General features: G+C 43.5%; 2 protein-coding genes across 4 annotated transcripts; one reads left to right on the top strand and one right to left on the bottom strand.

The window, feature by feature from the left end:
* Window positions 1–2,082: 2,082 nt before the first annotated feature.
* On the bottom strand, window positions 2,083–37,075 carry SMARCA1 (SNF2 related chromatin remodeling ATPase 1). The gene is made up of 24 exons (XM_065846079.2): window positions 36,918–37,075; window positions 33,074–33,160; window positions 30,600–30,766; window positions 29,567–29,667; window positions 29,345–29,445; window positions 28,883–29,062; window positions 27,012–27,167; window positions 26,667–26,798; window positions 25,855–25,923; window positions 25,049–25,158; window positions 24,149–24,375; window positions 23,490–23,611; window positions 22,960–23,112; window positions 21,404–21,536; window positions 20,278–20,426; window positions 19,556–19,675; window positions 18,262–18,372; window positions 17,953–18,066; window positions 15,458–15,580; window positions 13,763–13,895; window positions 12,929–13,047; window positions 12,518–12,730; window positions 7,056–7,166; window positions 2,083–6,407 (listed from the first exon to the last, which is right to left on the bottom strand). The coding sequence occupies exons 1-24, from the start codon at window positions 37,008–37,010 to the stop codon at window positions 6,336–6,338; spliced, it is 3,096 nt and encodes a 1,031-aa protein (XP_065702151.1). The 5' UTR covers window positions 37,011–37,075; the 3' UTR covers window positions 2,083–6,335.
* A 12,339-nt stretch (window positions 37,076–49,414) lies between these two features.
* Window positions 49,415–119,116, top strand: GAB3 (GRB2 associated binding protein 3). 3 transcript variants are annotated; one of them, XR_011740844.1, is made up of 11 exons: window positions 49,416–49,741; window positions 96,633–96,936; window positions 104,349–104,565; window positions 105,073–105,551; window positions 108,099–108,154; window positions 109,223–109,478; window positions 110,640–110,721; window positions 112,349–112,451; window positions 113,385–113,498; window positions 114,511–115,885; window positions 118,560–119,116. XR_011740844.1 is itself a non-coding variant. In XM_065846613.2 (10 exons), exons 1-10 carry the CDS (start codon window positions 49,484–49,486, stop codon window positions 114,625–114,627), a joined length of 1,983 nt encoding a protein of 660 aa, XP_065702685.1. In that variant the 5' UTR covers window positions 49,415–49,483; the 3' UTR covers window positions 114,628–119,116. The 3 variants fall into 3 exon arrangements, 2 of the variants coding, with proteins under 2 accessions (XP_065702685.1, XP_065702684.1); XM_065846613.2 differs by having other exon boundaries at window positions 49,415–49,741; window positions 108,102–108,154; window positions 114,511–119,116; XM_065846612.2 differs by having other exon boundaries at window positions 114,511–119,116.
* Window positions 119,117–123,189: the final 4,073 nt, after the last annotated feature.

Below are 123,189 nucleotides of genomic sequence, written 5' to 3' on the forward strand. Positions count from 1 at the left end.
TAAAATTAAAGAAAGAAAAAAACACCACCACCATTGCACAGAATACTATAAACCAACTTACAGCAATCGAATTAACGTCTGTGTTCTACCTCCTGCCAGAGATTGTCTCCTCATAAAACCATTACACATCTTTCCAATTCAAATCAGCTCTATTATTTAAATGAAACACTGAGCATCAGGAGAGAACAAGCTCTGCCACATTGTACAGGAACCTTGTGCTTTTAATATCAGGAAAAACAATTATGCAACCATGTCCTATTTTTTAGTTGGTTTTGGCCAATTTCTTACTCAGCCATCAAGCTACTCTTCTTAAGGATCCACGGAAAGAAAAGGCCATGCTCACCCGCTGGCACGAGGGTCGCAAAGTGCCTGACTTCTGAGCCACGTCAGCCACCCACCTGCAACAGGCTCCACCGCTACCTGACTTGCCCAGTCTCACAGCTACAGCACTTTAAGGGTTTGTGGAAATAGTCACCTCCTCCAGCCATTGTCCAGAGGACGAGCGAGAACCTGAAATCAGCCCTGAACTGCTTAACGGGCACAGCACGGTCATGGCTCAACCAGCACCTGTAATTGAGCAAATTTACACAAAAGGCACAAAACCACAATTAAAAAGATTGTCCACAAGGTAACTTCCCACTTTTCAGCCAGTCCCACAGAAGATCGGATGGGCTTCAGGGCCTCTCAACAGAGAGCAAACCCCTACAACCCCAGGTTTCTAAAAAACTTGTAAAATAGGATGCCAGTCAGTCACCATTTTAAGAAAATGCAATCAGCATCCAAGAGATAAATAGACTAACATTTTTCTTGAGTTTCTGATTCCACCTCAGGCTCACTACAAAGTAACCTGCAGCTCAATAAACCTTGACATGTTTTCATGTTATAAAAACAGAGACAAAAAATTTATTCACTTTTTACCTCATGCATCCTAAATCAATAATTGCACCTATTGATCGATGACATAAATTCAAAACATTCATTTACACTGAGTACCGTAACCTAATAAGGAGGTAACAACTGAATTTGTTGAAATTGATTTTCCTTTTGTTTCTAACAGAAAATCTTCAGGCCTTCAGAAGTCTTACTGGACTGTAAACCCTCACTGTGAAGCGGTCTCCTGAGGAATATCCACCTGTCAAGCTACAGAAAGAAGAGAGACAGCGAATGCCATTTACCAAACTGCTCAGCGGAATTCAAGATTTTGTGGCCTTCAGCGGTGTCCACCCAATTAACAAATGAGAAGATAAATGAAGGTGACTTTTCAGCCTGTTTTCTTATGGCAAGAAACTGCCACGTAGAAATAAAAATGATTGTTCGCTAAAAAAACACGTCTAGAGCTTGACCTTCCCAAAACCACTGAATGTAAACAGCAAGAACCATCATCCTGTGACAATATCAGAGAGGACCGCTGCTCGCATTAAAAGTCCTGATGTTTGAAGAGAGAACCTTCTCCGGAAGAACTGGCAGGTACTGCTTCCAAGAAAATCTTGAAAACAGACTTTGGTGCCGGCCAAACACCACAGAGAATATGAAGTAGTAGAAACCAGCTGTGGGCTCACGCTCCGGCACCAAGCAAAGCGGTCCGGAAGCACTAGAGTTCTTGTAGTGAACCCAACAACTGTTCCACACTACTGCTGAGGACAAGGTAAAGCAATCCACATTTCTACTCCCAGATCCTTCTTCCTGGTCTAGGTGCCTCACCGGAAAAAGTCTGAGGTCTGTCAAAAGGCACTGTGGGGCAGACAGAATTGTGACCAGTCAATGCCAGGGCAAACTGGTATTCCACAGCTCCTAACTGCATCTCCTTTTTACTAGGGGGTCGTCCTGAGAAAAAAGTGGAAAACTGAGCATCCATTTAGGACATGTACCTCTCCAAGCAGAATACCCAGCATGCCTACTAGTGATGAACAGCTGCAACAACAAAACTCCTGGTCCCTACCATCCTGTGTCTCCAAGACTTAAGCTCCAAATTATTGTAGTAACACACCAGAGGTATAGAATAACAGAAAAACAGTAATATACTTTAATACATGATCAACATACATTGTATCATACCATACTAAGAGACAACACAGGCAAGGCTGTCATAAAAATACAGGCACTACTAGTACTTTATTTTAGATTACAAATAATTAGAAAGTTTGAAAGCAGATATGGAACAGCCACACACCCCCCTTACGTTCAGCTACCACAGCCTGAAGGTTACGAGAGGTACAAGAGCAACAAAAACAAGTCAGATTATTCTGAACAGTCCCCAAGTGCATGGGCCCATCTGTGCCAGAAGTATAATTACCAGAAGACGTCAGGTTCATATTAATTTTTATTTTCATATATGTACAACTTAACAAACAAATGTCAGTTTTTAAAAGTTCAGAAGTTATCTTTCAACATCACAATGTAGACATACCTTTGAGGCAGCAAATATTACTCCTATTAAGGCTCTTATGAAAGGATGGATATCATGCAAATGGCATTAAAAAGTACAATGCATTTCAAAATATGCAAACCAAGTACAACTTTAACTCTTTCAGAAAAAGAACGTATCAAACATTGTAACTGTGACCCACCAAAGCATTTACATACATGCTTGAAGCTAAGTACATGGACTAGATAAACTTAAGTAAAACATAACAACTGTCAAATTATCTTAACCAGATCAGAACTAGTCAGAGAACAATCCCTCCAACATCACAAGGACCCACGTCTAAACCAACCACGTCATTTTACATTCACATAGATCGCTGCCGACTGCAAAATTCCATACGCTTTTCCAACCCGTAAGGCCCACATTTTTCAGCTTTGGCATTGATTTGCGACCACTGCACGTACTAAATCCCCCCGCTGAGGCTGAGGAGGAGGCGTGCGCAGGGAGCGCCGGCACCACAGCACAGCTGCTGATGCTGCACAACACAAGTTACTTCCACCAGGCACCTAGGAAGGTTCTGATTCATTTCCATATACTGCACCCCTTGCTTATGATCTCAAAGAGTGAAAGTTGGTGGGTGTCTTTAAACCATAACCAGGCATTAGCACTAAATCAAACAAGCAATGCCAATCTAGAAGAAAAAATTCTTACTTGGTATTTCAGTATAGTAATGCTACTTATGCAGAGTATCTAAGGATGGTGTAATATTACCAGCAGGGATAAAGCTTCAATCCTTATGACATTATAATAAATTGAAATTAAACATAATGAGGATGGTCAGCTGCGTGACTTTTTTTTATTGTCACCACTAACTGATAATTCGAAAGCAATGAATATGTGAAAAGAACACAACAACTGTTGTGACCTCTCCCAGGACGTTCCGTGCACTGCCCCATGCGTGAAGGTACCAGTGACAGCTTTTTCTTTCTTCAAGCCTAATGCTAACACAATCAAATTTGAGGTGTCTATGCAAAGGAAACAAATTATTTTCTAAATTTTATATCATGTCAATTTTTGGCAATGACCACATTGCCTAAAGGCCCAAACTTTTCATAGGTTTCGTATAACATTACATTCAGTGCTTACAAACTTCTTACAAACAGGATTCCCCACCTAAGAAAACAATAGTTAAAAACAGGAAGGTTTCTTCACTTCAGTCCACCTAATTTTGAGTCGAAGCAGCACATAATTTAGATACTGCTAGGCACATACTGTGTGTGTATCTGCAGCTAGAAGAACAAAAAAGGAAAAGAAAGATCCATTTTACTTTAACCCTGACCAGCAGCTGTTAGCAATTTTCTTCAGTTATCACTGTGGGACGTGATGGATGAGAAGACCCAATATGCTGAGGAACTAGTACAGAGGGTACAAGTGCTCTCAAGGACTGTTGTTCAACAGCACATTCAGTTTAACTGGGAACTACAGGCTGTAAGAGAGAACAGATAGTTCCTGGGAGCATCTGTCATTCTTCAGAGAAGCTGTCTGATCAAGAGGATAATATCTGGAAGAACAATTGCATGATCTTTTGCTGTGTAGCTAGTATATCATGTCATTGAAGGAGGAGAAAAGTGAACATTAACTCAAGTGGTAACTCAGGAAATCTGCATGAAAGAACAAGTTGAGATATTACCATTTGAAGACTTTCCATACACTTCGTAACAGAGAAACGGAATACACAAAAACATGCAAGTCAAACCAAACTGATCTACAATAAACAAAACTAGAATACACTTACTTCTAGACTTAAAACATTAATATTCACCTAAAGCTAAACAGAAGCACTAGAATAAGATCTAGACCTCGCCATGTAATTGAGTAAAAAGGCTCTTCCAGCCTTTCTTTCCCTCCTCATTGTACTTGTTTTTAATAGTTTCAGGCCATAAATTTACATGGGAGCCAAAAAGCACATGTAAATAAGGCATCTTCCTCTCTCTCTTAATAGCAATGCTCCAGGGATTTGTGATTATGCATCTATGTATCTGCACAGCTTTCTTCCAGCCCATAATTACATGGGATGTCCTCGTCCCCAGGGTAAATCAGGATGTCAACTGCTCCACTACGAAAAATATTTTTTGAAAAGACATGCTTATTTTCTGAGCAGACCTATCCCATCTGGGCTGCATATTCATTTATAAGCACGCACTGACACCCGTGGCTAATCTTCTGTCTGAAAACTGTGCCCCACCGTTATTAGATGTAGCTCTCAACTCAGACGAACCTCAACAGATGAATAACCATTTTCACACTACAAGTCCCACAAACATAAGCCCAGTGAAATAATTAATAACTCGGTCCTCAAACAAAAGCTCCATTCCAAAATATCAAATCAAATTACTGATCTTTCAAAATGCTCAAACAAGTCATCACACCCATTTGCCCTAAATCTTAAACACTATCAAGCAAGATTCGAAATTATTCATCGAGCTTACAGAGATTAATCCCAGAAAACTTCAAAGACATTCCAATATATTTTAAATGACAGAAAAGAATACAGGCAGAACTCCGTCCTAAGACTTAAGAACTTCATAAAAAGTCCTAAATTTTATAAATACAGAAAGTAGCTGATGCAAAGCACGAAATACAAAGAGTTTGAAGAGATTTTTATATCTCAAAACAACTCAAGCCGCAGAAGGAAGCAAACTGCACGAGAAGACATTTACAAGTAGCCTTCAAGGGAAGCAGCACATAAAGCACACTGCATTAATCTAGGCCTGACACGACGAGGGCATGTCTCACTGCAGCAAGGTCCATACCAAACACCCGATGAGAGACACACGATTAAAGTAAAACATTAGATGTCACACTCGTCGTTCTACTGATCTGGGAAAGGTAGAGACTCCAAGGTGAGTGGAAACTATGAACCTGCTTAAAAAAGGCCATCCTTGCAAAGTCAAAAAAATCATACATCCAACACTTTCATCCCTTCATTAAAACAGAAATACTAAAAAGGAGCACTTCATAACATATCCCCATTTTTTCTGACTGACAAGGCGAATCAAAGGTAAAAGCAGAAAGTCAGCAGAGATCATTAGAGCAACAAAGGTCTTGCAGCACAAGGCAGCAGAGCCGAGCAGCCGACCAAACACAAGAGGAATTATTTGTGTGTTATTATTTAAAAAAGCTGTTAGCTGACTACTTCAGTTTATTAGGCATAGAAAGGTTTTCATCTAGAGATCGTTCTGAAAAACACCTCACCTTGTGTGTAAGCGTGTATGAAGCCCAGCGGAAACCAGTGATAAAAAAGAAAAAAATAATAATTATTTGCTGGCTTTCCTTCCAAACATTTCAGAGAAAAATGTCAACTGAATGCTGACAGCAAACAAGGATGCCAGTCTAACTGCATTTTTTTGTTCTGTCATGCTCCTGATCCTATCTAAGCACTCCTCTGGAAAACAAAATAACTCCGATCAATGATGAAGGCACAATTACACAAACCTTAACATTCACTCTCAATGTAGCTATGCAAAGAAGGGAGAGAGGGTGGGGAAAACAAAGGTGAAGTATATTTCTCTTCAAATAATTAAGTCAGTTTATTTTCCAAGCCGCCATATAAATTGAAAATATGAACCAACAATAATACAGCTATAGAATCTAGGTTTTCTTTCAAAGCAGCAGCATATAAAACATATAAAAGCTAAAACCTCAGCACAAGCTTCAAAAAAACAAGGACTGAGTGAATTTTGCTGAAGACGTGAAACTCACAAAATACGGTACACAAAAATACTGGAATGCATAAGATACAAAGCTACATATTTTAGGTAAAGAAAGACATTGTAAAGTATACAAAATTTGCAAAGTTAGACCATGGGGTTTGGGGAAGAGTACCATGAATACAAAGAAGTTGGCAATTAATACTTGAAGATGCAGAGAAGAAAGTGGCAGTTTTACAGTCAGCGTTCCGTTTTCAGGTTCACGACTTTACTTTCTTAGCATCTTTTTTTCCAGAGTTCTCAGTGGCCAAATCTGCTTTTCTCTTCTGTGACTAAAAAGAGGAAAAATATATATATCTATATTCAACAAAAAAGGTGGCATTATAAAAAAATTTAAGTCAATTACTAATTATTCAAAAAGAAGATAAGTGACCCCCATGTATTATATATTTTAATTTGGCTCTGTATAATGGGAACACAAAGAAAACCATCTAATTCTGCTGCCCTTTTTCTCTTCTTGAAATCAGTACGTGGTCTCAGTGGTACAGGTGCCACACACACCAAAACTGGGTGAAAAGATCAGGACCTTGACTTATACCCAATTCTGTTCTAAAGATGACAACTCTTCAAAATAAAAGAAGTACTTATTACTTCTTCTTCCAGAAACTACTACATAGGGTAGGAACAACAATCTGAGATTAACTTAAAGCAAACATACAATGCTAATATGTAGGTAGAAAGGAATCTACCTCTGCTAAACAAGAGACTCTCCTCAAAAAGAAAAGCCCCAAAATGCTATGAACCGAGAATGCCTACGTAAAATCTAGACAACCTGTGAATAAACAAATATTTCAGTTTCATCTCTCAACTAATGGTTTATACTAAAACAACCAGTGGCTACAATTATCTTTTTCATTTTCTAAAAAAATATAATTGAATTCCGCCCCCCCTAGAAATCAAGTAAGTGCTGCTGAACATACTGCTGTAACTTTTGCTCCTCTTTTCTTCTTTTCAGCTCTTTCTTTTTCCTCAATTTCCATATTTTCTTTTTCTATTAATGATATGAGAGTATTGCAGCGTCTCTGAAACTCCTAAGGAAAAAGAAAACATCACATTCTCTATATAAATTATACAAATCTCTCATTTACATAAATACATTCAAAATTCTTGAATTCCAAAATACTTAAGTTTTCCAAAAACGTTCAATATTCATGTACTAATAAGATTAGCTTAGTTATTGTTCATCTGTTTTTACCTTAGTGTAACCTTCTTTTTAAACAGAGATCTATTTAAATACTCAGCCTCCTGACAGGGAGCTTTCCAGATTGTCTGTATCTTCCAAACTGACACCCCAAAAGACTGATGTGATCTTTCATCTTGTTTAGATGCAGCAAATTCTAGTCTGCCAGCATACTATGGCAGACTTGAGGAAAACAGCTCTTGGAGCATATCTTTGAAGCAGAGAGAAAAGGAATCAAAGCTACCTTAAGCAACACTTCTGTGGCACACGGACAAGGTTTTTGTGACAAGACACTGTAGAGCTTCAAACTGGCAAAAATCTCTCCAGTCCCAAATCATTAACTCGCTGCTGTATATCTAGTCAAACAGCACCCGAAAAGTAGAAGGCCCTAAATGCTTTTAACATCAAGGTTGCCACACCATCTGAAAGTCATCAAGATTTAATGCTGAAAGGTCATTTATACAATTAAATATGTCCAATACAGCTCTACAAGTATCTGCATTGCAGCTAATAAGAGTTGGCTCAGTTAACAGAACTCATTTCACTTGGACAGTTTCTTGTATTCCATCTCTTACCAAATACATAACAGTACTAATTTTTATTCTAATTATTCAATGTGTTCTAGCTATACTGAAACAGCGATTTCATAGGCTTTTCTTTCCCACTAAAAGCAGGAAGCTTTCTTCTGAGGGAAAAAAAAAAAAAGTCAGAAAAATATGTCTTATCTCCATTAAATTCAATGAAGCCATTTTTGAACCACAAGCTATCGTAGAATTACCTAGTAGCATAAATCTCAACCTACAACTGGTCTATTCGCAATGAAGGGAACAGGTGACCTTTTCATCCAGGGATTAGTCTCTGTTTCCTCAGCACCTGTAACCTACATATTGCCTCGGCCATCATGTTACATGATGGAAAACGACACAGCCTACACGCTTTCTTGATCCTGAACATTCTGAACCAGTCAGAAATATGACTCATCTTTGAGACATTAAGACCCTCAAGCTTAACCACATTCCTTAAGTTCTATAGTTTCCACAGATCCCCCAATGAAGGGCGCACCAAGGCCTTGCGTGAAAGGTGTGTAACTCAGAATGGACACAGAGAATCCTGCCACGACATGAATTTTTTTTGCTTCAAAAAAACAAAACAAGACAAAAAGTCTTCAGGCCACTTTTCTCTACAACTCCCTGCTGGAAACACTCCAGCCTCATGCATGTAGTTTTGTAGACAGATTATTATAATGAGTAATTTCTACCACATCCATGTAAAAGAAACCCCACATCACCCATTACAGGTTCAATGATAAATGAGGGTGCCACATTTGCACCCTAGAACGTGACAGTCCTGCTGGAGCTAAAATACTCTCACTTCAACCCATAAAAACTCTCAAATTCCACCCGCACAACAGGGTTTAGATAAAACAGCAACAAGTCTGAGAAAACTTGAGTGCAAGTCATCCCAAGATACACTGCATGCCCAACACAGAACGAAAGAGAGCCTCTGTCCCAAAAACCTACGCTCTACAGACAAAAAGAGATGCTAAAAAGTAAAAGACTGAAGTGGAAAGATGATTGTCAATACATCAGAAGCAGTTTCCATCATTTAAGTTTGTGTACATGGCACCCAAAGACTTTAGAGCTGCAAGGAAAGGCTGATGCCAAACTGTTCCACAATAACCATCAGCTAAATCTTTTCTAGTATATGAAAAACCAGTTTGTGTTGAATTCAAGACAGGCAATTAATCAGAAAGGGCTAAGAAATAACCTTTGATCATTTTGCCTAAGGCACTAAGAAAAATCCTTGTCTTTCCTGAGGAAAAATGCTTGCCTACATACATTTCTTGAAGTGCACAGGTTCACGATTAGGGCTTGCAGGTGGACTGCTGCTCCAGAACACACTGTGGACAGAGCATGGACTCAAAAGACAGAGAACCACAGAAGCAGTTGGCAGTAAGACGTGACATGCAAACAGGTTTCTTCTACACCTACCACCAGAAAGAATCTGCATGATAAATCCTGCACTGAGCTACTGCAATTTCTATATGGACTGATCCATTCCTTTTTATTACCATAGAAATGCCTTGCACCTTTAGAGATAAGATTTTATTCAGCGTGGCCTGATACTTTTCTCTTTAGGATGGAAAGAGATAAGATGTACTTTGCTCACCCTTTCACAGCTATAAAGACTAGGATTGCACTAAATAAGATGGGAGCACTGAACCATCACCTTCTGCATGACTGACAGCAGAGATGCTGACTTGGGAGGGAATGCAGTCCTAAGCTCTGTCAACAGGGTCGTGGATTCCTGTATTTACAAAGGAGTCATTTGTCTTACACTGGGTAGGGTTTGCAGAAAGGTAAGAGAGAATATGCATGATTTATGACTTCAGAAAACAAATACATGATTCACTGCTGCCATGCTATTTTGCACTCTTCCTGCATGGACAGAAATAAAAGAACAACAACAACTAAACTTAGAAAATCTAAACCTCTATGACCAGTTTAAAAAAATAACACCACTACAATTTTAGGCACTCTCAGTCTCTTTGAAAACTTATATTTGGGGTAAACCATCTGGTTTTGGAATAAATAAATGAAGCAGAATTTTCGTTTTCAAAAGAGAAATCTTCAGAAGGACAAGGAACAGAAATAGGAAGATGGAAGATAAATTGGCTATTTACATGGAATTCAAGAGACATCTAGTGGTTAGTAGAACACAAAGCTTCCTCAAACAGCCTTTTCAGAATTATGATGCTCTTTCCATCTTGTTTCATATCACTTTGAATGTAATCAGGGGTAATTGAGACCACATGTGAATTTCAGCATTGCAAGAAGTTTTATCCACTTTCACCGAACTTACTATTTAGCCCTTCATAAAGATTTGTACTTATACTCCATTCATTATTCTTAGTTTCAAGTGACTTTCCAGCACATTTTTTCATAAAAACTGCCTAGCTAGTGCAAAATGAGCCCACGGAAATTAATACTTTCACAAATGTCAGATTATTTGAAAACATATATCGGCAATTAGCAGTTATAAACTACTAACCCAGGGGTGTCAAAGTCATTTCAGCCTCGCGGTTGGAGTAGTTACGTTTATACAGACTTAAAAACCACACTGGGCCCTTTGAAGGCAACTACAAGGCTGATGCGGCCCCCGGTGAAAATGAGTTTGACACCCCTGTACCAAATACCATGCATTTCATGGCAATTTAAAACATTTAGGAAAATTAAATGTGTGTTGAAAGGAAAATATTATTTTAGCTTTGTATTTTTGTATTATTATTTCTTCTACTACACAGTTGAAAATAATATTCTATCTATTAATACTTTCAGTAAGACAAAACATAAGCCAAAATATTTACTATATTCCCAGTGCCTCAATTTCAGCATTAGACACCACAGAACATGTTTCTACACTTTAGCATATGATTCTTATCTCCTTTAAAAAGAAATTATTCTGAACAAAAGGATCTGCAAGAAGATTTAAGTTGAATAATTAACTTTCCCCTGACTTAACTGTATGTCAACTAATATTAAAAGTTGAACTACATTTTTAATTTCTAGTACTCATTTCTATGATTTACTTGAATGGATTCCTCCACAGACAACTTAAAAGGAACTTCATAATAGACTAAATATTGGAAGTTTCTCTCTTTATGGACATAATTTTAAAATCTAGTATTACTTCAAACAGACATTTTAGCAAGTAAAGCTCATAATTCTTTTTAATTAAGGGCTAAGTGCTGCACTATCCAGAACCACTTTAATGGCTGAAATATCGAGGAGAAATTGTATCGCATAATTATAAGTAGTACTGGGAAAAGCAAATATTGCCACCTGTTCAAACACACATTTTTACACTTTTATGTTTTATTTATTCTTAGTACAGTACCCAGAACTCTGAAAGAACATTTTATAAACAAATCCTGATGCCAGGAAATGAAGACAGTAAATAATAATGCACAGTGGTTCTGTAATTGCCAGACTAAACTACCAAAACAATCCAGATCTGTATACAAAATTACATTTAAGTTACATGACTGCAGCATAGCATTTAATTAGAAATTTGCTTACAAGAAAATGGGGAGAATCTATGACAGCTGGGTATGGGACCACATGCTCCACTCTTTTGTAACACTCATGACCAATATGGTTTTGTATTCAAGCAGACAAAAAAGGGTCCCAGTTCTCACTCACCACAAGTAAGATAAAGTTATTTCTGGTATTATAAAAAAAAAATTGGAAGTACATTTTTCGCATATAAATATGCTCATATGGAAATGGACACATGTATTTCTTATATATGATGCAGAGACTTGCAGATTTCACTCATAGGAAAAAAGAACCAAATCTGGGGAGATCTGAACAAAAGTTCCAGGGCAGAGCTAACAGCTTTCTATCATTACAAGTGCCATGTTCTGAGGTTGGTACCTACATCGGTTATTATTTGCAACCACCAAAGCTTCTGTTAGTGTCACCACTTCCCACTTAAGGACTGGATTTAAAAAGCATGGCTCTGCTCTTCAGACAGAGAAAGAAAAACAATAATACAGCTAGAATTCAGAGTACCAGTCTACTTGCTACCACACTTGTATTATATTCTCTAAGTATGAAAAGAATCTTCAGAAAAGTATAACTAAAAAACAATTAAACACTTGTATGTGATAATCCTTATTCACAACTATGAAGTGCATTTTAAACCAACTGTTTCAATGATTAATTCTTACATTAATCACTGAATTTCCTCATGCTTTTACAAATTAAGTACCAATATTGAAAGGTGTTCTTTTCTCCAAGTATATCATTCAGATGTTTTCAGTCTTTAATATTGTCCAATAATTCTGGAAAGCAGTCATATTTTAATACATTGTTTGGGAAAACTTCTAGTTTGCAATAAAAGTACCAGGATATTTATAAGCATAGTCTACCCCTCCATGAATCCCTTTGGGTAACATGGGACTTCAGCCTGGCAGATTTTCTAATCTGTTTGTTTCAGCTGTATTGTGTTTGCTGTACTAAGGGAAAAGGTTATTTTATTAAAAACTATAAATGAGAATAAAAAAATCGAAGTTATTCTTTCAGCACTTGTTTCCTAGACTCCAATATTCTGGCACAAATCCAAATTTTATGCAACGGTGCGTAAAAAAAGGAACAAGATACTTCATATAACAACTCAGTCCCCATAACTGACACCTACCATGGCAGTTCTAGATTTGATGAACCAGTCGAATCTGAACTGAGGAGCGTTGCGCACGCACTGCCGCAGCTCCTCGTACACATTTTCTTTGTCAAAGCCCATCTTGTGTAACATGCATATCAAAAATCTGTCTTCCTCTTCTGTGTAATTTTTCCCTTTGTTTGTTCCATACTGAATACGTAACTGATGAAAAGGTGCTTTATACCGTGCAATCTGAATGCAAAACAAAAATAGGGACTATCAAGCATACAATACCACACCAAGGACTTATTACATATTAGTGTAGATTGCTGATATATAGTTTTCTATATATGCTACATAAAAAAATAGAACTCCCATCCCCAACTATTCCTCTTCTGAAAGAATCTGGAAGAAGTTAGCTGTCGAGAACAAAAAACTTGTAATAATTACTTTGGCATCGAGGGCTTTCTTGATACTGATCCTCCGTTGAATTCTTGCCTCTCCTCGTTCAATTTGAGCCATAATCCTCTCAATGTCCTGTAGTTCATTACAACGTTCCCAAAAAACAGCTAAAAATGCAAAGCAAAATTTTTAATGATAGCTTTTTTTTCACAATGGTGAAACTGGTTAGAGCTGCTAGTTAAGCAGTGAAACGTTCATATTCCAGTTTTCGCTGGCTATCTCTAAGGTCGGAGATTACTTGGTCTATCTGTTATAAAAGTTACTAATTTGTGCCTTCTCCAGTGACATCTTTTAACCAACCTAAAATAGATACAACACTTCAAAGGGAATTTTTGTGCAGCTCTTCCGTTTTAAGCTACAGGAAGAACATTGCAAAGGTAATTTTAAGAAGGCATTTAGTAAAATTAAATCCAAGGATGAAAGAGGAAGAATTCTGTACAAATTTAAAAGTACTGCGCAAGTACAAAAGACAAAGATACAGCACACTAGCTAAAACAGCATATATACTCACTGCATTAACAATCATGTTGCCACCATAAGGCAACTTCATGATTGCACAAGACCATGTTGTCAATGTAAATTAACTATGCCAAATTCTAAATTTTGACCAAGGAGGGACAAAAGTAGCTGAAGGCATCTTTAGATGCAGTAAATTAAACCCTTTTAACAGAATTAAGTCTTCTGAATAGAACCACCATGTACTTCTTAAAGAAAATATTCTTATACACATCCAAATTTTACATCTTCTAATATTTAAAGAACATGTAGTAAAAGATGACAGTGATATCACACGATTAAGAAATACATTTCAAAATTTCATACCTGAATATTCAATGACCTCCTCAGGCGATTTTCCCTCCACCTCTCGGGCAATATTGTCTATATCATCACGACCGTATTTCTCATTAGCTTTAATAAACTGGTTAAAATCTCTTTTATTCCAGTTTGTAAAACCCTGTAAGCAGCAAGAGATCGAGAAAGTATTACTAGGTAGAAGGGAATCATTTTGCAAAATTTTGTCTTACATATGTATCATTTGCTGCAGTTGGCAATAGCTCTGCAATGTCACATCATTGCAGCGGTTAATGGTCTTTCAGGATTTCCAGAAACTTGTACTATCCAGGGTTTATTACTGAACCATTAAAAGTCTAAAGAGTCGCTTTTGTGCATCACTCCACATGCATTAGGAAGAGCTTTTTACTCTTCCTTCTTTACAAACTTTTTACATGGTATTTCTCCAGAGAAAGCAGCTCAATGACAGGTTACCGTAATTTTATGTAAGTCACCCTTCAGCAGATAAAAGCAACAAATGTGTTAGGAACACAGGGTGCACCAATGCAAGTGTCATTACAAGGTCTTAGAGTAGTGCAAGTACCTAAAGCCAGAGCTTCTACTTTGGACATTTACAAAACTTGAACCAGACAAACACTTCGATGAAAATATAAACGTGTCAAGAAACTATCTCCAGGTCAAAAAGATGAAAATAGAAACTCTATAGCACTGTCACACAGATAATTTGTTATGTACTGAAGAAATTAATCCAAAACTGAACAACAGTTAAGGGATGCACAAAAACATCATCCAAGAACGAGACATTACAATTTAAAGACAGAGAAAAGAGAAAACATCAAGAACAAACAAGAAAATCACAGGCCTGAACAGCAATTTGTAGTGCACTGAGTCCTTCATCACAGAAATACATTTACATGGAACTCCGCCACTTCTCCAGCTGAATAAGCTCACTTCGCAATCAGATAGCATCCTTACAAGAAGCCAAATACACACAATACAAATATTTACTTTTAATCTTTAACAGCAGTACTGACATGCATGTCAGCACCTGTTACAAAGAAGTGAAATGAACAGTCAGATTGTGACCTTGCTTATTGCTTCTCCAGGTACATTACATCCAATTATTTTACAGAAAATTTTCTGAATCAAAAACCTTGTTAGTTTTTGAGTCACACCCTTCTCCTTAACAATTAGCTTTTAATAAGCCTACTCAGCAGGGTAACAGTCCAAAAAGTCACAAAAGTAGCCAGTGATGGAGATCCAGCCCGAGTATAAAATAAACATGCCCAATAACCCAAGTGGAACAAAAATCAATGCATGTGACATCTTATTCATCTGTGTAAATACCATACAGACGTCAACAGAGGCTTGTCCTCTCTGATACAAACTCTTTTTGATGAAAAAACCATGCAAGGCAGATGCATACATGAGAAATCCACTGGCTGGATTTCTGCAGGCATTGCTGGCTGGTGCATCTGCTACACAAGGCCTTGTTTCAGAAACTTCGCAGGCATTCAGGGTAATAGCAGGTGACTAAGACAAACTTGCTCAAGAACAGGGAAGGTCCCTCAAAGCAAAACCAAGAAAAATTATTACATGTTGTGTGCTTTCTTCTTTCTATAACATCAGTGTATTTTTCCTGTGCATATTTGCCATTATTAGCATTTATATTCCACACTAGTGAAAAAATCATATGGTGAAATACTTCAGCTGGTGTTACTTTACCTGTGTTAGAAGCTTTTCTTTCTCTTCAGTTTCCTCAGTATTCAGAGGCATAGACTCATCTATCTTCTTTTGCTCCTCTTTTTGTACCTGAGCTGCATTCGGGAGGTCAGGATTCCTGGGGACCTAAAATCAGGGGTGTCAATAAGCAGTAGTGCAGCCATATTATTAAAAAGACTCAACTTTTCTATCAACCTTGGTTTACAACTTATAAGCACACATAAGATCTCCCAGGACTGACAGAGTCCACAGTATTTGTCATCGCAGAACAAACAAAAAAGCACCACCCCACTTCCTATTTAAAATAACTAAAAATAACTATCAGAGTATTTTCATCAGTGTCTACAAAACTGTTGCAAAATGTAAGCTACTATCCTCCAAGACAAGGTGATGTATCAAATACTGTCATTTGTCTGTGCTAGTTCCTTCCTGTCTCACAAGCTGCTAATGTAAATTCAGTCTCACCTGTAAGTAACAAAAGGGCCCTATTCACTTTTCCGTTAAGAAATTTCAGTGCAAAACACTGCAGAATACATGTAAGTGGTAAAATACATTTTTCCAACCATTAAATATTGAAGCACTAATCTGTACATTTACCAAATGTGTTTTACCTCGATTTGAATCTTATCGCTTTAACCCCTCCTCCCAAAAATAGGACTAGTTTGTCAAATGTACGTTATAATTTTGCTATGCCCTGTACCCCCCACTTGTACACACAATATCTTGGGGATATTGCAAGAGGCAGAGCCTCACCCAGTGTGAGCAGCACAGGCCACCAATCTCAGTGGCACTCTTCATTAGCGACGGTTCTACTCTCTTATACCCAACAGCTTCTAATGTTTCATAACTACAGGGAAATGCTAAGTTCTGCCAGATTTACTATAAAGATACACACACTGCCAAAGGACAGAGCAGACAGACAACACTATGTAAACAAGGCCAAGCAACAGGTTCCCCATCCTTCTCCACACTGACACCTATTAAATATTTGGGAGCATTAAACTGCGTACTCCAATTCCACCACCGCACAACACCAAAACACTCAGAAACCAGGATCTAGTAAAGATTTTGTAGGCTTTACATTTTTCTACCGCAAAACACAAAGGAAGATACGAGCTGCTTTAACCTCTGGCTAAGAAATTGGTGGTTGAAGTTAAGACTGACATAAAGCATGGTCTCTACCTATTCCATATCTCTGATACTATTTATGGCAGCCTTCGGTTTTAATAATAAACTCTCTTCAGGTGCAAAGTTATACTCCCATTCCAAAGCAGAACAAACAATCATATTCATGATTTTAACCACCAGCAAACCGTTGTAAATTTTCAGGATAACAAGCATTCATTTTCAACCTATCCAATCTGGCATGTTTTGTTAACAGGACTGAAACACCTCTTTTTACATGTGTATTGTAAACATCAGCAATTCTCTCACACTTATTTGTTGGAGCACTAATTGAATAATTCCTTTGCCTAAGCGAATTGCACTTCCTTAAATTCTTAATTCTACCCTACCATCCACATAAAATTATTTTTGCTTCAAACAAGAATCTAATCTAATTCTGCTTTTTCTTAAAAAATATATTTTGCTAATATTAATTCTACTCTTTTCACAACACCAATTTCCTATTCATTGCTTTGTATGACGAGTTTATGTTCCCCAACACATTTTATACATGATTTCTTCTTGCTGCAACCTGTCATGAAACATGGGGCTTTTTAAAGTAAGTTACATGTCTGGAAGTCGGGGATCCATTTGATTTACTGAGCCAACACTGATGCGAGTAATGAAAATCAACATCAAAAAAGAATCTGTGTTCAATGCTTGCCCAGAAATGTCAGCCGAGAAGAGGCAAAAATTCAGCTAAGGCATAGCAGGAAATAAAGCTAAGTCTATTGACTAGGGTTCTTTTTGAAATAGTAATACACTCAGACTTCTCCACACCTTTAGGCATTTTATACCCCAGCAAAATGCAAGGAAAATTGGTGTCACTTTGCTTATTGTCATATCAATACAAAGCCAACTTCAATATTTCCTTAAGTTACTTTCTGCACAACATATAAAAAAGCTATAACAAAAAAAAAATGTATCATACCCTGGAAGGTGATATTTTATTCGCCAAAAATTATTTTCTCACCTTAGACCACATATCACACCTCTAGTTTTGAGGAGAAGTACATGAAGTATCAGAACTGCCTTTTTTCTACTCTATTTTATTGTTGGGAACCCATCACAAAGCTACAGAGATACGAAATTTTTAACGAAGAAAGGAACTACAGGTTACTTTTTCTGTTCCACAGTGGAACAGAAACAGGGGGAATAGAGGGTTTAAGCCAGTTCTTCTACAACGATAAGCACTTTGCAAAAAGAATGACCAGAATGATACGGTTTTTAGTTGCAATCTCATTTGCTTCATTTAGCTCTTGATAAGGTTGCAATAATCTGCAAAGAGAAATACAAATACAATTCACTCATTTGAAGAGGAAAAAAAGCATTACCTTATATCCTATAGTCTTACGATAATACAGAATTTCTTTTTCCAGAAGTTCAAATAACCGTGGTGGGAAAAACTGGAAATCCTGAATATTTGGTTGTTTTGGAGGTCGTGGAGCCTTCAAAAATACACAGGTATATTAACACCATATAAGCTTGATTTCTGTGCAATTAAACTGCTATAATTCAGCAGCAGTGGCAACCTATCACTTACATCCCTTTTATTACCAGTCCAGGGTAGGAGCAAGGGATGCAATTTGAGAGAGGAGAAGAGCAAAAGAACAAGAACCCCCCCGTACTTGCCAACTCCTTACCTTTGGCACTTTTGGCTCACTAACACGCAGGGCTTCTCTAAAATAAGCATCGACTGCGTAATTAGCTTTGCGTTCTCGTTTTGGAGGCTCTATCCATTCCATCATGCTCAGCTACATGCAGAATAGAAAAAAAAAAATTAAACTAACTGGATGCTTTCCTAAAGTGGCAAAAGTAACGACTAATGTGGCACCACAAAACCGGAACGTCTATTTGCGTGGCAAGTCAATGGTTGTGTTCAATAATTCGGATACTATGAAAGAGCTCAAAAATAAGCTAGAAATTACAGCTGGTTATAATACGTATTTAAACACCTAAAAGATAATACACAAGTAAGGGAGTGCAGTGGCATGGATAGATCCCTTTACAGTATTCTACTTATTTCAGACACCTGAGTAAGGTTATGAGTCCATCCATCAAATGAGAATGGAAGGACTGGGGCTCTGAATTCTATAGTACCTTGTGATACAAATTAATTGTTTCTCCTGTAAATGTTATAATGAATAAACTCTACAGAGACTACAACATTGGCAAAAAAAATCCACTAGCAGCAAATAATCTTAACAAAATTACTTGAATTAAGTATACTTCAAGACTATGCTGTATTTAGCTGACTTCTTGTAATAAAATTATCAACAAGAGAAAAAGTCTTAGGTATCTACACACACACCTTACTCTGTTTTCATTAAATAGTTTATTTTACTAAATGTTTCTTCAAAACAGATAAGAAAGCTGGGTTAGAAGTGCATTCTGTAGTTAACAAATAGGAGTTCACATATCTGATTCCAGATAAGACTTTAAGAATATCTTAACTATACACCCTGTACAAAACACAGACATGCAGGGGTGACCTTGTGGGACCCCAGGCAACACCTCTTTGTTTGGATGATCCTTCTGTGATTAGGTAAATCATTGTACAAACCGTTCATACTAATGCTTGTGACTAAAACCTTCAGTGCAAAAGAGACTTAAATCCAGGTTTCACATACAAAATAATTATCAGGCCTGTTTTTTCCTCTGGGTTGTGTAGCAGCATAGTAGGATGCAACATAGTATTTCAGGAAAGGACAGAAAAAAATCTGAGCAATATTATCAGATTTTACCATGAAGTAGAACAGTAGGGCTGAAAGCTAATTCAACATAACTTCAGAAAACTGATGCTTCTGCAGAGCTAAGTGAATTTTTCAGTGGCTTCTTACTTCTCTAGAATAACCTTTACAGTCATAACATTTCTATTATCGTATGGCCTTTATGGTGGCACCTCTAACAAAGTCTGAAAGGCTTTAAGAAAATTACCTTTTGTTTTTCTCTATAATCTTCACCTTCAAAGTTGTATAAGCTCATTTCTGTGTCCATGGTGAAATTTCGTAAGGAGCTCTCCCCCATCTTCTGCAATCGTTCATTCATTTCAGCTGTCTAAAATACAGGAAGATACTTTTAGGCTCACTCAAGCTGTTTTATCTTTTCTGATAAAAAAAAAGCTCTCAGCATTATTGAAACATTCTCAACGTCTTCTGCTTTAAACTTTTACTTACACTTTCCTTGGAAGGAGAGATGCACACACTGCTTTTTAGCTTTGAACAATCTGACTCCAAGACTTTCCATTAAACTGAATTTATTATGCTGTGACGTAGCCCAACAACTCTATGATTTAACTTTTAAATTTAAATGAAATTTATGCCCAACACTTTGAAGCTGAAATGGTAGTTCATTTTTCCAACAGCTACCTGTTCCCCAATAAAGTTCCATAAAGGTTTTGTGTCTATTAGGCATAAAATTTATAGCTTTCTAAAACACACAAAATAAACCATGCTTAAGATACAGCACACAGAGTATGAACTCTGAACACAGTTATAACTCACTAATTCTACTCCTTCAAAACTTTCATAGGCTTTATGAACAGTAACGTAGTAGTTGGTCATATAAATAGGCTTCCATAATCAGATTTAATTTCTATTCTGTGCATATATATCTAATGTTTGACACGTTTCAAATTCTGTACGAAATTGTTCTCTAACCTTCTTTTCACCTCGTTCTAAAATAGTGGTTATATCTTCTTCTGTCAGCTCACTGTCTTTAGAGGCAAAAACATGCGTGGCTCCATGCCGGATCATCTGCAACATTTCATCTTTTGCCAGTTTGTTAGACTGTTGGTCTATGAGCCTTCCTAAAATTGGAACAAACATGTTGAGAGTTATAATAGAAAAGTACTAGTAGGATCACGCAAACAGTGGATTTTTTTAGTTCACTGTCAGAACAAGAAAGGAAAAACAAAGGCACCGCACAGAAAAAAACAACTACATCACATTTCACTTGAGCTGAAAATAAACAGAAATCTAGAAATTCAGGGAAAAAAAATAACAATTTTGGATCAAGCCATAACAAAGAAGGTTTCTCAGATAATCCAAATTTTATGTCTAAGATCTTATTCCTACAAAGTTAACTCAATTTCTAGATCAAAATTCTATTTCAAAATGAAAAATTATAAAATATTCTGTAATTAAGTATAGTACTTAAGATTTTTAACACTCACTTCACTGATTTCAACACAAACCTCTGAGTATTTTTCCCAGAGTTCTAATTTCTGTCCTGCAATCTCCCTCAGCCCTTCTCATCTCTTCAGGGACCACCAAAATGGTGACCATCATCCTTTCAGTAGCCCACCCTTTTGGAAATACAACCAACCTCCAAAACTTAGCTTGAGAGCTTTACTTTTTGACAAACTACTCTTTCAAGAACTTCTAAACAGATACACACAAAGCAGTTTTAATGTTCAGTAAATTAAAATGTGGTTCTAAGCAGCAGATCTATACAATTATTTGTATCTGTCATGGAACGTATCTTTTTTTCCCTTTTTAATATAACAAAAATCAAGTAACATCTATTCAGCTGTGGTTTGCTTTCCTCATTTAAAGTCTCAGCAGAAGTTTATGTCCATATTACTTAAGGAAACATTGGGTTTTTTTCAAAAACTTCAGCTGAACAAGTAAATAACACATTAAGAGTTTCTTAGGTTGTTTTATTGTACTGCTATTATACACAAGGCCTGCTTTCTCTCATACTGTACATTCGTACAGTTATTTAACCCATACTTTAAGGGACTGAACAATTCTGTTGCAGACAAACATATATAGCAGTTGATACCTTGTTGTATAACTATAGAGTCCAGTCTCAGTTTTATTTCAGCTCTTTCTACAATCCTCTCTTCAACAGTATTATCAGTGATTAGTCGAAACACCCGTACTGGTTTCTTTTGACCAATACGATGCGCACGATCCTAACAAACATAAATCAGTGAGTGTTCAGCAACAAAAGCTCACAAGCAACAGACAGTTAGCTTGCTATATAGCAGAAACAGCAGACTGAAACTACCATATGTTGCATGGTTCCTTGCTTATTCAGAGTATAAAAAAAAAAAATAAAACCAATACAGCAATAATTACTTATCTCTGGCTATTACATCTTTAATGTTCGCATAATTCTATAACAATAAATGCATCTACCTCATTGTAAATGAAGATAATGTCTGTCTAGACTGCAAATGGCAAGTGGAGATACAACAGGATATAAATAGTACACATCTGCTCTGCTTTCAAACTCATTCTCCACCTTGACATAGGTATTGAAACTTTGGCACCCCTGGCATGAGCATATTGATTCCACAGGCCAAGTCCACACAGCCACAGCTTCAATACCATATGTGGCCCAAGCAGCTACATTAAAGCATCAATATGCAGCTCACATAGTACAGGTACCATACACAGCAAATGGAGTTATTAGACTAACATGCTAAACGTGTGCTTATTCTCTCTGGAAAACATGAATAAAAATATTATTTTGTCCTCTTAAATAAAAGAAGTTAAACAATTGGCCTTCAAGCTGTTAGTACCAGGATATTCCACCTGTCCTTTACACATGAATTGTTTAATCTTTTACTCCCCGGCATAACATTAGTTTCTTTCTGATAATCCTACTAAACCTCACAAATCGTACTCATCAGTTTTCCAGGAGGTCAGTGTGCTATTGGCAGTCAGCACGCATACCATGAGGATGCATTATTTACAGTAAATATTTGATATTTTTAAGGGGATTAAAAACAAACCCGAACAAACACCACACAAATCACAGAACACCCCACCCCCCTCCAATCGTGCAAGAAGCTTCATGTGACTTTTATTCCTCACGAAACAAACTACAGGCTTGATTTTTTGACATTCAGCACTCAGAAGACTTTATGTTTAACCCAAAGATACTTTTTTTTTCCCTTTGCATCATCACTGAATGATTTTACACTATATAGAAACAAGGTGGATGGCAAAAGCATGAGTTTCCCAGAAGGGAGGAATATAAATCCACATGCTTTTAATTCTTTGCTATTATTTTGGCAACAGCCCTCTGTTATTCATTTTTTTCTGGAAAGACAGAATTAAGAATCATTCTTTGGATAAAAAATATTGATACAGTATTTTGAGAGAAGTAATCATATTCAATCATGAAAATAATTAAAACAAAGTTATAGAGAAAAATCTACAGTTTCTTCCACAATTCTGTTCACACCCTTTTTATTTACTTTCCTAGTTTCTTGGCATTAAATGCAAAAAATAAAGAAAAATAACAAGAATGTAAGTTCTGGAAACACTTACACAAAATAGAACAATGACAACTTTAATAAATGAATGTGTATTAGGGAGTTAACTCACCATGGCTTGCAGATCTACTTGAGGGTTCCAATCTGAATCATAGAGAATAACCACATCAGCCGTTGCCAAATTGATTCCAAGACCTCCAGCTCTGGTACTCAGCATGAAAATAAATTTACTGCTGTTGGGAGCATTAAATGTGTCTATTGCTTCCTAAAAGAAAAAGAAGCATCATTTAAGTCTCAGAGTTTTCAAACAAGCTTCTAATACACTGGTGGCTTTTCAATAAAATTTCTTTGAAATATACAGAATTTTCATAACAAAACCGATTTTTTTCTAGAAGAAACTGTAGGTCTGCACAGGTAGAAAAAAACATTCCAAGTCCACAAAATATTACATTTTTCATTTAGTTGAGGAGCAAATTAAATGTATTTTACTGTGGGCTTTCGTTAGGAAAAACAAATACCCTTAGCAGCCTTTTTAAACTGTAGCATTTTTGCCTTAAACAATGACATAGCTACTTACATATAAATGTAAATAACTTAATCTGTCAATCAAATACATTTCTTGTTAACATACAACTTCCTCACCTCTCTTTCTTCATGTGGCGTCTGTCCATCCAGTCGGCAGTATTCGTACCCGCGCCACATGCAATAGTCTTCCAAAATATCCAGTAAGCGAGTCATCTGACTAAAAAGTAGAACTCTGGAACCTGACAGAACAACACAGAAGGTTTGTCACTGGTTTTATGTTTTCACATTAATCTTATCATAGAGCACGAGTTAGAATTCACCTGAAATATTTGGTACTATGCCTAACTTACTCAAATAAGTCTCTCTTCTGAAGTTACTTTTCTGGTATTGATTTAACTCCTCCTGAAGACAGATTGATTGATAATTTATACAGAAGAAATATACAGCTTAAAACCATGGTAAAATAGGTAGCTGACGACTCGCACACAGTGAAACTAATCCCCTCATAAGAAATTTTCTCAAAGACAGCAGAAGGGGGGCTCTGCTCTTCCTTTCCTTCTACTTCTCCATATTATTAGTCTTCATCATCATTCCTATAAAACTTCCTTCCCTCCATGTGTCAAGATCTACAGAAAAATTATTTTCAACAAAAACCTCACTGAAAGTAATGAATGCATTCACTAGAGAAAAGACAAGAATGAATCTAGGCAATTTTTGAAAGGCGGTTTTATTCACAAGCAGCATTTAGATCACTCCTGTTGTTGAACAGTACTCACCCTGCTCTCTGAGTTTTGCAAGCAGTTTGTCCAGAACCAACATTTTACCGCTGTTAGTGATGAGATGTGTGTCAGTGGTGTAAGGAGGGCCCGGCTCAGCACCATCAAACAGGTACGGGTGGTTACAGCATTTCCGCAGCTGCATCAGAATATTCAGCAGACGCATCTTATCCATTTTCCCAGCTGAATTGAGGATATCAATATCTTTCATCAGGATCCTTGTGTACCTAAAGTTTTATAGGCAATTTTGAACAACTCTCAGTTTTTATTTCACATTTAAAACATTAAGTAAACTCTGCAATATCCCAATTACTTATTTCTGGATGCAGGAGCTTGCTTTGTTTTTATAACAACGAGCTATACTTCTACGAAACTTTGTGAAAAGTCGGACTGATAACAAGGATTTATAAATCCATATCTAAACAGAAAAGGCAATTTGTCTGTGAGTGACAATGATCTGTCATTTACAGGTTATCTTACACTTCTATTATAGGACTACGAAGTAGATTAAAGATATGATTTGACTCAAACTGCTATGCTGACCTGGCTCCTTTTCTCACATCTCTTCTGGGTATGTGGCTCCTCAAGGTTTTATTTTAATTTCAGTTCAGACTTCTACTGGTGCAAATACACTTGAAGCAAAGGAGGAAACTCGGTATATGTTCTTTCAAATAAAAATAAGGAAAGAAAAGAAGTTCTGCTTTCTTGCTCTCAACCCTTTTCACTATCCTTCCTGAGCATTTTGTGAATTGTGCAACTTTAAAAAAAAGCCCCAATGACAGCTACAAATACACTACTCCATCTGACTGTCTCAATATGCAACTACTAGGAAAAAAAAAGTGTGAAGAGCTGTAGTGTTCTTTATCAGAAAAGAATCTTAGAGTGATGTAAATAACTTACCATTCCCTCTGCATTTTGCTGAGCCCAAGATAAATTTTTACTTCCTTCTTTGGAGGCAAACTCTTTTCTACTTCAGCTTTTATGCGACGTAATAAAAATGGCTTCAACACCTACATAAATTAGGAGTTTTTCCAGAGAAAAATTTATAAAATTGACTGCCTCAAATACAAAAATAACAGATTCAGTTATCTGATATTTATTCAGAACCAATCGATATCTATTTCTGAAGGAGTTGCTATGACAGCAAATTCTGCAAAATGAAGTTGTCCACTAATAAGCTAAGATCACACATAAATATGTAACACTACATAAAGACCCAGAAGCCTATAAAAATCTATTTATTACCTTTTGACATAAGCTCCGTTTCATTTCCACTAGCCGCATATATAAAATACACCAACATTTCAAGGACAAGCAATGTATCTTGCACTTCCTTCTGATTTGTTTTGTGTGTGATGACAAATGTCTTATCTCACGCACACTAAAACACAGGTAAAGGCATGCCTTCACTGAGACTAGCCTGCCATGTCTATCACTATACTATTCACAATAATAAATGGTTTCAAAAAGATCTCAAAATTCTTCATTTCACATTTCACATTTAGATTTTTGTCTGCTTCAAACAGTAATGTTACAAAAAGCAGCATCCATAATAGTAAGCTCCAATATTTAACCTGGGCATTTCTGTAACTAAATATCTTCCCGTTCATCTCCTCAACTTCAAGATGAAGGGGAAAATACTCTGGTTTTGTTTTTTACACTATGTATGATAACGATGACACATGAATACAGCTTTATTTACTTACAGCATGAAGTCTTTCTACGAGTTTCTGATCACCCAGACAATTCTTAGTGTCAAACCATGAGTCAAAATCCTGTGGTGAGAAACAGCACAATTGGTATGAACAGTTTATCATCTGTAGTTTTAACAGACACATATTGACTCCCTTTCACTCCAGCTGAGAGCACCATAAATCCTGAGACAAATAACTTCTATGAATGAAAGACAAATCAGTCTGCAATTCTGTGGCAGCTCCCCAGCATGTCATAACATTCAAGTCAACTGAGTAACTCCACAGACAATATACTATTACTCTGCTTCATTTACAATGGTTTTCCATGCTCATCACTGCAGTGTCCAAGAAATGATGGGGCAAGAAGGTAAAAAAAAGAAAAAATCCTTAAGTAAATAAAATGGACAACAGAGTAAAAATAAGGGAAACAAGCAATAAAAGTACAAGAAAACATTAACAGTAAAAGAGGAGAAAAAGGACTCAAATTCCAAATGAAAAAAAAAAAAGGTGTATGCCTATTTGGATGAATCATATTCTTAATTCTACATTGCCTTCCCAAATTTTGTTCCACTTTGCATAATTCTTTATCTATTCAGAATATGGTGTTCGCTATTACTGGCCTGAGGCTTTATCTGCACAGATTGCACTGGTTTAACTAAGCAGAGCAAAAATGTAGTCTACAGTCAGGTAAGGCACAGAGCTTCTGCTGAATCCAGGCCTTCCACATCATGTGTGTCTTACTAGACTGGCCATTCTTCTCTTCTGCAGAAAGCAGCCCCGGAATCAAAACAAGAACAAGACTGTACTTCCAAACCTCAACTTACATCTGCAGAATTGAAGACATCAGGTAAAAGAAAATTGAGCAACGCCCACAGCTCGTGGAGGTTATTCTGTAAAGGAGTTCCTGTAAGCAGCAACCGATTTGTTGTCTTGAACTCCCGTACAATCTCTGACAGCTAGAAATACAACAAACAGTTATCATCATCATGTACATTGAAGCATAATGAATTTTCATCATTTTCTGAAACCTGAAACAATGTCAACGCAAAGACAGTGAGCTACCTATGATATCCATATTTACCACTCAAAACCACTACACCTAACACTTAAAACCTGCTAAAATCAGATGGAATCTGTTATGTCAAACTCTCTTCAAAGTATGAGTTTACCTTAGACTTCTCATTCTTTATTCTGTGAGCTTCATCAATTACCAGGTATCTCCAGTTAAATTTTTTGAAGACTGATTTCTCTTTGATTACCATTTCATATGACGTAACACAAACATCCCATTCACCAGGCATCATAACATCACGGATAAAAGCAGCCTAAAGAAGAACAGGTGAATTAATAAACCTTTATAAATAGGAACAATATATATGGAATTCAGTGAAACCTATCTCTGCCAACATTACTGATGCACTAAGCTAGCATACAAAAGAAGAATCTGAAACATATTTTCAGTAACTGAAATTTACTGTAACAGAAGTTTTCCGTCCTTGGTGCCTTAGGCACAGACAGATCATCATCTGGGGTTAAGCAAACCACAAATTTTCTCCTATTCAAAACTAAATATTTACTCTTCCCTTCAACACAATCTTATTTTCATTCCAGGTAACTAGCAACAAACACACTGTGGTACAAATATTATCAGATTTCAAATTAAAACAATCTGCAAAGAGCAGTACAGTCAAATCCAAGACTATAGCCCTGTCCAAGTCACCCGCAGAACCAGCAGCTCCTCTCACAGAAATGAGATAATTTAGGTTGGAAATGACCCTTAAGATCAAGTCCAACCATTAATCTAACATTCCCAAGTCCCTAAGCACCACAGCTACACATCTTTTAAACACCTCCAGGGATGGTGACTCAACGACTTTCCTGGGCACTCTGTTCCAGTGCTTCATAACTCTTCTAGTGAATTCGTTTTTTCCTAATATCCACTCTAAACCACACCTGGTGCAACTTGAGGCCATTTCCTCCTGTCCTATCACTTGCTACTTGGGAAAACAACTCCAGTTTCCTCAGCTGCTCCTCATCACACTTGTGCTCCAGATCCCTCACCAGCTTCCTTGCCCTTCTCTGAACTCTCTCCAGCACCTCAAGGTCTTTCTTGTAGTGAGTGGCTCAAAACTGCCCCCAGGATTTGAGGTGCAGCCTCACCAGCACTGAGTACAAGGGGATGATCACTGCCCTGGTCCTGCTGACCACACTATTCCTGATACAAGCCAGGATGCTGTTGGTCTTTTTGGCCATCTGGGCACACTGCTGGCTGATGTTTAACTGCTGTCAACCAACATCCCCAGATACTTTTCCATCAGGGGGCTTTCCAGACACTCTTCCCTGAGCCTGTATTGCTGCCTGGGGTTGTTGTGACCCAAGTGCAGGAGCTGGCACTTGGCCCTTGTGTACCTGATACAACTGGCCTCAGCCCAACAATCCAGCCAGTCCAGATCCCTCTGTATGGCCTTCCTACCCTTGAGCAGTAACAGGCAGTTATGCAACATATATGAGGAGCCACAGAACTCACAGGAACATCCGGCTCGTTGACCCTCCTCAAGTTAGAAAACCATCCTACATCTAATTTGAGGCCTTCACTGTGAAAAATGAAAAGCTCTACAACAGAATCCTAGTTACAAGGCAAGGCATGGACACTAGACAAAAGTAAAGAGTGGAAGAAGCCACCTAAAGAAGGTAGAGAAAGGGGTAACAAAGCGAGGGGAAAAAAAAGAAAAATGAATAAACACTGTCACAACATAAACACAGAAGAGATCAAAACCAAAAAAACAGGCACAAAAAAATCAAAGAGGAAGACAACAGTAAAAGAGGTAAGTCAGCTGTACTGTGATCCCAAGCTATTAATTCACCTATGATTTGCACTTTTTTCCCATAGCTACAAGCATATCATTTTGCATTTTCAATGTTAATATAGTCAAAGATTACTAAAAAATATTAAAATTAAGTAGCTTAGGGAGAATTCCACATCCCCAAATGCTAGTTTTTGACAAACGATGTATAAAACATTGAAATGCAGAGTACTTACTCTGGCATCTTTATCTCCAATAAGGCAAACGGCACGTAGTGATGGAACCCAGCGTTTGAATTCGTTCATCCAATTGTGCAAAGTCGATTTTGGAACCAGGACCATGTGTGGCCCAGGAATGTTTCGGTAATGTTTCAGATAGCCTAACAACGCTATTGTTTGCAGAGTCTTACCAAGACCCTGCATTGACAAAGAAGGGGGGGAAAGGAATCTACTGAAATTAAACGCCATACAGAAATAGTTTCAAACAACTTTCCCACTATACAATTCTGCCACTTCAGTTGTTTTAGAGCAAACTGCACAGCAAATGCTTGCAATACGACTTCTTTCATTACATTACAATTCCAGTTGTGAAAAATCTAACTGTTGAAGAATGATGCACATACATTAAATATTATAGGCACTTTAATGCTGAATTCTGCTCAGTAATTGCCACAAAAATTCCAAGAGATTACTGCTTACCATTTCATCTGCCAGAATGCCATTAACACCATTTTCATACAATGAGATCATCCAGTTCAAACCTCTAACCTGATAATCTCTCAGTGTTCCTCCTTTCACATCTGTAAATGTAAGATTCCTCTAAGTAGAGAAATAATAATTCTAAGTAGGAAATTTTAATTGCAATCTGCTCAGATTTTAATTATATCACAGCAATCTGAAAATTGCCAATACAATACTTACATGAAGGAGACTCCTCAAATCGAATACACACATTAGATGTTTTTCGACTTTCTGACAACAGTTCTTCATCTTCTTCTTGTTCTGTGCGCCTGTGGCGATAACTGAAGAAAGAATTCAAGATTCCTGTTCATATGAAATAATTTCAAAACACTGACTATAAAATCAAGAGACAAATTACAACAGAAACAATCATTGATCTATAACGTGCGCGATCGGGTACCCTGACCAAAATCATATGCTGTTAATAAGTTACTCCCGATGCTTCATTTCAGCTTTAATTAGAACAGCTGACGTGAAGGCCCCTCCTCCAGAGCCATAACTACACTCTGACAACAAGTAATGTGAGTTCTCTAAGGCACTTTTTAATGAGGAACACAAAAATACAGCACACACATCAGTAATGGCCTTAAAAAAATCAATTACTTGATGACTACACCATTCAGAAGAGTCACATATTCAATTAAAAAAAATTTCCAAAAATTATCAATCAGAAAATGCGATTTTGTAAAGGTTCCAAAAACTAGTTGCTTGCTATGACAAGACCCCTCAGAAACACAACATGCAGGCTATGCCTGTGTTACTGACTAGTATGGACACACTGGTGAAATCAGACAACCGGTGCTGAGGATCCACCACCACACGATGTCCACGTTGTCTTGTTTCACCTTGCTCTAGCTCCACTGTCCAACTGACATGTCCACTGGAAGATGGAGCACATCAGGTGCATTTCTGGAGTGCATCTTCTAATTCAGGGTCATGCAAAAGAAATCCAATTCATATGCTCCAAAAGCACTGCACAATATGGAGCAAAGCATGGTTAGGGGCAAGAATCAGGGAATTCATTTTAAAAGGTCAGACTAATGCTCACGGATGAGCATGCATACACCAACCAGCTTTTACAGAAATTATCATACACCATTAACAGGAAAAGCCCGGGACTCACTTCAAACACAATATCTTTGCTGCTAACTAAACAGGTATGTTAAAACACATCATTAGTTTGAAAGCATAAAAAGTCAGAAATAAAACATACTCCCCAGCTGAAATCAAAGTCTGTTTTTCATCTTTCTTCATCCGTGGCCGTCCCAACTTGACTTTCAATGGAGATGTGGGTGATTTTTGTGCTGCAGGCTGAATAAAATGTGCAAAAAGTTCTGTCTGCTTCAGGAGGAATTCAAATCTTTTTGCTCGATCTGCTTTCTAAAGTGGGGAGAGAATTAACAAAAGAAAAATCAATAACTTCTTTTTCCATTAAAAATATATTTTTATTAAGAAACAAAATTTAGACGCTCCTGAGAGCAATTCATATGAAGAAAGACTGACAACACCATTTGCCTACTGTTAGCCAACTCAGAGGGCTACAAGCATCATGGAATGGCTCAAGCTGCTTCAGCTCACAGCTAAGCATGAATTGCTTTAGAGCAGCCAATTGTACCATGTGGTGGTTCAAATGATCCTTCATGATCCACAGCAATCTGGAAGATATGGGAGGACTTGATAACCTCATCCCAGCAACTCATCCCCATTCAAAACTCAAAGTTTAGTAAAACAAATCCCAAACAGTTTACTCGTACAGATTGTTTAAGTCTCATGGCACACCAGCAACTGTGAAGGGATGTTTCAAAGTACTGTCTGTAAAAGACAAAGAAAACACTAAGGTTCTGACTTAGAGGAAAGGATGAAATCCTAACCTTGCTCAAGTCAGTAGCAAAACTTCCATCAGCTTCGAGGCTATCAGGATTTGATCCAAGACAACAACGTGGTAGCTCTGCTTTTAGAAGTATGACTAAAGTAATGGATGCATCAGCCCAATGCTGCTTTCAGTCAAGTTTGTGAATTTTGCTGACAGATTTCAAATTTCTACCATTTCAGTTTTGCCATCTCAATAGGGCATATGCACTTCACTATATAAAAACAGCAAGACATACATCCTTCTCTACATTTAAAACACATGTTACATAATTAAGAAAAATATTATAAAAATAAAATGCTATGTCAGAACGCTATTATCAGTTTCTCTATGCCATTTCTAAGCACCATGTAAAACTGTACCACTTCAAGTAATTTTATTGTGATCTCATTTATATATCTTGATATCAACTACAGAAGTGAAATTGTAGTTCTGTAAGACAACTTTTCTAAGAAATATAAAAAAAACAGAATGCTTTTCTGAAGTTAATTTATATGCAAGTAAAAGTGCTCTAACAGCGATTACACAAACCAAAGAAAAAGGCAATAAAAATGAACCTGATGTGTAATGCACGATCTTGCCATATGAGGGCAATGCATTTCTTTAATAGAGAACCACTTAGAGCAAACAAACACCTTTACTAACTCTCCTGGAAAAAAACTACTATTATCCCTTGCATTCCTTATTGGACCATTTCAGTAAATAACCTGAAAAACAAATAAACTGTAAATATCAAGGAAAACTTCTAGGAAAAAATCTAAAAGGGGGAGTAAAGATGTGGATGTTTATGCTCCAACAGGATAAGAGTAAAGCCATTCAGAGGATTTGTATGAAACTAATAACACATGATGGTTTTGGCAACCTAACCATAACTGGTAAGGTTCTATACTGAATGCCACTATATACATTTTGCCTGCAAAATTACTGGCATGGTGTAAGCAGCATGCCTTGATAAATAGTGACAGTCAGGTAGGTATCAATTTTTCTATGTCTAACAGCAATATTCTTCTTTTGCTCCTATGGTATTCAAACCTTTCAGACTCTACTGTAATTTTAGGCATCTATTCAGCGTTAAAGCTTCTAAGAAAAACGCAGCAAGACACAGAGACCAGCTTCAACCAACAAGTTACTGTAAGAGTCAATGAAGAACAAGTCTTGCAGTGTCCTCCTGGTTTCTGCCTCTTTGTAACAGACAAGTTACCCTGTTACCTGTCCTCTCCAGCACTATGAGCTCTCTTCATTTGAGTCACTGGCAGATCCGCTTTCGCACTGTTATGGCACATATATTATGGGCCATATCAACATTTAAAAGCTTTGTATTTTTATATGATGAGAAACTGGCAGCTTCAGTACTCTAAGAAGTAACTTAGGGATGCCTCTGACATGACTCGAGGGGTCATCAAACAAAACTAGCACAGACAGATTCAAAACCAAAAGGGGAGAGTTCTAAATATAAAATGCAATTGAACAGAAATTCCTTACCACAGGAGGGTGTGGGCAACTAAACCTACATGAGGGGAAAAAGCAAGCTGAAAATTAATGAGGAAAAAAAAAAAATCCACTGACAAGTACTGAGTATAAAACCCACAGCTTTCAACGCTCTCTGCTTCCTCTGCTCTCATCATCTTCACTAAGTATCTATGGTCAGCCACTGTGAGAAACACCACACTGGAGTAGAAATTTAAAGGAATCTTGATTCGTTTTTGTTTTCTGACACATCCAGTCTGCAAAAACTCCTTGGAACTGTGTTGATCTAGTTCAAGTAAACAATAAATGTCATAAAAAGCTGCAGTATATTTTGTCATGAAAACACTTACCATCTTCTCTTCATATTCTGGGTCAACTTCTTTTTCAGGTCTAGCTGCCTTCGGAGGAAGTTTGAGTTGAAACGGGGGATCATTTTTCTGGAATTCAAATATTAAACACTTTATAAATATCAGCTTATTTATTTACTAAAGCAAATACATAGCAAACTGAATAAACCTACACACTGCAAGATAAGCACGCTGCTGTTCAAAAATAATTATTTCAAAATGAAGTGACTGCATTAATCATATTATTTCACCCAGAGCAGAACCTTTTATCCATGACGAAACTGAAGTGGAGATGTGACCAGATAAAATGTAAGCTGAAGATCTCCCTCATCCTCATGTTTATCTCTACAAATAGGATCCAAGTTGAAAGCATCGAAAGAAAGTACTAAAAGAGGATGAAGTTTAATCTTTCACAGAGATCATGCTTCAAATGCATGATTAAATTTAATATCTTCATAAGATATTTTTTGAAATTAAATGTGATTTATAAATGTAAAATTCCTAACTGTAAATTTCTGTCACTTGCACCTGGGTTGGGTTCTGTCTGTTTGTTTTCACTCCTAGATTAATAGTCAGAGTTCACTTGCAAATGCAGGTTTAACTACACTAAGCCATATGCCTAGGAAGAGACACAAATTAAACAACTAAATCAATCCACATAGCAACCCCTGCATGGTATGCTCTTCGACAGTTAACAACGAACTACCTCATTTACCATAAATGACAGAAATTTAAGAAACTGTAACAAAAATGTCTGACTCTTATACTTTAAGAGATTCATTTCTGTCTTCAATCAGGAAGCTCAAAGCAGTTTCCACAAATTAAACTGCTACATTGCTATACTGGCAAAATACCCTTTTAAAAAGAGAGTCACGTGAGAAATGTTTGGTGGATTTTTTTTCCCCAATTCAGTTTTTGAAGTTAAAAAAAACCTATATATACATACACTTATTTTTTGAGATGCATTAAATGACAAAAATGTTTTTAAAAGCACTGAATAATCTGAAAGGCACTACCAAAGCACATCTCTAAATAAAATGTAAGTCTTAATCTGACAAGCACTTTAAGTATCAACCTACTATAACTGCATTAAAATAACAATGATAATTAGTCTATACTATACAGGTTCAAGTAGCAAAACCAGACCAAAATAGGACTAAATATGTAAGTCTGTCAAGCAACATTACGCTTACATTTCAGAACTGTTACTGATAAATATATGTGCCAACTTACTCTCTAACTTCAAGCACAATCATGCAAATGGAAGGAATATTTTTATAGTCAGAGACCACCTTTTCAAATTCTGGCCCAAAGGCAAAATTCTCTGCAAAGGTGAACACTACAAAGTGTATAATGAAGTTATTTGACAAATTAATTATTTTATAAATGCATGAGTTTGGCTTTGCAAGGCCAAATTACTATATTGCAAATAGAAATGTCCTATTCACTTGCAGCGTCTTCAATCAGAAAGCAATGTTAGGAGGGGACTGCTACACCAACGTGCAAAAGAGCAGGTCATATGTGTGTTTATTCACACCTCCATTATATTCCTACATACCATAAACTCCAGCAAGAGAGACTGTCAATACTAGTACGAGGCCAAACCCTTGTTATTAGTGACAAAATACTCCTCCTTAGAGGAAAACAAAACTGACAGTAGGCCATTTCAGATGTCACTCTCACTTCCCTTAGAAATAAATTACAGAGAGATGTGCTACTGGAAAAGAGTTGTCTGTCTACCTCAGGTAAGTATGAATTTTCTCCTGGACACAGCAGAACAACTCCATATTGTAAGAAACTCTTTTAAGTAAAATGTAACAACATTATCCTTCTAAGCCCCAAGGCAGATGGCTCTAATGCCTGTTGTTACTCAGATTTCACTAGAAAAACTTATGGTCGCATACAAATTGAGTTTATTCGTAAGTAAGTATTTGTGAATAACAGACTCTGAGTTAAAGAAGTAAATGAACTGATGTGTAAAGTTACTGCAGCCACAGCACCATGAAATCAAATCCTACACCTTACCTTTCCAGAGGAAAGCTTCCTTGCCCCCTACTCCTCACTGCAGTGTTTCTGTTGAACATTGATGCCCCAAAATATTAGAAATAATGAACAGACTATAAAGAGCTGATGAAAGAAACAACTCAAGACACACGCATACCAATACCCTTTCTCTTCCTCACAACTTACAATCTGCCTCTACCCTAGGTAAGTTCTCTATTACAGATTAAACCCGAGACAAGAGCAGCCCCTGAAAACCAGTGTCATTGGGTAGATCAGGTGAACACCTAATAAACGAAAGCTGCTTTAGCTGACTTCACTCACGTAACCTGTGCTATCGAGAACTTTAAACAAATGCATTAAGAATAATTAAGAGGAGTCCCTTCATGTTTAACTTGTACATAAAGAGCGGAAATACATCCCAAATAGCCATTAAATTAAGACACTGTTGTGGTACTACTGCAACAAAAAAGACTAGTTATAGTGCAGCAATCCAGTGACAGGGGAACAGAGCACATTACGTTGCACTATATGCCATTATTATGGTGACTGTATGACTAACTGTATAGCTGTGTAACAGACCTGCGGCCACACATGAAATGAAACTCCACAGCCTGAATTAAAGCTCAAACGGCAAAAATCCTTTTCTTTCCTACTTTAAGAAATATATTGACCAGTATGGCACAGTAACACAATGTTGATAATATTCAAAACTATTCACTGCTTTCAAATTACTTCTCCAGGCAGGCATTCTAGCAGTCTCTAAACCTTTAGTATGAACTTTTAACAGTTGACATGCATAAAATTTTGTAGAATAAGTTGTATCCACTACAGAAACCTTTTCCCTGAACAACTGGGTAATGTTCAGAACTACATTATACTGTATCTCATAGCTGTTTGCATACACAAACAATGAAATAAAGAATCAAGCACTCTTTCCAGGCAAAAATTGACTTTCATTAATTGGAATTATAATTCTGATTGCACTAATATCAGTATTCCTGCAATTTTCTCCAATAGCAAAGATATGGCACACAGTCAACCTTCTTACTAAGTTTCTATAAGCTTCATTCTCCAGGTTAAATCTCATTCTGTTTCCAAGGATACCCAAATACGTCACTTTCCACATTCCTCATACCTTAGCCTGCAGTTTTTTTGTGGGTTTGTTTGTTTGTTTGTTTTTTCTGTGTGTGTGGTGGGTTTTTTTTTGCAAAAAAGAAAACCTAAAGGAGAAGGCTGGCAGGCTGTGCTCCGCCGAGGGGCTTGCTCTGCCCCGGGGCCGCAGTTCAGTTGGGCAGAGGGAAGGGCTGGGACCGGCGGTTCAGCCGCTGCAGGGCCTCACCCCGAGGGGCTCCCCGGCTCCCACTGCCGCCGGGCCGTCCGGGACAGCTTCCCCCGGACCAGGAGAGCCAGCAGCGTGGGGCGCAGCAGCGACCGGGCCCTGCCGGAGCGCACGGGCCGCGGGCCTGGCGAGGGGCACAGCCAGCCGCGGGGCACCGGAGCCCAGGCTGAAGAGCCAGCGCCGCCGTGCCCGGGCTGCGCGGCGGGGAATGGGGCACTCGGGCCGTGCGGGCGGCGGTGGCTGGAGGGCAGACCGGGGAGCGAGGGCTGTGTCCGGCCTGCAGGGCCCCCGCGTAGGCTGGGCCCCAGCTGTAGCCCGGCCGGGCCCCCGCGGGCTGCGGCAGAGAGGCGGGCGTGCTGCCAGCGGCCCGGGCGGCCTCAGGGTCGGGCGGCGGCCTTAGGACCAGGGCAGTAAGGCTGTAGGAGGCGGCAGCAGAGCCAGACACGATCGTTCCCGGAGGCTCCGCCGCCCGCCGGGTCCCCCCGCCCGCCCCCGGAGCGGTACCTCCTCGGCGCCGGGCTCCTGCGCAGAGGCCGCGGCGGCAGAGGTGCACGGCTCCTCGGCGGAGCTGCACAGCTCCGCGGGACCCGGGTCCATCCTGCACGGCAGCACCCCGAGCCAGCGGGGGGCGGCCCCTTCGCCCCAAACACCGCGCGGCCCCGCCCCTCCCGCCGGGCCCGCCCCGCGCGTCTCGCGATACTTCTGCGGGCGAGAATGGGGTACTGCCCGGGACCAGTGCCCGGCTGCATCCCGGGTGCGGTGCCATAGAGCCACAGAGTGTTAGGGGTTGGAAGGGACCTGGAAAGCTCATCCAGTGCAATCCCGCCGCCGCAGCAGGAACACCCAGATGAGGTTCCACAGGAAGGTGTCCAGGCGGGTTTGAATGTCTGCAGAGAAGGAGACTCCACAGCCTCCCTGGGCAGCCTGGGCCAGGCTCTGGCACCCTCAACCATGAAGAAGTTTCTTCTCAAATTTAAATGGAACCGTCTGTGCTCTTGTTTGTACCCATTGCCCCTTGTCCTATCTGTGAGGGAATATGGTGGGTCCATGGATTCCCTGATGGAGAGCATGGGAACAGAAATTAGCCTTGAAGCTATTAATGTCTACCCGTGAGAAAGATGGGAGTAGAGGAGTATCTGGAGATGTTAAGGTGTACCTGTGAGAGAGAAGGGAGTAAAATGTGCTCTGCTCCCATGTCTTCCCAGAGACAAGTCCCTGTGGTCCTGGTACAGGCAGGTAAAGCACGTGGGCTCTAGACCCCTTGTGAAAGAAGGATGCCTGGGTGCAGGCATGGAGAGCTGGCAAAAGGGTAAGGTGCTGCACGAGCCAGACAATGGTACAAGGCAGAAAACTTTATACTTGCAGTTCATTCTCCTTGGCTCCAAATACTCTTGTAAATAGCAAGTGTGTTTTCCTAAATGTTGTGGGCTTTATTTGAGAGATGAAATAATCTCTGAACATCTGCAGGGCTAAGAGATACAACTCCCAAAGCAAGATGAGCTTATGATAATATTTTTTTTTCTTTATCCATTTCAAATTCAGCAGTGGTTGTGTTTTTCGTATTGAAAATTGCACTAATGAAGGCATTCAGCGTAGTTACTGTCAATGCACGTTTCTCACTGGCTTTGCAAGACATTCAGATGTTTAACTGCTGAGCTGTATCTTTGCTCATACTGCTAAAGGATTCCAAAATAATACTGGAGATGACAGTTTTAAAAAACGAAGAGCTCTAGATGAGCCATTTTACCTGGCAATTACTGAAGAAGGCCATATTGTGAGCACTCTGTCCAGATAAATAGGTGAAACCCTACCCTTGTAGGCGAAATGCGCAATAAAAGCTTTTTCATTCCAGTAAAAAGCTCAGTAGCCGTTATCAAGATCTCTTTGCATAACCCAACAACTAAGCAAAGCAAATAGGTCATTGCTGCTCACATATACTGCATTTAGAAATACCTCTGAGACCTTTTTTTCCATCCGTACGTTGACCATTTTTGTGAAAAAATAGCTATGAACTGTTTCCATGACTGCCTGATTACTCTGAAATTCAGTATCTAAATTGTGGTCCAACATAAAAGATTTAAGCCCTGTACTCCCCTTTCCATGTTGTGAAACAGCCCCAGAACAGTAACAGTGCTGTTCCAAATTATTTAGCACCCTGTTGCCTTCTGCATCTATTGCATAGTTTGCAACAAAGCAAGGCCCACAGTGTCTGCAGTAGCCCTTCTACATGATTTGCTTTTAAAAGCTTTGGGAAGTACATTTTTCACAGCACAACTGAGAGGAGTGACATGTCTGGTTTTGAAGGAGGGTTCCAGAGCTTTTCCTAGCAGGGCTATCTAGAAAATTGACCTTACCGTTAGCGATGTAAAAACTCTAAAAGGTGGGAAAATTCCAGTCTGACGCATTTGTTTTTAGTCTTTACAGAAAATAGCTCACTAACCATTTTTAATATTTGACTTTCCTACTCCAGTTTCAAATGCTTGTAGCTTCTGTTTATGCAAAACACCCTAGTGTTTGTCGCAGCTTGCTTTTTACTTGAAATTCACAGGAACATTACATGCTGTACAAGACATTCAAGCTGCTGCTTTCTTGAAAGATCCCTTTTGGATATTTTTTGCTTGTATGCTTAACATTTGCATTTGGCACTTTGAATAGATGTTCTTAGTTGTTTCTTTTAGACTATGTTGTGCATTCCTGTGGATCCACAGGCTCCTGGCTGAAAAAAATCACTTAGTCATGCAACAGTATTATCATGTGCTAATCTAATTAATTACCAAAAAAAAATTAAGTGCTTTTTTGTACTTACTTCATATACTATTTTTTATTCCTATCTTTTCTAATATATTTGCAAAAATTCACAGATTTTCTCTACTTGTTCTTTTTTTTTTTTTTTCTGTGTTTGGGAGGCAAGGAGCTGTCATGTTGAAGTTGTAGATTTAGGTATTAGTTCTTTGTTTACACAGGTTTATTACCCCTTTATTTGCAGTCTGCCATACACAATTACCACAGCTAAATATGTAGTCTCCCACACCCTAAGACTTCACAGCAATTAGGAAAGCCTCCTCTGCCCAACTCAGAAAGATGGTACATGTAATATTGTAGGATGAGAATTATGTGTACTTGTCAGACACAAAAAGATAAATTGCATATACTTAGGCTGACTGTTAACCACTTTTATGTTTCAGACACTGCTGAAGAGTGTTCAGAGTTGATGAGATACAGATCCAGGAGCATTTTCGTTACTATCAAGGACAGTGACTACCCAGCCTTTCACAAACAGGGGACTAATTGTAGTGGTCTTAATTTCTCTAGCAGAGATATGCTGGGTTTGAGTAACTTTTAAAAAGAAATCTTAGTATTCTCTGGAATTATTTTATAGACCAAGTTGTTATAAAAGCCTTTTTTGTATCTGTTTGTGTGGACGAGTTGTATAGGTACCTACCTATGGGTATGGATGCAAAAATGTTGCCAAAAAGCAGGCTGAAAAAATAAATAGTAGACACTGAGAGATTGCCTGTGAAAATCTCCCAAGAGCTGATAAGCTTTAGAGACCAGTAGACCTGTTGAATTCACAAGAACAGATAAATTCAGTACACCCTGTCTGCCAAATCCATACGGGGCCACCAGCATGTGCAAGCATCAACAAGTTGGGTCACTTGGACCACAACCAAAAAGCAATGGCCATGGCTGCAAAATACAAGTGAAGCTGACAGGGCTGTGTATACACCTGCTGAAAAAAAAGAGGATCCCTCAAGGACTTTCTGAGCACCTTAAGTGGGGTTGGCCTACCAACTGTTGCACAAACCAAGTAACACAGCGTGTGTATGTGTAATCGAGCCGTGTGAATGCACTGTGTGGATAATTATCTGCTGTTAGCAGTAAAAAAACTTGATTCTGTGGATAAGAACGGCTTGAATAATAAAATACGTCATAAATACCGGTTGTGATTTGTGTCTTCCCGGCTGAAAGTCCAATTGACAAGTGACGGTACCGCTGTCGGGTACCACTAGGTGGCAACACCGACCTGCGCTCGCCTGAGGCCGCCTGAGGGGTCCTGGCTTCGGGGAGCTTCTTAACGTGCTACCTGATGTGAATACTGCTCAGTCTAAAAGCTGACTTGATCAAGAATATGAAAAAAATATATAGAAATTAGATTTGTAAACCATCTTGTACCCTCTGTTGTTTGATTACTTCTAGAACTGTATCATGTCCATTCCCCCAGGATGGCAAGAGCGTCTGGTTAAGGTCCTTGGCTAGGTATGGTCCTCTGACTTTGGGATCTGATCACTCCCTTGTGCACACGCAGGAGACTCTCCATCAGATGCCACAGTCCGAAGTCCACATGTACTACGCTAGTCATTTCTAGCTTAAATGCACTAGTGATAAACCACAACTGTGTAAAACATGTTAGCTGTAAGCAATGGACAGCTTTATAGCTCAGAAACAAACAGGATTTGGGAGTAACAAAAGCACTATCTCTGAGGTGTTCATGAGTTGACTTGCATAGTTGCCACCCTTATACCTACATTTGCCTAAACCCTGTGTGAGCAACCACACTGCACTAACCCCAGGTTACCCTGACTGCAGTGTTACAATCTTGCCTAAAATGCTTATTTCAAGTGTTGCTATTTAAATACTGCTTATATTAAATACTTCTCTTTTCATCTCAGTTGTTAACTGGTTCAGAGTTTCATGGTGACAGGGCCAAGGAATCAAAAAACAACCTAAAATGAGCTCTTGGATTATGCATCACTCATTTGTAACCCAGGTTTTGCGGCAGATGTCATTTCTGAGGATGTCCATTGCTGCAGAGCTTTGTGGCCGTTGAGCAGATAAGAGCAGTCCAGCCCCTGCATGATGTAGTTCATGGCTACAAACAAGTGATTACCCAATTCTACCTCGGTTACAGGCACAAGGTCATCCAAGCAATGCACTCTAATAGGTTTGGCACCAAGTATTTTTATAGAAAGGGGAAATATTCATTCATTTATTTATTTATTGTGGTGCAGGCTTTATATTCGTGCATCAGTTTTCTGCATGGAGTTTTCATTTTACCCAACAGACAGTCTCTGTGGTTGCCAATAGGGTTCGCAAATACAAGACCTCACAGAATGGTTTCACAGAATGGTTTGCATTGCAAGGGAGCCTTGAAGATCATTTAGTCCAACCTCGTTCAGCATTGAAAACTCTAACAAAATAGCTAATGTATCCTTTGTATCTAGTCCAATGAGCTAATAAATCTATAAATACATATTTTTTTCCCATCTTGTATGCAATACTGCATTTCTAATTCCAGGTTTTAGCAACCAAAGCTTTATGGTGATACTGCAAAGGCTTCTAACAGGGCTGTATTTCCCAACCACACCGTTTTTTTGCTGAACATTTTTTCACTTGGTATCCACTTTGGTTTTTGGCTGTGTGTTCATTTTCTCAGTGGGAAAGGCAGGAACTCTCAGAATTTGGTAAATTATGAAAGTGAGAAGACTGTCAACTCTTCACGGATGTGATGAGGCAGGTTTATGTGATCACATAAGAATGTGTTAATTTACAGAGCTTTATCAGGAACTTATTGCAAAGATACCTTAATTATCTATATGGATACCCTTGATCCTTTGCAACTTTGAAATGAAAGGTAGTGGCCATGTTTCCATGTTCCTGATCCCTTGCACTGTTACTGGTGTTTCTGCAGGTGAGCGGTGGGTTAGTTCAAGGTTCTAAAAAGCAAAAACTGAGCTCAACAAAGAGAGTCACTAGTTTTTTCTCAGATCAGCACAGAAAAACAACTCAGCTGCCCACACACACGAGGGCCTGTGCCAACGCAGCAGGGCAACAGATAGATGGCAAGATGGAGGGGGCATTGCAGCCACGCTAATTTATATCAGTTTGAGCTACCATAAACCAGACTTTAATAAACAATGTTACAATTGTGTATGCTGTGTGGACTCCAGATTTTGCCCACCTACAAACAATGATGTCAGTGATTCCTTTGGAGGTCATACAGTGTTTTCTGATGTAATAAGCTACGACTTTGCCAAAACCTGGAGCATTTTGCCAAGAGAGGGCCTGACCGGAAGAGAATAGTTTTGTTGTAAGTGAAAGGCATTTAAAACCAAAATAAATCTGAAGCATACTTTGCTGCTCACTGCAATGGCATCTTTTCCTTCTCTAAGCTACGCAGTGGTTTTGCAGTATTGAAAACCTCTAAATAATCTACCCATAACAGAGACAAAATCTTACAAAATTTTGAATATTTGTGAGTATCCAGCAAGCAGGCCAACGCACTACAGCCTTTAACTCTCTTTAACGATGCTTGAAATTCTTTCTTCACAAATTCTCTGCCCAAAATAAATCATTTCTTAAGCAAATGCCTGTTTCTGTGGGTTTGATTTCACACTGTTATCCCTAAGCTGGTCACAGACTATTTGTAAATGTAACAGTTCTTGTTCGAAGGTTTTAGCATGCACCAGGGTTTCCTCTAAATACAGGAAATGCACAGAAGGATGCTCTGAAGTGCCACCTCCATTAGCCTTGCAAACATGGCAGTTGCATTGCATAAGCCAAAAGCCATCACTTCAGTTGCCACAGGCTTCTTCCTGCTGTGAAAATGCCACAGGCTTTATCCTGCTGTGAAAATACTTTTAATCCTGTCCTTTTAAGCCATTTTTACTTGTCAACATCCACTCACTGTGGAAAACCAGACCGAACCTGTTATATTTTCCAGAAAACTATCCATTTCTGCAAAAGGATCTGTTAAACTGGAGTAGCTGTGTTTAGTTTATCCCAGGCCACATATAATCTGTTTCTGCCTTTCCCCTTGCTCCCCCTTTTTTTTTGCTATTTTGCTTCCCTGCCTGGCCCTTCTTTCTTCCTCATCCTGTAACCATTCTTCCTTTTTTGTAACAGCCTCAAACACACAGCTGCCATCAAAACAATTCTTCCTTTCCTGCATTTGCATTCTTCACACGAGGCAAACTTTTACACACGTAGTTCAGAAATCTGGTCTGCTCGCTGGAACAGCCTCTACTCAATCATAATTAAAATAAGGTAGTAGTTCATTTTTCCTTCAGTTACGTAGAAGGGGAAGGTGTCTGCTTCTCCCGCTGTTTTGCCATCTGCATGAAAATGTCTCACAAGTCACAATGTAAGAGGTAGGCTTCCTAAAACTCACCAGTAATGCAATTTTTGGCAACACAGAGAAGAGAGGCAGACAGCGTCCCACATTAATTTTCCCATGTTCATTTTCTCATCACTCTGGAGTGTTCTCTGGTCTCAGTAAGAATATTTTAGGGAAGCTGAGACCCATCCTGTACTTCATGACAAGCCTTCCACATTTGTGAGTCTGAAAATAGCTAGGATAGATTTTTTTTCTTCACTTAAACATAAAACTAGAGGCTTCTTTTTGCATCTGTTTCTGCAGGCCTTCCACGCTTCAGGCTGCTCCGAATAGTTTGGAGTAAATTAGTTTCAGCAAATCCTCGCTTTCAGGAGGTTAAAATTAAAATGTAATTATAAATCGCTATTTCCGATCTGGAAGAGACATGTCCTAATCTTGATGTCAAACAGATTATTTTGGATTGTCTGGCTGTTACAGATTTGTCTGTTTCATATCAGCAGAATCCATCAGCTGTGCACAGGTAAATTCCTCCAAATTGCTATATAAGTTGAGCTCTCACATGTGGGCTGAGTAGTATTCATCATTGTTATATATGAAAAAGGAAGTAGATTTTTCTTGGCTTCTAAAAGTAATTAAGACAATGAGAAATTTTGGCTCTTTGAAAAAGCCATCTTCTCTACTTTTGTCTCCTCCCTCAGACACAAAGATTATTTGCTGACCTTGAGGGGCCATTGATAAAATTACGCCACAAGGAATCCTCGGAAAAGGGTTGATGCTGCTGCACATGTAACAGCCATGACTTGCCTGACAGGCTGTGTTGACATCATCAGATTGTTTACTGGTCTGCAAACAGAAGCCGAAAAGTAGCACAAGTGCCATTTTTAGTGTGTGCTTCCGTGGATGACAGAGCACAAGTGCCCAGGCAGAGGTTTGTACCAAAGTGGAGCTCTGTTTGCTACCACCCCCACTTTAGAAAAAGGCCGTTGTACATTTGCAAATAAACACGCTATTCAGAAATGCCAGCTCTCCCACCAGTTCCTGAAGGGAGGCGTTCCTCTGAGCTGCTGGGTGCCTGCTGCTGTTTCCCAGAGGAGATTAGTGCCAGAGGGGCTGTTTTCTGAAATGCATTGACACAGTTCTCCTTACGTGTCGTGAGAGCTTTTGGTAAAATTACATTCTAACTTGTCCATAACAATAAAGGACATACCCATATGCAGCTTCCATGGTTCATACACTTCCTGGAGCAAAACCACAGCAACGTTCGGCTGTCTGTTTTCTTCTTTTTATTTTCACAGTGGTTCCTGCCTCAGAGCAGGTATCTATCTGACCATTGGGTCCCACTGCGTGACTGAGTACGCAGCCCGGTTCAGACAGAATCTATTCCTCAGTTAAGCAGCGTAGCGCAGAGGGTCGGCATCATTGTACGCCAGTGGTCAGGCTCCAATTTCTGTAGTTAATTGTTTAAACAACAACAAATGATGTTGCTCTGATGATCTGTGTGCACTCCTCCCTCAGATCTGATTTGTATGGCGAGGACAGGCTACTGAAAGGAAGAGAAGGGGTTGGATTATCCCCTGTGACTTCGCTGAGTTTGTCCTTGTGAATGGAAAGAGAGTGAAATATTTGTCTGCAGGGGGGAGCGGAGTGGTAACTGTCAGGAACAGCTGGAACATATAGACTGTGTCATGCCTTTTTGTGGTGCTGGGCTTTTCTGCTGGCTGTGGGAATGCTGCAGAGGAATGCCAGCATTTTGCTGAGTAAGTGTGGTGCGAGCTCCCTATGTAAACAGGGATCAGTCACTGGATGAGAGGAAAGGGCTGTTCTCCCAGGGCAATGGCTGTCTCTTGCATGCACCCCAACCTTCGCAACCCCTGCAGGGTTTTGTAAGTTAAATGTGGGGCTAGACTTTGTGAAAAATATATACCTGTGGAAATGTCAGTCTAGGTAACTCCAGTGCATCTTCCTGCTTTGATACCTATACATCTGCGAACAAAATTAATCCTCCTGGTTCTTCCCATCCTCTCCATCCCAATTATTCTTCTCCTCACAGGGGAGCAAGGACTTTAACTGCTCTCAACGTCAATAATACCACCACCAGTTGCTCTGCAACATGGCAATGGGCAAGCTTAAATAGCACACTTACTTATTCAGATCGGTTGCCTGTAGGGTCCTGAAGGAACTTCCCATCAAATGCCATTAACCAGTTTGTTCTCTTCTGTTTTGTTATTAGTCAAGTGTTGTTTTTGTCTGAAACATCGATAGCTTAAGCTAGGAAAGGAGAGGCTTAGACCAGTATTTTCATGACGAGCAGACAGTTCCTCTTAGGTATCTGGCTGGTGTGAACTGCAGACACGTTCGGGGTCATGCTCCCTCTGATCTTTGCTGGTGGCACGTAGGAGGTCAGTCTGGTGAGGAGAAACACTCCGACGTGATCCAAATAAAGACAGATTCTTGAGACATATCAGAACCTGAGTAGTGTGTGCAATTTGTGTAGAATGGAGAATGATTTTACCTTCTGGGATTTCAGTTTTATGTTTTATATTTTACTTACTTTTGCTTTCTCTATGATCATATTTACAGCTCATACCCACAAAGGCTTCTCAGTTTATTACTTTATTCTAGAAAGTGTCACATCAAGAAAAAATTTCCGTCTTGTCAGACTTCAAAGATTTACTAAGACTGACTCTGATCTCCTATAGAATGAAAGAGAATTTTATCCTAACTGCAGGTCACTTTGGTTTGGGATTTTTCAGTGCCTGTCACTTTTGAGAACATTCCTGTAGCTCTGCCCACAGCAGATTTGGAGAGGCGGGCACCACTGGCTGATGTTATTGTTACCAAGCAAAACCTGATCTCTTTCAAGGTAACTACGCAATATACATAAAATAAAAGCTTAAAAAGCAAGACAAATAAACCTAAGCAAACAAATTTAATTCTACACTTTCAAACCTTCCAGCATTGCAATAATACTAAGAAAACAATTTTTATTTTTAAACATTTTTAGCTGGGTTTTGCCAGTGATTTCAGCGTGTGTATTCAAAACATACTTGAAGTTGGAAACTAAATGCTAATGGATAAATGCAAAAGCTGGAACTAAAATAGCACACCCCAGGGGTTCCGCAGAAATGTTCAGCCAAAATCAATTTTTTCTTTGCTCTCTTTCCCTTTGCTTTCCATTCTGTTTCCATCCTCAGCTCACTTGCTACGTGTCTTCAATGGTAAGATTTTTAAAACAAAGTCCGTCATTCACTGCCATGATGAAGTATAAAGCGGTTCAAAAATGTGTGCATGGAGCAAGACAAAAGTGAAATCCTACTTCTTCCATCAGGGATAGATACCATTCATTTTTAAGCCTGCTATTGTCAAATATATACGTGACACATTATCCACACAATTAAAATTAGCAGAGTACGAAAACAACTTTATTTGCTCTTTTAATGTTTGGAGAGCAAATGCCAAGAAGGCACAGCAGCTTTCATAACAAACGTGTTAACCCCCACATGCTCTGCTTAATTATGATTTCTGGCTTCCTGTATTTCCCCTCAGGCTACTGGCACTATAAGTAAACTGGCACAGATTGTATTTATTCTGAACATGCTGAGCTGCAACGTGCAAGTAGTTCGGCAGGTGTTTCACAAGCAACTGAGCTGTTCCAGCAGTGAGGACAGGAGCCGTCTGACAGACGAGCAGCACATCTAGCAGGGAACAGAACTGATGTACCCCTCCCTGTCACCATGGCTACCACTCAGCAGACATTTTTTGGGCAAAAGTACTCCTTTAAGCAACTGCTGATTTCTTATTCCCACCCCTGCATCGCCCTCTCCATTGGTCAGGTACAAGTGTGCAGCAGGCCACAGCACTTATCAGATCAGGAAACTAGTCCTGATTCAGCTGGAAAATAATCTCTTTTTTTTTTTTTTTTAAACTCATTTTGTCCCAAACAGTTTTCTGATTCAGTTTCTTCTGTAGCCACACAAACATACTGTGCCCATGTAATGGAGGAGATGGCAGAAGAGCTGGCACAAGTGGCTTAAGATGTGCGGTACAGGTGATTTAAGCAGCATTATCACTGGGTGCAAGCCAAGGTGGAGCTGGCGCTCAGCCCAGGCTGTGGTTTGGTACTCAGCGCATCCGCCTGGCAGCGCAGGCCCCTCAGCACCCTGTCCAGCCCCCTCCCCGTCCCCTCTGCCGCCTGCTTGCAGGCGCTTATGCAGCTGCACGTGTGCCTGGAGAACAATCCAGTAAAAAATGGGTACTGTTACAACACTGCAGGGATAACACATGAAGGATATCACAATTCACTGGCAGACTCATGGTTTAAAGCCTTCGGGTTTAAGGCTATCATATCTGTCAAAGTGACACAGTCACACGGGTGAGGAAAGTGTGACTTTCCTCCCTTACATAAGAAGTTCCATGGCTGGATGCATCTCTCCAGGGAGAAGCGTAACAAAGCCTTGTTCACAAATCTCTTATTAAACATGTGAGGCTGTTAAAACATCACTGTGGATAAAGGATTTAAGGAACTGAGTGAAGGTGGTGGTAGAACGTCAGGCTGGGAATTAAATAATATTGCAAGGCTGTATGAAAGTTACTTTCTCTTAAAAAAAAACAGTCTAGAGAAGTCAGAGCACATTTGAAATAAAGTGTTTATGGTTTATCCATTACAGTTTTCTTTTATGGCAAGATTCTTTTATGACAGGTGATAACATAAAGCACTCACAACACGGATGCTGTGAGTTTATACAGATTTTTTTATATTGTTGTGTAAGTGTACGTAGGGCATATATTTATATATTATACACCATTTGTACTACCTATTATATTAAAGATTATAAATACATATTGCCACAATATTTTTGCTTAAAATCTCCAAAAACACAAGCATGGTTTCCAGCTTGTCAGGTTCCAGCAGTGACACTGCAAGCTGTTGTCAGCCTGCCCTGCTGCACAGCAGCAAAAAATCCTGTGACAATGTTAAATTCCCCCCCAGGCCTGATGCCCCTAACTACACCCTGCAGAGCCAGGCTGCACCAGCAGTGCTGTGCCTGCACGGAGCCCTGTGAGACTCCTCAGGAAGTGTAAAAACCTGTACAACCCAGTGAAGAATCACTCGGTCCACTTTAGTGCTGTAAGGAACATTTAACGAAGAACTGTTGTTTTTACATAACTGGGGACGTGGCACCTGATCCCAGCGGGGGGGAAGGACCAAGAGACATCAGACTATGAATCTTTAATGTAAAACACCGTCTTTTCCTGGAATATATACTGACACCTGTATACATACTGATACCTGTATTTACAAGTTAATTTAGGGGAAGTGTAGCCAAAGTACCAGGAGTCCGTATCTTAAACAGATTGATAAGGGGAAGGGTATTGTATGTGTGGGGGTAGTCTGTAAACCCTGAAACCAATGGGGAACAGGGGAGGGAAATTGCAGCCGGGATTTTGGGGGGATATAAGCAGGGTCTTTTTGCCATATTAGGTGTGCCGACCTTTAGGCTGAACACTCAGTCTTGCAAAATTGTTATTAAAATACGCTTTGCCGAGAGATCCTGCCTGGGCCTATTATATTTGCAAAATAATTGTTTCCTACAGTGCCAAAGTTACAAGCAACTTAAAAAATGAACACAAGCTGCCTGTCCTTGAAAAGCCAGGAGTTTCGCACCCTGGAGGGAGGCACTAACTCCAAGTGTATCAGCAGCGTTGCGCACTGTGCGGTGGTGTTTTTCAGTTGTGAGAGCGGCACGGCACCTGCCCCCGCAGTCACCTCCGAGCGGCTCTGTCTGCATCGCACCCGCGGCGCTGCGCCCGGCAGCACGGGGCTCACTCCCGTCGATCCTCGCAGGGGGCGGTGGGTGTCGCAGCCGCGGGCTGCGCGGCGGCGGGCGCCCATCACGTGCTCGGTGTGTTGCATTGTGCGGCGGAGGGAGGGCTGGCCCTGTCAGTGATCAATGTCATGACTTCCTCCGCGCGCTGGAGCAGTGTCAGAGCACAGCTGAAGGAAGCTGATTACTGCTGGTTTCAAATTGGCTGGGAACAATACACACGCACCCGCGCGGACACGCACACAAACAGGCGCGCACTCACGCCCGCCCACCCCGCACCCTGGCTCCCGCGTCGCCGCTCCGCGCCGGGGGGGAAGATGAGCTCAGGGGACGTCGTTTGCACTGGATGGCTCATTAAATCACCCCCCGAGAAGAAACTCAAGAGATACGTAAGTGCAGAGGCTCTGCTGATTTTTTTTCCCCCGCTAAAGGGGTTTCGGCATGTGCTCGGTGTCTTACTCTGCCTTTGAATTGTCTCGCCCGTTTCGGCTTCTCTTTGGACCAAAACAAAAAGATTTACAAGTCCGTGTACTTACGGAGTATTTTAGTTTTCACCGATATTCTTGTGCCCTTTGGAATTAACCTTTCCTGGCTTGTAAGATTATAATACTTCAGTTGTTATGCAACGTATCTTAGGTTAAAAACCACATTTCAGTTTCAGTTAATGTTGCTGTAACTAACAGAATTGTTGTAACGGAATTTCAGATGTCTCTTTTCCAGGGAAGGGCAAGAACCTCATGAAAAAAACCCTAATGCTTTAAATTCTGAGGCTCTGCTTTGTTAAGATGCTCCGTAATTTCTATGACACTTGCTAAAGGCAACATCTGCAATAGATTTATTTACCAATTTAATACGCCAGATGCGGTTGCCAGCAGAAAGCTTTACTTTTTGTCTGCGATAAAGGTCCTTGAAGATGCCATGCTGTAAAGTTGCTGATAGCTGGGAGGTGAAGGGGGCTGGTGGGGAGAGGCCAGCGCAGCATGCGGAGCTGCGGCTGCCTTGTGTGCAAAGGGGGCCCCTCGTTTCGTTCGGTATCTGCCTGCCTGCTTTTCTGGGGGAAAAGCAAAAAGGGAGGGGGGGGGATGTTGCAAGCATAGCAAACTGTAGCATTGCAGGGCTGCGAGGAAGGCGCTCGGGGCAGAAATAAATGACCCTTAAAAAACCACTTGGGACAGCATTACAAATGTAAGCCCATCGTGGGCCATTTTGCATATTCATTTGTGATGGTTCTTCACCAGGCGTGTTTTTACTGTTGTGACACTTTTGGAATTGGTAATATTCGTTTGAGTCATGCACTTTTAACCTAACTTACCCCGGAGCACTGCACTGTACTAGAAGGATGCCACCGTATGTGTCTATCACACTCAAGCCATCTACGTAGCTTACATCATTTGTCATATTCACTTCTGTTTATCAGCATTTTTTCTGGACTGCTGATGTCAGCTTTTTCTAGTAATATGAGGAATAACTGTCTCGTAAAGAATGTGGTGGATATCATTTGGTAGTATATTTTTTCTTTGCACTGAAAACTCGGAGAAAGGATAATTTACTGATGTTAAAATTTACTTTTAACTTATTCTAAGCCAGAGTTTCTTCCTTTCGATCACAGTATTGCATTGAAATGGCTGAATATTTGCTTTGTTCAGCTAGCACGTTACAGTTCTAAAATAATGACAATGATGTGCCTCAAGGGAGCTGCAAATAAAATACGGATATCTAATTTTTGTTGTATTTTGTAACGAGCGTACTAAGAGCGCTGTATAGCAGGCACTAGACAATGTAAGAGCCACTGATTCACCCAGCTGGTATCATTAGTAACTCTGTCAGTGAAGCTATTTTTGATGACTCAATATTCATAAAAGGGCAAAGTAGAGAAAACAGAATGTGATAAAGCTGGATTTGAAAGCCCCCATTATACAGCCAAGATAATAGTCACAACGGGGGCTCTGATCAGCTCACAAGACTAGTTGCAGTCTGCTCTGCTCAGATTTTGCACTACAGAACCTCGGGAAACTGGGTCTGTGTTATTCTTCAAACATCAACCACTAGATTAGCCAGATCTCTGCAGATTAGGCTTTGTTTTCTGGTTAGGAGGATAAACTACTCCTTTGTCCATAATAAAGCAGAACAAAATCTGCTGCAAGTACAGCAAAGATTAGTGTCCTTCCTTATATGACTGGTTACACATTGGATGCTACAAAACAAATAGAAATTGTCTCTAACCCGCTGCAAACTATATTTTACCACTCTTTATATAGTTTCACCAGGATGGTGGCTAGTGCGTCTTGCACTGGGATGGTAGATAGCTCAGGCAAACCACAGTGACTGCTTAAAAACAACACAAGCTTTAAAACAATGACTGTTTAAACTGACTTCAGTAGGTGTCAAGTGTCAGCCGCTTACAGGAGAATGGTGTTGGCTCTGCTTCTGAACTGACAGCATACACAAATCCCCCAGCTTTACACCACCCTTTGTGTTCAGCTGGCAAACCCCATGGTCTGGGCTGGAGCTTCAGGGAGCTTCTCCTGCGCTGGGTTCGCGGCTCCCTGGGGCCTCTCCGGGGCTGCAGTCACTCGGTTGCTCTCACCGGGTTGTCTCCCAGTTCACATTTTCCTAAGTTCAGCATCCAGCCTTTGTAAGGTCCAGGCTGAGGGTCTCCACACGGATAAATTATCAATCCTCAATCTAATACAATCATGAAGAAAGTCCAATTAATTGCAGTGGAATCTGTATTTAAGAGACCAGACAAAGTGATGAGTTCAGGTTGTGCGATGTAGAACTGCAGATTGTCCCACTGAAGCTACTGGGAATATTTACAGTGTTTAAAAAATTGAACAAATACATCTTTGAGAGACTGGAGCCTCAAGACCACAGTATACCTTCGTTTATGCTTGTTCTCTGATGAAAGCAGTTAGGTTTTCTACACATAAACAGGTCAGAATTTGGCTCTAGGTAAGCAGAATGTTAGTTCCAAACTTTGCAAAGCAAAAAGCAGGTGTTAAGAGTCTGTGTTTTTCCTGCGATGTCTTACAAAGCTGATGCTCTTAGTAGCACTATTCTTAGAAGTGTCTTATCATTCCCTAACAAAGGTTACTCTCTTACATGTGCAGGAAACGAACATGAGATTAATTACCCAAGTGTGACTTTCTGTATAAACAGAGAGCTTAATGCTAAATGCGGAGAATTCATTAGAAAGCAGAAGAAACTTCAGCAGGCAAATACTCTAATAGCGGTTCAATAGCACGTACAATGCTTTTCCCTCTGTCCGATACCTGAATCGTGAATCTACCGCATCAGCCCATCTAAAGAGGCGGTTGTGCAGGGATTGTATTTGGTGTGTGTTCCCCACTTGGTTCCAGCTTTTCTCACCAGCTGGGGCTGTGTGGGCTTGAGGGGCACCGGGGAACCCCCCAAAGTTCGAGGGGAGCTGGGTATGTGGTGGGGCAAGAGAGCTACCAAAACCTGGGAAGTGGTGAACGTGCAGGTGAAGTCCTTTATGCTCCAGAACAAAAATGCTGAGTTTCAGGCACAGCTTTACACTTAGCCCTACGGGAGGAAAACCTGGCTCCACTGGAGAATTTTGCTATTGTTATTGATGGGTCATGAGTACCAGCCTCTCCAGGAAATTAGATGTCATGGGAGAATCTACTTCATGTCTGATGGGTTTCTCAGTGCCTTAGATCAGTGCTGAATACATTCAACCAGGGATTTAGATTAGGCATTCGGAGCCACAAGGGGAAAATTGCTCATGTTTGTTAAAAATAAAATGTAAAAATCAGAAGTCTCAGGATGGTGTTGTTCACGTATCCCAATTCTGTAATGTCAACCTTGAACAACCAGCTTTTGATGCTTTTTGTATAGAAATATATATGCTCACTAGCTGGTAATAGTTGTTTTCTGTTTATTGAAGAGGGGGGAGGATGGTTTCATGGCCTAGAAAACCAAGGAATTACTACAGCCAGTGCAAAAAGTCACGGTGAGGAGCAAAGCAACATGGAAGAAGGCACGGAGGACGTCTGTCTGATGAAATGAGAGATGAGTGCCATTGAGCAGACACATTGTTCAGGTGCTGATAAGGAGAAGGGATTTTTAACAGACAGCTGCTTTCAACCTGTCCTCAAATCGCCTTCCCGTAGTTTGTCCCAGGCGTGGGGAGCAGCAGCGGTGGTTACCAGCCTGCCCGCCGGCTCTGCCCAACACCGCTCCATTTGTTACTTACCCTTAGTGTTAACTTTTGTGGTTTGCAATAGTAAAGGGCTATGTACAGATGCTCGCTTCTTGGGAGGCAGTGCAGCTCCATTTAAGTCAATGCTGCACAGCTGTACCCCAGCTGAAGAGCTATTTTTAATCTTCAGTCCTATACAAATTGGTGAGGGAAGACCACTTGCTCAAAAAAGGCAAGTTTCCAGCTTTACTTGAGTGACTGGATTCTTTGGACATCATTGAAAATCAAAATTCCTTGTCAGCACTTCTACAACCAGAGTCCAAAATGGACTGTGTGTTAGAAAATTTAGCCTTGCACTTCGTCCCACACTTGGAGTGTCTGACCTGGGGAGACGAACAGAGGCGTAAGTTAATGTACCAGGCTGCAAAAAGCTGGTGAGGCAGTGCCCGTTGCTGCTGTCTCTGCACAAGGGGCAGTAATGCCAACAGAAGGGGACAGCGAGAAGCTGCAGACGGGTGTCTGACTGTTGGGGAGACCCGCCAGAACTCGACCACAGCACCCCACTACCAGGGGTTACAAGATAAGACAATCTAGACGACTTCTCCATTTTTAGCTGAAGTTCTGGTGTTTATCGGGAGAGCAAACGGGAAGTTACTGGCCACTGAGAAGAAAAAGTAAAGTAGAATTATGGAAGGGTTTGCTCAAGTAATAGGAACAAGAGTCCCACAGCAGTGCGGAGGGTGGGTGGCATGCAGAGCAGCCTCTGGTGACACTGCCACCCTCCCCTAAAAAATGTCCCCAAGTGCTGTATGTGGTCAAGTACTTCTGCTGCTGGTCTGGGATTTTGGGGGAAGTTTCTGAAAAATAACTGTCTGGGAGAAATCTGAACTTGATTTTTGTCCATAAGCCTTTATATTTCCAAATGCCTCATACCAAGCCTCATCTCTTGAGCTCTGTCCCCTCTGAATAGAGTCACAGCCACCTTTCATACCCTGCTGGATTCAATATCCCCAACTCTCACTGAAATAACTGAGTTTATTTACCCAGTTTGTGCAGGTTCTGTAAACCTAGTTCATAGGCCAGGTGGAGGAGTCCTCTGTGATGAAGAAAATTGACCAAACCTTTTAGCTGGTTCCAGTTTTAAGCTTTGTACCCATCTTTTTCCTACAGTTACTTCATTGTCAAACCCAGCGTATATTCTATCTGGTTTGCCTATGAGGGAAGAACTCAATTTTGAGAAAATGAAGACTTTGATATAGAAGCTCCTGTGCTGCAGACTGCGTGTCCCGTTCTCTGTGAAATCCTGAACAATTTGATCTCACTGGTAAAATAACAGCAGAAAATTTATTTTAGGGAGGAGTTTCCATCATTTGCCTTAAACATTTGTGATTAGCTAAGTGCAAACCAAAACGTTTTCCACCACTTAACATTGTTTTGGTAGGTTAAGTATGATGTTTATTCTAGGCCATTTTCTTACATTTTAACCATGTTTTGGTAGTTTAAACGCAATGTTTAATGAGATAGGCTGACTTCTAAGAAGAAAATGATTTCTAAAAAACACTGCTGTTCTTGGCAACCAGCGTATCAGAATGTTAAGCAGAATAATTTCCCTTGGACTATTTATTTGGGTGGAGCCATAATAGCCCCGAAGCCCCAGTTTAATCTTTGACTACATGTTTTCAGTGCGCAGGAATGTCCAGCTATTGGTTTCTATTCAAAACAGAAACCTGTGAGTTATCAGGTCTTTGCATTCAAAAATAGAGACTTAAAAAAAACCATGCTAGGTTGAAACAGAGAAGGAAATGTTAACTTGAGTGGTAATTAAACTAGCCAAGCAATCAAACATGTTTTAGAGGGAAAAGCATTGTAAGTAGTACTTTGGTGAACTCTTCGTTGTAGCATGAAAACTATAATATGGATAAACACATTACTTCTACCAATAATGCCTTAAAATGCTATGAATGTGTATTATGCCCATTTGGTATGTATTTAGAGAAAGGGACAAGTTTACTCCTATAATGTTGCTCAGTAGAGAAACAGTCATTTTATTTGCTTTCTTGTCCTTTCCCTTTGAGTTGGAAATGAATTAGTAATGTGGTAAGACAAGGGTAAAAAAGCCATCTTTGAAATGAAATTTGCGTGTCAAAACATCGCGTCCAGCCAGATAAAATAGATTTTCCTCTCTCTCATTTAATTGTTGAATAGCTTTTTTTTTTTTTGCTTTATAATATCCTTCACTTGTTTCAGTTTGTGTTGTTGCATCAGGGAAAAACAAAACAAAACACCATACACACAGACTAAACAACCCCTCGAACAACAAATGCATAGCCATGCACAACTCAGTTTCAAAATCTGCTGCAACTTGGTATTTGTTAAAAGTAAACCAAAACTGATGTCTAGTCTTCACTGCAGAAAACCCCTCCCTTTCTGAGGCTAACTCCTTAGCTTTGTCACTGGTTTTGTTATTCCCTTCCCTCCTGGGCGCAGAAACCCCACCTGACCCCTGCAGTCAAACTGCTTTGGAGCTTCCGCAGAAGCCCTGAACAGCACGTGTCAGTTATTCAATATCCTTTCCCATAGAGTGTTTTACAGAAAGGCAGTAGAATGTCATTATTAGTATGAATTTAAAATTACATAAACAGAGGTGTTAATTCCAATGGAACTTAGATTGTCATCTGGAAGTTTTTTACTTGTTTTTGACAATGCTTTTTAAAAGACAATGTTTTCTATGAGCCCTGGTAGTGGCAATTATTCATTCTGCCTCCCATGTCTCAGGGACCATGGGTTGTGTATTCATATTTCTGTTGGACGGAACAGTGGCCATAATAAAACCCCTTCTAAATTTGCAACTTCGGTAATCTCAGCAGAGCGCGGGGTTTGCGAACAAACTGGGTTTGTATACCAGACTCACAAACTGTTTGTACAAGTTCAAGGATTTTACAGTTGTGAAGCCATTTTTTCAGGCTGACACGGTGGGTTGTGCCAAGGAGAAGCCAACAGTTGGGAACGACCGTGAACTATGTTTTACTTGCAGACTTTACAGACCCTGCAGTAAAACCACGAAGTTTACAGAAGCGCTGAGTTTATAAACGCTGGGAACGCTGACCGTGTGTGCCTGCTGCAAAGCTGCGCTTCCGAGCTCTGATGTGGATTCCATGGAAAAGCCACTGGCATTCGGAGGTGACTGTGTGATGATAAAATCACTGTGAGATGAGAAACAGCATCTGAAGAGGTGCCAGCTGAGTTTACAGTAGCAATGAAGGAGCAGTTTCATGAGAAGTCATACACTGCTATTCCAGCTACTACATCTGTATCATTTACTGATATTTACAGTGGAAGCTTTGCAAGCTTACAAAGTTTTATTTTTAATAAGTTCAACATTTTGAACCCATCCTGAGAAAATTATTGAGTTCTCACTGAGGCCTTCAGTTTAAAAATAAGAAGCACTGAAGTAGCTCAGGGAATTGCTTTTTTGAGATACTTAGGCACGTTGCTCTCAGTGAAACAGGATTTGCAGAACGTTTTCGCTGGGTGCTCCTCTGACTCCAGGCCTGTTTTTACAGGTCTTCGCTGGCTAAGTTTCCCTGTACAACAGTGGGGTTGGGACTGTCAGCTGAAAATGGGACTGTTACCCCAACTTCATTTTGTGCTTTAACAATGTTCCTTTTTGACAGGTAACTCTGAGCATCCTGTCACCCTCGAGCTATGGGTTGTAAAATAAAGGTTAACTGGTTTTGAAAAGTGAGGGAAAAACACCAGATGAATCCTGTCATTATTTCAGTATCCTCCCCAAGCTCCTGCTTTTGTCTGTGCTGATCCTGAGAATATTCAAGCTGAAACATCATTAAGACAAACAGACGAGCAGGTTGGGGGACAGTCTGACTGGCACGAGAGGAATGGTGGTGGTGACACTGCTGTGCGTCCCTCTCCGTTGAGTTTGCACACTGGAAACCTAATAATACTGGCTTGTAAAGGGAAAAACAGAAGCGTTACTGGACTGCTTCGAGTTTTCATATGAAAAATATGTTATATTTTTTCTTTTCTTTTTTTCTTTTTTGAATTCACAACTGAAAGTACTGTTGCTATGTTACTGTAATGGTGTGTAGGCTGCTAAATAAATAGAGGGAGTTTAGCCCATGCCAGAAATAGAAACCCAGGTCAGAGGTGACATTTGGGACATGTTGAGAAAAAAAAAAAGAGAATATATAATTATTTCTTTCCTTCCTATCATTCTCTTCAGTCTCATTAACCCCAGACTACTTAGAAGGAAATTACAACAGAATTTCTGGACATGTAAAAGTACTAAAAATTGATAGCTTTGGCATTCCGCTAAGTCTTCTGGCTTTGTTTTTTGCAAGATCAAGTTTTCAAGGGAAACTGGTAGAATGGTGGCACCTCACACACTGGTCAATTGCATAGCTACTGAGCGGTATCAAAGGGCACGGGGAAGTGGAGAAAATCCACTCTACAAACATGTGCTCAGAAGGGAAGATCCAGCAGAGGGAACAAGCTTTGAGAAAATGTGCTCCTGTGAAGCCAGAAACGGGAATTCTGAGTCCGTTGTCCTCTTTGGGACAGGCTGGCAGGTTATGGAGAAGCAGATGCACAAGGGGGCTAAGGCTCTTGTGTGAGTAGCCCGAGGTACCTGCTTGCACCTTCAGCTACCCAAACACGTTGGTAAACCCGGCCTGTGAATGCGCACAAGTGCCTCCTTTGTACAGCTGGGCCGGTTTTGTCCCTCCTCATCCCGCCTGCACGGGCTCCTCACGTCCAGACCTCAGCACAACCAGCTCTCGTTTAAGCTCCAGCGGCTGATTCAGTAAACAGTGGGAACTGCAAGCCACTGTGTCAGCCAATTTAGCAGATTTGTAATTAATCTGGAAGATTTTACCCTTAAACATACACGTTTACTTATAAACAAATGATTAATGTGATGCAGTACGAGGCATCTAATTTCTTTGTGAATGAGGGAAGAAGCCCACAGCCATGACCTAATGCAATCCCATTTCAGATTTCTTTGTGGTATTTCTGTAGTTCCACAAATCTGTTACTTTCCTACAAAGAACCAATGTAAATGTACCCTCTGCTTTGGATCTGAGGCATTCCAGAAAATCCCACATTTACCATAAAACTTGTAGAGGATAATTAGATTAGAGGGTACAACAAGAGCCAATGATGCTAAGTTATTCTTGTTTGTAAATTTCAGGAGTTTTTAAATTCATTTTTTTAACACTCCTTGAATGGAGGGCTGGAATTTGAATGGCTAGGAGTATTTCCTAACATGATGGATGTGAATAGCATGTTTTTAAAGAAACTTTCCTAATTTTCAGCCACAAGACAACCCCTGGTGCCTTAGACCTTGAGATGTGTTCATAGAATGTCTGAGGTTGTGTGTCAGAAAATGATCAAGTAGTTTAGGATCCATCAGGGTTTATTTACTTACATTAGGAGTTTGCCGTTGCTGGAGTTGGAGACATTTCTTGTTTTCTAGCACAACCAGTATCCAGCCTGAAAGAGGGCATGTTCGAGGCTTTCTTGTGGACTTCAAATCCTCGTTTGGGCTCTGTCAAATCGTTTACCCTTGCCAGAGACTGCATTTATCTCTGATACTTAAGAGCAATTATCATGATTTATCTGTTGTTGGAGTGAATAAGATTTTATCAGGCATTTTCTACAGAAATCTCCAGCCAGCAGAACTGCAGCCTCCAGCATGTCCTTTCCAGGGCTTTGTTGCCCACACTCAGCAAATTGCCCAGTTTCAACCAGCAGCAGCAGCAGCATTGCTTAAATGGAAAGGAGGATGAATTATATCCTCTGCAGTTCTGTTACGTTCTCCTCCTAAAGGACCTATTTGCCTTTTGTTATGTTTCCAGGTCCTTTGTGCTTGAAATGATCCTCTAAACTTTATCAGTAAACTTGGTTTGGCGACTGGTAAATTAAAGCTGTTTACCCATTGGAGTATTCCGACTGGGCTGCAGTGGGTTCGCGTGTGGTCTTTGTCGAGGTGAGCAGCTTGATTGTTCAAACTCAATGAAATCACGTCGAGGCAGGAGACACGGCCAGGTTTCAGATATGCTCTGGTTAGCTAGGTGAAGATTGAGCATCTTTACACTGCTGCTTTAAATCCCTAAGGACTCCCCTCACCGAGGCACTTACCTTGTCGCGGGTTCAGAGATGCTTTAGTGAAACTTGCCTTTCAAGAACGGGCGACACAGGTTTGGGAGGTGAAGAGCCGGAGGGAGCTTGCGCGGAGCGGCAGCTGTGCGGTCCTTTCCAGAGCGCGGTGATGGAGAGGGACAGGCACAGAGGTGCACCCCGGTGACAGGTCTCAGGGGCATTTTCAAGCAAATGATTTGCATGTAGTTTAGCAACCTGAGCAAAGTGGAGATTTCAGCAGCGGCAGCCCTAATTCTCATATTCTCAGAACTTACTGTGCACCCACAGGCAGGTTTCAGTTTGACTCGGTCCTCGGGTTTACGGGGTTTGGAAGTGGAACTGGGATCTCTATATGAGCATATTGGTGTAGACTTTAGTTCAAAGATGGTGGTTTGTTGTTTTTTTTTTTTTAAGAAAGCAACTCTTTTATGTGCCATCTATATGTAGGAATAGAAGACAAGCAGAGGAAAGCGCTCAGATGTAAGACCTTGTACTATTAGTGGTCTTAAGGCCTTGTTTGTAAATTTCAGGAGTTTTTAAATTCATTTTTTTAACACTCCTTGAATGGAGGGCTGGAATTTGAATGGCTAGGAGTATTTCCTAACATGATGGATGTGAATAGCAGGTTTTTAAAGAAACCTTCCTAATTTTCAGCCACAAGCCAACCCATTTTGTTGCCAGGCAGCTGGTCACTTCTGGCTTGCACCTAGGGTTGCTGTGCTTGAGGAACCTGCTCTAAGCTGAAACGTGGTCGTGCACAATCACTCCAGGTCTAGTTCATGGTCCCAGGTTAGGGCAGGGTCTTTTGTGGTTCCTTGCTGGGACTGGCAAGAAAAGGCATATGAGCCCACACAGTAACTGCAGCAAGTAAGTATGGCGATGTAGCACAACTGAGTTTATACTATTAAGCAGAAAACTTTTCCAAAATAAAATGCACTCATAAAGGACAGAAAGGCCAAGTAACATTTGCTTTAATAAGCTGACGGAATTGGGTGGGTGTGCAGTCAAACCTGAAGGTTAGTTCTGAAGCTTTCACTTGCATTTATCAGTTTGCACAAATCTGCTTGGAATACCTCTTTGTCTTCTCTGAAAAGGTTTCAGATATAAAGTACTTAGACTTATCAGAAAAAAAAAATATTCTGAAATAGAAATGGCACCTCATGTTCTCTAGCAATACAGCAGCTTACAGAGAAACCAGAAGCCAAAAACTGCAGTCTCAAATTCTAACCCCTTATGACCACGTTTATGGGGAACATTTAAATAATCTGACTATTAACAGCCGTATGAGTGGTGATATCTTGTCTTCATTAAACACTGAACTTGAATATCAGATTTGAGCTTCAGGGTTTCCTCTTTAGCTTTTGTATCAATTGCCTGGATGCAGATCAAGCACAGAGCCATCCATGGTCCTCAGCAACAAAGGAATGGGGAGAGAAAAGCGGAGAGGAGGCTTCTGCCTCCAGATGGAACACCCCAGATCTGCCATTATCAGAGCACTGGTAGCTCCAGTGTAACTGGGAGAGGTGATATGTGATACGGAAACTGCAGCGTTTATCAGCTTCTGATTGGAAACTGAAGACAATGAATGAATAAGAATACATTAACATGTACAACTTCACTTTATTTTGTGTAACATCCTTTGCACAAAACCTTCTACTGAAAGAGATTACAGCCAGATAGAATTACGGTGAAAAATAAAAGCAGAGTTGCAGAGAAATTGGTAACTTCTTAAAAAGAATAAACTGTCACTGAAAAGTCTCACTTTCTATTTGAGAGAGAAAATCTATGCATGGTGCAGCCATTTTTGCTTTGCCTGGCGTAAGATTTGCATGACTCACAGCCAGCAGCCTGCTGAGGACCTAGAAATACATGACACAAAAGCAGATGCTGGCTGCTGGCCGCTGGCTGGGGAATTCCCGTACCATGTTTGAAATGATGATCCTGTTTGATGGGGCAACACACAGAGTGCGAGGCAAGTGCTTATGATGTTTCCCCCCTAGGTAAGGTTATTCATCTGAAGGGTGAGAGACAGTCTGAAGGCTGCTAAACACCTACTGTCATGGTAGCAGTCAGTCCCAGATGGTGAGGATGGGTGATGTAATGGATCAAGCAGGAGGAGAAAGTTTTCCAAGGGGAGTGTATAAAATTTGAAAGGCTGCACATAGGAATGAAGAGTCGCAGTCCTAATTGGAGTGCGCGGGCAGCTGAGCAGATGGCCCAGCAGAGGAGCTGCTGTGCACCACGGGAGGTGCGAGAACAGGAGGGTCGCGGCGAGGCTCCCTGCAGACACGCAGCCCTGCCCCGGGCACGGGACGGGCAGCACCAGGTGCCGCCTTCCTGACTCCAGCTGGGCTCTCTGCCCCCCATCAGGGCGCTTTACTGCCTTGCACACCGAGCTTTCCACAACCACATTTCATATTGCTGGTGTGCATTGCAGCAATTTCCTCCCTCGTGCTCTGCCTTCCCTCCCATCCCCAGAAGCACAGGTCCTTGCCAGTCCCACTAACACCGACGTGACATCTCTGACTTCTCCTCCTGCCCCGGGCCGTGGCTCTCAGGCTGAGCTGGCACGTCTCTCAGGGTGGAAAACCTTCCACTTCGGCCCACAGAGCAGCCTCACTGGGATGTTTTGGGCTTATTGCCTACCATTGCGGTTGCTCCAGCAGTGAAGTCCCATGGCCAGGGGGATTTAATGTGTGCCATATGTGGCTTCCACCTTCCCATAAAACAGCAGCCTGTTACGAATTTTAGGGGAAAACTCCAGAAAATCTCTGAAAGTCCATTCTTTGTTTAAGAATTACCAGTTTGCATCCGACTTTTTCCAGGGGATCTGTTTTGCTATTCTACTATTTGCTAATCTACTATTTGTGAGACTTTTGGGCTCTGTTTGCAAATCAGCCATGCAATAATAGCTGGATCCTGGAAAAGGCATCTTTACCACTAATAACTTAAAGTAGCTATTGCCACCTCACAGACACATTGTGCTGCTGCTCAGTACAACAGCGTAAGTAGCACTTTTTTTTTCCCAGTGGTTTTCTAACAAACCACTGTTAATCCAGAGCAAAGATTCATATGGGGAATCCCAATAATCCATGTTTTGTGATACAGCAAAAATCTGTCTCACTAACCAGTTTACATGTAACATTGATGAAATGACTACCACTCAGTTTTTTCAAGAAGCTCCATTTCCAATGCAGGGAAAGTTACATAGGTGTATAATTATGCATGAATTCAAATCACTATAATTACACTGATAAACATCTTCTCAGATGTTCCTGGGATGGGTGACAACTTTTTATCTTAAATCGCTTCTGAAGCAATATAAACTTCACCGAAAAAAATGTTCTTTTTCCAGTCCCAGAGCGTTCCCATGGCACACTTATGCCAGCAGGTATGCAGCAGCCCAGCTCCGCTAGTAACACTGCAGAGGAGCCCTTAGACCCAGCAGCGAGGACATAAGCAGTGGTAATCTGTGCTTTCCCATATGCTGTCCTGTCAGGTTCCTTTTATCACGCTGCCGTCTTAAAAGCATGGTTCAGGTTTTGTGCCTCCTTCATCCTTGGTATATTTACTTGAATTGTGAACAAAGAGATTCTTTAAACCTTCCTGTTTTGGTGACGGGGCTCTGGAGCCCGCAGAGACAAGGAAAGCACTGAGCTCATCCAAGGGCGAACTGTCATGTCCATCATGGGTTGGCCCACTGGGATGACAGCAATTCTGTGAGCCCCCAATTAAGGTTGTTTTGACCAGACTAGGATCCATGGTTGAGGATATTTCACTATTGGACCTTTAAAGTGTGTTTAGCGAGGAGAACGTTCTGATCTTCCATAATTAAGTTCTGTATGTACATCAGCCAAACAATTAAAAATCCAGGTCTATAAAATAAAACTTTCTGAGGTGTCTCTCAGCATCAGGACTGTGAGTCCAAGTGGAAGCTTTTATGTTAGTGAAGGAAGAATTAAACATCAGCATCTACCTTATTGTCAAGAAGCAGAAGTATGTTAAAAACCACGTTATACTGGCTCATATTTTTTCTACATAAATGAATTTTTTGTGCATCGTGCATGCTTACAGTAGAACAGTTAAATAGGAAGTATTGAAATCTACTATGATTTTTACATAACTTTTTTATAACATACTTGTGCAATAGAGTAGTTAGAATGCAATTACCAAACCGTGTGTTTTCCATGCTCGAACATTGGTGGCCATCTGCAAAACTGCATGCCGTCTGTATTCAGTGAATTGGCTGAACAAGGAAGTCGCCTCCAAGGAAACAAAAATTAGTTTTACGTCTTTGTGCAAGTTGACTTTTGCCAGGAAGAAACATAAAGAGGATGAAAAAAATCTTGTTTGCCACCATTCCTGCTTGGCGATGGTGTCAGCACCGAGGTGGTCACGGACCCAGGGACTGTCCTGTCATAGCAATGGTGACAACAGGCCTGATGTGTCCCTGGTAAAGACACCAGAGGAGCTACCAGAGCAGCAGAGAGAAATGCCCAAGTGCTGGAAAAACCCTTAACGCTTTGCAGGAAAAGACTGTCAGAAGCACTGACCGCTTCTGGCACAGGCTCTGCCAGTGCAGGTCCCTTTCTGCCGGTAGCACTTTTAATTGTAGCATAGCAACTTATTTGAAAAACTCGGGCCGAAACGGCCAGTTATCACTGTGCTCGTGCAGGGTGTTGCCTCTTCTCTTCCCAGTAAAAATGCTGAGCAACAAACGGGGTCTGTTCTGGGAACGGCTACAGGCGCTCTCGTTATTCAGCAGATAGCGGAGCCCCAGGGCAGGCAGCAGCAAGGGACGGGGAGGGGGGACACGTTCAGCACCTGTTGGTGATGCAGTTATTAAAAATAAGTGTTGACTTGACAAACCTCTAACCAAAAACCTGTTATGTCTAATGCCCAGCTCCCGCGGTCAGGGGTATAACTGGTAAGACTGAGAACAACTCAGCTGAGTGGAAACAAGAGCTGAACTATGCAGATGGTCATTTAGCCTCACGAGGTGTTGGCAGCTTTGGCCCCTGTTCTTTTGAGACCCATGTCTGCCTATGTTATACTACTATTATATATAGATATATTTATTATTTTATATCTATATTATATTTTTGTGGGGGGGTCTTGCATTCCCACACGATAAAGCCGCTGCCTCTGTCCTGCTCCAGAGTTTGATGTGTCAGACACAGCTGAGCACGGATCTATTATATTTTTTTTTCATATATATATATATATAATGCTATATATTACTTACTATTATTCCTGGATTTTCTCAGCTTTTTGGTGTAAATGTCACTAATTACTAATTTAGTTCAGTGGAATGAGTCTAACTGTGTATGCGTAGTGCATTTAGTGCTTTCAATCTTCAGCTTATAATTGCTCTTTCCTGAATATGATGCTGTTGGGAAAATCTTTAGTTTCACAGTGTCAAGACATTAATTAATCAAGGACCAAACCAGAAGCAGAGCACTGTGGAGAGGATTCTTAAGTAGCGCAAGTCACTGATGGTAAAGCCCCTGTGGAAGCGGTGCCTGGCTGCAGCTTGTGCTCAGAGCAGCCCGACACTTGAAGGTCTCTTTAGAGGTCTCTGGCTTTGCTGCTTTTGATATATCCAGGCCCACCTCTCCCGCGTTCTTCCTTCCCACATCCATACAAGTGCTTCACTGGCCTCCTGTGCTAGCCCACAGAAAACCAAAGTAGCCACAAGCTTAGGGAATGGCAAACAGACAGAAAGATCTCTCATTGCTCTTTCTCTCCCTTGAACCGCAGCTTTAATCACGCGTTGCGACCCCGGTTGTACGGTGGGGTTGTGTTGCCCGTGAGCGGGGCTGTGGTCCTGGAGCGGGACGGGAGCAGAGCTGCCTCTCTCCAAGGTGTTTCCAACGCAGAGCACGTGGCATCCGTCACATAACACCGCGACAAAACGGCCTTTCTGACACAGAGCTGAAGCAATTTGTGAAGTGAAATTTATCGTAGGTGTATGTCATGGCTTTTTATTTGTATGTGGATTAGAAAGTATGTATAGCAACAGTCTATTTCTAAAAAAACATTGGTTCTTTACCACTAAAGAATGGAAGTGAAAATATCTTGGAAAACGATAAAACGAAGAGTGCTATAGCTCTGGCTCTGCGAAAATACAAAAAATTAACATTGGATGCCAGAAATGGCATGGGGAAAGGGCATAGGGTTATTTTAGTGCTTCATTCACCTTCGGTTTCAAATCTTGAGTTCTCCTTTTATCTGTCAAATACGAATGAACATAGAATCAGCTATGGAGAAGGAGTCCTGGATTAAACAAATGCAAAATCCTAATCCAGCTGATTTTCAAGGCAATTTGATTATTCTGCCTGATTTTAATAAGAATTGAAATAAACTGTAACGGACAGGAGGCTCAGATTACAGGAGGAAAACTTGCATTCAAGGAGGTGAACAAAAAGGTCCTTTGGCATATTTAAAATACCAGCAGGATAGTCTTCTACTGGATGTATTGAAAGATGAGTACCCAAGTATCCCCACATTCCTAGATAGACTTCAAACTCTGTCTTCATATTTTTCAATGAATCGTTGTGCAAATTTAGTATATTGTAACTTCATGACAGTAGCAATGCAATAATATTAGTAACCACTGTAGTTCCCAACTTTCATTGAGCAATAAGAAAGTCACAGAATAAAATGTAAACATGTTTGATGGGTTTAAAAAAAAAAAAAAGAATACAAAAAATCAGTAAGACCAGAAGCTCTGTAGGTGCCAAATTATTGTTGCAGAAGTATTCGTTTTATCTGTGGGTCATGATTTCCAAGAAACGAGTGAAATATGTAAACACTTCCAAGCATTTGTCCCTTTGGGCACAGGGTGTGTTAAACAACAACAAAAAATACCTCATGGACAGAAAAGAATTGTTGGCCAGAGCATTTTAGACAGAAGCCAATAACATCTGACTTGATGAAAAAGCAAGAAGAAGAAACTTGCTGATGGTTTTATCATCCAATTCATGGAAGTTCTCCATTCAACGGAGTTTTAAAATGAAGTCTCGTTCAAGTTTAAAGAAAGAAACTGGAAACCTTTTTCTGTAGTAGAATTCAGAGCAGGAGATGGTTGTGGTAATTACTGGCAAGCAAACAGTAAATACTCCGAGAGGTGAAAACCACAGAGCTGGAAATCATGCTCTGCTAAGCTGGGTCAGATTCTGTGCTTGATTACACTGCATGAATAAATGATTGGAAGACACATTTCAAGATCTTTTTTCGGAAGTGAAAAAAATAATGCAAATTCTTATTTTTGCAAATCAGGGTAGAAATATGCAGGAGAGTGTGGCATCATTAGTTTGCTGCATTATCAGTTTAGAGGTGCCCTTTTGAGTAATAAAGGTACAAAGAGCCCCTTGCTCCCAGACTAGATAGTAAGATTTGTAAGATTGTATAAGCACCTAAATCCATTTTGCTTCCTGTGTCAGCTCTTTGATGTTGTTTTGATCCCACAATAAAAAGTAGATCAGTATATCAAAGATAGACTGAGAATCCGCGCTGATAGTGTGAATGAAAACCAGCAGCATCCAGTCTTCTGTTGGTACAAACATTAAATAACGACACTAGGACCGTTTCATCTAAAACAAGAAGCACTTTGTAATGCCATAAAAATCAGTAAGGTTGCTGCTTCTTTAAAATCTCCTGGAACCCAGGTGAGCAGATACTGTATGCTTCATGTTTCACCTCAAGTATTCATCTGATTTCTGCTCTGATTGCACTCAGAAGTAGCTATGGCAGTGCCACAGCAATGATCAAAGTCAGAGCAAAATCCTTGGAGTTCTACCTGGCATTGACCAAGACCATCAGAAACCATTAATTCCAGGCAGTGTTGGGTGCAAAACCAGAGAGTGGCTGAGGCTTTTGTGTTGGTAGCAATCCTTGACATTTCCCCAGCGAAGTCCGCTTTACTGGGCGAGGAGTTGGGTTGTAAAAATCTCCCTTGCCTTCTTTGGAACCTTTTCGGTTTTCTTCCGCATCTTACAGTCACTCCATCAGCTCTCTGAAAATACTACTTTTCGGTATGTTTCTATAGTTTGAGACATTACATTGTATCAGTGTCCTGGTTTTGGCTGGGATAGAGTTAATTTTCTTCCTAGTAGCTGTTACAGTGCTGTGTTTTGGATTTAGGATGAGAATATGTTGGTAATGCACTGGTGATTCAGTTGCTGCTGAGCCGTGCTTATACTAAGTCAAGGACTTTTCAGCCTCCTGTGCTCTACCAGCGAGGGGGTGCACAGGAGCTGGGAGGGGACACAGCCAGGACAGCAGACCCAACGGTCCAAGGGGACATTCCATACCATGTGAGCTCATGCTCAGTATATAGACTGATGGGAGTTGGCCGTGGGGCTGGCTTGCTGCTCGGGGACAGGCTGGGCTTCGGTCAACAGATAGTGAGCAATTGCACTATCCATCACTTCCTTTGCATAGTTTATTAGTATTATTATCATCATCATAATAATCATCTTCCATTGCCATGGTATTTAAGTATCTCAATCCACGAGTTTTACCTTTTTTCCGATTCTCCTCCCATCCCACTGCAGAGGAGCAGGAGCGAGCCAGGAGCTGCCTGGGGCTTAGTTGCCAGCTGGGGTTAAACCACAGCAATCACTTATCTTTATCACGCACGGTACGCGTGGGTTTTGTATGTGGCTGATTATTCTTGTGACCTGCCGAAATCAGAAAAGGAACTTTTCTCCTTGTTCCACTAAGGCCAGGGTGCCATTCATCATCTTCTAGTGTGATGCTGTTTTCTTCCTCTGTGGTCTTCCCTCTAAATCAGAGTCTTCAGGAACAGAAGATGCGCTTCCCTTAGCATACCCCTGGAAAACAGATCCCTGGCATTGTGCACAGGCTTCCAACATAAAGATCCAGACAGCATCCCCATATGATTCTTCCCAGGCTTTATAAAATATTTTTTAAAATATTTTCTACTTAGGAAAGGCTTTTCTATCTGCAGCAGGATTAGATCAATTGTTACACTTTCTCACAAGTTCACATATATGTTTGTCTTCTACTGCCTCTCTCAGCCTGCCTTTTAAAAGCCTCCTAAACACATCAGCAGCATTCCAAACGTGCTACAGCCGTACTTACTCTTTGGCTGAAAAATGTCCATAAACTTATGTTTTAGAATCCACTTACTGCTGGCTGATTTAGCAATGTTTGCTTTACAAATCTCCGTCCTGACCAGGGGGTATTTTACCTCCCAGTTGGCTTCATTTGAAGCTAGCAGTTAGAGCGAACATGTTAGTAATTGCATTGACAGCACACAATGTGGTTGGGTTACTGCCCGCAGCATACATGTTACTTTTTACACTGCATCCTAACAAGTCTCATTTGCAAACTGCTTCTCTGGAAAGAGTCATAAGTGAAAGAGAAGAGTAGGAGTAACTCCGCATTCAGATCTAAATTTGTGTCAAGCGTGGGACGAAATTTAAAATAAGAAAAGATAATAGTTGGGGTTCTGTTGTTTCTTCCCACCTCTTAGAAAAGTAATTTTTGATCATAACCTTTACCTCTTCGAAAATGTAAATTCAAGTGATGGACCTTTGCTAAAGTGTTTCATGAGTTAAAATTAACCCTGAAAGTTAACAGGAGGTGTTACTTGTTCTGCATTTACTTCTACTTTATTTTTTCATATCTGACCAGAAATGAGTAGCATGCAAATGACTCTTTGTGGTTTAAACAAATAAGCCATGAAGGCTAAAAGAGGAAAGCAGTTACTGCTTTCTGTGTACAACCACTGCTTTCAGATGTCTCTTTTTTATCTGCTAATGCCTGTGACTGTGGCTGCATTTTTGCTCAAAAATTATCTGTGTTGTAGGGGCAGGATGGATCAGAGGGAGGGATTTTACTAGTTGGGTTTTCTCCTTGAAGGGAACTCGTGCAGCGTCCATCCCCTGGGAACCAGCAAGGACCTGGGGAAGGGCACAAGCAGGAACCTTGTCTTTCCCTACTGAACGTGAGAGATTTGTTATTCAAAATGTCAGTTAATCCAGCATAGGAAGCTGTAAAGGTTTCAAACACAGTGCCCATCCCTGAATTCCCCATACAACATCTGTGGTTTTACAGACGTCCTTCCTCCGGGCTGTTCTCTGCACTGTTGCTGTGTGCAACACCCAGACAACAAGAGCAACACCTTAAAGAAAATCTCTCTTCTCATTCAGAGCCACCCTTTTGGGGTATCATGTGCAAGAATTGTCTCAGCCTTCGCAGGACATAATTTCCCTCCTCTGTGCAACTCTGGCCTTAAGTCTGCAGACAGCACTTCACATTGGCATGTTTTACTGAAAGCGAGAAGAAAACAATTTAATTATATTTTTTCTATTCCTCTTTAATGTATTAGTTTATTTTTGTCAACTTTGAGCTTTTGGGTTTAATTTAGCTTAGATCATTTTCAGTTAAGATGAGGCACTCTCACCAGGGTGGTTGTGCTGCTCCTGTTAGACATTTCCTTGGTCCTCGCTCTGCTGAAAGGTTTGATGCTACCAGGCTGGTGTTCTTTTTTGGTGGTTTATTAGTCAATCATAAAGGTCTTACTCTACTGTATTCTCATCTATTTTATTTATAGATGATGCACGCTTCATGGCCCTCTAGTTCATCAACATTTCTTTATAGAGAATAAATAGAACAGAAACACAACAGAAGGATCAATAACCGTTCTCTTTGTTTAAAATACATGTTACCCTCTATATTCAGAGCTGTTAGGCATCCTTTGCGCTCCTGCAGGTCTCCTGAGATTGAGTCAGACATGTATGTAGTTGAGAGTTAAGCATTCTAAAGTTCTAACTGCTTTGTTCTTCATTTGTGATGAGTCTGGGTCCTCACAATGCACTTCAGCCTTCGGTTTACATGCTTGGAAAGTGTTTGGTTAGTAAGATGCCTTTCTTTATAATACAGTAAAAAATCAAAATCTGTGGTAAATTTGGCTCTTTCAGAGAGCAGGAAGAACTGAAGAAACCCGTTGCGCTGAAGGAGCAACACAATGAAGTCTTGCATAGGGAAATGTCTTTTGGTTAAAATAAACGCTACAGGTTTTGAGACACAAGGTAATTAATTTGACTTCAGTCTGGCTTCTTTTAGAAGATTCTGCCCCTTCTAACTTGAAGTTTCTAGTTACTGACACAGCTGATAGCGAACAGACCACTGCTGTAGGGAGAGGAAGACTGCAAGTGGAAGGGAGGTCTAGAGCTTGAACAAAATCTGTCCCGTAACTTAAGAAAATAATAGTGAGAAACCGTCTCTTTATGAGTTTTCTGAAACATATGGGTTATGAATACACAGAAGAAAGACCAGTTCACAACATTCATACAGTCCATTAGCCTTAGGTGGATTTACAACGCATGTCTGAGGATATTCTGGCTGGGGGCTGCCTGTTACCAAGGGGCTGTGCTGAACCGACCCCTCAGTATGTCCTGGAAGGGCTGAGGTCTGACAGCATCCACGCTGAGCGCCTTCTAGGTAGCTGGGAAATGTACTGCCTTGTTGTCCAGACTTAAATTTCTTTTCACAACTATAGGTAAAAAATAAGTGTGTGATTCAGAGTTTGGCTTTAGCTGACCCGTGGGTCGAGCTGCTGTTGTTTGTTTTTGTAATTTCTATAGTTACACTGGAAGCTCTCTGGGCATTTAGGTATTTTGACTGCCGAAAGCCAGAAATAACTAGTTGGAATAAAAGTGTTAATAGTCTGATGGCTGTGTGTGAGTCATAGCCACAGTGGCCTTTGAGACAAAGAGAGATTGCTCCCAACACGGCCGTGGAGAGAGCCCTTCCTCTGTGCAGCCTTACGCACTGATTGCAGGTCAGATTTAAACTTCCTTACTCAGAACACAAACAGCTTTTCTGTCTGTACAGTCCAAGCTCCCATACCCCGAGATCCCTGTATCATAGAATTACAAAATCGTTGATGTTGGAAAAGACCTTTAAGATCATCAAGTCTAACCATTAACCTAAGACTGCCAAATCCACCACTAAGCCGTGTCCCTGAGTACAACATCTACATCTTTTAACACCTCCAGGGATGGCGACTCATCCACTCCTGAAGAAACACCGAAGGGACCATTGTAAGGTTTGCAGAAGCAAACCCTGCCTTGTGCTCTGCTGAACCCCAGGAGGCTTCTTCCCAAGAACCTCCCAGACAGTGAGGGGTTAATCATGCCTGCTGGTTTTGTATGGCCCACTTGCAAATTAAAATTAGAGGGCATCCAACACTCAACACCTAAGAAGGTTTCCATGTACCTCTCATGCACGCATTCATGTACGGTACTTACTTGCCTCTCCATGGTGTACGGCTTTTCCACTAGAAGAGGAAGTGTCCTCTCAGTTTCATGCTCTACACAGTGTGTATGTTTCAAACACATGCCATAAAATAGCATTTTTCAGAAAGAAAACCTTCAGTGTCTTTGCAGTGAGAAGATGGTTAAATAGGAGCCCATCACTTAGTTGGAGTCAAGATTCTCACTTCATCTTGCCAAGCACTGTTCAGGCTTTGAGCAGTGAAAACAGCAGGGAAACTTGGACTATAGCCCCCCAAAATATGGGCTCAATTCCTTGAAGTATTTTAGTTTAAATGAGGTCAATGACTATTCCTGAGCTTGCTGTGAAGTGTGTGCCCAAGTACCTACTGGAACTGGGATCTAAACTTGGAGGGCAGATGATTTGGTTATAAATGATTTGGCTTTTTTGGTACCCTCAGGAGCCAGTGTTCAACAGAAGAGTTTATGTCAGGTCGAATTTGGGAGGTTAAATACTGCACTTAGGCTTTTAGACTTGAGAGGTAGGGTCTTTTCTAATGGTGCTAACCATGCGGAAACCTCAGGATCACAGTGCTTTACGGTTTTTGTTTGTTTGCGCTGTGCTCAAAGAGCCCTTATCTCACATCACTTTTTGTGGGATTCAGCTAGCAAAACCAGTGACTGTGAACTTCACGCTTCTGCTTGCAGCTCCTGGCACGATCGCTGCTCTGTAGATAGAGCAGATCGTGTTGAGTTTCGTTGTCAATGTGAAGATGCGGCTCCAGGGGCTGTGGCATGACAGCGGCACAGCTTCTTGCTCTGCAGGCAAGCCTGGAACTAGGTCAAACAACAAAAGCAAATAATTGTTGAATTGTTAGAAGATGTGTGTCTTCCGGAATGGGACAGAGGGCTCTCAGCTCTGTAGCCAACCTGCAGACCATTTTTTGCAAAGAATTCCAGGAACTTCATGAGAATGCGCATAGCATTCAGGATAATCTAACATTTTTGCTGACATGAGATTTGTGTGTTGCCATGAGAGACCATCTGGACGCGGAAGGACCGCGCAGTGCCATGGTGAGGGTGCCTGTCCGGGTTTGTGTCACAGTGCCGTGGTGTGGGTGCCCTTCTGGGTTTGTGTCACAGTGTGACATACCTGTCTGGGTTGTGTCAGAGGCCCGAGAGCTTTGGATAGAAAAATAAAGAAATTCTGGGATGCTTCGTGATGAGGAGCAAAACCACGTGGAAAAAGAGCTGACGTCTAGAGCAAATCTGACAGGCTCTCTCTTCTGGGGCTTTGTTTTTCTGGTATAGCAGAGAAACAGCCCAAGTCTACAGGGAACTGAGCTGCAGTGTTTTGCATCTTTTTTTGGTGTTGTTTATTTTGGGACTTTGCTGCTGGTTTTGGTGTGGTAAGAGTGCTCTCACACCTACACACTGAACTTTGTTATGCCTAGATAGACACCCTCATCGCTGGCCTACTTTGCACTTGCTCACCGAAGTGTGAACTACTACATATACACCATGGCCTGACCTTTTTAATGGTAAAGTGATATCAGGCGTATTTGCATATTTGTTCTTAAATAAAGTTCTAGATGTGTCTGAATTGTGAATATAAACACCAGCCCAGGGTCTGCTAACAGTGAGAGCAGGGGGGAAACCCATGCAAATGAGAAGCTCAGAAGAATCTGTTAATGTACACTATTCTCCTGGTCCTTGTGAAGGTGCATGGTGGCTCCTTACTGTACAGCAAGCGAAAATGTTGGGTTGAATTAAGGTAAGGCGAGAAAGACTAATTACTCAGCCCTCAGATACCTTTTAAACTGGGGGTGAATAGATGCCCCGTGCTGTGATGGTCCATTTTTAATGGATGGGGAGATTTTTTATGTATGTGACTGGGGGTAGAAAAAGAGCATTGCATGAAACACTGTTGAGCACAGGCTGCAAGTATTTTCACTCTGGGACTATTAGTAGTTTTATTTTTAGTTTCAACGGCTCCCCTCATGATACTTCCCCAAACTACTCCAATCACCTTGAGGAAGTTTTCCTATATAGAGCATTAATTTACGTAGAGCAGTGAGACAGCTGATTTTTAGAATAATTTAAATAAGAACGTAGAAATCTTTGAATAAAATTGTAATTTCTTAATCTCATTTTTCTCCAGAGGCACTTCTAAATTTGTTTCCTTGAAATATGCTTTCATTAGTTGCTGTCTAATGATTTACCACTAAACAGAATTTTTAGAATAAATGTGGCACTTACTTTTGCTAACGGGGATACTCTATATCTGTCCATGAATATCTAGACATTTGTGTAGCTTAATATACAACTACTCATATTCTTGATGTTACGGTTTTGGAATTAAAGAAGTGCCATTGTGGAAAGCTTTATTTCCCCCAGCAGGGATTATTTTATATTATTTGAAACAAGTTGCATTTGAGTGGAATTGGAATTCAGTAAAAATGCACAAAAGCATTTAAAAACTTTTAAGAAGTATTTAAAATTAATTAATTATGTGAAATTACCCACAAATAAGCCAGGCTTTTTTTTTTTCTGTGTTAAATTTTTCACCCTGTTGTGAATGCAATTCTTTTTTTTTTTTTTTTTGTAAAACGTATTCAAATACAAAATTGCCGTTTCTTTGACACTACCTATTTAAAAAGCAGTAAGTGAAATACAGGTAGGGGTCAGACCTTTGATGCAAACTGGTGAACTGCACAGTCCAGCGCCACTTCCTTCTGCTGTTTAGGAGAACTGCTGTGCACTGAAGCTCGAGGGCGTGATGTAGAGGGGAGATTTAGATTAGATATAAGGAAGAAATTCTTCCCCGTGAGGGTGGTGAGGCCCTGGCACAGGCTGCCCGGAGCAGCTGTGGATGCCCCATCCTGGGAAGTGTTCCAGGCCAGGCTGGACGGGGCTCTGAGAGACCTGGTGTGGTGGGAGGTGTCCCTGCCCATGGGGGTTGGAACTAGGTAACCTCTAAGGTCTCTTCCAACCTAAACCATTACATGATTCTGTGTTACCCACCTTACCATATTATACAATTATAAGTCATATATGCTGATGCATCATAACAACACACCTGAAAACCTGTGAGTGATGTCTGTGCATGGAAGTGTTAAGTATGTTGAACTTGTGTGTTAGTGCTTACTTTCAACAGGAATGTGACTTGGCTTGGGGACAGCTCTGCTTTTGCTGGGCAGGAAGAGCCAAATCTTGTATTTCTTAGCTGCTATGAAACACACTCATGACCAGGAACAGCACAGATAGAAGCACCAGCTGCAGAGGTGGGGAGAGCTGTCATCCCAGTCCTGGGCAAGCGGTGCCAAGCAGGCAGGGCTGATGCCAACAACAAACACCTGCAGAGAGCTGGCCAGGAGGAGACAGGGCTTGGGTACAGCCCGAGTGTTCCCCAGTGCCAGGGGATCGCCGGCTGGCGCTGCTTGGAGTTGGGTGAATAGAAAAGTACCAAATCACTTTTTTCAGCCAAGGATCCTGCCCACCAGGTAATACACGTTCAGTTGTTCCAAGGGGTACCAGTAAAAGGCTGAGATCATTCCTACTCCAGATTTTAAGACAGTCAGGAGTAGCCAGTCTGCGGGTGAGTCACACAGGAAAACATTAGCACACATGGTTTGTAAACAGTGATTTTGCCTACTGATGAATAAAATCCAAGAAACAACTAAAAGCTTGCTTTCAAAAGCCTTTGTTTGAAGTACATGTGTCTTTAATTCTTTGGGAGCTCCCAACAGCTCTGCCAAACGACAAGAGACGGTCTAGGTTAGGTCTTACCTTGCCTTTGCCAGCAGTGGCACCATGTGTCAGAACTGGTGTGTGAAAGGGCAGTCATGACAGCTCAAGTACCAAACAGTTACGTAAAATCTTCATCTGGAGCTTAAGGCGGAGCATGGCCTGGTTGTGCAGACTGGTGCTTATTTACTTGGGAGCAACTGGAGCTCTTGCAAGTGCCATTACAAATTCCAGTGCACTACTTGTGATTGCAAACTCCTTGGATTAAAACCTGCCTTCTTTGGTTTTAATGTTTTTGTCCTGTGCAACAGGGTCGTGGATGAAGGCCATCAAAAAGTATTACAACACCATTTTTGCATGTAGCCCTTTTTTGGATTCCCAGATATGCAGGGGTTTGTCAGACTAGGTATTATCTTCTTTAAGGGTTGAGAAGAGAGCGGTCCAGGGTCTTTCTCCAGGTGTGTCCCCCCCAGGCTGGTGCCAGAGCCATCTGCCCAGCAAAGGCAATGAGGCTTCTCTTCAGCCAAACAGTTGTGCTGAAAACGTCTGACCTGGCAGTGTGACTTTTAAAGCCTGCTACAAGTCAGGCAAAGATGTAACGAAAAAGATTTAAAAGACGGTTAAAGATGCAGCAAAAGCAGAGCAGTCCTCCCTCACCCCAGCCTGGGCGTCTGCCCAGCATCACTGACTGTGTTTGGAGGCAGAGGAAAGCTGGAGGAGGAGGGGGAAGCTTGCACAGCTATTCCTTGCTCTCATCATCCCAAAGGATCAATTTTCAGACCATTACCTACTTTCCCACACATGCAGACACATGTACTTCACTGATCTGGGGAGGATTTATAAGTTAGCATCTGAGGAATAAGTATCAATATACAGACACCATTTGCTTTAGGGGTTGTTAGTGGTTCTCCAGTAATGGCTAATGCTGAAACCCAGAAGCAGCCCAGACCCATTTGTCCTACTGGAGATAATGTACAGTGCTATCAGCTTATTTTTCTCTAAGGCACATGTGAGGTCTTTGGGATCCTTTAAATCTGTCTTCAGCTTAGTCACAGAGCAGAGGCTTTCTCTGTTCTAAGCCAGCTCAACAGACACAGCTATCTAGCAAGCCAGACTAGCCCTCTCCAGCACAATCGCAGGAAGTTATTCCAAGCCTCAGACAAATCCCATTTCTATCTCTGGAAGAGTAAAAGGTCAAAAAACACCAGGCTGTAGCTCTGCCAGCAATAGCAGCCCCAGCCGCCGCAGGGCCGAGCCGAGGGGAGCGGGAGCCCGGCACGTCCTGCCATGGCTCTGCCCTCCGCGCGGGCCTGGTGGCTCCTGCCCACGCTGCCAGGAGGAGGTGGAGGTGCGTGGGGCTCCAGAAGGGCTCCACGGGCTGTGTCAATCCACAAGCACCCCCGGGAGAGGGAAGAAGGAAAGCGTAACTACCAGGTTACCAAAGCAGACTTTCTCTGGGAGTCAGCGGAGCCCTCTGATCCCGCCTACCATATTACTGTTGGCATCCAGCCACATCCCCATCCTCTCCCAGCAATAGGCAGCTTAATTAGCACAAGTCCTGATTAGCTCTTGCTCTCTGCTTGCAGTGTACTGGCAAAACAGGAGGTTTCTGGGGCTCTCTGCAATTCTTTAGCAACAGCCAGGTGCTCCAGAGCCAGCTCTTCAAAGCTGCCCTGGCCCGGCCGTGCCCACCATGCAGTGCTTTGGGCACTTTGCTGTGGCAGTGGCTGCTCCTGCAATCGAAGCAGGGATACGAGGCGTAGTCTTTCATCATTCCTCACTGTCCTCATAGGATTTCAGTAACTGCCTCTTCCCTCCTGTTGCTTCACTGACTTTGCTGCTTGGCGTTAGTAAAGATACCTCATAACAATGCATACAGTGGCCAGCCCACAGTCTGATGATTCAGAGTGCGATGGGGCTACTCCACCCATAGTGAAAACTTGTGTGTGATTTTGAGAAACCCTTGCCTGAGGATCCGGGAGCACTGCTGTGCCAGTGGTGCCCCCGTCGTCCCGGGGCAGGGGTTTGCTATCAGTGCTCTGCGGGTTGCGGGGACGTGAACCACTGGGGATGGAGCTGCTTCTCACTGAGGTTCTACCCGTTGAGCCGAAGAGCCCAGTCCTTTCTCTGCATGATCCTCACAGTTCATTTTTTATTTGTCCTTTTTCCTTCAGCTTTCCTGCTCCTCCCATTCCTGTCCTTCCCATTTTCTTGCCCTTTTCAGGCTCCTTTACTCTCCCTTTGTAGCTCTTATTTTAACTTTCCCTCTGAAAACGCTTATTATTGCTCTGCTTTTTCATTGTTCCTATGACATAAACATGCAGCCCCTATTGCTTCTCGTATTCCTGCATGCAAGCACCAACAGGCCTGTGATACCCATGTGCTCTCACTCCTAAATTAACCAGGCAGGAGTCTAAATAGCAGAACCAGGGAGCAAAAGACTGTCTGCCAAAACAGAAGTGGATCTGAGACCGGTTAAAAAAGAGACTGCACTGACCTGTAGCTCCTGTGTGCATGTGCAGAGCTGCAGAGAACAGCACTTAGAAGCAATGGTGGCTGATGCCTGCACTGGAGCCGACACCTGCTAGCACCCAGGTACCTCGTTTGTCCTGGAAATGTGTTTTAGTCACTTGCTGAAAAACCTCAAAGCTCTACTCCCCACCAGTGCCGGACAGCTGACTCTACTCCAGGATACCGTGTTCTTTGCAAATAGGGCAGAACTGATCCACATGCCTCCCAAACACCACATTTCAAGTGAGGGCAGCAACAGGGAAAGTCTTTTTTGTTTTTCCCTAATAGACTGAACACTGTGGCTTCAGTCTATTATGGTTTCTTAGTTGTAAATCTGGCTGTCTCCACACCCTCCAAGACAAATGCTCTGAGCAGTGGTTTCTTTGCCGGTGGGAAGGCACTGGCTGTCAAGGACTTGGATTCTTTGACGCAAGCCGAAAGCAAATCCTTGCACAAAGCTTCGGTTCTTTAACCCTTCTGCACAGGGGCAGTGCTGGTGGGAGGAGGAGCAGTGGGCCTTGGCTGGGAGGGGAGTGCAGTGCCCCCCACACAGGCAGGAGAGCCCTGTGGATTAACTCTGCTCACACTTTCAGCTGATCAGGAAATGGTTATATCGCCGGAGAATTTGGGTTTTTTTTGCCTCCTTTATGGTTTGAGTGGATCTCAGCATATACGACTGTCCTGGCATTTCTGGTGTTCATCTTTCTGTCATCATGGATCTCTCCATGGGATTAGAAGGAATAAAACACATTTAAAAACTGAATATGAAGTTATATGATTTCAGAAATCAGCAGGGGAACTCCAAGCCAGCCTGAATTTCACTTCAGCTCCTGTTTTGCAGTTCAAGTGGACAGCATTATGTTAGCATTAGGATCAGCCATGCTTGCGTTCACTTCCTTCAGAAGCATATGCAAGCACTGCAGACTATGCAGAGCACACTCAGTTTTCAAGTTTTATGAAATTTGGGCTGGGTGATGTATGATTTTAAGACCAATTAACAAACTCTTCCCATCAGAGGAAAGCAGAACACGGACTTTGTGGTCATTACTAATGTCAAGAGGGGGCCCTTTGCCCTGCCGCAGCGTGTGGCCTCACCAGCTGGTCGGGCTCGCATCGTCCTGGGGAGCCCTGCAGCCTCCCCAAGCCTAGAGCCAGATGTGCTTCAGGTGCCCCAGATGTGCTTCAGATGCTTCCCCAATTCCAGGGCACCAGGGGAGCGAGCGGACAGGTGTTTACACTAGGGCAGAAGGCATGTAGGTGTCCATTGCACAGAGCTGGTGGCGGTGACCTGCCATGGCCGAGGGGCTGCCCATGGCGCAGGGGGCTGTGAGGGCATCGTCACTCACAGGCGCTTGGGTGAGGCAGGGTAACGAGGGCAAAGGGGATGGCTGAGGAGCCAGTGGAGCTCTTCGTATTCCCCACTTTCTTGCAACCTTGACACAGGAGAGAGCAGCCGGGTGGAGGTGTGACAGGCACTGCCAGCCTCATGCTTGTGGGACACAGCAGCCTGGGTACGAAGGATCCCTCATTTCTTTACCTGCAGACACCAGGAGGGTGCGGGGAGGCACCTCTCCCTGCAGCATCACCCCTTTCACCTCTGGGGAGCACTGATTCTGTGTGTTTCTCCAGGATGGTTCATTCGGCGCCAGCAGCACAGGCGGTGGGACATCCCCACGCAGCAGCAGTCCAGCCTCAGTGCCTTCTCCTCCTCCCCGCTTCTCTCCCTGGCCGCCTCCGGAGCCCTGATGCTCCCGTCCTGAGTGGGTGCGCAGCCGCCAGCCCACACGCAGCAAATGATGCGGTCACAGGCTGCATCCACGTCCTTACTGCTCCTTGGTGACCTCATTTTCTGGGTGTAGCTCAGAGTGCAAAAACCACAAAAAAAAAGGGGGGGGGATAGGGAAGGGAGGAGAAGAGAGAGAAGTTGTTGCAGAAAAGCAGAAATAAATGCTGTAGTTTTGAAAATGGCTGTGGAAAAACCCAGCTGGCTCATTATCCTCACTTTTGTAACAGTAACATTGATCCTATTTCACCATCCCACAAGCACATACTCTTCTGATAGTTTTACGGTTTAAAAAAGATTAAGATCCAGATAAGCTGAACACTACCACTGCCTTCAACTGCATTTACCAGATTACATTTACCAAGAATCTGGCTTTTGGTGTTTCATAGATTAGTGTTCTGACAGGTTGAAAAATGATAGAAAGGGAGCTATTACCCTTCTCCCACATTGCTCATATTTAAGATATTGCTGAGCACATTAATTGCACGTTTGTTCCCAGTAGATTGAGCTGAACTTTCATTTCTGAAATCTGTTTTCACTCCCAAACTGTTCCACTATTTGTGGAGTTTGGCAGAGAGTTTTACTCCTGCTGTACTCGCAAAAAATCTGCATTACAAAATACTGACAACTGGCCGAATGTAACCCCAAAGAGAAGGCACCTGCTCAGGAAAGCCGGCCCATCCTTTTGCAGCTTCACAGAGGAACCAGCCCCTTTGGCCATGCCAAGGGGCCCGGCAGTGCGCTAGGGCAGGCTCGCCAGCTCCCTCCAGCCCGGGGCAGCCGTGCCATTGAGCCTGTCACCAAGCTGGGAGCACAGGAGCATCATCGTGCCATCGGTCACCTCAGACTGGGACAGTGGGGAGGCAGGGGCAGATGCACAGCCGGGCAAGGCAATGCAGGGCATCCCACCTCAGCATTTTGGTGCAACGTTGGGTTTGGGCTTTCTACACCACGGAGACAGCAGGACACGACCCAGCACTAGGTTAGAGAACATCCTGAGTGACACCGATCTGCTGCCCACAGGCCAGCGTCTGGAAGGTGGTTTGGGGCATCCTGAACTTGCTGCCTGAGTTGTGCACTGCTGTGGCCACCTGAAAACCAAGCTGCCCAGGCAGAGCTGGTGTTTGGCAAATCTGGGGGATTTCCAAGGAAATAAATCATGGTACATAGCTGTTTTTAATGCTGCTGTGATCAGAGCACAAGCCTGTAAATATGAAGGGATATCAGAATACGGAGTGTTAAGGATAAAGCGTGCAACGTGCCAAATGTAATTGTTTTCCTTTTGCAGCCCGTTATATTCAGATGTTGAGGAAATGATTTAATATTACTGAACATGTTGTGATTTCATTGTTTGGTTCAGCATTGGAAGTTTGAGAAGTCATGCAAATTAAGATAAACATTAAATATACTGTTAATACTTTATTTGCCATGTGGAGTGTTTTCTATAGCAGTGCTGTGCAGGGTCTGCCAGCCCAGGGTACATAGGTGTCTTCACATCGAGATAGAAGTTGTAGCTGTAACAGGTGACTGAAAGTATTTAACCTCTATGTGACTCGCAATTGGAAGGACCAGTCTCAGGAGGTGGAAAGAGAGAAGACTGAAGGTGAGCCATACAGCTCAGGAGCAGGGTGCCAGAAGCCACTGAAGACTTTGCACCCGGGTGCTCATTCCCAGCTCCATCGGGGCATTGCGCTGCCTGGGCTGGTGTGAAGTAGGCAGAGCATGAAACAACACACTGAGAAAAAAGGCGCAGGTCTGCAGAATTTCACAGGCAGCGTGGCCTTCCCACAGCGGAGCGGAGAAACGTGCAGTTTTCTCCTAAGCATGGGAAGTTTACATGATGGATGCTCGGATACTCAGGCTGACTTTAACCAGCTGACTTTGTGAAATGCACCTAAAACATGGAGGAAAGTGGAGCTCACAGGATGTTATTTCTTCAAACCCTTAGCCCTGAAACCCCTGTTTTCTTGAATGAGACATAGGACATGATGGCAACCAAAAAACCCCACATTCTCACAACTCAGAGAGAATTCTTAAACAAAAGAAAACCTGGCGCAGAGAGCATTGTTTATATTTTTCCTAACATTTACGTATTTTAAAATAAAAAATGACAGGCAGTGGATGCTGCATATTATGAGCCGTTTGAGCGGTGACCGCGTTTCCACAAAGCGAAGGAGAATGAAAAAATAATTCTAAAAACACTTAAAAACCAGCTCAGCATCCTGTGAAGTGTAAAGCAGAGATTAATATAAGACAGCTTTTAAAGAAGAAGAAAATCCAGTTCTGGAAATGTAACGCTGCCTAGCAGAATACTTAAGGGTAAAACAACACAATTTAGTTGATGAGAAGACAGCTGAAAAGAGCAGAACTGCAATCAAAATAGATTTTTAAATTCCTTGGTGTAGCTAGTTTTCCAATATTATACTTTGAAATGAGCAAATGGGTGTAAAAACAGCTATTGAGCACTTACAGCCTCCTTCAGTGTTGTTGAAGTTCAGCTCAACCCTCTCTAGAGCTTGCATGGGCCACCTGATGTATCCACCAGTAATCTGCATTCGTACTTGCATACGTGCAGTATAGGAACAGACTTCATCCAATGCGTTTCTCCATGGGTTTTTTTTGTGTCTTACCCACACTCTTAGTGTACTCCTTAATGCAATTGTGATATTTACTAAATAGATCTGACAAATAACTTAGTTTATAATCTGGTTTGTTTTCTGTAAATATTCAGCAAGGGAATCTGGCCAGTGACGCCTGGCTTTGGCTGAGCATCTGAATCACACAGCACTGTTTCCAGTGTGAGACTGGAGAGACCCAATTTCTTGGATCACATTTCTGTGACAAATACAGACCTTTCCAAATTGCAGCTTATTTAATCATAATTCATTTGTTTGCTGGCCATATCCTGACAGCCCTCGCAACATGCCAGCCGCTCTCTGCTCCCGCAGGAGGCCTGGCAGCCTGCCCGTGGCACCCAGCCCAGCCGGGTGCTCGCCCGCTGGCACCAGCAGCGCTGCTGGGAGCCGGATCCCCCGCGGGCTCTGCCCCACGGGGCTGCAGGAGCCAGTCGGTGTTTGTGCTGCACACCACTGTTTGTGCTGCACACCACTGTTTGTGCTGCACACCACTGTTTGTGCTGCACACCACTGTTTGTGCTGCACACCACAGTTTGTGCTGCACGCTGCCGGCCCTCTCCAGGCATGGCCAGGCACCATGGTTTAACCCCAGCCAACAGCTCAGCCCCACGCAGCCACTGGCTCACCCCCCCCAGGGTGGGATGGAGGAGAGAATTAGAAGAGTAGAAGTGAGAAAGATTGTGGGTTGAGATAAAGGCAGTTTAACAGGTAGTGCAAAAGCCACACACACAAGCAAAGTAAAACAAGGTATTCATTCACCCCTTCCCATGGGTAGGTAGGTGTTCAGCATTCCCAGAAAAGCTGGGCTGCATTGCATGTAGCAGTTACTTGGGAAGACAAATGCCGTCACTCCAGACATACCCTCCTTCCTTCTTTTTCCCCCAAATGAGTATTTACAAATATATAAAGGTTGAGTGTCAGGAGGATGGAGCCAGGCTCTTCATGATGACAACCAACGGTAGGACAAGGGGTAATGGGTTCAAACTGGAACACGAGGTTCCACTTAAATTTGAGAAGAAACTTCTTCTCAATGAGGGTAACAGAACACTGGCCCAGGCTGGCCAGGGAGGCTGTGGAGTCTCCTTCTCTGCAGACATTCAAACCCGCCTGGACACCTTCCTGTGGAACCTCATCTGGGTGTTCCTGCTCCATGGGGGGATTGCACTGGGTGAGCTTTCCAGGTCCCTTCCAAACCCTGACATTCTGTGGTTCTGTGATTCTGATTCTTTGGGCAGTTGGGTCAGCTGTCCCAGCTGTGCCCCCTCCCAGCTCCTGTGCACCCCCAGCCTTCTCCCTCAAAAGGACTTGACTTGGTATAAACATTGCTTGGCAACAACCAAAACATCAGTGTGTTATCAACATTCTTCTCATAATAAATCCAAAACACAGCACTATACCAGCTATAGGGAGAAAATTAACTCTATCCCATCCAAAACCAGGACACCAGGTTAACAGCTAGTGAGCAACCTTCCTTTCCACAAAACAGGGTCTTTTACCATGCCTGACCATGCCTGAAACCTCTAGTGGATTTTTGCTCTCTGGATGGAGTAAATTCAGTGTTGAGGGCAGCCTGTGTGTAACCTACAAAAGCCAGGCTAGACGCCTAAGGGGGAATGGTTGATAGAAAGTCTCCTTGTCAGCCCAGGGACAGATTTTCTTTATTCAGATAATTCCTTCATACCATGTTTCCATTTTTGGGAATCTCTGCATTTCTCAGAGCTTCCTGTCAAGAGAAGAACCTGGCCCCTTCGGAGCACATGGGAGATTTGCCATTTATATCAGTGGAGTTTAAATGTCACCGCAAAGGCCGGGCGGCTCCCATGGGACTGATTTCAAGCCAATACGTAGATCCCAGCAGAGATCTTCGGAGCTGGGAGCATGCAGCGAAATCAGTGCCCCCCTCCACATGCCTTAACCCAGAGCTCATCTGGATGCTAGATAGTTGTTGTTATGATATTGGACCTATTTCTGTTTTTCTTTCTATCTTTGTACATATGTCCAGAACGGTTGGTTCTTATTTTCAACAAACATGACCTGCTCTCTAAGACAAGTCCTCCCACACATGTGCACCTCCTCCCTGTTTTTCTGCTTGCCTCCTGCACACTTCCTTTCTCCAGGCAATTTTAGGAGTGAAATGAAGTGCAAAGGTCAAAGCTTTTGCAGCATGTAGCCATGAATTCAATAAGATTGCAAAAAAGAACAGTCCCAATTTGGCCCGAAGAGGCTGTGGATGATACGTCTTTTTACTCCTGTGTGCGCCAAGCTGGGAGATCAGCTGGGCTGCTGAGCAAAGCCCTGAACATGGGTTCATTTCCCTGCATTGAACCACATTGTTATGATCAGACAAAAGCGTTACAGCGTAAACATTTGCAGCTTCTATTCTGATCCTGCTGGCTACTCTGGTTTTCTTCATTGGGTCTGACAGCGTGTTGTAAAAGGGTTTAGTTAAAAAAAAAAAAAAAAAGGAAAAAAAGACAAAAGCGGTGTTGTGGTCCCCTACTAAAAGAGTCACTTTGCCCAATTTCCTGTTTATGTTCCTTCTCTTCGGAGCCGTCGCATCATGTGAGCACAGACAGTTATAGATAGGCTGTGTGACTGTTGCTGACCTCACGCCACATGTTCGGTTAACAAGGTGAAACAGCAGAATTTCTTCTGTTTGTGTAAAGAATACCGAGAAAACTGCCAGTTCCGAGTAAAACTGAGGGAGAGGGACTCTCGATAGCCCCAGGCAGGGCACAATCTCCAGGCCGTTCTTTCTGCTCTTTAACTGCTTTGCACATCTGTATTTACATCGTGTTTGCGAGTTAGAAGAAAGGGGATTAGCCTCAACTCTATTTCTTTGCTTAGTGAAGCAGGTTTGGAGTCCTTCCATAAAAGCTATTAGTTTAGCAAATTTGCTCAAATTTTGTCCAAACTTCAGTCCCTTTGGTATATACATTTTCCTATACTTGCTTCCAAAAATGACTGAAAACTCCTGTGACTTCAGTCATCCACCAAGATGATTATACCCAGCGTTTGTGTTTCGGAACTGTCATTCCTCGAACAACCTGGGAGCAACATAATTTTTCGTAAGATCCCAGGGATCCATGCAGAGCCTTTTAAAAATCCTTTAAGATTATGCAAGACCTTTGGCTTAAAGCCATTCCAAGAAATTGAAACTTACCTCTATTCAAGATACCTTATTACTATGTTGGTATTAAAGAATTTATTGTGAATGAGTGAGAGGGATCTTAAGGGTTTCCGGGCCATTTTACAGAAGTAGTTTCCAGGTAACAGTAGGAATCCCTGCGTGTGGCATGAGGCTTCAGTGGTGCTTTTCCCACTGAGAGAAAGCAAAGTTATGTTGTTAAATCCAGGAACAGCTGTGTCAGTGTGTTAGTTTCACTTTTCTCCTTGTTTTCAACTCATTCCTGTAAAAAGCCCAATGCAGCATCCTGAGAAAGCAGAATTTTCTTTTCTAGCTGCCCTGAGGGGTGGCACTAAGCCAGACCAGTGGTTTTCTGCCTCTTGACCTCTGTCACCTTAAACAGGTAAATAAGGATTTCAGATGGAAAAGTTGCACCATTTGGTCGAAGCCAAATGCACAGATGTGACTGTGTACCTGTGGTGTATGGATAAGCATCCTGATGATCAGGAATGCCGCATAACTTCAGAGGCAGGTATATCCCTGGGACAGGTGAATGAATCACAACATATGCGACATGTAATGAGTGTTGTCAAGTGCTTTAGGATGTAAAGGTGAAAAAAGCACTCCAGAAATTTAAGCTGCATTCAAATTCATAATAATAATGTCATTTTAGATACTACACATAAACATGCTGTGAGGGAATATGGAACTAAAACTCTTGGCTAGCTGGCGAGGCTGTAAACATCCTCATGCAAAGAGTCCTGCCTGTAAGTTTTCACTGTCAGAGAGCTTAAATGCCTGCAGAAGCAGTCAGAAGGTGTCATTTGGGGGGCAGCTTAAAGGAATTAATGTTTTGCTGTGCCTGCCCTCAGGAAGGAAAAGATGTGCCAGAGGAGAGGAGGGCGCTGGGTGGGAGGAGATCTTGAGACGCTTTAATCACTTCAGTGCTGTCTGCTGCTGCTGGGACCTCTACTCTGAGCTGTGACTTACTTTACTTTCCCATTAAAAGAGAAAAAGACAAAATGAAACAGAAAGGAGATTATAAGGATGCTCCCGATGTCCACCCCTGGCTGCCCCGGTCTGATACCCTGCTGGTGTCGTGGCTGCAGCACACAGGGGTCTGGGTGGGACAGGGTCTGCCCTGCCCCAGGCAGCTCCCGCCAGGGGCAAGGCTACCCAAAACCACCTTCCCTCCACCCAAGGCTTTTGCTCACCCTTTGCAGGTTCATTTTGCTGGGGGCTGGCGGCCCACTGGCAGCGCTGGGAGCCCCAGCGCTGGGTGGCCAGCCCGAGGCCAAGGCTGTATCAAGAGCCCTGTGGCTGCGTGGGCTCTGTCCCACCCGGAGGCTTCCTGAGCTCGTACGGATCTCACACCACAGCTGCCCTTCTTCTCCTTAGCTGGATTTTTCATCAGTCCTCCAGATCCCTTTGGGTGCTGCTTTATAATGATGCCGAGTCACAAAGATTTCAGTTGCTTCCTGAAAGCATGTGAGACTGGCTTTACGGTCTTGTCGGTCCCAATGAAACACAGCCAAGCGCAGTGGGGGAGTTACTTTATTTATTTATTAATACCAACTGCGTCTTTTTACTGGCACCCTGCAGATGCTGTTGATTTCGCCGGCCAGCCCAGCTTGCCTGGTGCTCCTGACAAACCCCAGTCGGCCACAAGCCTCTCCCTGGGAGGTGCAGCTCCCCAGGGCACGGCTGGGGTTCTCCCTTTGGGGGCAATTAGCTGTAATTTTGGAATGACTGATCCTTACACTTTCTGTAAATGAGCTCAAAGGGGCCTGCACATATTTACGGGGCAGCTGTTAACAAGAAAAGCTCCAAGCTTTCAGCACCACTGCTGTCAAAATAAGAGAAATAATAGAGAAGCCATGCCCTGGGCTGACAATAGGGAGGGTAGCTTATTTATTTCATGCCTGTGTCAGGATATTGCTGTTAAATGAATCCACTGAAATGTAATTGCCATCCTGCCATCCTTTCTTCTGTGTTTTGTTGCTATGGGTTTCCCAGGTGAGGCTTTATCAGCCTGGAGGTATTTCCATAGCCAGGGGACACTGGGAAGCAACGAGGTCTGTGACGCCTTGCGGGGACAGTCGGTCCTGCCTGCGCCGCGCACCCCAGGGAAGGGCAGGCAGCATTGCCGAGCCTTTGACACATTTCAGTCCTCCCAGGTGAGATGGAGCCAGGGTGTTCTTCTGGTTTGGGAGGGTTTGTTGTGGCTGGGATCAAAGCCAGTGAACTCTTCCCCATAGCAAGTTCTTGTGGGATGAGATGCCTCATCAGCATCTTCCCCTGCGAGGCTCAGGGACCTATCCAGGGGCCATGACCACAGCACCAGCATTTCTTCTCAGTGGGAGAGCCCCTTGAGACCCACCTGCTGGGAGCCATGGGGAAAGCAAGAAGAGGACAGCCGTGCTGCTCCACACCAGACAGCACCCTCTTGTCGAGCGATTCCTGCTTGTATGAGGAGCAAGGGGATGCTCTGTCACTTTGTCAGCATCCTCAGGGGAAACCTCTCATCAAAATGTCTGTGGGAAGCACCGTTCTCACTTCTTTACTGCTCTTATTAAAGGACGGGACATGAGTGAAATGACATGTCTTCATCCAAGCATCTGTGTCCTTCCTCCCTCCCCTAAATGCAATGGTGTTATTATTAATTTTACTTTCAGAACTAGTTTTCTTATCTTCCACCAGGTTTTTAAAGAGCTTAGAACTCCCAAGTTTTGGGGTCACTATGACTTTGACCCTTCATGCCCAAACAAACCCATTAGTTTCACGAAGAATTTGCATGTTTATTAAATAGCAGTGACTCATTCTGTTGCAGATGTTTGTATATGTAAAGCACCATAAATATTGTGGATTAGGATGTGGCCCAGGCAATGGGAATGTGTGTAAGTTAGCAGGCAACATACGATTCTTGGACTTTTTATCCTTTTTTTTAGTGCGTGTCATTTTTTCTTCAGAAACCACAAGTTTCTTTTTGTGAGAAACAGAAACAAAGGAAACCTCTCTGCGTCTACAGGACATCACCTTAGATGCTTTATTACAAAGCTGTCATTGCACTTACTTACAGTGCAGGAAATTTTTTGGTTAGTGTTTTTAGTCAGTATCTGTATCACCTTGAAAGGAAGAAGGTATTTCCCCTTCCACTGTGCACCCGTTGCATCTCCTCCGAGGAAGACTCATGCTGATTTTCTTGAAACAAGATTCATTTAGAGTCATACCGAAACTACCACAATCAGACAGATGAGTGACTCAATAAATGACTCACGACTTAGCAGATGGAAATACGGCGTTAGGCTGTAGTCTGTCCTGAACTCATTGTATGATGGTCCTTTGCACAGAGCCAGACCATTTGTGCTAGTCTGTGTTGGAAGCTGTTTTGCATGGGAACACTGGTGAGCTGAGAGCTTTTTTTCCACCATCACTGAGCCCTGACCTTGAGAAGACAGAGCTGTCGTCGGCATAAACAGGCAGGGGAAGGGAGAGCTGATGCCTTTCCAGCACTCACAGCAACGCATCCCAGCATCCAGCTACACACACAAACTGAGAAAAATGATTGCAGAACATTTCTCCTTATATTCTCCGGGTTAAATAGAATTACATGGCTATGGAGGCAGAGGAAAGCCCTAAGGGAGGAGTATTCCTCTCTGAAATTGAATATTTATTGATTTTTCTTTCCCAGCCATAAACCATGACTTTCAGCCTATCAGTGCTGAATAAGTGTGTGAGGTCTGAGTAGAAAATAAGGGAAACCAGACAGCAAGGGAGACAAAATCCAGGAGAAGTGTTAAAGCAACGGGTGATGGGCAGTGAGCTGAGCTGCCCCCAGAGTGCTGCACAGGGACACGCTGGAAGGGACAAGCAGGCAGCCTCATTAGGGAGAGATTTATTATGCAGAGCTGATGGGAGCTGCAGACCTACAGCCACAACTGAAATAGCAAAACCATAACCCCAGCTGGAGGACAGGCTGGGTGGTTTAAGAGGTCTTTTTCATCTCAGGTTTCTGCGAGGGAGTTGATCGAGCACTATTACCAAGCAGTACAGGCTGCAGAGCAGAGGGCATCAGCCCTTCTGCAAGGGTCTCTCAGTCCGAGGAGCACGAGCTGCATGGGGCTGGCCCTTTTCTCTTGAAAGAGTGGCACAAAGAGCTCCCAGCAATGTCCTGGGCTCTTTGAACATGAGGATACTTGCTGGGAGCTGCGCCTGGCTCCTTCCTGATGCAGGGACTGTGCTGTTCGTTCCAACATCTCCGGCTCTGTGCAGGAGGGGGAAACTCTCTTATATGGTCTCACTAGGCTCAGACATCAGCTGCTTACAAACCTGTCTGCATATGAATTTTAACTTCCTCTTTTCAAGTAATTTATAGGAAATGCTGTAAAGTTCCACCTGATTTATTTTAAATATATATATATATGTTTAAAAATGGTTCTTTTTTAAAAAACAACAACAGGCTTTGAAAAAGTGTGTCTTGAGTGCTGGCACTGCTGCTGGACAGTTATCCGCCAGCTCCGTGGGTTCCCTTGCCCCACAGATGCCCCGGAGCTCGGGGCAGCAGAACCACAGCGTGTAGCAGGAGGAGAGCTGTGCCCACGGCGAGGAAGCTGTGCCAGACCTTCTCCTGTGGGATTTGCTGCTTTGTCTTTCCAGGGGAGTTTGCAGAACGAGAGCATTCCCAAATGTTCAAACCTTTCCCCGTCCTCCCAAACACTGAGCACTTGAACTTTTTCAGCATCAGAGCTCCACGCAGCAGCTCTGGGGACAGGCACACGTCCCCTGCCCAGAGCACAGCTGCAAGGCCACCAGGCAGGCGAGGAATCCACACACATCCGCCGCTCCGGCTGCCTCCCCTCGCCATCCCCTTTGCTCCATTCTGTCAAATGAAGATTATCCTCATGGGGGAGTCATGAGCATTAATTTAGCTGCTAAACATTCTGAAGTTTGTTGGCTATTCTGTGTTTTGTTATTAAAACCAGGAAAAAAAATCAAAAACCCACAGGACAAATTATATTTCAGGCGAATTTACCTTATTTAGCTTGTATGCACTCTAATTAATTATTTAGATCTCAGATACTGGATATTTTGTACATATAAATGAAAACATGGTCCTCAGATGGAAGGTAGGCAATGAAGATCCTTGGCTAAACTTTTCCCACACAGGCACCCAGCTCCCATTCTGGCCTTGTTTACCAGCGAGCTGTTTTATCAGCACATAATGGGTTTGCTCGTGGCCTGTTTAATCTGACATCGCTGCGGTGGAGCAAATGCTCGCGTGTAATAGCAGCCCTTTTTAGACTTCACGCCACTTATTCAGCAGAAGCAGAAACATCAGATTGTGGAACTAGTTACCGCTTTCTTAGAAATGCTACTGAAACTGAAACAGAGCTATTCCTCTTCTCTTTAGAAGTGGCTCTGGAATTCACAAAGTGAAAATTCAGGAGCAAGAAGAAAACACTGATAGCTTGTGTTGCACAAAGCAATGTGCTGGCATCCAACCAATGCTGCTGCAAACTCTTTCTTCCTTTTGGCACCAAACTATTCCACTTACGAAGGGCAGACGAAAATTGTTCTGGATTTATGTTGGCTCTCGCCTGATTGTTGTTGTGCTTTTCTGATAAAGCCTTCCTCTACTGCCCACAAAGCTTCGGAGGCCATGTAAACATATCATCATAGTATCACTCCTTCATCAAGAAGGAACTGATTTCAAGGGGCCTCCAAATAAATGTAGTTTATCTTCTGGATGCATAGATCTTTTCTGTGCTGTAAGTGAGGAGCCTAGACTGAACCCCCGGAATCAGTTCCTGTTTAAAGATTACTCCATCTCAACCATGGAAGTGCAATCTTTCACCCTTAAATTGGTCCAAATTATCTTGTAAATTTGGCAGTATATGCAGCTTCAGACTAAATATTGTCAGATATTATTGGCTCTGATCAGCTGAAATACATTCCTCCTGGCCACAGCCCCGCCACCCCAGCCCTGCTCGCTCCTCGCGTGTCCCCGCCAGCATTGAGCAGCCTGGGGGCTCAGAGGTGCTCTTGAAGCTGACACCAGCACTCCACAGCAAACACAGGGTCTGATGCTCTGGCACAGGCTGGCGGCAAAAGCGACTGTTCCTTACTCACTGCAGGGTGCTGCAGCAGCACACGGGTGCGGGTTAATGGTGCACACAGTGCTGCCCAGGGCTGGAGGCAGCAGGGGGCAGAGCTCCGTGCTGAGCCACGGGGAGACCTCTCGGAGCCCAGACTGGTGCTCAGCGCCTGGTGTCGTGGTGCTGACACAGGCACAGCTTCTGGCGTGGGTGAGTGATGGGGAAGGGGAGGAAGGCACACACTGCGCCACACCATGTCCTGCTCTGTGGACAAGGGTCGCGCTGCAAAGAGACAAAACCAGGGATGGTGAGACGAACCATAACCGGTGAAGGAGGAGGCAGCCTTGTGACTGGTAAATGGTAAAAAGAAAACTGCCAAGAGCGTACAACTATGTAAAAGCCCACTGTGCTCTGCCGTGGGGCTGAGCTGGGCACTGGAGATGGGCTGCAGTGGCTTCTGACTTCCAGGGCAGAGGCTGGGAGGTGCCTTGCACCCTCTGTGCTTCTGACACAGGGCTCAGGAGCCCCAGCCCCTGCTCCAGCAGAGTGGGCTGAGCAATACACAAGTTGCCTGGGTCCCTGCGAGCTAAAAGCTGCTGCTGCCATCTCGTCTGGCCAAGGCCTGGCACAGCTGGGGGCCCAGTGACTCCAGCATGCTGCGTCCCTTTCCTCTGGGGAAGGGAGAGATGTAGCTCACTGCAGGCAAACGCCAGCAAAATGAGGAGATGATATTTGATTCTTGATGATAAAAGCCTCATGCTGAACGGTGTGCCAAAACCTCTGCTTTGCCTACACCATGAAGCAGGGCGAGTCCTGTGTATTGGCAATGGCAAACCTGTTAATTTCTCAAAAACTCAGTGCATTCTACACTCAACATTGTGAAATAAGCAAAACCATTTTCTAGTAAAGGCACATATTGGTGAAAGTTTCAGAATGGAAATGAGACACTGAGGGGAGACAGTGATAGCCCTAGATAAGTCAAATGGGAGAAGAGGTGCAAATGATGGCCCTTCAACCCCAGCCATGCAGGTAGCTATGTCAGTTGCCGATGGCTCTTTCCTTCAAGAGAGCGGAAGAAAAAAAAGGTAGCCTGGAGAGGCAAGGTGCAAGTGCACTGTGTGTGTGCATGCAGCCTGATGGTACAATGAAGCTGATACTAAGAGCAAGCACCCAGGGAAGAGCTGGTCCTGTCCCTTGTCACCCTCCTACCCTGTTCCAGGTGATGATGGGCTGTGCCCAGGCCAGGCTGGGTGCTGGGGTACTGGGCTGGCACCGCTCCCATTTCCCAGTGTGCGATGAGGCAATTTCTGCTCCCTTTGCTCTCCCAGACGGCTTCCTTGGTGGCACAGAGGAGCAGCCCTGGCTCAGGGCAGCAGGAGGGCTCACTGGGCAGCACCGCACACTCCCCTTCAGCCAGGCTGCACCAGCACCCTGCTGTGGCACCCACACTGATCTCAGTTGGGGTTGAGTGCTTAAGTGTCTCTGAAGATCAAGTCTCCTTCTCTGGAGACATCCAAGCCCGCCTGGACGCATTCCTGTGCTGTCTGCTCTGGGGAACCTGCTTTAGCAGGTGGGTTGGACTGGATGATCTCCAGAGGTGCCTTCCAACCCCAGCCATTCTGTGATCCGAGCCTGTGAGTGCAGATTCACCCACACTGCTGACTCAGGCTGTGCCCATTTAAAGGCTGCAGACCCTCGGCTCCAGGTCCAGCGGTGGGTCAGCAGCACGGGCAGGGCATTTGCTCCAGTCCCTTCAGCTCATGGCAAGATACCACCAATGGTTTCAGAGCACATTAAGACTTGGGGCACTGAACGATGGTTAGCTTGCCCAAGCTTGCGATATCACCAAAGAGCAGTTCCTCTGCACCCCCCATCTTCCTGCATGTTTCCTACAGCTCCTGTCTTACGCTGGTTTTGGCCGTCAGGGGCTGGCTGCGGTGCGGCCGGTGGTGAGCCTGGGGCAGGCAGCGGGGGTGGCTGTGTGGGAGGTGGAGTGGGGAGGCCCGCCCTTCCCAAGGGCAGTGCAGATTTGGGCAGCTATCTGGCATTATTTCCCCCCAGCCCTGTTTTCATGGCTGCCCAGCTATGATAGAGTGTTTTCTCACACAGCCTCAGCCCTGCTCTCCGCTCACATCATAAGCCGCACTGACCAGGCACCTCTCCAGTCTCACAGTGCCAGCCGGACGATAAGCCTGATCACATTGCGTATCTGCAGGGAAGTGGGTTATCAGGCAGCTTCTCAGCTAGTACAAAACCATGAGCAGCAGTGCCACAGCGCTCACACCGCACCAAAGCCAGCCTGCGCCTCCAAACAGAGGGTCCATGGGCTTTTCCACGGACTGCAGCTGCAGTTTTCGTTTTCCTCTCACCAGCTGCCCAGGTCGTGCTGAAACTACAGACCCCTTTAGCCACATGAAAACTAAAATGCTAAGGAAATGAGGGCAGGTACTGGCCCCTGCTGCCTAGGGGTGTTGTACCACCAGGCAAGCAGCCCTGAGGTGGCTCCAGCCTCAGGGCTGAGCTCCCAGCTTCCTGCAGCTGTGTGGGTTTCATCTAAACAGCATGTCCCCATCACCTGTCCCCTTGGTTTGCTCCCGTGCAGGTGATTTCCATCAGAAGGAGCCAGGTGCTAGGCTGGCAGCACTGGGGTGGAGTGAGAGCTGGTTTTGGGTGAGGATTGATGGCTTTTTCTGCCTTAGCAGTCTGTGCTCTGGGAGGCAAGGAAGCAGGTCTCCTTTAGCTTATACCTCCTAAAGCATTTCTCTTTTGTTGTTTAGGGGTGACAGCATGTTGAGGATGTTACTTTCTGTCCTGATGCATCTGTGGGATGTGCATTAGCCCTGTGTGGGTTCTTTTTGGGATTATATGTGTGAGATACCTGCTGGGCTGTATTTTGCTGTTGAAGTTGGCTAATCAGGAAAGTGTTCTTTCAGTTAAACATTTCTCTTTTGTTTCTGTTTCCTTTGGAGGGGGGGGTGTTCTTTTTTTCCTGGCTTGCACAAAGTTAGGTTTGTCTGGGATATATCAGTAATCTGTTGTCTCTAGCTACTTTCAACAGAGACCAAATCACTTTCAAACCTCGACAGGTCGTGAGGGCAAGACCTAATTTTATTTGTGCAATACACTTTGTACTGCACCTCTGCTTCCTGTTTGTTCCTGATGTGACCCCCTCTCTGAAAACTCCCCCTTTGCACAGGCCAGTATGTGTTTGTTCAGCCTTGCAAGAGCTCCCTCTATATTTCATTCTCTGGTCCCTGTGAATTATTTTTGAAGAACCTTTTGATTGCAAAATAGATTAAGGTACTGTCAGGCTGAACAGACTTTCTTCTAGATAAATTTTTGGATTAACATTGACAGACTGTGGAAAAACGTGCTGCACTGCAAGAAGGTCTCTTTTAAGTAAGCGTGGGGGGGCAGCTTTTTCTTGACAGGTTATTGTTGCTATTTTTTGTTGATTATTTTAATTGTCACCATGCCCATGGGAACTCAGTGTCAGCAGAAGCTGTAGTGCCTGTGTTGATCCTAAACTGACAGTAAGGGCTCTTACATCCTAATGAAAATATCCTGAACTTAGTTATTTTGCCTTAAGGCCAGAGGGTTGGCTGTCTTAGTAAAATGACAGACAGATCTGCTCTTTGCAAAATTACCGTGATTTTTGATCAAACACAGGTTTGCATTGTTGTGACAGCTCATTTTGCAAAGAGCACTTGAATAAGATTCAGGCAGGGAGACTGCGGTGGTTGCTGTTCAGATGTTTCTTTAATGAACTTTTAATTCTTATGAAGGCAACTGAAGCAGCCAGTGACTGTACAGTTACCACAGGTGCCTGGGCAGTGTGTGAGCCCCTGCACCTTTCCCAGAGCTTGCTGGCTTGGGTATGACTTTATCCAGCTCAATTTTTATGGAGTTTAGTAAGGGGGAAGCTCCTAGTGTCTTCTTTCAGCTTTTCCCTGTGGAACAGAGCTTGTGCTGGATTTCTTCTGGCCCTCAGAGTAAGTGTGTTGGCGACAGCTGTAATCAACACAGAGGCGCTTATACTGTTGATGAACAAAAACAGCTGCTGGAAAAAAAGGGGAAAATATGTTATGTTGTTCCTGGAAAACTGCATATAGCTTTATAAAGTGATGCTGCAGCTTAGTCCTGCCAGGACTTCATTTAAGCCTGTATGGGACCCATCCCTTCAGTCACAAGGGTCTAAAAGACATCACTGCTTAACAGGTTTGGTTTGGGTTGATGGTCACTTGAAGCAGTGCCTGTGTAAATAGATGTGTTTCTATAAGCTTTGAAAGTTTTCTGTTTAACTTTTTAGCACTACAACTCCCTTAAGGTTTGTTCTGAGGGTTCAGAAGTAACTGGCAGCTCATTAACAGCTTTTTATTAGCACTGAAAAGAATCAGCAAAGGTCATCTGGAGCCCTTGGCTTTGCTGGGCAAAAGACGTGTTATGCCAGATATTAGCCCGTGCACTGCAGCAGAGGGTGCAGTCCTGGGTGTTTTCATTTCACAAAGAAAAGTGTGTTATAATCTCTCCTATAGATGAGACAGTGAAGTATCGGATCATTTTGATTACACCATGCCGGCAGGCTGGGGGGAGAGAAGGGGAGAAGTCTTCTAGCTCCTCTTGACCTCCAAAGAGACAACACTGCCTTTTTTCCTATCACAAACACAAGCTGATAGCAGGCACTTCAAATCAAAGTCACAACTTAACCAGCTTATCAAAACACCTATAAAACTTTAAAGAAAATGAGCGTGCGTGAGCTGATTTATGTACAAGGTGACCAGCACTAACCGGCGCTGTTTGTGCCGTTTGCAGGCATGGCGGAAGCGCTGGTTCGTGTTGCGCAGAGGCCGCATGAGCGGGAACCCCGATGTGCTGGAGTACTACAGGAACAACCACTCCAAAAAGCCCATTCGGATCATCGACCTCAACGAGTGCGAAGTGCTGAAGCACTCAGGGCCCAACTTCATCAAGAAGGAATTTCAGAACAACTTTGTCTTCATCGTGAGAACCACCTACCGCACCTTCTACCTGGTAGCCAAAACTGAGGAGGAGATGCAGATCTGGGTGCACAACATCAGTCAGATCTGTAACTTCGGGCATCTAGAAGATGGCACAGGTAGGATCATGCTTATCTCTGGGGTTGGGAGGATGGCCAGTGTCTGGGCTGTTCCGCAGCAGCACCCAGGCTGAGAAGAAACGTGGACCTTGCTGCTGGGGCTGGGCAGGTGCTGCAGGACTTTGTTTCCTATAGCTCCACACAGCACTGAGATGCTGCTAAACCCTGATTTGAAAGTTATCAGAGATCTCACTACTGGTGGGTAGAAATGATAGCTGGCTGCTTGGTCTCAATTTGATGAAGCCATTGCTGCTAGAATAAGCAGCAGGTCATGTTTATGTGAAAAGCTGACTGAGTGTTATCTTCTGGGGCTGTTTATTTCATTACACGTCCCATATTCATTTAGTTTGGCTTAATGTAAGACACCTGTTCCAGGAAAGTGTCCTGCAAAACTTGTGCTTTCTCAGGCTTTTTCTGGATGTGGAATGTGCACAGACTTGTGTGTATATGCACGTACATAAATCAGTGACAAAAATACTGAGCTGTCTTCATCTATTAATGAGAAGAAAAATAAAGAAAAGGCAGAGGATAGGTGAGTGTTAGAAGTGTGTGTCTAGACTTAAGATACAGTGCTGCCAGTGAAGCATAAAATTAGCCTGTTTTGCTAGGACCTACACCTGTATATACTCAGTAGGGTGAATTTCTTGGAAACCTTCCAAGAATTAACCACTCCAAGATGGATGCAGCCAGTAATTAAAGTCGGGACCTGTATCATCATTAACCTACCTTTCAAATGAGACAATCAGGCTCAGATAACAGCAATCTGTAGTTCCCTTGACATTTCCAAGGGGCAGATGCAGCAGCAATTTGAGAGCTTCATAGGAAGTGAGTCAGAACGAAGTCCTGATAAAAGGCAGTGCAAGAGCAGAAGAGGGTGCTGATGGAGGGACTGGATCCCAAGGGCAGTAACGTGTTTGGGGTATCATAGTGTGGCCAGGCAGATTATTCTGCTGTGGTCCCTGTGCTGCTGCGCCCAGACTGCTGCTGCTGTCTGCAGCTGCCACATGCTGTTGCCTCTAACTTGAGAGGAGACAAAAGGCTACCATGAGATGTTTCATTTTAATCTACCCTGGTTCCTGGCCTGCTTTAATCTTCTCTTCGGTGGTTTATTCTGGGGGAAAATGGGAGTGGAAAGAGCACGGCAGAGCTTCTGTTATAAATCTGATGGCTGCCCTTTCTCATTTGCCTTAGAGACCACCAGGAAAATGTGCTGACACAGTTTTATGTGCCAGTACAAACTGCCCATGAATGCAACTTGCAAACTGGAGCTGGTAGCTTTGAGGGATTGGAGCCAATAGCCCTGTGGAGCATTGATGTAATCAGGGTTATTCAGTAGCCCCTTTCCTACTGATCTGCCTTTGCCACTGAGATGTTGCTCTCATATTGCTACTTCTGGTGCAGTATTATGTTAGACACAATTTTCCCAGTTACTCTGAACTGAAGGTAAGTCTTTCCCTGTGAAACAGAAAACAGAAAAATATTTTTTTCTCTCAAATGTATATGCAGACTTCTGCTGGCACTGTGTTGAGGATGTGCATAGGGAGATGTGATCAGTGCCAGAGAAGCTGGAGCAGCAGCTGTCCCCAGGACAGACGCATTTATAGTGAGACATGTCTGTTCTGTTGCACTGGTACAGCGCAGCATTGCTTGTAAGACTTACACATGAGCGATACTCAGAGTATTACACAGTGATATTTCTCTCCCACCAGAGACTGCCAGTGTAGAAGCTGACAGATGAGGAGTGACAACTTTCGGTGTGGCAGTTGGGAAAGCTGACATCCCAGCTGTCCGCTCCATTCAAGCCCTATATTATCCCCCAGGAAGTTGGGTGGTGCAGAGCATTTGCCTTGGTTCAGTATAAAGTCTGGCACCTGAACTTACAGCCCTCATCACACACCGTGTAAGCTGAGCTTCCAGCCATACACTTGTTATATCTCTAGTGGTGAACAGCTTGTAAGATCTTCTATTTATCCTGCGGTTCGTGCCGGTGAGGTCAGGTCTGGGGTGTATTCAGGTCAGGCTGCAGGGCACAATCAGATCCTCTGCTTTAAATCTGCACAGTTCCACAGGTTGCACATCACATTTCAGAGAGTTCCTAATTGCTTCAGCTTTTTGGAAGCACCTAAATCCCCTAAGAGCCTGTAGTTTTAAACAAATTACCTTTAAAAATTAACATAAGAGGAGCAAAAGTCTATTAAATACCATATACTTTTTTAACTTCAGTGCTACTGTGATTAAAAAAATAGTAGTCTCTGAAATGAATCATTGAAAGAAAGACACATCAGTTGCAGGAAACTTTAATAAGCTGTTCCGTGAATTAAAATGATTATCAAAGCCAATAGTATTTTGTGAAATCAATCATTCTTGATCCTTGCATCTCTGAAAACTTGCCATGACTTTGAGGCCAAAACCAGATCTGCTGCTTTCTCTGAGTGGTGCACAGAAAGTGCAGCCACAGGTTTACGCAGTGGCTCGGCTGTAAACACTGTCCTCTTGTTCCCAGTTAGTCCCTTCCAGTAGCACAGAAGCTGGGTGAACAGCCAGGCGCTGCTCACCAGCAGCCTCTGGTCTGACATGTGAGCAGCCAGACACCGACCAAGGTTGGCGAGAGTGCAGCTGGCCCCATGAGGACAGCTTTTTGGTCAACAAGAGCGGGGCTGGCGCTGCAGGCAGATGTCAGGAAGCACCTGGGAAGGCGGCTGTTGGGAAGGACTGTCCAGCAGCAGCCCCCGCGCTGGGCACTTGGCTGCCACCAGAAGCAGCTGCTGGCTGAGCTGAGCGGGACAGGGGAGCTGGCACCTTCACTGGAGGAGAGAGGAGGAGGAGGAGGAGGCCTCCCTCCCTGTTTTAGTGCTGTTTCTATGTAGAATCTTCCTTCCTTCTCTGGTGAAGGCTCCCAGTGGAGCAGTCAGTCCCCAGCCCCATGGGACCTGTGGCCACACAGGGAATCAACAGGAGGCTTGGGCCGAGTGGCTGTACAGGGGATGAAATCAAGTGAAGTGACCGTGGGACACGTCGTGCACGCTTTATTCCATATGCAAGCTGAAACCCTGATTGATTGACACAATGCAATATAGCAGCTTTTCATTGGAGAAGCTGCTGTGAAAGTTGTTTAGCCGTTTTCATTAGAAAGCCTTACTTCTAAAGGTTGTAGTTGTGCATTGAATGTTCCCCCAGGCCATGCCTTGGTAGGCAGCTCCTCAGCACAAGAGGGACCTTTCTTCTTGGGTTCACTCTTCCCTTCTTCCACAGGCTTCAGGTATTGTTCCACATCCCATGTAAACACCTTGTTCCTTTTAGATGCACCGCTTGTCTGAAGGTCCCTGCTGATCTCCATCGCTTCCGTGTTGCTTTCCTCTCTTCCTGAGCACTCAGGGCCACAGTGGAGCCTGATGTCCCGTGGAGGACCCCTCACTGCTGCCCTCCCTGCACAGTGCATGGACCAGGCCATTGGCAGGATCACCCTAAGTGACAGGTTACCCTTGGGTCCCTCTTGGCTGCTGACAGTTGGATTAGAGCATTTCTGCACCTCTGTCTTCCCCTCTCCTCTGTTTGCTCTCTTGTTCTCACCCATCCTTGCCCACTGCTGGGACTGACTCACTTTCTGCCTGTTCCTCTGATGGGTTTTTTTGCCTCCTTAAATGTCTCTTCTATTATTTATTATTATTGTTATTTTGCCAATGTGCACAGAGCCTGCTGTGCCACAAGGATGGTTTGATTCCCCAGGACCTTGCTGCAGCATCACTGGGCAGCATCCCTCCCAGCCAGGGCACCCTGCTGAGAGCAAAGCAAGCTGGGAGCCCCACATTGAGGGGCTGTCTGGAGGGATGAGCTCTCCTTGCAGAGAGACACTCTTTTTCTCCTGAGTGTCTTCATGTTCTTCCCCCGCCCTGTTCCCACACACAGTGGGGCAGGCAGGGTCCCCTTGCACAGGAGCTCAGGGGAGGTGTGCTGGCTCCTCCCAGCCCATGCTGAGGACAGGCACTGGGGCTGGTCCCTGCACACCTGCTCCCTTCTCAGCTGCGGGGACTCAAGGCTGCTCTTGAATGTCAGGCTCTGGCCAGGAGGTGTGAGTGGCATTTCTGTCTCCTTGGCATGGCCTTGCGGCCTGGTGGGGGGTTGCTGAGAGCAGAACACCACCTATTTCACTGTGTCCTTGCACTGCTGTTGTACTGTAACAATTTTTGGGGAGCAGGCTGGGGTGTGTAGCAGGAGGAAGAAGCCCTCGGTTTCTCCAAGCAATGGCCCCACATTGGTGGGGAAAATCACCATGGAGGACCATGATGGTCCATATTTTCCATGGTGACTTTTCTGTCCACGCAAGGCAGAGATTTTTTGGATTGGTACCCACCGAAGCAGTTATTTTGGCAGCTGGACACTCCTGCTGTCTCTCTGGCGAAGGGGAGGGCAGGCACCAAACCTGGTCTGTCTTCTCACTGTTGAAAGTGGCCATGCATAATTTATTCTACCCAGATGCTGTTGTGGTACAACTTTAATGCACACTGATTTGGTTACCAGAAGAGCTGTCAGGGACCAGGATGGTCTGTTAGGAGCTGGCTGCAGCTCCCTGAGCCCCTAAGGTTAGAAAAGGGCAGGTCTATGCTGTCCCCATCCCTCCCTCCTGCTTGCAATGTTTGCCATGTGGTCTGCAGCTCACAGCCTTTCCTGATGGGATAATCTGTGGCTAAACCCTGTGAGTACCAGATGGAGTTCAAGCCTGTTCATTCCCTGTGTTAATAATCCAGAACATCATTAATTTCTCTCTCTTATGCATTGTGGCAGTTTTTAGTTGCTTGGCTGTGTCTTTTTTTTTGTCTTTTTTTAAAATATGGTCAGATGGTGATGTGAACATGCTTTTCTGAGATCCCTATGGAGTTTGCTTGGTGCATATTTGATCATCCTCAGCTTGCAAGACAGCTCTCAGAGTCCAAGATTTGAAAGCAGAATTACTGTCTGAGCCAGCACAATGAACACGAGAAAAGTTATTTTTCAGATAGAAAGGCTGCAGCCCTCAGCTCTGCTTTGCAAATGTGAAACCCCATAAAAGCTGTTCTTTCCAGATGCTCACTGCTGAAATCCTGCTGCTATAAGCACCTGCTCAAAATTAAGCACATGCTTTGCTTAAGCTTGAATTTAAGCATGTGCTTATGTGCTTTGCCGACTTGGGGTCCATCACTGCTCCAGACCTGCAAAGCTAAGGGGAGGAAGCAGCAGTGAGTCAGTACTGGTAGATTGAAAGGAAAGGGGCAGCTCCCTCGCCAGTTTAAAGGGATGAGGTGTGGGGTAGCACAGGGGGAAAAGATCAGATGTTTTACTCCTCTTCTGAGATGAGGATGATGGGCTGAAGCTTGCTGTGGCTGGTGTGGAAGTCTGGATCACCGAAGTATTTTGTTTGTGTGCAGTCATGTTGCTGTCTAACCACCCAAGTCTTGGCAGCTCTCTCCATCCCCCCTGACGTGCTTGCACATACACCTGACACCTCCCAGGGCTGAGAAGTGACTTCAATAACCCAGTGCAGTGTCAAGGCTTCTTGCTGTGTGGAGCTGAGCACAAGGTAGAACCTGACGGAGGATCTCAGGGTATCACCACGCAGGATGCACCCACAGCATGCACACAGATGGTATGGGGCTAGTTCCCAGTATTTCCAGCAAATTCTGGATTTCAGTGTTAGGGAAATATGCCTTCTTGCTATGCTTTGAAAGCATGTTTATGCTTGGTTTGCTTTTATCAGCAGTAGCTGGTTTCTTGTGTTTGCTTTTGCTGCAGGGTTTTGAATTTTGAAGAAGAGTTTTGCAGTTTTGACTCTGGCAGTGTCTGTGCTTCAGCCAGAGAGATGAGTACCCGCTGCCGAGCCCCACGCGTGTCAGGGACAACCGGGGCACCCAGTGAGCACTGCCTGGTCCTTGTGCAGCCCCGGTGATGGAACTGCCATGCAGCAACCTGAAACTTGATTAGAAAAATCATATTCTCTAATTAAGGGCTCGTGCTTCTGGTGCTGCTGGCTGAACTTGCTCCCAGGAGCAGATGCATTTGCAGAGCTGCTCTGCAAAGACGCCCCAGGGCCTTCCCATTCCCACTCCACAGCTGCCCACAGTGGGAAGTCTCACTTGCACTGAGGACTTGAGTTTTGAGTCAAACTGCCCCAAAAGCAGGGCCAGAGGCCATGCTTAGCCCTAAGTCTGTGAGCTCAGCCACCACCCCTTTGTTTACAAATATACAAAGGTTGAGTGTCAGGAGGGTGGAGCCAGGCTCTTCTCGGTGACAACCAACAACAGGACAAGGGGTAATGGGAACTCAGGAGGTTCCACTTAAATTTGAGAAGAAACTTCTCAGTGAGGGTGGCAGAGCCTGGCCCAGGCTGCCCAGAGGGGTTGTGGAGTCTCTTTCTCTGCAGACATTCAAACCCGCCTGGACACCTTCCTGTGGAACCTCAGCTGGGTGTTCCTGCTCCATGGGGGGATTGCACTGGATGAGCTTTCCAGGTCCCTTCCAATCCCTGACATTCTGGGATTCTGTCCCACCTGCCCAGCATCCCCAGCTCTAGTAGGGACAGAGCTGGGAGAGCAGCAGCAGACTTGTCCCTGCTGCCTGGTGGGTGATGCTTGGGCCAGATGGGTGTGAGTCCCTTGGCTGCGTGCTCGCAGTGACAGGCAGCCTTGGTGGTCAGAGGTGAAGCCAGAGCTGAGCAGGTGACCAGCTCTGTGCAGCCCAGACCTGCGCCTCTCCTGTCGCTGTGCCAGAGCGGGGCACTGGGGTGTTACGCCCAGGGAAGGTGTCACTGAGCACAGGCTCCCCTGTGCTCTGTGGCCTCCAGAGAAGCAGTGTCCCTTTCCTCAGCAGAGCCTCCGGCTGGGCAGTAGCAGCTGCACCACTGCTCTCGTGGTTTTGATCTCCAGCCTAGAAGGGCATAAGGAGTTTGCAGACAAGTTCAGAGGTGCAACAAATCTGGCTGCTCCATGAGTGGCCAAGCTCTGTTTTGTTCACCGAGATATAGAAAGTGGGAAGAAATCAATCCCTTGTCACCATTAATTTGAAGTGTTGGAGATTAACAAGTATTTGTGTTAGAGAAAAATACTTGATAAAACAGAGCGCTCTACGTCAGCTCTTTGCTCAGCAGGGGCTGTCTCCATTGCTGTCTGCAGGAGGCATGTTACAGCCATGCAGGGAGTGGAGGCCCCCAGAGTAAGGGATCTGCCCCCTCAGTTTGGCAGCTGACTTACCCAGCCTGGGCAGCAGGAGCAGCTGCAAAATTAGGCTCCCCTTTCCCTAGAATCAGTTTTTTGCCTTGGCCCGCTGCTGCCTTGGGGTCAAACATCCCTGGTAAAAAAGCAAGGTGGTGATTGCCAGGAGAGGCTGTGGGCCAGGGTGAGTCAGAGCTGTCTCTCAGTCAGGGCCATCCATTCTCTTTGCAGGTTCCGTGGAGAGCTTGTCTCACACAACCTCGTCCCCACAGCCCTCGCCGGCTGCCTCCACCCACGCCTCCCGCATCGCTGATCCCTCCTTCTCGGTTGACCATGCTGCTGCTGACGCGTTCACCGCAGAGGAGACCCACAGCGAGTCGGAGTCAGTCTTCCTCCCCGACTACCTCTTCCTCTCCAACTGCGAGTCGGGCAAGCTCAGCCACAACAGGTAGGTCTGGGGTCTGCCAGGTGCGTTGGGCTGGAGCCACCCTCTGCCTGCCCAGTGATGCCCTGGGAAACTGGGGCAAACTGGTCCTCGAGCCCTGCTGCTCAGAGTAGGCTCCTGAGCACAACAGGGGACCATTAGCCTAATCCAGTTTACGGGGGGCTTTTCATAGCACATATTAGCAGTTAAGTGTCATATGTTGGTCCTGACCCTTTCCAGGGTGAATGGCTGGGCACCTCATGTATGGCCTCCCTCAAGATGCCCTTTCTGCCTGCTGCTGCCCGAGGTGCTCCCAAAGTGCCCTGTCCCCCAGCACAACTCAGGGTGGACCTTCCACAGCCATAGGGAAGGGACAGATTTTGTCCCAAACAATGGGCTTCTTGGTTCGTTTTGTTTGGGTTTTTGTTTGTTTTTGTTTGTTTGTTTGTTTGTTTGTTTGTTTGCTGTGCCCTTCCTCAGTTTCAACCAGAGAAAAGGAAAGTGTAGGTCCTGACCTCTGTCTCTGTGCAGGTGTGACAGCTGGTCAAATTCAGACAGATCTCTGGAGCAAACCTCGTCGGACGATGTTTTCGTGGACTCCTTGCAGTCTCAGCCCTCCTTGTACCTTGTACAGCCATCCAGTGCTGCCACTGTGCACCAGGATGGGGCCCCACTGGCAAATCACAGCGCCATGTCCAGAAGCATAGACATTAATGGACCATCTAGTGACCTTTCCTCCTCTTCTCCACTGCTTGGGACGCCGCTGACACCAACCTTTCAGATTGACAAGAGCCAAAATGCGCTGCCCTACGGTGTGACCCAGCTGGACATCCTGTCCAACACGCCCCCGCCGCGGCCGCCCAAGCCAACCCACTTCTCAGACAGGAGAGGGGACGAGGTGGGCAGTGGGGCCCTCCAGAATGGGCATGCAGGGATGTGCCGTGCTCAGGTCGCTCTGGTGCCCAGGAGGATCTCCTTGTCCAGCTTAGACAACGTGAGGAACTGGAAAGGTGAGTGCATTTCCAAGGGCCAGCGATACAGGACCGGTGCGAGGGATAGAGCTGCCCCTGAGCACAGAGTGCGTGCCCAACTCCAGTTGTGCCTCCCTATCCAACCCACTGTGAAATCATACACCACCCAAAGCAACCTAAAATGCTTGTTTCAAATTAGTTGGTGAGCAGGATTCACACCTGTCCCTCACATTGAGCTCCTGCTCTGTGAAAGCCCCTCAGTGCGCACACACAGGCAGCAATTTGTCTGTGATCTCTTCAGGGTGCCTCAATGACATGTTAGTTTTCCATACCCTCTCCAAAAAAGAAAACAGCATAAAAACAAAAATGAAAAGCCAGCCGCTGCATCAGGCAAAGCCCAGCTCTCTAGATCAAAATGTGGGCTTGCACATGGGAAATGCCTTTGTGGCTGTGCTGCTTCCCAACATCCAGTCCCTTCCATAGCAGCAGAGTGTCATTTTGCGGCTTAGAGTAAAGAACAGGAAGCCACGGAGACACTGGGGCTGGGATGTAATCCTGGTTGAACCAAGGACTCTGTGTGTCCTTGAGCAAATCCTGCTCTGTCCTGGCACTTCAGTCAGGGTAGGTTGGAAACCGCTGCAGAGAGAGGCTCTGCTGAAAAGCAGGTTCTGCTCTGAGCTGAGGTGTCTTTTCCATTTGTTCTTGAAACACCATCGTTGCAAACAAAAATAACTGTCAAAACCCCAGAACATCAATGTGTCAAAAAACAGCATATGCAGTATGGCACAGGTTTGTTTTGTGGTGCCACAGAACAGAGGGAGGCAGCTGGAATACCTGGCTGGAAATCATCAAGTATTATATTTTGCAGTGATGTGTCATTTTTGAGGAAGAAAGTGTAGGTTTTTAAGAACAAGCATCCTTTAGACTCCTGTAGTGTGAATGACCAACCAGTGTTATGGGCCACTAGGTCTTCCTCTTAAAGCTGAAGTAAGGAGACCTCTGTCCAGCCTGTTCATCAGTGTACAAACAATTATTGGAAGGTTTTTAGAGAAACACCCATCAGTGGAATTGGTATTTTTAATTATCAGTTATTTCATTGCTCTCTGAAAGGTGCTGCTCTCGCTTCTGCACATGTACTGCTCTAATGCTGTCAGCGTGCTTGAGACAGTTAATGTTCCTCCATCCCAATTTATGCCAAAATGTTTTTAAGAGGATTAAGTGGCCAAATGTCATGTTCTCCTACCATGCTGCAAGGTTATCTCTGCCTGACAGGGGGCAGCAATGAATTAATAAGTGCTGCTATTTTTTTCTTACCTTAAGTGCAGCTGAAACTATTTGGAAGGTTAAACTCTGTGTTTAACAAGAGAAGCTGGAAAAAAGGGAGAAAGAAACTGTTCCTGACCAGCTCCCAGAGTCAGCCCACTTGAGTTATTTGCTTCATTTTTTGCCGTTGGCAGCATGTAAAAGCTGCACAGATGTAATTAACCCAGTGCACAGACAGCGCGTGCTGCTTGCAGCACCATGAAGGGAAGGAGCTGTGCACATGTAAGGCACCCGCGTCCTGGCATCTACCGGAGCGTTGTGCATGAATGCCTTTTTACCAAAATAATAAATAAATGTAGCTGTCCCAGGACAGTGAACGTGTCTATCTGAATATATATCCACACTAACAGTATTGCTCTGTTCTTGTTTAGCACTTTTGCCTTTTATGCTGATACTGCCACAAAGACCTCCAGTTGCAGTGCAGTATTGACATCTCCACCAAAAGCAGGGGCTGGATTAACATGGTTGCAGGGTGTTAAAGCATTCCCGCAGAAAAGCCATTTTCTGCACAGAAAGTAGTTTTCCAGAAAAGGATGGTAGTTGTAAGCAACCTCAGCTGCTGGTCTTGTATGCGCTGAATGCTGGATTTCAGGTTTTTTTGCCTTTTGCTTCAAAAATAAAATAGACCACAACGAATGCCAGCCTGCACAAGGGGACACTGTGACTGGTGAGCTGTTCCCTGGCTCTTTGTTCCCCATCAGCTTGAGCCACTTGCACCACATCAGCATTCCTGGGTGACAAAGAGGGATATTTCTCTCCTACCACTACGCTTCCCTCTGTACAATAACGTGCTTCCCTGGCACCTTATGCGCGAGGTTCCCACATAATTTTCCAGACGTTAATGGATTAATATTCCCTATAGTCCCATTTCATATAATTTCTCCAACTTGACAGATGGGAAAAGAGAGCGGGACTAGAGCAGGAGCGGGGTTTAAATTTTTGCTTTGGTTGCTTGTTCTCCACACCACACCAGTCTTTCTACCCAGCAGCTTGTGTTAGACCAAGCATAAGTTACAGCTGGATTATACATAAACACATTCCTTCGTTTCATCATACTTAAAATAGATGTAATCGCTCTTGCAATGCTACCGATTTGATTCTGGTCTTAAGTGTCATTGGATTTCCTCATTGAGGATAAATACTAGGAGTTATGGAATCTTTATAAAGCTCTAATTATTTTAGGGCCATATGCTTTACTCCAGAATTATCTCTGTATCGTTGGGCTGCCTCATCACATTTTTAATCACTTTTTTTTCCTTGCAGCAGACATGGAAGGCAGTTCCTTAAGAAGTCGGGATAAGAGGCTTAGCTTAAATTTGGTAAGTACTCTGCTTGCATAAATTTAAAACATTGGCACATGACAAACTTCAGAAGACGAATCATTTCACTTCCTGGTACTCAATTGTTCCTCTCCTGTGTTCAGCAGAAAAATGAAAAAAAAATGGAATAAGCACTTGGTTTTGGGCAACTTCTGTACTGCTTCTTCACAGCCACAAAAAAACTTTGAGAGAGGAGGGAGTGGGAGACCACAATGCTGAGCACCCTGTTTTTAAAACAGGTGAAACCAGGTGTGTTGTGAAAAAGGATACCAGTAGACTCAGGAATTAAACTATTGACCAGCAGCACCTGAGAAAACTCCTTATCTCTTGAAAAAAGGGTCTAAAGAAGCCTATCACTTCATGATCCTGAGGGATGTCTCCTCTTTAGGACACAGGAAAGTCTCTGCTCTCAAAGCACTTGTGATTCAGGGCTCTGCCAGTCCAAAGCTTCCTGGCTCAGCCTTTGGCAGACATGGTTATATGTGGCACCATCACACGTCATGCAGCCGGGCTTCTGCCTGCTGCTGAACACTGTTCTGTGTGCGAGATCCTTTGCTGCTTGTATGTAAGTTCAGGCGGTGGACAACTTACATGATTTCTAGTGTTTATTCTCAGCTATCAGAAGTAACATGTATGTCTGTGTATCTGCTCTCTCAGCTTCCACATTGGCAAAAATCTAGTTCATAAGACGTTCTCCGTTCAGATTGGTTTTTTGTATGAAGGAGCCTCCTTCGTTTTATAGGTCAGAATTACTGCTGGGAGAGTTAAGTGCACCCTCACTGAATTTGGAGCAGTTAACCTGCTTAAGTCACCAGTAAGTTTGTTCCTTGTTTCCAGCAGTGATGCGCGAAGCTCAGAAGAGGACTTCTCCAAAGCTGCAGCATGCATCTGAACTTATAGATTTGTCTCGTGTCTTTCCAGCTTGCACCTCTTAGAAAGGGTCACATCAGGACCCTCCTGGCCTGAGACCTGGCACAGATCTGTTGCTCGCTCACCCACCTCCTGGCTTGCAAGGGGTTAACTATTCATTTATTGACCCGTTTATCTTTTCCTCCATTGCTCCTGAAGCCCTGTCGATTCTCCCCGCTGTACTCGACTGCTTCGGACAGCGTGGAGGACAGCTACGTGCCCATGCGCCCCAGCACCTCTCCGTCCGCGCCCGGCTCCGACTGTTCGTCTGACGGCTACATCCCCATGAGCCCTGGCTCAGCCACCTTTACATTCCCTGTTGTCAGCACTGAAAAGCTCACCAGCCCGTTACCTGAGCTTCCCTCAGACCTGGAGCCCCCGCCGGTGAACCGAGACCTCAAGCCTCGTCGGAAACGTAAGCCCAGGCCTAAAATGTATTTGGTGGCCAGGGGATCTTGATAGTGGGACACGAGTGACCTCCTTTGATAGTGTCATTGCACATTTTAAAGTGCTTCCCACTCTAGAAAAGGGGTTGAATTGCTGTACAAGTGACATATAGGCCTGTAGCATGGGATGCATCTGCAGGGTCTTTTGTGAGCAGAGGAAGAGTGTCTGTGCCTACTTTTGCAATCAAAGATTGGGTGGCTGCGTGTGGTGTGTGGGTTCAGGTCCACTGGCTGCAAATCACCAAATAGATGTAGCCTTGGACAGCAGACTAAATCCTGCAGCTCTGAAGTATGCGTGCTGCTGTCTCACCAGCTCCCTGACCTTCCAGGAACAGGACATCCAACACTCAAATACTCAAACTTGATGTGTGGGCTGTTGGTTAAACCTCTGTTGGGCAGGCGCAGCTGTCTTGGTTTAATTAGGAATTTCCTGTGGATGCTTTTACTGATGGTAATTTTCCACTACTGCTTTTCATGGCACCTCCAAAATCTGGGTTGCGCTTCCAGAGGATATATTGGGGACAAAATTCAGCTTTACAGTGGAGAAATTGCCTAAGCCTAGCCTACATTAAAGCTCTTTGAGCTGCAGAGCCACAGGGCTGCTCAGAAATTGGCTCAGGACATGCTATTGTGAAGTGGGTACAGAAATTTAGACCATTGCCAGGAAGCAAAGCAAGCTCAGGTCCTTATTTAAAGGGTTTTGAGAATGAGGTGGAAAAGGTACATGGACTGGAAAGAGGAATGATCTTGATCTCCACGTGTAGGACCTTTTTGTTTAGAAGAGAGCTCAAAACCTGGCTTGACCTGTAGGCTGAACTGGGCTCTCCTCTTGAAGGCAGCATACACAGAGCAGAATTGAGGCAAGCACATGGATCCTGGGGGGCATTTGCTCTCCTTATGCCCATTGTATTTTTTCTGTTATTTTAGGATAAGTTAAGGACTTTGCTTTCTAGTGCTGACTGAAGTGATCATTTGTTACTGATTTCTGTCTTGGTTTTATCAGTCATGTTCTGTGAAATACTCTGTTAATTTATTGCTGTTAATATAAAACTGCTTTTATTTTTTAAACAGTCTGTACTTTTCATTACCTCTGCTATCGGAAATGTAGTTCCTTTTGTGTCTACTTGCAGCACGGCCACCTCCTCTGGACTTGAGGAACCTCTCCACCATCCGGGAGCATGCCGCCGTGACCAGGATGTGGACTGTGCCTTAGTAAGTCAACAAGAAACCTGCTGTTCCAATCTTCTAAGCATTGACATTGTGGAATGGAGTTAAAAATAACTTATCACGTCCCACAAGAAACAGTTTCCTGGCAAAGCCCACAAGCAAAAATTCCCCAGGGCTCCCTCCAGCACCCCCGGGGATTTTGTTGTCTCTAAAAACCAGGGCTCTCTTTTCATGACAGGCAACTCCAGTGCGCTCAGCATCATGCAGTGAAGCTCAGTCTGTTTTGAAGGTTCCTTTTGAAAAGTCTGAATTTGGTCTGCGCTCTGGTGTGGCTTCTGCAATGGCTAAAAGCTTTGCTTGCCTGAATTTCTTTTTTCAAAGTGATAGAGCCATTTTTGTTTCTGAAAATTAATATTGCAAAGGAGAACCAGGGACGATAAAGATATGCCTGACTTGTAGCCTGGGCGTAGAGTTCTGCACCGCCACGCAGCAATTCAGACTTGATCTCTTGGTGTCACCTTTTGTCACAGGAAATAAGTTGTGGGGTAAAACATGCTTTTGGTCCCAAATCCCAGGTGGTGTGAACAGATGATACTTTTGGGCTCCACGGGCAGTGAAAGGCTCATCTTCAAGGAACTCATGAGCTGGGGAGGACTACAGCCTGCTGGCTGGGGGATCTCAGTGCTCAGGGGGGAGCCTGACAGGAGAGGCAGCTGTGCTGAAGGTTGCTTGCAAAAGCCAGGAATTCCCACCAACCTCCTTTGCATACGCAGGACACTCCAAAAAGTGTTTTTTCACTAGCATGAGTGCCAGACAGGGCGTTTCCACTCCCCCACCTCAGGTACTCATGTGGAGGGCAAGAGGGAGAGGAGATGGGCAGTTTCTGAGTTGCAGACCCCTCTGAGCCATACAGTCCAAAGGCGGTGCAGCCCTTCAGCGCTGCCTGCCCGCCCTGCAGCCCTGCCAGAGCCGTTAGTGCTGACACACTGCAGAGGCCTGGGGGGTAGCAAGCCCGGAGGGAGTTTGCATGGTTTACATTAGCAAAACTAAAAAGAAAGTATGCCCGGAACTAATAAAGCAAAAGGAGTTATACTGTTCATGCTGCACGAAGTGGCCACCTGATTTCCTGATAACTAACCCCACTGTGCTGGCTTGCAATAATCTATTCCCAATATACCTCTGACAGATATTACAGAATTTCTTTGTACGAAGGCTGAGTCACAGGCATCCCCGTAGCACAAATGCCACGTGTTCACACTGTGTTCAAAGGCAAACAAGTTCCTCTGCATGCACCTCCAGCAGCTGGTCAATTCACATCCATCTCCAAAATGTGGATACCCGCGCAACTCAGTGACTGCCCCATCGGCACGTATCACCTGATGAATGATATCTGTCTCTGTGCCCCTTGTTGGAGAATTGCTCCAGTGGTTTATGCTTTCTGTCATACCAGAGATGGCAAACCTTGACAAATCCCAGAAAAAAATTAATAAAAAACACTCATAGCAGTATAGCACATGCTTTCTAGAACTAAGGAGTGGTTTTGAACATCCTCTCCGTAAAAGCTGCAGTGCTAGTGTGAGTTTATTCGCCATATGGACTGTGTCAGGCTTTGGCTTCTTTTCAGAGCATCTGTAAGATGCTTCCTTAACCTCTCCTGTGTTTTTCTTCATAGCAATCGAATGAGCTTTATCTCACCAGAAAGAGACGGTATTAATTCAGCAAGAATATTTGCCAATTCAGTTTCCGGAGAAGAGGAAGAAAGTTACATTCATATGGTAATCTTCATTTTCACACAGCCATCCTTTGCTTTATTCTGCTCTGTCACATTGATGGAGAATGCAGAAGTTTGTTTTTGAAGAAAAAATGTTGAGGAGGTTTGTCCTTTGCCTTCTGTTTTTTAAAAAACATGATGAAATGTTTTTAAACCAAAGACACTGGGACCAATTTACGGAGAGATAAGGGAAGCCCTTCTTCTGTTCTGCAGAACTCAGCTGTTCGCCCACGAATGTTGCTGAGCAGTTCCAAGAGATCACAGGGATCAGCCATATTTACATGAGAACTCATTAAGGCAAAGGAAAATGAAATCTTTTCACCTTTTAAAAGTGTGCCTTGCAAAATCTCGCAGGAAATGACAGAAAGCCGTTAGTGTACTTCCTAAAGAAACACACCAAATATTGTGCAGAAACAGAACTCCCATTAAAGTCTCATTGCTTCTGCTTTGGCTGGTGGCACTAACCCCACTTCCCATCCTATGAAAGCAGAACATCTGGCTTTGTGGCTTCTTTTTCTTCATTCACTCTGTACCTATATCTTGTAAAAGATAAGAATCTCAGTTTCCTTTAAATTTTAGGTGGAAATGGATCTCAAATCCCTTTATCTGAGCCAATGTCTACAGATTTGGCTCCATAGCAAAACCCTGACAGCGGTGGCTGTAGGAACGTGTTGCAAAACAGACCACAATCTCCATAGCCATAGTCTCAAATTTTAATCCACACCTCTGCTAGATCAAAGTCTGCTCAGGAGGGCAGTTCTAGTTGTAACTACTCCCCATTTGGTTTTTCTTGTCAAATGAAACCTTCCATACAGTTGTGTGCTGACCTTCCTCGCTCATGTTCTGCCAGACAAGTCTCCCACTTCACAGTTGTAGCCCTGTTCCCTTTTGGGATCATGTTTTAAGAGCATTAAAAGTTTCTCTTCTTTCCCAACAGGAACACAGACAGGCAACATCTCCATACAGTGGTGCTTTTCCATGGACAAGGAAATCTAACCTTGATTACTTAGCACTGGATTTTAATTCTGCTTCCCCATCCCCTGTACAGAAGGTATGAGTCATTTGAAAGACCCCACAGCCTCCTCTCTTTTTGTCTGCTGGGAGGAAAACAAGACAGAGACACAGACTCTGCTAGGTGCCCTAAGTATCATGATGAAGCCAGTCATGTTTCCAGCTGACTGCGTTTGTGGCAGATGCAAGATTAATATAATAAAAGCATTATTAGGGTGAAGACAAGGTGTCCTCAGAGTGACTCATAGGGATGCCATCAACAGGAGCTCAGCAGAGGGCACGAGATTGGGCTGGGATGTGCAGCCGTGAGGGCTCGTGGGCAAGCCTGTAGGCGCTTGCAGGATCTCCGCATGCTCTTTCATTTTCATCCAGTCTCCACAAACCCCTTCCTGCTAGTTTTTCTCCCAAATCTTTTTGCAGTAACAAGTTCGCAGCCCATGATAAATTCATGGGGTGAAACTGTACCATCTCTTGTAACATGGGAAAATGTGCATCTTCATTCTTGCATCACCAAAAGCATTTCAGTTTCCTGAGCAATGCTGAGTAAATACATTCTTTGTCCGAAGAGCTTATAACCTGCCAAGGCAGTGCGTAGGTACCATTGCAAAGCAGCAAACTGTTGCTGGTTTGGGCAATTTTATGTCCTGTGTATCGTTTTCCCTATCGGCTAATACTCCTGGATGCAAAAGACTCAAGACTCCTAAGCTCTCTTAAATTTAAACCTTCCCTTTAGTTAAAATGCAGTTCGGTTATCCCTGCAGCAGGATCAATTGGATGGCAAGAGAACAATTCTCTGCATGGAAATAGCCAGAACAGCGCGTTTCCCTTGCTCACTGTGCTGGGCTGAGTGACAGGGTGACAGATGGATAATTATAGCTCATGCAGGCTGTAAAGCAATGCATTTGTCAGCTGATGTCACTGTGAGCTTCAAGGTGAAGTGAAGCAATCAAGGCACGGGGGAGAGGGAAAACAGAAAATCAAGCCAAGTTTCACTAGCATCCCTGGTCAACCCTAAAATTGTTTACGTTGGTTTTTTCCTCTTTCTCTCACAGAAACCTTTTCTCTCAGAAGAGCAGAGAGTGGACTATGTCCAGGTAGATGAACAGAAGACTCAAGCTTTACAGAACACTAAGCAGGAATGGACAGATGAGAGACAATCGAAAGTCTAAAGGAAGAAGATTTGGGATCTGGAGGATTTTTTTTTTTTTGCACTGGAACCACAATGTTAATGAAGCAGCTATCACAGTAGAGTTCAAAGGCAGAGCGAGCTGTAAGACATTTATGGTCTGTAGAGGAATGGTGTTTTTAATGGAAACCTTTGATTTCAGCTGGAAATAGTATGTTGAGTGAGTGGTTCACTGATGATTGAAGTAATGCATTACCCCTTTTACTGCCCTTTCCAGTAAGCTACAAGGTACCGTTTTCTGGCATGATTCTGCAACAAGTCATACACTTAATGTTAACAAATCCACTACATGTTGCATTAATATAGTTAGTCCTGCCTTTTCCCTCTGTTGCATAATTCCTGGTTGCTAAAGCTATTTTCTGATATTCCTACAAATATTACAGATGCTCAGAGCGCATTTATGGCAGCGGGCGTCTGACAGGTATTGGTGACTAATCAACTAAGGGCTAAAATACTGAAACAATAAAAAGAACTTTTTTAATATATAGTGCTTAAGCAAAGCGAATTTTGGAAAATATTTTTCCCCCGGGTTTCAAAGGCCTGACTCTGAGCTGATGCTGTCAGAAACTCAAACCAGGACTCTGCACCGATGAGGCTGGAACGCAGGGTCTTTGACCCTCTGGACGACAGTCATCGTATTAAGCTGCTTCTCTCCATTGTGGCTCGTGCTTGTCGCCTTTCTGTCTGACTCCTAGTGATGTTTTCTCCCCTGTTTCAAGGAGTGTCTTCAGCACAGCACAGCACAGCTGCTCCTCTAGCAGGAGGCTGCAGGCACACAGCTCTTGGCTGGCCAAAAAATAGAAATGGAATCTGTGAGCCTGTTTCTGCAAGTCTTGGGAGAACTGGCAAAGGATCAAGAATGTTTTCATCTGAACTGCAGAAGAAATGCCATTGGAATTTCTGGTAGCAGTCGTCAAACCGATTGTTTCACTAGATCCAGCCCCAAAAGAAAGAGAATTAGGAAGTGCAGCTTGCTCTGAGAGAGGCCAGCAGGCCTGCCAAAGTAAAACAATGTGCTTACGCGGCGTGAGGACCTCTGGGTTCAGGAAGTTTATCTACCTTGGGACTTGCTACAGGCACTATCTCAGGATCACATATGTGTATAGTTTATAACATTTAACTTTAAAAGCTTGGCTGCAATCTTTATTTTAAGGTGGCACACAGCCACTGGAACCGTGGAAGTATGCAGTCCTGCCGGGTGACCCACACTGGATTTGGTCTTGCAGGCTTTGCTCAGGCGGGTAAGTCCCACTCAGCCATAGGAGGTCTGGTCCTGTCAGCACAGACAGAAAGGACCCTTACAAAAATTTCCTCTTTGAAAGCACCAAGTCTCTGGCCTCCCTTCACGTGCCTGTTGCTATCGCGTTGTATTACTGTAATCTGACATCACGAAAATGCTGATTTACCAAACAGAGGTTGTAGAAATGTCATTGCAGAAACTACTGACATTTTGAGGCTTCTGCTTGCTGTGCCCCATGTACCCATTCTGCTTCAGCCATATGGGCGCTCTGGGAGGCCAAGCGGCGCTGTGGCCGGCTGGGAGAGGCAGCGTAGCTGAACAGAAACACCATTTTTCTCCTACCTCAAGAGAGCTGAAGTGCTTGCAAGTCTCGCTGCTTCTTTAGAGTGAATACAAAGCTGGGGATCCGTGGTGACCAGGCTCTGGTTAGCTACCCTGTGAGAACAACGAGCTTCACCACTGCCTTTATTGACTCTGGGGCAAACCAGGCACCCAGGCTGGCAGCCAGAAAGTGTCCTGGACTGGAGCTGCTTGGAAAAACAGGGTTCATACTGCAGATAGCTGACTTGCTGTGTCCTCCTACTCTGCTCCTCCATCCCCCGCGCAAGGCTCTAAAATGAAAATTAATGTTCATAAAAGTTTTTTAGAAGAATTCGGACTTTTCTGTATAAATCTTGTCTGTCCGGTGTGAAACTGAGTTTGATAAAACCCAGTTGTTTTGTCCTAAAATTGATTTAGGAGAGCTCTGAGCAACTGTGCCCCGGGTGTGGTGTTGCTGGAGGGGAAGTGGGTTTGGGGAGAGGCCGTGCAGAGTTGCGCCTGCACGGAGCTGTTGCAGGGAAGGGCCACCCTTACAGACACACTTGCATTTCTGCTCAAAAGAATTGCCTTTCTTTCAAGGTGTGCCAGTAATACATGTCACTGAAAGCTTTTGGTGCGTGCTGCAGTACTGAAGGAGTTAAAGACCAGTAAAGACATGGATTGCAGTAGAGGGCAAAACATCCACAAAGGGCAGGTAAAATTATGCTTTGCTACTGCAGATCCTAAATTGCAGAGTGACAGCCTGCGATGTGGATTGCAATAGCATACAAATCAGCTCACGTTTGAGTGGAGTGTTTATTTTCATGCTGTCAGAAAATCTTCTGAAGTGGAAAAACACCAGGTTATTGAAGATAACTGACTTGCTCATTATTCTAGTTTATTGTGAAAATATTTAAACTTTGACAAACCTGGCTAAGGGATCATTCAGAAGTTTAAATAAAGAGTTCGGGGTTTTTTTTCCCCCTAAAAGGACATAAACATGTAGTTCGAAGGGGACTGCCCTTAGATCAGAATTGCCTCCTTCAACTTCTACATGTCCCCTATTGGTCCCCACTGCTCTCTTGATCACTGCTGCTCGCTGCTTTCTAGCTTTCAGTTGTTAACTGAAAACTAAGTTTGGGGCTTTATTCAGCTTTTTAATTTGAGTTGGGTTTTTACTTGTTGTTCTGGGGTCTGTTCTGCATTCTTAAGTTTTAAAAGCTGAGCAGTCCTCCCCCAAGGCTTTTACTTTTTCGTTTTAGTCAAATTCCACAATGTTCCACAGAGCGTAAAGAGGAGGAGGATGGTGGGAGGATGGCAAAGGCCCAGTCTGCTGTGGCCACCAGTCATTAAAGATCTTGGTGTGAAAGGAGCCACAGCAGCCCCAGCTCCAGCACATGACTGACGTGCCTATGGGAGACCCCTTTTACAGAGCAAAAAGGAGTCTGTTTAATCAAATCTGTTCTTAAATACTGATCCCTTGGCCAAAAATGAAAGAAAATCTGTGAAAGCACCTGAAAAACAACCCAGCTTTTGACAGCGTCATGTCTGAAAATCTAGCCCAAGCAAGAGCCCTTGGTTGGCGCTGGCGCCGGGGTCAGCCAGGCGCACTCCTGGTGGCATCTTCTTTTCGCTGTGGGTCTGTTATGTTGTTATTTGTATGTATTTCTTTAGAAATTGTCATGAGAGCTGATGCGGAGGGAGGCTCTGCACCTGAACGAGTCTGGGGTGGCCAGTGGTCCCTTAGGAAGCTCTTGTCTCCAGGGGGAGCAGGTGTTTCCTGGCTCAGGATGTCATGCCTTCTCCACCACCGCTGGGGTTTCTTCTTTGAAATGCAGAGGAGCGCTAAGCGAGCAGAATAGGTTTTGCTTAATTGGAAATGTCACTCTGTGGAGCTGCCAGATGAAGCTTGGTTGCAGGATGGTGTGGAAAACACACATGCTGAATAGTTTCAGTCCGTGGTTATTGTCGGGGTGATCAGCTGGGTTCCCCCACTGCGGGCACGGCTGGTGTGGTGGAGCCGGGGTGTCAGCACCTGCGTACGGGAGGGAGGAGATCAGAGGTGCCAGGGATCTCTTTTACCGACATTATCTGTGGCCACTTAATACAAAAGTAGCCTATGTCAAACACCTGCTTGAAAACACTCTAAAAACCATAAAGAAATCAATCTGATCTGAACATCCTTCCTGGAGCGAGTAGGATTTCAGTACTTACCAGGACTTACACGTATTCCCGAAGCCTTTACTCTGTTCAGGTTCAATGTAGCCTTATTCTGCAGTTTTTCAGTTGTCACACATTGGAGTGAGGTGCAGCAGGATCCAAGACTTGTTTGCATTTTGAACTAAGCTGAACCATTTATAATTCCTTTGTTGCAGGAGGCAGCATTAAATTCCTTACTGGCAGACAGGAACACTTTACCTGAGAAATGTCAACAGCCGTTTAACTGGAGCCAGGTGTTTCCAGCCAGCTCATTTTTGCCAGCGATAGCACCCGCTCTCTACCGTTCAGAGGTGTAGATTTTGGATTTGCATTCCCTTGGAGGGATTCAGTGGTTTGGTAATTCAAAGACCATCAGATGCTGTGATGAGAGAGAAGCACAGGGCAATGCCTTTCCTTTGTTCCCCCGTTACGCAAAACTTGCTCAGGTTAAAAAAAAAAAGCCACCAAAATAGCAGACTTTTGCCATGTCAAAGCCAGAATATTTTTTGTTCAAATAAAAAAGGACTTTTGTCTTGTGCAAATGAAGCATTATATGGTCTTTTTGTATTTGTAAATCTGTGGGGAAGCATTAAACAGTCATCTCTGTTACAAAGGAGTAAGTCATTGATAGAGGGAAGGGGCTCGCCTTCCTGATGTTTCATTGTATGTTTGTTGTATATATTTGCACATTAAACTGTGTATTTTTTTTTCTAATAAATTAATATAAACTGTAGCTGTGATCTTTAGTTATTCTGTCAAGTGAAGGTGCTCATGGAGAAAACTCTCAAATTTTCCATTTAATGGTTTTTCCACTTTTTAAACTTCTTAGTAAGCTGTGACTTGTTCATAGAATTTATTTAGATGCAAATTCAAACAAATTTGCAAGCAAATTTCATACACCTGTGCATGAGGAAGCTGCTTTGCAGGTGACTTGAGAAACACGGAAGGATGAACTTGTGGCGTTGAGTCGTGTCTGCATTGTCATGGGGCTGGGGGAGTTGCAGCCCTGGCTCCTGCTGCTGCTGCAGCCAAGGGGCTGCAAGGGGCCGTGTTCACTGACCAGAGTCAGAGACCACAAGCACGTAGTTGTTCAGCATATGGTCAGGGCTCGGATACAAACACTAGTTGTTATTTAACCTGATCCTTTAACTGCTCTGTGCTGAGGACTGTAGTTGCTGTTAATGTAATTTCCATGTGCAGTGAGCTGGGGACGTGGGATCCTTTCACTGTGCGTATCGTGGGATTTTGAAGATAAAACAAGGCAGTTGGCGGGAACAGAGCTGAGCGAGCCTGGCTGCTAACAAGCAAGGTAGTTTGGGAAATAGTTTATTTATTTATAGCTTCAGGCAAGTGTCGCTTTTGGATCTGTGTGCTTCGTAATCCTGGCTGGATACCTGCTGTGGTGAATTGAGGGACTTAGAGTGCTTAGACAGCCATTGATGGAAACTTGGCTGCAGGAGTCAAGCAGCACAGACACATGTAATTTAGATAAGCCTGCGCCTGAGGGATGACACAAGGGAACTGCCTGACATTTTGTGTTCAGTCTTACAGGGCGGGCAGGTTGGATAAACAAAAGGTCAGATGAACAAAAGGTCAGATAAGGTCTGGCTGGCTGTTGACAGGCTGCTTCTGTGTCCTCTCTCCAGCGGGCATAGTAACGGCCCCTTCAGCAGGGGGATCTCCCCAGAAAAGTGACCTCCGTCCCCTGCCCCAGCTCCCTCGTTGGGAAGCCAACCGTGCCAAAGCCACCACTGCCCCTGCTGCAGTGGTCTGACATGTCCCCTCCTTGGGCCATTTCCCAGAGCTGGTTGTCATGGAGGTGCCAGCACCCAGAGCATCCCTGCAGGCAGGGACAGTCCAGCCTGTGGGAGCCAATGTCCTCTGAGCTTGTGGTCCAGAAATTGGGCTCTGCGAGTAAACGGGGCTGAAACCAAGCTGTCCGAGGCTGCACAAAATTCAGGAAGCCCTCAGGCTTCTCACTCCTCTGTGCAAAGTACTTTGGTGATAATAAGGAGCAAAAACCTGACAGCAAAAACTCTGAGTGTGTAAGCACTTGGTAGAGGTTAGCCCCTCCATCACATCCGCAGTTTCAAACCATATAGAACACTGAAGCACAGAGCCGCAGAGCAGCCGGCCAGCTGCCAAACCTGGGTGATGTTCAAGGGGTATGAAACACAAACTCCTCCAAAAAGACAGTAATTCCCTATCACCTGGTGCTTTTTGCCTCTTTTAGTTAGGAGTGCAATTGCTTGAGTCTTTTTTAGCCTGCAATGCTCAATAGAGCACTACCTCAAAAGCAGGCACTCCTATGTAGTCATGTTCGCGCTGGGGACTGTATGAACACAAGGATACAGATCTTGGGCCACAGTGGTGATACCTCATTTCTGTCCAGTAGATCTCCATGAGCTTTGGCGAAGGGACCTGTACTTTATTTGTGATTTTTCGTGTGTGCTGTGAGGGACACTGACTCCCTCAGGGGTGGTGGCTGCGACAGAGACAACACCTGGGTCTGGGTCTTAGTCCTGGCCTTTCACCAGCAACTAATGCAGGCTGCACACTGTCTTTTGACAGTGTGTTTTGCAGATCTTAAGATCTGAATTTCCCCATCAAACAGCATCTAAAGCTCCTCTTTCAGTTGTTTAGGCCAGGGAGTGCAGAGGGACTTAGCTCTACCAGTTACACATATTTATAGGAGTGCACTGGGTGTCAGCAGCACCACATCCCGTGCTTAAACACAAAGGATGCATCTGGCAGAGGCTCGGCCCCTTCCCACCTGGAGAGCTGATCCCAGGCCCTGTTGTAATGCAGGAGTGAGCAGGGAGCGACCCAACCTTTCATTCATTGTCCTGTTTTGTTCTGCTTTGATATTTGATTTTCCTTTCACATCCGATTTTAGCATAAGCTCATTGTTATACAGCCCCAACATTCCCAGTTCTGACAGCTCGGTGATCTCAGCATTGGCAAACTCATCACTGTGTAAGAGCCAGAAAAGCCCTTACTCTGCTGGTGGGCTCTCATTGAGGGCTTTAAAGCTTAATGCAGTTTGGCGGTGTTTTCCTTGCATGTGTTTGTGGTGTTTGTTGTTGCATTTTGGTTTCTTCATTCAAAAATGTTCAGTGCTCAGCTACATGGAAGTGCCTCTGACTATGCCACTATCTAGAGATGCCAAGTTTTGCTGCTGCTGCTATTTTTTAGCTTCCTTCTGCACATGAACAGCACAGAGCAATGGAGAAGACCTGCTCCGTACTTTTTCCCCACATGGAAATAAAGGCAGATCCCTCACAAAAAAAGCAGCAGTCCCGCTGCCCACGCCACTCTGCAAGCGGTTCAGCTTTCTCTGGGAAAGCACAGAGAGTTTTGTAGGGTTATGGGACAATGGAAAAGGCAAAACATCAAATGAAGGGAGTACCGGCAGGTGTCTGCCCACACTGAGGGAGGTGCTAGAAGGTAAATATAGCTTTTACCTTCACGTTTCTAGATCAAAGTTCAGGATGAGCTTTCGGTGCGACCTTTTGTACAGCCTGAGAGAGACAGTTTCTCTGCAGAGAGAGGTGGAGGATTGAGCAACAAAGGGATTCATAAAACCTCTGAGGTCTCAGTCACCCTGTGGTCTCCCTGGTTTGTATTAACGTAGCTTTTGGGAAGCAGCCAGGCTTGCCAGACCAAGGGAGCTGAGGTTTCCAGCAGGAGTGCTGGTGGGGTTTGGGTGCCTCCACCGGTGGGGCATCCAGCTGCGATCCCCTTCCACAACCGGGTTTCAGAGGTGCTGAGATGTTCCCCTCCAAAACCGAGGTGCCTTAGGGTGTGCCCAGCCAGGGGCTACATTATTGTGGTGCGGCAGCCCCAGGAGGGCTGCAGGGACACACCGACCCTCTCCCATGTTCTTCACTGCCGCTTCTCCTGCCAAGCAGCCTGATGCCCCACCAAACCCTGCAGGGCCCCTGTGGGACCCTGAAAATCCGGACTGGCAGGGCTGAGAGACCTTTCCTTGGCCCCACGCAGTGCTCCGTCACTCACATCTTCAGATATGTTCTTTCAGACTACAAACTATTTATTTTGAAGCACTGAACAAGCCCAACATACTGACGCTGGTAACTGAATATCCCCAAAAAGGGTGAGGGCTTCCCAGCAGAAAATGTGTCTGGCCTTTGCTGTATATTTTATCCACGAAGATGAGACAGTCAGCAGGGTAGTAGGAAGGCTGTTTACAATTCAAAAATAGGAGATGTCATTTTTAAAGGGTTTTTTTAAAATACAAAATGGAAGATTCATCACTTCTTTGGTTTTACTTCCTCCACAATTAGTCAGAAATCGTCAGGAAATGGCACCAAAGGAAATCCGTCCTGTTCTGCCTGGTCAGCACCAGGAACGTGCGCAGCAGAGGACGGCGAGGGGGCTCTGGCTCTTCCCAGGCAGAGCCCAGTGATGCAGCAGAGACAGCTCGGGAGCAAACTTGCATGACACGTGAAGTAAAAATGACAGGGAGACAAAATAAAGATGGATTTCCACAATCAGCACAACCAGAACCTGATTTGTACACAAAATGAAATGTCAGTAATTTTCTTTCCATGTTTACATGTAGGACAAAAGCTTCTTTTGCCATCCATACACATCTTCAGACTTTGATTTTCACTGAACAGCTCTGACTGTTAAAGGGTACACAAGGCTCACCAATAGCTGTATTGCTATTGCAGACCCTGTGCTCCTCTCACTAGTGACCACACCGTGACTCTCTCCACAACCTGCAGCTGGGCTGGCTCTAAAAGGGCTTGAATGTTGTTATTTACCTCCAGCCTCTCTGGATCA

The sequence above is a fragment of the Patagioenas fasciata genome, chromosome 11, assembly GCF_037038585.1.
Source record: "Patagioenas fasciata isolate bPatFas1 chromosome 11, bPatFas1.hap1, whole genome shotgun sequence".
Lineage (NCBI taxonomy): Eukaryota > Metazoa > Chordata > Aves > Columbiformes > Columbidae > Patagioenas > Patagioenas fasciata.

Bases quoted from the DNA above. Each gene is read 5' to 3' on its own strand.
- SMARCA1 (XM_065846079.2), bottom strand. From the start codon at position 37,010: ATGGACCCGGGTCCCGCGGAGCTGTGCAGCTCCGCCGAGGAGCCGTGC. The intron at 25,159-25,854 runs GTAAGTAAATAA...TAATTTATGTAG, and splicing joins TCGTAGAAAGACTTCATGCT to GTGTTGAAGCCATTTTTATT. The intron at 24,376-25,048 runs GTAAGTTATTTA...ATAAAACTTTAG, and splicing joins AGCAAAATGCAGAGGGAATG to GTACACAAGGATCCTGATGA.
- GAB3 (XM_065846612.2), top strand. From the start codon at position 49,484: ATGACTTCCTCCGCGCGCTGGAGCAGTGTCAGAGCACAGCTGAAGGAA. The intron at 49,742-96,632 runs GTAAGTGCAGAG...TGCCGTTTGCAG, and splicing joins AGAAGAAACTCAAGAGATAC to GCATGGCGGAAGCGCTGGTT. The intron at 96,937-104,348 runs GTAGGATCATGC...TTCTCTTTGCAG, and splicing joins GCATCTAGAAGATGGCACAG to GTTCCGTGGAGAGCTTGTCT.